At 43.6% G+C, this 123180-nt stretch overlaps 2 protein-coding genes and 1 non-coding gene across 19 annotated transcripts; 1 reads left to right on the forward strand and 2 right to left on the reverse strand.

The window, feature by feature from the left end:
• Positions 1 to 6454: 6454 nt before the first annotated feature.
• Positions 6455 to 26756, reverse strand: ZNF449 (zinc finger protein 449). 6 transcript variants are annotated; one of them, XM_041740039.1, is made up of 6 exons: positions 26261 to 26633; positions 25806 to 25879; positions 24114 to 24561; positions 22134 to 22338; positions 9642 to 9755; positions 6455 to 9435 (listed from the first exon to the last, which is right to left on the reverse strand). In XM_041740039.1, exons 3-6 carry the CDS (start codon positions 24465 to 24467, stop codon positions 8552 to 8554), a joined length of 1557 nt encoding a protein of 518 aa, XP_041595973.1. In that variant the 5' UTR covers positions 24468 to 24561; positions 25806 to 25879; positions 26261 to 26633; the 3' UTR covers positions 6455 to 8551. The 6 variants fall into 6 exon arrangements, with proteins under 6 accessions (XP_041595973.1, XP_041595972.1, XP_041595971.1 ...); XM_041740038.1 differs by lacking the exons at positions 25806 to 25879; positions 26261 to 26633 and adding an exon at positions 26691 to 26756; XM_041740037.1 differs by lacking the exon at positions 26261 to 26633 and having other exon boundaries at positions 25806 to 26003.
• Positions 26757 to 36843: 10087 nt separating this feature from the next.
• Positions 36844 to 116673, reverse strand: ZNF75D (zinc finger protein 75D). Of its 12 annotated transcripts, none has more exons than XR_005985710.1 (7): positions 116403 to 116673; positions 114346 to 114872; positions 112704 to 112896; positions 111890 to 111981; positions 111429 to 111555; positions 85725 to 87756; positions 36844 to 37027 (listed from the first exon to the last, which is right to left on the reverse strand). XR_005985710.1 is itself a non-coding variant. In XM_041741623.1 (6 exons), exons 2-6 carry the CDS (start codon positions 114790 to 114792, stop codon positions 87752 to 87754), a joined length of 864 nt encoding a protein of 287 aa, XP_041597557.1. In that variant the 5' UTR covers positions 114793 to 114872; positions 116403 to 116673; the 3' UTR covers positions 81062 to 87751. The 12 variants fall into 12 exon arrangements, 5 of the variants coding, with proteins under 5 accessions (XP_041597557.1, XP_041597554.1, XP_041597556.1 ...); XR_005985707.1 differs by lacking the exon at positions 36844 to 37027 and adding an exon at positions 80203 to 80474; XR_005985708.1 differs by lacking the exon at positions 36844 to 37027 and having other exon boundaries at positions 81062 to 87411; positions 87578 to 87756.
• LOC121483697 lies at positions 92761 to 92867 on the forward strand. The gene has a single exon (XR_005985811.1). It is a non-coding gene; the product is annotated as a U6 spliceosomal RNA (small nuclear RNA).
• Positions 116674 to 123180: the final 6507 nt, after the last annotated feature.

Genomic DNA, 123180 nt, shown 5'->3' on the forward strand with positions numbered 1-123180 from the left:
GCTCATCGTTAAGACATTTGTAATCAATGCTTTACTTGTCCCCGTTTCATTCAATTATCCAGTGCGATGTGATTTCTGTATAGGGGACTTGGTCACTGAGTACAGACAGGAGGTGATGATGAGATCAGCCCACCTACCCGTAGGAGCAGGACTCCGCCCCCCAACCCCGCCTCCCCAGGCAGCTCTAATGCGCAGGCGCACTCCACCCGCCCCATGTCACCAAGGCCGGGACCTGTAGCAGTCGTTCTTATGCTATTGTCACACATTGGACATCCCCATTAATTGAGTCTTGGTCTTAATGTTCCTTGTCTCCTGACCAGTAGCAGCTCCAGGAAGTATCATCATTCTTATTGTCGTCTCACAATAAAACTTAAACTTACTCCACCAAACATCGTTGTATGTATGTCACTTTTTTAAAAAGATTTTATTTATTCGTGAGAGACACAGAGAGAAGGCAGAGACATAGGCAGAGGGAGAAGGAGGCTTCATGCAGAGAGCCCTGTGTGGGACCCGATCCTGAAACCCCAGGATAGTGCCCTGAGCCGAAGGCAGACACTCAACCGCTGAGCCACCCAGGTGTCCAGGTGTCTTTGTATGTCACTTTTAACTTAAACTTATCCCAAGGTCAGCTAGCTTCATGCTGCGACTTCTAGTGAACCTTACCCTTTTCCAGGCTGGAATCTTAATGGGCTCCTGCAGTAAAAACTGGGTGCCCAGTGCTGTCCCAGGCCAGGTGTCCAGGCTGGCTAAGGGACCCTGCTATTCCTCAGTGTCCACCAGCACACATACCTATAGGTAGCCTCAAAGTCAGGAAGAGGCTACTGATGGCACACACTTGATATCAGCAGAATTACTAAATCTCCTGAATCACACAGGGCTCCAATCCAGTATAACTATCCCAGGAACCTTTAGGCCATGATCAAGAAGCAGGCCACCTCTGTACAAGTTTATGTGATGTGGTTTCAAATCAAAACTGAGATACTCCAGAAGCCAATATTGCACTGTATGATAACTAAAATTTAAATTAAAAAAATTTAAAAAGTAAGACATGTTGACTGGGCGGCTCAGTCGGCTAAGCACCCAACTCTTGATTTCAGCTCAGGTCATGATCTCAGGGTCCTGAGATTGAGTCCTGTGTTGGGTCTCATGCTGGGCAGGGAACCTGATTAAGATTATGTCTCCCTCTCCCTCTACCTCTCTCTCTCTCCCCTTCTAAAAAAAAAAGACACTCAAATCCTCTAACTCCACTTGAAACCATGTATTGTTTACTCCTTGGGGGAACAAGATCATCACATTATCAGGTGCAGGCAAGAAAGGGAAACCTTGAATGAGTTTTGTAAAGTGAAATGCAGAGGGCTAAAGCCTCCCAGATAAAGTTCTGGTAAGCAATAACCCTCTGAGGCAATGCAAGTGCCCCTCTGAGAAGACCAACATGACAAATAGGTTCAGACTACCAACAGCTCAATGCTAATGGCTTTTAGCAGAGGAGAAAAAGCAAGTGAGCCATTTTCTTGAAGGCAAATGAAGTTCTCCGTACTAAAGACTACCTCCTGGAGCAACATGCACTTTTACTACGAGCAAATGACTTGTACTAGGAGGCTTTCTGGCATCACACAGAAGAATTGAATTTTCAGTGCCACCTGTACAAATATGGGTGACCTCTCCCCTTGTGTACAAGGTATGGTCTTGGTACAATGGCTCAATTAACCGAATGGCTCATTGATGCTTGCAACCTCAGGGGCCTTTAGAGAGGCATAGGGGCATGAGGAAGTTAACACAAGCCCTCTGAGGGGAAAATCAGACCCCAAAGTTTGGAGAATCCATTATCATAATGCAGTGCTTGAAGATCACCAAAGTGGATAGGGGGAGTGCCCTGGCCTGACTTCATCACTCTCCAGGAAGGTGTTGTGGACACAACAGGTTCATTCAACTTCTTATAGCTCTTCAGCAGCTGGAGTGGTGGAAGGATAAGGTGGAAGTTGCATTCAGAGGGGTAGTTTGGTTTCTCTGTTTCACACTTTTGACTTCTCTAGATGCGTAAAATGTGGGTCAGTTGAGGTAGGAATCAGAGCAGGGCCTTCAGTAAATCTGAGAGAAAAGGAATTTTGTTTTGAAAGGGATTATGACGAAGTGAGTAGTTTAAGGGCTGCAAAAAATTCTGGCATGAGGGACAGAGTATTATTCATTCTAGACATTCTTCTCTGGCACACAGCCCTTCAAACGCAGGCCATGTTGGGGTACCTGGAGGGCTCAGTTGGTTGAACGTTTGGCTCTTGATTTCGACTCAGGTCTTTTTTTTTTTTTTTTTTTTTTAATTTTTTTTTTTTTATTTATTTATGATAGTCATACAGAGAGAGAGAGAGAGAGAGAGGCAGAGACATAGGCAGAGGGAGAAGCAGGCTCCATGCACCGGGAGCCCGACGTGGGATTCGATCCCGGGTCTCCAGGATCGCGCCCTGGGCCAAAGGCAGGCGCCAAACCGCTACGCCACCCAGGGATCCCCATCGACTCAGGTCTTGATCTCATCCTCCCATCGGGGCTCAGAGTCTGCTTGTCTCTCTCCCTCTGCTCCTCCACCCCCCCACCAATCAATCTCTCTCTCTCTCTCTCCCTCTCTCAAATAAATAAATAAATAAATAAATAAATAAATCTTTTTTAAAAATTATTTTTTAAAAAAATGTGGGCTATGTTGAAAGATGAAGAGGTAGTAGGAGTGCCCAGGAGAGGGAGGGCTGTGGATGGAATCCACTACTGCTCTGTCAAAGGGAAATTCCGAGTGTAACACTGAATTGCATACAATCAACATGGACTACTCATATTGTTTGGTTCGAATAAAAATCTAGAGGGATTCTTTAGTGACTCAGTAGTTTATGTATCTTTCTAATGTAAACTTGTTCTCTAATAGATGAATCAGGTTTCCAGGTTATCCTTGGAGATAAAATTTTGATTTTACATAACAGTGTTTCCTGTATATTGGGAATTGTGATGAGTTTCACTCATTGAGAGGAAAGAGAAATCATATTTTCATATCTTTGGATCCTCAGGTCAAGCTAGATGGAAAAGGCTAGATAGAGACTAACTTATCCATCATTATGGTGAGAAAAGAATCTACCACCACCCTTCAATCTCAGTAGTTAAAATTCCAGAACTGGGGAACAGAGTACATTGATTATTAATGTTACAGAGAGACGAGGAGATGAGCTGTCTTCCCATCCATTGCATATCTGTTACAGAAGACTAGAAAAGAAGCACAGGCTGCTCAGGGCTTATGTGTGAGCTTTGGTGATTTATGAGATTATCCAGCCCATATCCGTAGGCTAGAAATGACAGGAGATTTTAGGAAGAAAGCTCCTGCAATTTTCTGGAGGCGGCCACCACTGCTTCTCTTCCAAATGTCATGTGATGGCAAGTGCAAGAGGGCCAAGTGCAATGTCTCCCCTCCCTGACCTGCTGGTGAGCTGCCCAGGGCTGATTCACCTACATGTTTCCTGATTGCCTGGATTCTCACCTCAAGGCACCCAGTGCAGGTTCTCTCTACTTTTGGGGGAACAGACCACTACAGAATCCAGGGGAGAGCTCTGTCAGCTTGGTGTGGAGAGGCTGGGTCTCTCCTAGGTCCTTTGGCCTCCTGTTTTTACTGCCACCCTTGATAGCTGGACAGCTGTTAACAATTGCTATATAACACCCAGAGTGGATTCCAAAAAAATCCTCTTACCCAGAGAACAGGGAGTACAAAATGCTGGGAGGCAGAATGGGTAGCAATCCAATCTCTTCTGTCACTGCCCCTTCGCAAGCACCAAGGACACCCCTGAAGACATCGAAGTCATTGAGAGGCCCAAGACACTATTCTAAGTGTGTACCTTACATCTAGAATCCTTATTTTCTAGGGCTTTAGGATACTTAACAAATCTTATCACCTATGACTCTTGGGGAAAAAAAAAAAAAAACCTTAATGAGGGCACCTGGGTGGCTCAGTCAGTTAAGGCATCTGACTCTTGGTTTCAGCTCAGGTCATGATCTCAGGGTCATGGGATGGAGCCCCCACATATAGCTCCACACTCAGCGGGGAATCTGCTTCTCCCTCTCCTTCTGCCCCTCCTCCCCCTTGCATGCATGCACAATCTCTCTCAAATAATTCTTTTTTTTTAAAGAACCTAAATGAACTTTATTTTTTCCCCTAAATGAACTTTATTTATTTTATTTTATTTTTTGCCTTGCCTTTCTTTGGTATATTTTTTGTTGGAGTTTGATTTGCAACATATAGTATAATACCCAGTGCTCATCCCATCAAGTGCCCACCTCAGTACCCGTCACCCACTCACCCCCACCCCCCGCCCACCTCCCATTCCACCACCCCTTGTTCGTTTCCCAGACTTAGGAGTTTCTCATGTTCTGTCACGCTAATATCTCCCACTCATTTTGTCTCCTTTCCCCTTTAATCCCTTTCACTATTTTTTATATTCCCCGAATGAATGAGACCATATAATGTTTGTCTTTCTCTGATTGACTTTACTCAGCATAATACCCTCCAGTTCCATCCACGTCGAAGCAAATGGTGGGTATTCGTGGTTTCTAATGGCTAATATTCCATTGTATAGATAGACCACAGCTTCTTTAGCTATTCATCTTTCAGTGGACACCGAGGCTCCTTCTACAGTTTGGCTATTGTCGGCATTGCTGCTCTAAACATTGGGGTGCAGGTGTCTCAGTCTTTCACTGCATCTGTATCTTTGGGGTAAATCCCCAGCAGTGCAATTGCTGAGTCATAGGGCAGTTCTATTTTTAACTCTTTGAGGAACCTCCACACAGTTTTCCAGAATGGCTATGCCCAGTTCACATTCCCACCAACAGTGGGAGGGTTCTCCCTTCTCCACATCCTCTCCAACATTCCTTGTTTCCTGTCTTGTTAATTTTCACCATTCTCGATGGTGTGAAGTGGTATCTCATTGTGGTGTTGATTTGTATTTCCTTGATGGCAAGTGATGCGGAGCACCCGAAATGAACTTTGAAAGCAGAAATAAAATGAAGCTATTTTCTAATCACATTGTGGCAAAACGAAAAGTAAAAAGAAAATCGCAAAAAAAAAAAAAAAAAAAAGAAAATCGCAATATCGTATTGCTTTGGATCAAAGAGGAATTATAACGAAAACTGCAAAACAAGTAATTTTGAAATCATTAGTAATAACACTGTGGTGGTTAATTAAATGTGCCAATTGACTGCACTAGGAGATGGCCAGATAGCTGGTAAAACATTATTCCTGGGCTTGTCAGAAGGGTGTTAAAAAAGATCACTAGCATTTGACTCAGTGACTAAGCAAAGCAATCTGCTCTCACCAGGTGGGGTGGGCAGCATCCAATCTTGAGGGCCTGAATAGAACAAAAAGGTGGAAGAGCAAACTCCCTTGCTCTCTTCTTGAGCTAGGATGTCCATCCTTTCCTGCTCTTGAACATTAAAGCTCCTGGTTCTCTGATTTTAAGACTCTGGGACTTATACATGCAACCCCCCTACCCCAATTCTCAAGTCTTCCACGTTGAACTCGGAGTTATGCCATCAGGCTTGAGTTCTGTGTTCCAACTAGAACTGAATTATATACCACCAGCCATCCTGGCTCTCCAGCTAGCAGACAGCAGATTATGCGACTTCTTTATCTTCACAACTGTATGAGCCACTTCCTGTAATCATTCTCTCTCTCTCTCTCTCTCTCTACACACACACACACACACACACACACACACACACACAATTAGTTCTGTTTTTCCAGAAAAGCCTAATAGAGACATTATATATACAACTATAGAAGGTGACTAAAGCCATATTTAGAGGAAAATCCATAAGTTAAATGCTTTTTATCATTAAAAAGCAAAGAATGGAGAGGCAATATCCTGAATATTTATTGAAAGTTTACACTGTGTAAGGCCGGAACAACACATTTCATTTAACCTTCACAGCACTTACGAGGTGGATGCCAGGGCTTTGCCCTTCATAAGTGCTTTAGGAGGTAGGTACTGTATTTTGCCATTACCTTGTGGAAACACTCAGAAATATACCTAGGCACATCCACTAGGATCCACTAGGGACGTCCACTAGTATATGTTTCCAAGAATTATTTCACATATTTCTTGATTCAACGCCACAAATATTTCTTAGTGCCTGTTATATACAGGATACCAGAACAAAGAAATGGATAATAGATGTCCTTTAAAATTCAGTTGTACATTTATGCTATAGATGAGAGGGAGGATGTGGCTCATATTATGATGGCAACTGAGCCTGCCAGCTAAAACAGACTGTATTAAATTATCAAAAGGATGCATAAATCCAGTACCATGGGTGCAGAGAGTAAAGTGATTGGAACTTTGGGTGGGAGCAGGAGTCAATTGTGGTGCTTGCTGCCACAGCTCAAAGAAGTGGTTCTGAGTTGTGCAAACCATTATTAATGTGACTGAAGCAGGAAGAGCATACACATTTCCACTTTATTAAAATATTGCATAGATACAGAGCAGTTGGGCACATTCATTCTAAGGCACTGTCCTGGTTTAAATGCAAGTCCACAAGAGAGAAAAGAGAAGCCATTACATTCCGTATTGTTCATCTCTACATTCAGACTCCTCCCATGTTACATGTTTATTGCTACTGGGATCTCAATTTTAACCCCACACTTATAGCAGCATCATACAGGGACCCAGATGACAAGAATTAAGGACACACCCTGGCTCTAGCACTTGATATGATTTGGCACTAATTCCAAACTCTCTTGCATGGTTCTCCATGTGTTTCCCAACTCTTGTTTAACTAACAATATTATAAACTCCTTAAGAACCTGACTCATGGATTAATGTCTTTACTGGTTTCCATTAAGCCTAGAACAGGACTAGTTGGGCACATAGTTGCCCTCGAAATATTTATATTCAATATCACTTACAAGAACTTCAATGGAATAGAAAATATATATATTATATATATATTATTATATATATATATATATATATATATATATATATATATATATATATATATATATATCTTCCTAATTCTAGTTTGGGGAAAGAATGACTGGTATCTTCATAAAGGGAAAATGCTTGAATGTCCTACCTCTTGTATTTTATAACAAGGAACTAGGCTGAATGAATATTTTCAGGTGTTAACAGTTATAACTGACAGAGTTCTTCCCTTGCTATGGGACTTTGAGTCATGACCACGATTACATGAGAATGTTTATATAAGTAGCAATAAGTGTGTGTGATTATAAGTAAAATTCAAAGAGGCTGAGAATCACCGAGTGACATATAAATTATCTCAATTAGTGATGCTCACCTCCACATATTGATGTCTGTGTATTAAATAAAAAAGGTATATATGTAGAAAATTTTTCATAACACCCTTGAAACAACTGGAGATAACTAGGCTTGGGAGCAAGAAGATTATATTGATAGCTATAGATACATTTGTTAAAGATAAGGTGTTCCAAGGAATATTTGCAGAATACCACTTCCGTGGGTTATTAGTGAGTGTACATGAGAAAGGGTTCTGGGGTCAACTAGGTAGGCAAAACATTGAGCCAAAAGAGGTGCTTTTTTTCCACCTATACTGGAGGGTCTCTCAGAGATTCTCACATGCTGATGTGCACTCTGAATCTAGAAAGTGAAGACAGCAAGGATTCCCTAAATCATTTGTAAAATTTCTTGTAGAACTAAGGGCTCTATGACACGTAGTTAGGGGGGACACTGAAGTAAAAAATGGGGAAAGTCTTAAAAGCACTGAGAGACACAGGGATGAAAACCAAAGGAGAGTAAAAAGCAACAGATGCTGGTTCCTCAGTCAATCTAAATTAGATCTGATTCTACTTGTATGACATCCACTCAAATGGATTCTTCCACAAAGAGCTTACTTGTTCTGTGAACAAAATAAATCATCAAATTAGTACTCAGATCTAAGCAAGCATCAGCCTAGACCACCAACTACACAGACTAACAAACTCCATACAATTCATTAGTAAAGGTTAAAATCTTAATTTCCTTAAACATAAAAAACTTTCCGTGGAAATAACCCAGTTCTTACCAGGCAAATGTGTTCCTGACACATTTTTATTATTTGACAAAATACACTGTCTCCTTCCTTGCTATGTAGGACACATAAAGCTTTGAACTGATATAATCACTTTTAATAATGACAGAATAATTACAGTGCTGTTATAGTGGATATGTTGATAGACATGATTATTCATCATATTAACCCTACCCTGAAAAGGATTGTCATCAATGATATGCTTTATATCTATGATAGGTTTGGCCTGGGACACAAAACATTTCACTGTAATGAGAAAAATATCAGAGACAGGAAAAGATCAAATCTGAGGACATTGCAAGAGTAGACAGACACTCTAGAATTCATATACTTTGGAATATAGGGTTTTAAAATCGTTTTTAAAACCTGTTCTTATAAGTTCAAACGAAAAGATTCTGCCAAGACAAACAGGCTGCTGTAGGTTAAGATTTTTTTTTTTTTTTAGTTAGCATCAATTTCTGCAGAAGCCTGTTTCCTTGGACAATCCTTAAAGAAGTCCTCTAAAGTGAGTGACTTGGTGCATAATAAGGCCTGCCCTCTGCCTGAAGCTTTTAGAACAATGACTGCACTTGTATGGCTTCTCCCCTGTATGAATTCTTAAATGAATAACAAGGCTTGGTCTCTGTCTAAAGCTTTTCCCACAATAATTGCATTTAAAAGGTCTCTCTTCTGTGTGAGTTCTCTGATGTAAAGTCAGAGCTGTCAGTCTACTAAAACTTTTACCACAACTGTGACATCGGTGAGGTTTTTCCCCAGAATGAGTTTTCAGATGTCTTTTGAGACTTGATCCATGACAAAAGCTTTTCCCACACTCAAGGCATTTGTAAGTCTCTTCTTCAGAATGGGTTCTCTGGTGCCCTATGAGGTGTGAGCGCCGAGTGAATCGCTTCTTACACACAGTGCATTCATAGGGCCTCTCCCCTGTGTGCAGCCGTTGGTGTCTATAAAGGTCTGAACTACGAAGGAATCTTTTTCCACACTCAGGGCACTTATGAGGTTCCTCCCCTGAATGAATTCTCTGGTGCCCTGTAAGTTGTGACTTCCGAGCAAAACATTTTCCACATTGAGGGCATCGGTGAGGTTTTTCTCCTGGACTCTTTTTCTTCTGGGGCCTGGGGTTGAGAGGTTCTTCCACGTTGGGATTCTCAGGCTTCTCTCCAGCAGGGGGGTTCTGGGGATCTACCAGTTTTGTTAAATCTGTCTGCAAATCCTCTGGGGGGCTCTCCCATTGATTTTCTAACTGTACATAGTCCTTTTGCAAAATGGGACCGTGGAGAGCATTCCCCTCTAGAGTAACAATGAATGGATACATGTTCTCCAGTTTTTTCTGTTTTGAAGTATCTTCTTCGTTTTCTATCCCAATCTCAAAACCTGAGAGAAGAAACAGAAATGGCTGCTGTCACTGTGTCCCACAGAAAAAAAAAAAAAAAAAGAAAAAACCACGAGCTAAAGTGAAGAGTTGTATTTAGGCACCAGTAGGAATACAGAAATTCCCAAGGAGAATCCCAAACTTTTTATCCTGATCAGGTTGAATTTTTCTTTTCTTTTCTCTGTGGTATCAGTGAATAATTACTTACCAATCTTGGAATCAAGTAACTGCTTCATTTCTTTAGAATCTTGTAGTTCCTTCACCCACACCTCTTCCCGAGGCTCCAATGGAAAGCTCACGTCAAGCTTTGGTATTGGATATCCTGGCCACAAGAAATATGAGAAGCAGAATAGATGACATCATCAAGGTTTTTCCCTGATGATATATTGGACATGTGGCTGCCTAATACCTACTTCCTCCCTAATCAGAACTACTCCACCCGGACCTCTTACGAGAGTCTATTTTTTAAAGATAAGAACAAAACATGAAACTCAAGTCTACTCTCCTTGAATCTATGGAAGGAGAGCGAATCTATTCTGTGTTGAAATCAATGCACTAGGGGCACCTGGGTGGCTGAGTGACTGAGCCTCTCCCTTCTGCTCAGGTCGTGATCTTGGGGTCCTGGGATTGAGTCCCACATCAGACTCCCCTCAGGGAGCCTGCTTCTGCCTCTGCCTATGTCTCTGCCTCTCTCTCTGTGTCTCTCATGAATAAGAAAATAAAATCTTAAAAAAAAGAAATCAATGCACTAAATGATCTCTGTATCTATTTCAATGTTTGATTATTCAGGTTAGAGCCAAAATAGGAAGTAAATCTTCATAAAGTTTTGGCATATTAACTGAGAAATGCTGCTACTGAGCACCAAATTAAGAGAGAGCTAAAAGTATGGGTTATGAAACTTTATACTAGAATAATTTCCATTGAGATTTTCATATTAAAATGGAAAATGATGAAATCGGCAATGAGCAAAAGCAGTGTTTGTTTCAGGCCAAATCTAGAAGTGCACTCTCTTGAAATTAACCCAAACTCTCAAAGTGTTTCTCATTGTCAATTTAAGAACAACCAGGACAACGGGATGCACAGGGGGTCAGCTGGTTAAGCACCCGACTCTTGATTTCAGCTCAGGTCATGACCTCAGGTGTGAGATCGAGCCCCACATTGCACTCTGCACTGAGTGTGGAGCTTGGTTAAGATTCTCTCTCTCCCTCTCTAAAAAACAAAGAACAACTAGACAAGATTCTTCACTACTATCCCGTGTCCTACCATCCCTCTCTCCACTGAGAGCTGGTGTGGCATGCATTCTCTTTCCACGACCCCTCCTAGCTTTCCTCAGCTCTAGCAAAGTATAGTGGTCTGCAGTAAAGTGTGGGATGGAAATTGCTGATTTTAAATCTAAATGTAGGATGCTATTTAAAGGGTCGCATTATTTTCTTAAATATTTGCCTTATTAAAATAATATTAGCAAGTTAATGAAAATTTGAATTTCAAGAAATGTCAAAACAGGAAGTGGACTAAAATACTTTATTTTATATTTTCATGGAAAAAAGACCTTTTAAGATAAACCAAAATGCATTTCAACTAAAATTCCGTTTAGTCTCACAATTGTTTTTGTTTAGATTTCAAAGCTATGAGTGGGATCAGAGGGTAAGACAGCACAGGTCAAACAAAACTGGGAGGGTCACAGATGGAAGGAAAGTGAGAGCAAACAGAAACCTGAAATAAGCAGAGTAGCAAAGGCATAGGCATAGAATACGGATTTATGACCTAAGCAAAGCAAGGGAGATGGAATTCCAACATGACTCCATGAGGAGCTCTGCAGACTTATCAACTGGTGAAACTGGTGAAAGTTATTACAAATAAAAAAAATAGGGGCACCTAGGTGGCTCAGTCAGCTAAGTGTCTGCCTTAGGCTCATGTCATGATCCCTGGATCCTGGGATCCAGCCCCACATTAGGGCTGTTTGCTCAGCGGGGAAGCTACTTCTCTCTTTCTCTTTCTGCCTGCAGCTCTCCCTCTCTCTGTCAAATAAATAAATAAAATATTTAAATAAATAAATATATATTAAAAAAATAGGGATCCCTGGGTGGCGCAGCGGTTTGGCGCCTGCCTTTGGCCCAGGGGGCGATCCTGGAGACCGGGGATCGAATCCCACATCGGGCTCCCGGTGCATGGAGCCTGCTTCTCCCTCTGCCTGTGTCTCTGCCTCTCTCTCTATCTCTCTGTGACTATCATAAATAAATAAAAATTTTTAAAAAAATAAAAATAAAAATAAAAATAAAAATAAAAAAACAAACAGGTTCTAACGGCCTATAGCAACTAGGAAGCATCTATTTTTTTAAAATCTGCTAAAATCCACAGATCATAGGGAGAGTCTTATTATTTTATTTTATTTTTTTTTATTTTTTTATTTTTTTTAATTAACTTTTATTGGTGTTTAATTTACCAACATACAGAAAAACACCCAGTGCTCATCCCGTCAAGTGTCCACCTCAGTGCCCGTCACCCATTCCCCTCCAACACCCGCCCTCCTCCCCTTCCACCACCCCTAGTTCGTTTCCCCGAGTTAGGAGTCTTTATGTTCTGTCTCCCTTCCTGATATTTCCCAACATTTCTTTTCCCTTCCTTTATATTCCCTTTCACTATTATTCATATTCCCCAAATGAATTTGCTTCAACGTGGATGGAACTGGAGGGTATTATGCTGAGTGAAATAAGTCAATCGGAGAAGGACAAACAGTGTATGTTCTCAGTCTTATTATTTTAAACCACTACACTGGGTGTTATACTATATGTTGGCAAATCGAACTCCAATCAAAAATATACAAAAAAAATTAAACCACAACAGTTCTCTTTAGTGCCTCTCCCAGCTCCACTCTAGATTGGCATAGCTAAGGAGCTGGGGCAGGCGCTCCCCCAGCTCTTTTTCAGAGAGCTATCTTCCTGGGAGGAGCAGGATGTCAGCATTTCTCATCCTGTCCCTAGCTAACCACTGTTGATTCTAAAGTCCAAGCAACTGTGGCTGAAAGGTGACGGCTCCTTTTACCTACTCAGTCCCCACCCAGTAGATGGAGGATCTACCCTGGGTATAATATTGTTAAGAATCCTAGACTATTCCATGACTGTCCTTCTAAGGCAATTGCAATTGTAAGGCAGTGGTTCTATGCCTGCAGAGGCAACCCAAAAAGATCTGAGACCCAGACCTAGTGCTCAGCTCTTAGAGTAACAATGTCACTCAGAGAGAAGCACACCATTTTGCTTGCCTCCAAAGTGATATATCAGAGATTTGGCCTGGGAAGGAAAAGTAGGCCTTAAAATACGTAGCTTCTAATGTATTCACAAAAGAACCTGATTCATTGCAACAGAGAGTGGAAATATTCAAGCCTAAGGACATTCTCAGAAAGAGTAGAGGTTATAACGAAAGGCAACTGGAAAGAATTTGATAGATTTATTGACTATACACCCTAAACTGTAGGCTGACTAGTTTGTGGAAGAGAACTAGGGGAAAAGACAGCTAGGAGGAGCCCTCCTGGGATCAGAACAAATCTCAAAAATTGACTGCAGGAACTAGCCCAACAAAGGTGTCTGAAATTGACTGGATTCATCTACAGAGAACTTATGATCCAGGGCACTGCTGAAAACAATCGAGCAATTAGCTGGAAATTAATGGCTAGGTCAGGTCAGGGAAAGAGAGAGCCGAAGAAAGCCCTGTAAAAAGTACTGTCATTCAAGGGTGACCATGTGCATACCCATGGCTGTGCTCCCTGAGGAGCAGCAACATCGAATGCTTAACATTTCAGAGTGGACTAGACTTTATGAAAATAATGCAGCCATTCACCAAACAAATAAGCAAACAAATAACAATAATGAGCCCAGGGGAGGAGAAAGAAGGACACAGAGCTGCTACAATATATTATCTAAAATGTCCAGTTTCCAACAAAACATGATGAGACATGCATGTGGACAGAAAGTATGACTCATACACTAGAAAAAAAGAGAAAACAACAGAATCTGCCTATGTGAACAACTACATGCTGAATTCAATGAAGACTTGAAAGTAGCCATTGTGTATATGTTCCAAGAATGAAAGGAAACCATGATGAAAGAAGTAAGGTAAATTATGAGGACAAACAACATCACATCACATCAAACAGAGAATATCGATAAACAGAAAGTATAAAAAAGCATCCAATGGAAATTCTGGAGTTGAAAAGTACCATAACTGAAATGGAAAATTCACTAGAATAGCTCAAGAATAGATCTGAACTGTCAGAAGAATTACTGAACTTGAAGATATATCAACAGAGATTATACTATCAGAGGAACAGAGGGAAAAAAAATAATGAAGGGAATGAAGGGAAATTAATGGAACCTTAGAGGAAAGTGGGGTGCCACTCAATTCACTAATAGATATATAATGAGAACCAGAAGAGGAGTGAGAGAAAGGAGGAAAAAAATTGAGTAACGGCCCCAAAAAGTAAAATGGCAGATGTAAATTACACTATATCAAAAATAAGATTAAAAATGTATGGATTAAACAACTCAATCAGGGGAGCCTGCTTCTCCATCTACCTATGTCTCTGTCTCTCTCTCTCTCATGAATAAATAAATAAAATCTTTAAAAAATATAAAAATAAATAATCAAAAGGCAGAAATTATCATATTATATTTTAAAAATCCAACTATATGCTGTCTATGGGAGACTTATTTTGATTCAAAGATACAAACCAGACTGAAAGTAAAAGGATGGACAAAGATGTATCATGCAAATAACCATAAGACAGCCAGAGTGACTAACACTAATATCAGACAAAAGGGACACCAAAATAAGAAAGTTACTAGAGATAAAGAGGATCATTTTATTTTATTTTTTAAAAGATTTTACTTATTTATTCACGAGAGACTCAGAGAGAGAGAGCTGAAACACAGGCAGAGGGAGAAACAGACTCCATGCAAGAAGCCCAATGTAGAACTCGATTCCAGGACTCCAGGATCACGTCCTGAGCCGAAGGCAGACACTCAACCACTGAGTCATCCAAGCGTCCCAAGAGGATCATTTTATAATGATAAAATTACCAATCAATCAGGAAGATACAACAATTATAATCATATGTGCAAAAACAGAGTACCAAATACATGATTACAAAAACTGACAGAAAAAAAACCTGACAGAAATAGTAAAAGAAATAGACAATTGAGCAATGATAGTTGGAGACTTCAATCCCTCTTTGCACTACAGACAGAAAATCTAGGCAGAAGATCAACAACAGAAGACAAAAAACTTATAAACCAACTAAATGTCACAGACTTTACAGAACACTCCAACCAAGAAGTGCAGAATATCCATTCTTCTCAAGCACATGGAAAATGTTCCAGGGCAGTCAAGATGCTATCCCATAAAAAAAATGTCCAAAAATGCAAAAAGATCACAATTATAATGTATATTCTCCCAGCAAAGTGGAATGAAATTAGAAATAAAAAACAGGGGCATCTGGGCGTCTCAGTGGTTGAGTGTCTGCCTTTGGCTCAAGTCATGATCCCAAGGTCCTGGGATCGAGTCCTGCATCAGGATCCCTGCGTGGAGCCTGCTTCCCCCTCTGCCTATGTCTCTGCCTCTCTCTCTGTCTCTCATGAATAAATAAATAAAATCTTTTTTTAAAAAAGGAAAGAAATAACAGAAAGAAATTTGAGGACTTCACAAATACATGGAAAATAAGCAACAAAGAAAAATCAGAAGGGAAATTAGAAATATTTTGAGATAAATGAAAATGAACACACAATATACCAAAACTTAGGAACATACCCAAATCAGTGTTTTATCAGGGAAATTTATAGCTATGAATGCCTTTATTAAAAAAGAAAGGAAAATCTCAAACAAATAACCTAACTTTGCACCTTAAAATACTAGAAAAAGAAGAGCAAATGAAACCTAGAACGAGAAAGAAAATAATAAAGATTTAGAGCAGGATTTAACGAAATAGAGAATAGTAAAAAATAGAGAAAATAAATGAAATCAAGGTTGGTTCCTTGAAAAAAATTTAACAAAACTGACAAACCTTTAGTAAACTGACCAAGAAAAGAAGAGAGAAAAGTCAAATTACTACAATCACAAATGACAGGGGAGACATTACTAGTAACCTTACAGAAATAAAAATGATCATAAAGTACTACTATGAAAAACTGTATGGAAATAAATTAGATAAATGAAATGTGCAAATTCCTAAAAACATACAAACTACCCAGAATTGATTCACAAAGAAATATAAAATTAGAATAGACCTATAGCAAGTAAAGATACTGAATTAGTAATCAAAACATTTCTCACAAAGAAAAGCCCAGGCCCAATGGCTTCAATGGTGAATTCTACCAAATATTTAAGGAATTAAACACTGATTCTTCATAATCTCTCACTGAATAGAAGAGAATGGAATACTTTCCAGTTCACTTTACTGGCATAAGGAAAGAAAAATTTATCAATGGAGTAGAATTAATTTTCTAGAAATAGTCTTGACATTTATTGTCAACTGATTTTTGATAAAGGTACCAAAACAATTCAATGGAGAAAGAATAGTTTCCTTGACAAATGGTGCTGGGACAACTGGATATGCACATGCAAAAGAATGATGTTAGTCCCATTCCTCACACCATATACAAAAAATTAGTTCAAAATGGATCCATGATCTAAACTGAAGAGCTAAATCCATAAGACTCCTAGCATAAACCACAGGTATACAGCTTCATGACCTTGAATTAGGCAACAGTTTCTTAAATATGACATCCAGGGATGCCTGGGTGGCTCAGCAGTTGAGCATCTACCTTCCGTTCAGGGTGTGATCCTGGAGTTCCAGGATCAAGTCCCACATGGGGCTCCCCGCAGGGAGCCTGCTTCTCCCTCTGCCTGTGTCTCTGTCTCTCTCTCTCTCTGTATTTCTCATGAATAAATAAATAAAATCTTTATTATTTTTCTAAAATCTTTTAAAAAATTAAATATGACATCCAAAGTATAAACAACAAAAGAAAAAATGGAAAATTTTTGCAAAAACTTCCAAAAGCCTGAAAAGGAGGGAAGACTTCCCCACTCATTCTAAGAAGCCAATATTACCCTGATAACAAAATCAGATAAATACAGGACCAAAAAAACTGCAGACCAGTATCTCTGATGAAAATGGATGCAAAAATCTTTAACAAAATACTAGCAAACCAATTCCAGCAACATATAATATAAATTATACACCAGGATCAAGTGATATTTATCTCAGGAATGCAATGTTGATTTAACATTTAAAAATTAAGGAAATATACCATTACAAAAGAATTAAGAGTAAAAACCACATGGTCATCTCAAAAGATACATAAAAAGCATGTGACAAAATTCACTGGTTTCTTGATAAAAATACCCAATAATCCATGAATAGTAGCGAATTTACTTATTCTAATAAAAGGAATCTATGAAAGACACACAGTATCATAAATAATGACAAAAGACTAAATACATTTCCCCTGAGGGACACCTGGGTGGCTCAGCAGTTGAGTGTCTGCCTTTGGCTCAGGGCATGATCCTAGGGTTTGGGGATCGAGCCCCAGACTGAGCTCTCTGCTCAGTTAGCAAGGGAATCTGCTTCTCCTTCTCCCTTACCCCTGCTTGTGCTTTCCTTCCCTCACTCTCTCTCAAATAAATAGAATCTTTTAAAAAAAGAAAGTGAAAAGACACACCACAGAACATGAAAGTATTTTTACAAGTCACATATCTAGTAACAAATTTTTTTTTCTAGTAACAAATTTTTATCTAGACTATACAAAGATCATACACAACTCAATAATAGTAATATACATAATCCAATTATAAAATAGGAAAAAACCAAAATAAAATAAAATAAAATAAAATAAAATAGGAAAAAACCTAAATAGGCATTTCTCCATATCTTTGTATGAAGATATACAAATGACCAATAAGCCAATGAAAAGATTGGCTTATTGACTAAATAAAGACTAACACCATTAGTCTTTAAAGACATGTAAATGAAAACTTCCATTAGATACCCCTTAACACCCACTAAGAATAAAAATATCAGATTCTTCTCAAGTGCACATGAGACAGTCTCTGGGATACAGACCATATGTTAGGCCACAAGTTAGTTCCAATATATTTAAAAACATATATATCACTCAAAGTACTTATTCCAACCCTGGTGGGATGAAGTTAGAAACAAGAGAAGGAAAACTGGAAAACTGACAAATTTGTGAAAATTGAATAAAACCTCTTAAATAACCAATGGATGGCAAGAACAAATCACAAAGAAAATTACAAAATACTTAGATATAAACAAAAATGAAAACACAACACCAACACTTAGAGACACAATGAATGCAGTGCTAAATAGATAATTTATAGCTATAAGCACTTCCATTAGTAAACAAAAATAATCCCAAAACAATAACAAAACTTTACAATTTAAGGAATGAAAAAAGAAGAAAAACTAAACCCAAAGCTAGTAGAAGGGAGGAAACAAAAAAGAATAGGCAGAGATAAACAAAATAAAGACTAGAAAGATAATAGGGAAAAATCAGTGAAACCAAAAATTGTTTTTTTTAATTAATGAACTTGACAAACCTTTAAATAGATGAACTAAGAAAAAGAGAAAGAAGGCTCAAATTGTTAAAATTAAAGAGGACAAATAAGATTAAAATCGAGAGGGAGGCAAACCATAAGAGACACTGAACTCTAAGAAACAGAGTGTTGGTGGAGGGGAGCAGGGAAGGGGGTAGGGACAACTTGGTGACATATGAAGGAGGGCACATGATGAAATGAGCACTGAGTGTTATTTACAACTGATGAATCATTAAATTCTACTTCTGAAACTAATAATACAGTATATGTTATCTGCATTGAATTTAAATAAAGATTTAAAAAAAATTAAAGTGGTGATATTACCAATGCGTCTACATAAATAAAAATAGTTTTAAAAGTACTATGAACAATTGTACACAAACTGGATAGCCTAGATGAAAGAGATAAATTTCCAGAAACACAAAACTTACCAAGACTAAAACATAAAGAAATAGAAAAACCTAAATAGCCCTCTAACCAGTAAGGAGATTGAAGCAGCAATCAAAAATCTCCTGACAAAGAAAAGCCTGATGGCTTCACTGGTAGATTCTATCAAACATATAAAGAACTAATACAAATCATTCTCAAACTTTTCCAAAAAAAAAAATGAAGGGAAGGAGACACTTCCTAACTCATTCTCTGAGGCCAACATTACCCTGATACCAAAGCCAGAAAAGACATTATAAGAAAAACTACATACCAATATCCCTTATGAACACTGATAGAAAAATAAACTTGAACAAGATATTGGCAAATTGAATTCAGCAGCACATTAAATGGATAATACACCATGATCATGTGATATTTGTTCCTGGAATGCAAAGATGTTTCAACATACGAAAATCAGTCAATGTAATGTGCCACATTAACAGAATGAAGGAAAAAAAAAACAGTATAATCTCAAATGATGTGGAAAAAGCAAAATTCAACACATTTTCATGATAAAAGAACACTCAACAAAATAGAACAGAAGGAAATTACCTCCACATAACAAAAGCCATATATGAAAAACTCAGAGGGAACTTCATACTCAACGGTGAAAGACTGAAAGCTTTTCCTCTAAGGTTAGGTAGAAGGCAAGGATGCCTATTTGGCCACTCTATTCAACACAGTACTGGAAGTCCTAGTCAGAGCGATTAGGCAAGAAAAAGAAATAAATGGCATCCAAATTGAAAAGGATGAAGTAAAGTGATCTCTATAAGCAGATTAGATGATCTAATATGTAGAAACCTTGAAGACTCCCCTAAAAAACTGATAGAATTCATAAATGAATTCAGCAAAGTACCACGATGCAAAGTAAACATGCAAAACTTAGTTCCATTTCTATACACTAACAATGAACAATTCTGAAAACTATGAAAACAATTCCACTTACAATAACATTGAAAAAAATAAAATAATTAGGAATTAAATAAGTACATGAAAGACTTAAAATAACAATTACAAAACACTGGCAAAAGAAATTAAAGAAGATATAAATATAGGAATACACATCCCATGTTCATGGATTAGAAGACTTGATATTGTTAAGATGTCAATACTACCAAAAGTTGATCTGTAGATTCAATACAATCTCTGTCAAAAACCCAATGATGGGGATCGCTGGGTGGCTCAGCGGTTTGGCGCCTGCCTTTGGGCCAGGGTGTGGTCCTGGTGTCCCGGGATCGAGTGCCGCATCGGGCTCCCGGCATGGAGCCTGCTTTTCCCTCTGCCTGTGTCTCTGCCTCTCTCTCTGCCTCTCTATATGTCTATCATGAATAAATAAATAAAATCTCAAAAAAAACCCAATGATACTTTTTTTCATGAACAGAAAATCCCTGGGGCAACCAGCTGGCTCAGTCAGTTAAGTGTCCAACTCTAATTTCTGCTCAGGTCATGATCTCAGGGTTGTGAGATCAAGCCCCACATCAGGCTCTGCTCTGGGCATGGAGCCTGCTTACAATTCTCTCTCCTTCTCCCTCTGCCCCCAACACTTGCTTTCTCTCTAAAAAAAAATTAATAGAAAAATTCATACCTAAAATTCATATATAATCTCCAGGGATGCCCAAATAGACAAAAAAAAAAAAAAAAATCTTGGAAAGGAAGAAAAAAGCTAGAGGTCTCACACTTCCTGATTTCAAAACTTACTAAAAAGTAACAGTAATCAAAATAGTTTGGTACTGGCATAAAGACAGGTATATATAGACCAATGGGATAGAATAGATAGCCCATAAGTAAACTTTCATATATATAGTGAAATGATTGTTAACCATTACACCAAGGTCATTCAATGGAAAAACAATACTCTTTTCAACAAATGGTGCTGGAAAAAGTGGATTATGCATATGCAAATGAATGAAGTTAGAACCTTACATCACAGTGCATGCAAAAATTAACACAGAATGGATCAAAGACCTAAAATTATAAAACTCTCAGAGGAGGGATGTCTGGGTGGCTCAGCGGTTTAGCATCTGCCTTCTGCTCAGGGCATGCTCCTGGGTCTGGGATCAAGTCCCACAACACGCTCCTTGCAGGGAGCTTGCTTCTTCCTCTGCCTATGTCTTTGCCTCTCTCTATATATATCTCTCATGAATAAATAAATAAAATCTTTAAAAAAACTCTCAGAAGAAAAGCATCTTGACATTGGATTTGTCAATGATTTCTTGGATGTGACACCTAAAGTATAGGCAACAAAAACAAAAACATGGATACAGAGTACTTCATGAAAAAATTTAAAATTTATCCATTAAAAGGCAGCTTAAAGAGAGTAAAAAGGCAACCCGCAAATGGGAAAATATTTGCCAATCATATATAGAGAACTCTAAAATCCAAAGACAAAAAGCAACCTGAATTTTGAAATGTGTAAAGGATCTAAACAGACATTCTCCAAAGATGATATCCAAAAGGCCAATAAGCACATGTTTAATATCCTTAATCATTTGGGAAATGCAAATCCAAACTACTGTGAGATACCACCTCACGCCTATTAGGAATGCTACTATCACAAAAGAGAAAGTAACAAGTGTTGGTGAGGGTGTGGAGAAACTGGAAAAGTTATACATTGTTGGTGGGCATGTAAAATGGTACAGTTCCTGTAGAAACCAGTGTGGCTGTTCCTCAAACAATTAAAAAAATAGAATTACCATATGATTCAGCAATTCCACTCTGCTTATATGGCCCAAAAAAAGTAAAAGTGGGGTCTCAAAAAGATATCTGCACCTCTGTGTTCATACAAATATTACAATCACTAAAACATAGAAGCAAACCAAGCATATGTTTAGGTAAAACAGATAAGACAAATGTGGTATATACATACATTGACATATTAATTAGCCTTTAGTTGGATAGAAATACTGACACATACTACAAATGGAAAACCCTTAAGGACATTATCCTAAGTGTAATAAGCCAGTCATAAAACAACATATACTGTATGACTCCATTTACATGAGGTACATAGAGAGTCCAATTTATAGAGACAGAAAGTTGAATGGTAGTCTCCAGGGGCGAGGGAGATGGAAAGTTCTTGTTTAAATGAGCATGGGGTTTCAGTTTACAAAATAAAAATAGATATGGAAATGGATGGTAGGAATGGTGTCACATTATGAATGTAGTCAATACCATTGAACTATACATGTCAAAATGTTTAAGATGTTGGGGCACCTGGGGGGCTCAGTCAGTGAAGAATCTGCCTTCAGCTAAGGTCATGATTCTGGAGTCCCAACATCGAGCCTTGCGTTGGGCTCCCTGCACAGTGAAGAGTCTGCTTCTCCCTCTGCTCCTCCCCTGCTTATGCTCTCTCTAATAAATAAATAAAATCTTTTTAAAAATGATTAAATTCTAAACCTTATGTTATGTGCATTTTACAAAAATAAAAAAAAAATGAAAAGAGGAAAATAGGCTTCCTGAGCAGGGTCATAGCTTAAGGGGTTCTGAATCCCATCTGCTGTCCCGAGCTTTGTTCCTAACTGTTCCCAGAAAGGTATCCCCCCTCCTGCTCTTCCAGCAGCACTCCTTTCCATCCAGTGATCACCGTTTCTAACACAACCCCAAACCCAGGGAGCTCTGGAGCTCTCAACATACAAACCACAAAAGGGAAGTCACACCCTTGCCTTACCAGGGTCCAGGAAGGGCTGGCAATCCTCAGCGGCACCATAGTCCAACTCCTGCAGCCCCGCCTGTGGGATCCAGGCCTCTGCCACTGGGGCTTCTGGGGCAGGTCCCATCACTTGCAGTGAGGGTGACTCCAGGTGGATGTTGGGCGCTACATGTGCCGTTCCCACTGGTGCCAGCTCCTCCAAGAGCATTTCCTGCCTATCGATCTGGGGAAAACGGCAGAACCCATCAATCTCTAGTCTAGACCAGCACTGCCCAATAGCAACAATGTGAGCCAGCCATGTCATGTTAAGTTTCCAGTACCCATACAGAAAAAGAATAAATAGGTTAAGTCAATCCTAATGACATGCACTATTTCACCCAATATAGCTAAAGCACCACAATTTTAGAGTGTAATCAATATAAATAAGTATTAATGAGATATTTCGCCTACTTCATCGTTCATACTCAGTCTTCTGAATGTGATGACTGTTTTATACTTACAGCACATCTCAATTTGGACTAGCCACATTTCTAGTGCTCAAGAGCCACACTTGGCTGGTGGCTACCACACTGGGCAGTGCACAATTGGGCTACAGGCAGGTAAAATCTCATATAGCAAGCCAAACCCAGAAGACAGAGAAAGGAAGGGAAAACCATAAATTCATTCTATCCTGGGAGGGGGAGATAGGGAAATTGGGAAGACTCTAGATCCAGCAGGATAACTGCACAGACGCATCAACACGCAATCCTGGGTTCCTAAGGCCCAACTAGAAGCCCTTTCTCCCTTTTGCCAAAGGTTCTGCCCTGTGCCAGGTGCCTCTGAGCAGGAGGCAGTGCGCTGCCACCAAAGGGTGATGTGGCATGATGACAGGCAGCTATCAGAATTCAGCAGGTGAAGAGGCGCCTGGGTGGCTCAGTCTACTAAGCATCTGCCTTCAGCTCAGGTCATGATCCTGGAGCCCTGGGATTGAGCCCAACGTCAGGCTCCCTGCTCAATGGGGAGCCTGCTTCTCTCTCTTTTCCCTGCTCGAGTTCTCTCCCCCTATCTCTTTCTCAAATAAATAAATAAAATCTTCTAAAAAAAGAAAGAACTTAGCAGGCGGAGATGGGAGTATGTATCAATCATTCATAGTGCTAAAATGTTTCAAGTCCCTACCAACTTTGTACTTGCCCCTCAAACTTCCATCTAGGTAAAAAGAACCTGTCAAGAACCTCACTCTGAGGTACAGATAAGCACAAAATATTTTTGCATAATTTAGCATGATTTAAATCTTCCAGGAAAGCCCTACTTTGGAAACCAAACAACCACTCTATCACTTATTGTTCAGATTTACTAACTTGTTGCCACTTGGGAAAATTACAGGACCAGCAGTGCTGGTGGCTGTTGCCTTCACAGTAAGTTTGTGCATAGATGGGGCATCGACAACCTCATGAGGTTTTCCAGTATAGTCACGCCCCAACGTGTGTGTTCATATGCCTATTTGATTATCACAAACTACATTCACTTTCCTTTACATCCTTTCTAGGCTCCACTTGACTTGGATTGGCAACATTTTCTTATAGAAAGTCAGATAATAAATAATTTACACTTTGTGGGGCATGTTGGTCTACTGCAAACAGTTCTTGTATTAACAACTCTTTACAAAGATAATAAATAAGCATTATTAGATCATGGGCTGCATAAAACCGGCCATGAGCTGCATTTGGCCCATGGATCACAGAACCCTTAATGTTTTTTATTTTGTGTATGTAAGTTGGTTATATTACACATAAGTTTCATTTCAGCATAGAAGAGGCAGTACCAAATATTTGTTATAGAATACAAGTTGGGTTTAATAGTTGAGAATCACTGAGCCATATATGCTAATTACAGCAGAAGAGAAAAATGAAAATCACTTCCAGGAAAGCATGGGGCTCAAAATGAAATGTCTGATCTAGGATCAGATGTCTCTGCTATTTCTCTTTGTCTAATTACCATGATCCCAAAGTCTTTTCTCACCTGCTGCTCTGGTATCTCAAGTTCTCTCTGTAAGTCTTCTATCAGTGACACAACTCTTTCTCTATTCTCTGGACAATGTTCCCTCACCCAGGTTTCTATCTCCGTGGGCAGGATGGTTAGGAACTGCTCCAACACTAGCAGCTCCAAGATTTGCTCCTTAGAACGCATCTTTGGCTTCAGCCATTGACAACAAAGCTCCCAGAGTTTGTTGAAAGCTTCATGAGGGCCGGCTGCTTCTTTGTACTGGAACTGCCTGAAGCGCTGGCGGAAGACTTCACAGTCAGCATCATAGTCTTGAAACACGGAGCCCTGATTCAAGGAGGCCTGGATTGCACAACCCAGGGCCACAGCCATCGCCCTGTTCTGGCGGTGTGCAATTTCTCTGGGGCTAGAAGTCTCAGATTCCAATAGGTTTCTTTGTGCAGGCGTCAAGGGGAGCTACCCACAGCTAAGGACAGGGCAAAGCAAGAAAGAAGGAACAGCAGTTGTTACCAGAGGATATACTTACTTCCCCTAACTTGCTTACTTTCCACCAAGCCCTAAAGCAGCAGAACTTAATCTTCTTTGGTGATTTTGAGAATTTAATGAAGGCCATGGAATCACTTCCTAGAAAAATACACATACACACCTAAATCCGCATCCATTTTCCAAAAATTTACAAAATGTTTTAGACCAAATATGGACCCTCTAAAACTCTGCTACACAATATGGTAGCAAGAAGTCCCATGTGGCAGTTTCAGTTTAAATTCATTGCAATTACACATTCAGTTTCTCATTCAAATCTATGGAGCACATTTCAAGTGCTCCATAGATTTCATTGTAGATAGTTCTACTGGACAGTTTGGCTCTAGAATTCCATTGATCCACAGATGTGCTGACCTATAACCCCAGCTCCAGTCTAATGCAAACTGTCTTGTGTTTCTGAATATACACAGGCCACAAAAGAAATGGGGGAAGGAGCACTGGCTAACAATCCTGAAAGTCCAAGTGGCTCTGAGTGACCCTCGGTCACCTTCAGATGCAGATATATTAGCTGCAGCCACGCCTCCAAAGGCTGCAAATCCACAAGCCTTCGTTCCTCTCTACTCAAGGGGTGTGTACTTCAGCCAGCATCATCCTGAACCTCCTCCTGGTAGGGCACGCGGGGCTTCCTCTGGAGAAAAATACACCACAACAGCATGGGCTACCCGCCATCTTTTCTGGGTGATGAATGAAGGACACTTATCATGTTCCTCCTGCTGTGTCCAGGTACTGCTCTAAGCCTCCTGCATAGGTCAGGTCCCGTAGCCCTCACCCAAATCTAGGAGGTGGGGGCTAGTATTATGCCCTGAGTACAGAGGAGGGGACTGAGATTTGTGGCTCAGGAGCACTGAATAACTTGTCCCAGGTCACACAGTATATGCCAGAGGGTTATGGTGACCAGGCTAAAATGAACAGATCTCTGCAACGGTCATGTTTAAAACTATCAAAATGTTCTTAGTGCAATCTCTGAGGTCACAGATGAGGTCAAACGCAGATCTCAATACCACTACTCACCCTATGCTATGGATCCTCTCTCTACATATTTGCCCAGATGCCTCATGTACCTGTCCTCTTCCCTGCAGTAGCACAAGAATAGAAATACTCATTATCTTCCTACGTAGTCATCCCAAATGTACATTGTGACCCTATATACTTTATCTCCATGCTAACCTGTACTTTAGCAGCAGATCCATCCACATGTGATAACCTGCTGGCTTTGTGACCCTGACATCCAGTGCTTCTGTCTGTAACAGGGAAATAATCATAGAATTGATTTCATAAAGATTTCCTGTAGTAGTAGATTCAACTGCATGGAAGTGAACTGCAGCTGCGTGGCCTGGCACAGGAGAACCGCTCAAGCCAATTTATTGCTCCCAAAGATTCATTCCTAGAAAGCTTTCCCCGTCCCCCCCCCACCCCCAGGCACCGAACCCTCCCCGCTGGAAGGCATCCAGGAAGCGGGCTGCCTTGGGCTGTGGACCCGCCCTGACTGTGCTGGGCCTCAGAGCTGGCAGCCCTCCCCACACGGGCCCCAACGCTCAAACACGTCCACTAGGGCCCTGATTGTCCCGCGGTCCCTCCATCCGCCCTCCCGCAGAGCAACCTCACTGCACCCCTGCGCTCACGGCTTCTCTCCAAAGCCGCCTGAGCGAGCCCGCGCTCACACGGCCCACGGATAACCAGGGTGCATGCAAAGCGGGCACTTGCAGAAAGGCTAAGGCGACACGTCGCGGGAACTTCTAAAAGCCGGTTACAAATCGGCTGCCTGGGGCGCGGGTGCGGCCCCAGCGCACTCCCCACCAGGATGTCCCAGCGTCCTGACGGGCGCTCAGGATCCCGGACAACCGCGGGAAGGCCCGGCCGGGTCACAGGGAGCGGCGGCGGCGACCGGGGCCGGACAGGGGCCCGCCGCGTGTCCTTCGTCCACGCGCCTGCCGCCAGGTCAGGGCTGGCGGCGGCCGGTTGGCGTAGCCCTAGCGGGATGGGAGCCCTGCCGCCCGCGCCCGCGCCCGCGCCCCAGGGACGGCCACGCCCTCTGGCCGCTCAGGGACTCACCGCCTCGGCGCCCACGGCTCTCCCAGGCTCCCCGGGGCAGCTGCGCAGAACGCAGGCGCGCGCCCGCCCTGTAGACTACATTTCCCGGCAGGCCCAGAGACTCCCGTCCCGCTGTCTGGGCCGCAGAGCATGCTGACGTGGGAGTGGCCGCCACTTCCTTGGCCTCCTAGGGGCCTCCTGCCGCTTTGGAAGCCTTCCCTTTTCCGGTCAGAAGCTCTTCCAAAGCCCAGGGGCTTGGGTGGGACGTCCCCTGTTCCTGATCCTACCGAGGCTTCTCTCCCGTCCACCCCAGAGGAACCGAAGGGGTGGGGATCGCCTTCAACTGGGTCACTGAATCTCAAACGTCCCAGTGCACGGAGAATTTCCTGGGAGGCCCTGCACGTCTCTGGGGCCCCCTTTCCCGACACCCCGACACCCCGACGCCCCGCATCTCGCATGAGCTGGACAGTTGGCACTTTCATAAGCTCTCCTGGGCTGATGCCTCTGATCTTGGTCTGGCGGGTCCCAGTGACCTTCAGGTACCTTTCTAGTTTTTTCTGTTCAACACCTGAGCTTTGATCTCCCTACCCAGTGTGCTTCTCTCAGCCCTGGCCCCCAGCAGAGGGCTCCTGGGTGTTGGGGGGGTGTTGGGGTTCGCCTGCCACCCTGCCTCTTGTCTTCCAAATGATCCCTCACGGGCCAAGCCCTCCAAGGGGTCACATTTTCCTCCCTGGCTGAGCTGGCGCCAGGCCAGAGGCGATGCTGTCACTCAGGCCACATCATACAAACCTTGCTCCCCAGCTGGAGCCCTTGGCGTCCGGACGCCAGACTTGAGGGCTGCTGCTACTTCCCTGGTGGGAGCAGGGCCTAGTGGTGCGTGGGTCCCGGACAGAGAGGAGACAGCCGCCTGCGATGGGGCCTCCCAACCCCGCACAGAAGTGGGTGGAGAGTGCAAGAACCCCACTGCCTGGAATCCACAGAGGCCACGGCCCTGGACACACTTCTGCTGGGGCTGGACTCAGGCTGATGGACTGGGACTGAGAGCACGGGGCACGGCGGTCATGCACCTGCTGTTTAATGTCGTCCACCCGGGGCACCCGGCACCTTGGATGGTGGTCACAGCTGGTTTTGGGGTCACAAGGCCTAGGAACCTGACCCTGGCGTCCAGCCCGGGCTCCCAGGAGCCAAAGGCCTCCTGAGTGTAACAGCCCCAGAGTTGCTGTGCCTGCCACCAGGAGCTGACCCTACCCCACCACACCCCACCCCACCCTGAAGGCGCAGCCTGGTGGCCTCCTACCTGCCCCTGTGGATTGTGCCGCTGGGCCCCAGGAAACCGTCAGGCGGCTCCTGGAGCTTTGCCAACGGCCGGTCGGTGGCTTCGGCCTGAGATGCGCACCCTGGAACGGTTCCCTTGCTGTCCGAGCAGTTCCTGGCCCTCGTGGCCCAGGAGATCCACAGCCGCGTGCAGGAGCTGCTTCTGCAGAGCTGCGAGGAAGCTGTGCCTCTCGCAGAGTCTAGGCAGAGAGCTTGGGGGCGAGGGACTAGGTCAGAGAGACAGAGCGAGCGCGGGCTCCTATCTGCTCTGGGTTGGTCCCGAAGACTGAGAGCCCGTGGACTCTTACTTGCCCATTCGTATATTCTTGGTTGGCCCGGGGAGACCTGACTTGGGCGTGTGACCTTCAGCGGTTTCATCCGCCCCTTGCATCCTGCAGATTTTCCCCGGGCGCACCTGTCTCCGCGGGGAGGCGGCGTTGCTGCTGAGGTGGTCAGGGTGCGCCCCACGGGGATCCCAGGGGTTCGCATCCTGGCTCTGCTGGCTGCCCACTAATGGAGTGACTCTGGGCAGGTTACTGTTCCCCCTTGGGCCTACCGGCGCCTGGGGTGGTTTGGAGGACTCCAAGAGGAGCAGCACGTCCGTGTGATGACACTGCTGGTGCCGCTGCTGGTGCGTGGTGAGTGCTTCCAACCGGGCGGTCCGGGCGTGGCGGCCGCGCCTCTGGTCCCAGCTGCTCGGCAGAGATGCCGGGGGCGGAGGCGGGGAGGGGGGCACTGGGCTGCCCCGGGTGTTCTGGGCTGGCGTGCGCTCTGCTGGTCGGCTGTGCGGGCTACGTTCGTTCCCAAGTTCGCCTTCACTTGGGCTAACCTCCCCGAAGCGGGAGACCTCCAGGCTGCCCGAGGAGAGGTGGACTTGCGCCCAGGTTGCAAATGGAGCAGGTCAGAATTGGCCTGGGCACCAGAAGTGGGTTCGTGCCTGTCCAGAGCCTCTGTACCCAGCCTGGGCAACACAGGGAGACCTGGTCTCTGAGCAAACACACTCAAGGTTTGCTGTTGTTACCTTGGGGTCAGCGATCTGGTCCTATCCGCAGAGCTCGGTCTCACTTAGCACTGAGCTCAGAAAAACATTTTGGCACTGTTGCAGGAATGCTTGGTTCTTGTCTCTCAGAGTGGAAGAATGAATCTCTTGGACAAAGAAGAGTGAGTAAAGTGATAGAAGTTTTTTAAGCAAAGATACAGAGAAAGTTCTCAGAAGTGAGAGGGGTAGGGACAGGGTTGGAACTGAAGGTTTTTTGTTTGGCCTTTTATAGAGAGGCTGACTAGGGAGTTTATGGCCTTGTGATTTCTTGTGCCATCTCTAATTAATGGCAGATGGCTGGTTTTGGGTCTGCTGGGTCTCTGTGATTACTTTGTAGCCGTCAAAGGAAGATGTTCCTTAAAATTTGGGGCCAGATGACCAGATCTTCTTTCTTATCTTCTGTTTTTGTTGCATCTCAGTGTCCTTGGGATTTATAGGAGCCTGACTCTGGGGCCTCTCCTTAGCTTTCCCTGCCTAGCCCTATCTGTCCCAAACTCAGCACTGAGACTTTGAGGCCACACTCCCTGGGCCCCACTCCTAGGTTTGCTTAAGTTGCAGTGAGGAAGGGGAGCACCCCGAAGAGGTGGAGAGGATAAGTGGGAGTGCAGTACTTGGGAGGATCTGTGCGGAAAGGTGGCAGTGGGAAGGAGGTTTCCCCACCCCCTCCACAATCACAGACTCACACTCAAAAACCCCTGTAGTTTATTTTTTAAAATATTTGTTTTATTTGAGAGAGAAAGAGAGAACAAGCAGCAAGAAGGAACAGAGGGGGAGGAAGAAGCAGACTTTCCACTGAGCAGGGAGCCTGATGCAGGGCCTGATCCCAAGACTCCGGGATCATGACCTGTGGAAGGCAGAAGCTTAATTGATTGAGCCACCCAGGTGCCCCCCAAACTGTGGTCCTCTATTGAAAGTTGGCCCTCAGATTCCCGTAATAATCTCTCTTGCTATTGTGCCCTTTTATGATGATAAGTGATGGCAGGTTGACTTATTGTCAGAAACAATGGGCTGGGAACAGAAATGCTTCTGAAGGAAACCTTCCCTTAGGGAACAGCATGAAGGTCCCTGATCTTCTAGCTGGAGCCAGTGATCACTCAGGGAAGCCCTGAAGTCTAGAGTAGTTGCTACTTCTTGCTTACTAGGTCCAATCATCCTAGCATCATCAATGTAATAGTCCTTTGTGATAATCCTGTGGAAGGGAAAGTCTATCAAGTTTCCAGGAATTAAATTAGGACACAGGATTAGACAGTTGAGAAATCCCTGAGGTAGGACAGTGAAGATGTATTGCTGGCCTTGCCTGGTGACATCAAAGGCTTCTGGTAGTCTTTACTAACAGTTATTAAGCAGGGGGAAAAGACATTTGCCCGATCAAGAGCTGCATACCAGCTACCACAGGATATGCTAATTCACTCAAGCAATGACATCACATCTGAAACAGTGGGTGTAACCTGAATCCCGACCTCCATGATTTTACAATAAAGCACTGTTGTCCTCCAAGATATATCTGCTTTTCTTTTTTTAAATATTTATTTATGTAGTTTGAGAGAGAGAGAGAGAATCTCAAGCAGTCTCCACGCTGAGCACTGAGCACTGAGCACTGAGCCCATCACAAGGCTCGAAGGGGGGCTTGATCTCTTGCCCTTGAAATCATGACCCTGAGGTCACCACCCAAGCCTGAACCAAGAGTGGAACACTTAAATAACTGCACCACCCAAGAGCCTTGAGATGTATTTGTGTTCTACACAGGTTAAATATGCAAGATGACTAACTAGAATTTAAATAAAGATTTGAAAAAGAAAAAATATATGCCAGGTGAGTTGTCGTGTAGTAGGAATCACCACTCCTGCATGTTTCAGGTCCTTGATGGTGGCACTACTCTCTGAAATTCCTGGATGAATGAAGCATTGCTTTTGGATTACTATTGGCCTAAGTAAAGGAAGTTCTAGTGGTTTCCACTTGGCCTTTCTTACAATAATATCTGTCACTCCACAGGTCAGGGAACTAATGTGGATATTCTGCCAGTTCCTGAGTATATGTGTTCTAGTTATAGTCTGGAACTGGGGAAATAACCATAGGGTAAGTTTGGGGACTTAAAGGGCCCACCGTGAGTCAGTACTGAGCTACAACTCCATTGATAACCTGACCTCCATGAGCTTCACTCTGACTGGTGAGCCACAGCAATACTTTGGGCCCTTTGGAATTCATGTCAGCTCAGAAGCAGTGTTCGTTTCTCCCCCCACAAAAGGCTGGTTACTTCTTTTCCCCTAATGCAAGTCACCCTGATAATAGGCCATAAGTCTCTTTGGGGGAAGGCTGACAGAAAGATCAAGAGTATATATCTCTGGCAGTGTAGTGAAATTTTTCTTCAGGGGACATGGCCTCCCCTTCATTCAAGGGGTTCCAGATCTATAAACTGGCTCACATCTGGGAGTCAATTGAGGGGCTATCAATTGATTGAGATTAGACTTGAGTGCCCTCCACCAGGAACTCTTCCATTTAAAGACCTCAAGTGGGGCACCTGGGTGGCTCAGTGGTTGAGCATCTGCGTTTGGTTTGGGTCATGAACCCAGGTCCTGGGATCAAGTCCCACATCGGGCTCCGCACATGAGGAGCCTGCTTCTCCCTCTATTTATTTCTCTGCCTCTGTGTGTGTGTGTCTTTCATGAATAAATAAAAATAAAATATTTAAAAAATAAGCTCAAGTAAGAATTTTGTAGAATGCCCATTTGTTTCTCTTCAAGGGATGCCATCATCGACTATGAGAAATGGATAATCAATGGAGTTTGGTGGAGAGTATACACTGTGCCACTTTCCAAAGTGGGGGAAAGACTTTTTTAAAAAACCATGGTTCATGCTCACCCAGGGATCCAAAGACCCCATGAAACAAGACCCATGTACCTTACTATCAGAACTACATCAAAACAGGGAAGAAAGAACAACCCTTCCATTTGCTTTCATGCATCACGTATAGGAAGTGAGTCACAACTGTGAAAATACTGCCACTGATTCAGCAAGGGGTCACAGTTAGCTTCTGTTTCCTTTCACTGGGATGGTCTCCACTGTCTCCACATCACATCACTTTTCTTTCTTTTTTTGTTAAGATTTTATTTGTTTGAGATAGAGAGTAAGAACAGAGGAAGAAGGAAAAGCAGACTCTCCATTGAGCAGGGAGCCTGATACAGGGCTCAATCCCGGGACTCTGGGATCATGACCTGAGCCAAAGGCAGACACTTCACTGACTGAGCCACCCATGTACCCTTCCACAGTCACTCTTCAGCTACTGGAGTGCCCAAAGTCAAGCCCAGCACCTTCACAGAGCACCAGATATGGAGAGGGGTCCAGATACCCACTAAATGGCACTGGGCTTGTCTGAAGTCTGTCTGCTGGTCTGTGGAGGGAGGGTTTGCTGCTTGTCTTTGGAGCAGAGCACACACCAGTTGGGGTTTTGATTTTTTACCTCATTTTCCTCTGGACCCCAGATCCACTTCTGCTTACCCATCTTTTTTCCTCCTTCTGGAGTTTCCCAGTCACACGTAGTTCTATTTGATATCAACAGATCAGAAGTTAGGCTCTTTTTTATTGTATTAGACCCACGCTTCCGGTTGTCACCTCTCCTCCACCCTGTCACCTCCCCCAGGCAGATCTTCCCCTGTCATCACCACATGGTGTTCTTCCTTGAGGCATTGTGCCTTGAGCCTAGAACAGTGAGGAGCCCAGATACTCAAGAGGTACTAGAAAATATCTGATGGGAGAACTCCTCATCCAGCCTCCAATCTTGCGCCCCTGCTGGCAACCTTCACAGGCAGACCTGTCCTCTGCTGCTTGCATGAGATGGCAGCGTTACACGGAACATCACCTGTCAAACACTCAGCACAGAACCTGGTGCATACGTGGGTGTGTGCTGATGGTGCACAGATAAAGCAAGCGTATTTCCTTTCTTCTAAGTCTCTGGCCCTGGGGTCAGTGTGAGCTAACACTGGCAGGACTTTCAGGGAATATAGCCTATGACAGGAAGGCAGGATTGATGACCTCCCATTCTCTTGTAGCTGTATTTCAAACAGCAGGTCCAAGCCCCTTCTTGAAGGCACAGCTCAGTTTTTTATATTACTATTTTTACATCACATACATACTTTTATGCTCTAATAGTCCCACAAAAGAAACCAGAACAGATTTCAACTGGTTTTATAGAAAAGTGAGGTTGATGCTGGGACAATAAAGATCCCAGGGCCACAAAAGAGTATCTGTGATACATGGGTTGACCCTGAGGGAGAGCCACACCTCCCTGTGGCACCGGTAGCAGGAGAGGATGGCAGAAGGCTCCTAGGTAGAGAGAATCAGTAGCACATTTATATGACAATGAAAACAAAGCCCTAGTACAAGACCTATGGAAGGGAAGTGGAAGTTTATAACATCAAAAATCACTGCAATGTTTGATTTTTTTTTTCAGGAAGTCACTTTATCTAAAATATTTTACTGCAGTAATAAAGGAATGTGTGGATCTCTGAACATCATAATCAGAAATTTGAGGTTTTAGATTCATCAGCCTTTTAAGAAGAGGTTAGAAAAATTACTGTTGAATCACTCTATCAACATACAATTTTAGAATGTGCAAAATCACCATTACTGGTTTAAGGGTTACAACTTATCCAAACATTTCACAGGCAGTTGAAATAGCTAAGTCTTAACAAATATTACAGGAAAACCTACTAGCAAATTTCTTAGCAATAAAAGAATTACTAACACTGAATGTCAGGAGCTCAAGAATAGCAAGAACAGTTGAATGGAGAAAAATGCATATATTTTGAAACATTTTTTGGCCTTCAATCTAACTTGTAAGTGATTTTAATGAAAATTCCCTTCCTTTCTAGAAAGGAAGCCTCATTTCTTTCTGATAATATTATTTCTTACTAAGAGTGGATTATGTACATTTCCTCCACCAGAGAAAAATGTTAAGGTTACCCCTTGCCTGATGATGATACACAGTCCATGTGCAGAGAGTATGGCTTAGGTAAATTCAACAGCATCACACAATGGTTGCTAATGAAAAATATTCATATGACACCAGAAAGAAACTTGAGAAATCTTCCAGTAAACATCAATATCCTCAATTCATTCCTCAACCTGGTAAAGACTATCTATAAAAAGCCTACACTTAATATACTTGATGGTGAAAGACTAAATGCTTTTCCCCCATAATCAGAAATAAGACAAGGATATTTTATAGATTTTCCTATTCTACAAATGGAAGCATATAAAATGTGGCCTTTTGTTTCTAGCTTATTTCACTTAGCACAATGTTTTTGAGGTTCATCCATGTTGTAGCATGGATTGCTACATCATTCAATTGCATGGCCAAATATTCCATTATATGGATATACAATTTGTTTATACAATAATCATTTGTTGGACATATGGTTTGTTTCTTCGATTTGGCTATTTTGAATAAAGGTAAGATTCACATTCGTCTCCAAGTGTATGTGTAGACATATGTATTCATTTCTCTTGGGTATATGCTAGGTCATTGGTAATTCTGTTTACTTTTGTGAGGAACTGCTGGGCTGTTTTGCAAAGTTCTACACCATTTTACATTCCTGCAACATGTGAGGGTTCCAGTTTCTCCATATCCTCTCCAGCATGTGTTAATTTCTCTTTTGTTTTGTTTTATTTTGGTTTTGGTTTTGGTTAGCCTCGTGAGTGTGAAATGGTACCTCATTGTGGTTTTGATTTGCATTTGCCTAGTAATTTATGACGTTGAACATCTTTTCACGTGCTTGTTGGCAATTTGCATATTTCCTTGGAGAAATTTCTATACAAGTCCTTCACCAATTTTTATTTTTAAAAAAGATATTATTTATCCATTCATGAGACACACAGAGAGAGAGGCAGAGACATACGCAGAGGGAGAAGTAGGCTTCCTACAGGGGGCCAGATGCAGATGCAGACTTGACCCTAGGATCCTGGGATCACGACCTGAGCAAAAGGCAGAAGCTCAACCACTGAGCCACCCAGGTGCCCCTCCTTCACTAATTTTTAAATTGGGATTTTGACTTGCTGTTATTCAGTTGTAAGGGTTCATTACATATGCTGGATCTTTGAATAATCAACTGATTTTAGCCAAAAACACCAACACAGTTCAGTGAAGAAAAGAACATCTTTTTTTAACAAATGATCCTGGGACAACTGGGTAGGCACATGGCAAAAGGATAAAATGGGCCTCTTACCTCACATCATATACAAAACTTAACTCAGAAAGGATCAAATACCTAAATGTAGGTCCTAAAACTATAAAACACTTAGGAAAAAAAAAAAAAACAGAGGTGAATTATGACCTTAGATTTGGTCCTGGGTTCTTACATACAAAAGCACAATTCCAAAAGTACAAGCAACAAAAGAAAGTAAATAGATAAATTGTGCCTCATGAACAGTTTTACAATTTTTGTGTCAATGGACATCAGCCACCCCTGGGAGATAAGCAGTACGCGGTGCCAGCTGCTGCGCCGCGTTGGGGACCTGTGTGCACAGTAGCGTGCCCATGCTGCCGAGCACCAGAGGGCACATCGCAATGGCCCCCAGCGCAGCCCCAACTGAAATGCTTGAAATAAAGCTGTAATAGATATATTTTTTCATTTTTTTAAAGAGGGCCTAAACTGTTTATATTGTAACTGTAACTCACAAAGTAGTGAGTATTTGCTATTGTATTTTTATTACCATGTCATGGTCATTATGTATCGTGTAATACTCAGGTTGGATGGCTTTATGAAGTTTGGTAACTGTTCAGCTGTTGCTCCACATGGACTTCCTCCTCCAAACTGCCCAAGAGCACTCCCAGAATGAGTCCCTACTGTTGTTGGATCATTGTGGATCAGACTGTACCTGATGTTCAGATGTTCTTCTTCTGCAAATAAACTTATTTCAATTAAAAAAAAAAAAAGCTGTCCCCAAAGAAGATGCCAAAGCCGGTGGGCAAGAGCCGTGGGCCTGGGGGCAGCTGTGAGTTCTGCGGGAAGCACTTTACCAACAGCAGCAACCTGACGGTGCACCGGCGCTCCCACACGGGCCGGCGAGTGGCCCTACTCCTGCGAGCTGCCTATGCCTGTGCCCAGAGCAGCAAGCTCAATCGCTGCCACTGCCGCATGCATGGCCTGGGCCCCGGCAGCCCCTGCTTCGAAGGGGACAGGCCCGGGAACCAGGGGATAGGATGTGGAGGGCCGGATTTGTCCCACCTAACCGATGGGCAGGAAGGAGCTGGCGCCCTGAGGTGCTGGCAGGAGGAGCAGGGAAGTAGCAGGGTAGCATCTGACAGGCGGGGGTTGGGGGGGCATGGGGACAATCCCCGCTCAACCTTGTCGAGTCTTCCCTGGCTTCCCTACGCGCCCCCTCCATGTCCTCGCTACAGTGCCCACTTCCCCCAGGGACAGTTGTGCCCCGCAGGCTCCTGGAGGGCTCTGCCTGGGGAGCTGGCCCCCCATCCCGACCTGCTGAGAGGGCCTGGGACCCTCAGTCCCATAAGTTCTCTGCTGCCAGCCACCACAAAGTGCACCCGGCCCAAGAAGGCCTGGCCAGCAACGGCTTGAGGGCGGTGAGAAGGGCTTGAGGGCAGTGAGAAGAGCCATTACCTTCAGGAGGCTTTGCGGGTATTGGTCCTGGACAGAGAACTGCCTCCCAACTCAGGTTCAGCTGCTCACCAGTGAAAAATCAATACTCAAGAGACAAGTGATAGTAGGAAAGGAAAGGTTGCTTTATTCAGAAAGCCACCAACCTGGGAGGATGGTGGGCATAGGTTTCATAGACCATCTTCCACGTCTGGAGGTGCCTGAGGGTTTTAAAAGAGAGGGCTCAGGAAAAGGGGGCAAGCGGTGCACAGGAGAAGCAGGTGCCCAGGTGGTTAGCCACATGTTGACATGTCCTTGAACAGACTTGCTGGCATCAGTTGGGGCAGTTTTCAAAGGTGGTTAGGCCTTATCTTCTGGGAAAGTTTGGAACTCCAGTCCTCAAGGCCAGTATTCTGCAAATCTCAAGGAAAGTAGGTTAGTTCCACTACAGACCAAAGGACCTAGGAGCAAGCAAGGAGCGCATAAGCTTAAAGCAAGTTTACCCTAAATACTGGTTGGAGCTGTTAAAGTGTGACGTTCCCATGTTAAAATGCCGTGTGCTCTGATTTTTTTTATATGAAATAGAGCCAACAAAGACATACGCTGTAATTTCTAAATGATATTCTCATGAGCCTCAGAATAAAAAATATGGATATCCTAAACTTCCCACACTGCTTGAGGCCCGTTCTTAACCTTTCACCAGGGTAGCAGCTAGGTTTTCCAGGGAGACACAGTGGGTGTCTCCTCAAATGCCTAGGGAGAGGAGTCTCGGTTCCGGGGGAGGGGGACCAATTCCACATCACTGCTCCCTTGCTTTTGTTTCAGGCTAAAGGTGGAAGAAATGTGACTTGCCGTGTGATCTCACAACCTCCCAGACTGAGAGCTCCTGAACACAATGCTAGCATTGGTTCCATTGCATTCCATTGAATGGAATCCCCTGTTTGGTTTAACTAACCCAAGATAGCTGCTTGGGCATAAAAACGTATCAAACCATAGAAGTGAAAATGCAGCTTTTATTTTAACAGCTGAAGCAAGGCAGGAGTTTGTTATTCTAAGTCTTTTTTTATGCATTTTCCAAAATTGCTGGCAGGCATAAGCAGGTAAGTTATGTGGTTTTTTGGCAAAGGCCACCTCCACCCTGGTGTGGCTCGTGTCAGCATCCATAGCCACTTTGACAGATCCAGATAATTTCTGTGGCTCCCTAGTTGCCTACCAAGTAGAAAGCTCAGCACGTTTTTGGAGGACAGAATGGGGTTTTTAAAATTTTTTTATTTTTATTTTTTAAAGATTTTATTTATTTATTCATGATAGACATAGAGAGAGAAAGAGAGGTAGAAAGACACAGGCAGAGGGAGAAACAGGCTCCATGCCGGAGCCCGACGCGGGGCTCGATCCCGGGACTCCAGGATCACGCCCTGGGCCAAAGGCAGGCGCCAAACCGCCAAGCCACCCAGGGATCCCCAGAATGGGTTTTAAGTATTCATCTGCCTTCTTCTTGATGCTCGGTATGGGTGTGCTGGGACTGACTTCAGAGCATCCTTTCTCCATGACTGGCTGATGCTACAGATGGCTTTGGAAGGAACACAACCAAGGAAGTCTGAAAAAGATGATGAAACCCAGTTGATCCACTTGGGCCACCTCCTCACCACACATATTTTCCAGCATGGTCAGAGAATGTTGCTTTGGGGCACCATCTGTTTGGAAATACCAACCTTGTCATTTCTCCCATTCTGTCAGAATCTATTCTGCTCCACTGCCATATTTTCAATTCCTATTTTAATTGCTAAGCCTATAGTGTTGATTTTCATCTTTTTTTATGGCAAGCTCACCATCAACAGCTACTCCCACATATGTTCTCCATCATTTAATTGACTAATCAGCTCATTTTATTTCATGGCAAATAAAACCTAGTACAGTTCATGACTGTGCTTTCACTGAATTCATGGATTTGTTTTGCAAAATAAAAATTTATAGGATCACAATAATTAATTTTCCACTCCAGCAAGAAATGGTATTTTTAAAAATTATTTTGTTTATTTCTTTGAGAGAGTGAGAGAGAGAGAGATAGAAAGCAGGAGGAAGAGCTGAGGGAGAGGGACAAGCAGACACACTGAGTGCAGAGCCCTAAGCTGGGCTCAATCCCACGACCCTGAGATCACAACCCAAGCTGAAACCAAGAGGCAAACTCTCAACCAACTGAACCACCCAGGCATCCCCAAGAAATGGTATTTTTAGCATCAAAACAGTTGACTCAAAAAAAAGTTTCGTGCATATTTCCCTCTATTAAAAAAAAAAAAAAACGGGCACCTAGGTGGCTCAGTCAGTTAAGCATCTGTTTTCAAATTAGGTTATGATCTCAGGGTCCTAACATTGAGCCCCACATCAGACTCCCACTCAGTGGGGAGTCTACTTGTCCCTCTTCCTCTCCCTTTGCCCCTCCTCCTACACATAGTGCCTCCATACTCTTAGGGTAGTTAACAAACATAAATAGAAAGTACATAAGTATAAGTCACCCTAAACACTGAAGCTTCTTTGCCTAAACTTTCCATGGTCAAAGTGCCCATTACCCTTAACTATCTCATAGTGAGTATAGATCCTCTGACCCACTGAGTGAAAAATTAGAATTAAGTTTTTGGTGCTTACAATTGGCTTAACAAAATGGAATCCCATGGAACTCCCTTCTCCTTGCCTGAAATAGTTGATGAATCCCAATATAAATTAAAATAGGGCCTTAGTATTGGAAGCTATTAAGTGTGACTTATTTTTAAAAGTGCTAATTCTCCCCACTGTCTCTCCATTTAACTGGCCAGTTCTTAGAAAAACAATGAATGGTACTCCATGGTGCAGTTCCTCAACCTTGATGTCAGGGTCCATCCATTAAGTCCCCTGTTTTAGTCTTCTATTGCTGCTATAACAAATCAGCACAAACATAGTAGCTTGTGATAATACAAATGCATTATCTTAAGTTATTAAAGTCAGAAGTATAAAGTGAGTCTGCAGGCCTGCCTTCCTCCTGGTGCTCCAGGGAAGAATCCATTCTCTTGCCTTTTCCAGCTTCTAGAGGCCGCCTGCATTTACCAAGAGTTCCCACGACTCTAGCCTCTGCTTCTGTCCTCACAGCTCCTTCTCTGACTCCAACATGGCTCTGACTCCAGTCACAGCTCCCTCTGCACCCACAACATTTAAAAAAAATCAACCTTGCAACATCTTTTAGTCATTTTTGGTTTGCGGAAACAGCATACTCCTCATTTAAAATTTCACTTAAAAAGAAACAAATGGGCTCCTGGGGAGGCTCAGTCAGTGGAGCATCTGACTCTTGATCTCAGCCCAGATCTTGATCTCAGAGTCATGAGTTCAAGCCCCTCGTTGGGCTCCACACTAGGCATGGAGCCTACTTTTAAAAATACATAAAAATAAAGTAAATACAGACAAATTTAAAAAATAAAAATTTTACTTCAGCTCACTTATGTTGATACTTTTAAATAAGCCCATTTTGAATGGGGTGCCCTCCTACACAAGGCCCTAGAATCTGTCCAAATTGTAATAAACAGGCACTCCTATTAGTACCCTCCAGAGGCCTTTTGATTGTAGAAGCTTTAGAACACTTCTTTTTTTCTTACTGCTGGGAGTCTCTGGACCATCTGTGAGCCCATTATCTTCTGATGGAAGCACTTGGCCCCATGCTATATGCCATAAGAGGGACATTTGATGGCCACATACAGGGCTGTCCTGGAAATAGGCCCTGAGCCTATGACTCTCCATAGCCAGCTACCAATTATGCCATGCGTCGTGGAAGCAGCAGCCTGCAAGTTGGGCATAGATACCAAGATCTCCTTGCTATCTGATAGAGCCAAACATGGTCCTTCTGGTATATCCTATCTGCAGGAGAGGGTAGTATTCTCTGCCTTTACTCTCTTGCCAAATGACATAGTGCTGAGGTATATCAACCTTATCCTGCAACCCTTGGCCTAATGGGGGAGCCCATGCGATCAACCAACTGAAGGGCAAAGGGAGTTTGTACACCTCTGACTACCACTGCATGCAATGGAGCTTGACCAAGAAGTCTCTAAAAAAGATGGAACTCAAGAATAAACACATTTGATCGAACTTGAGACAGCTACCTTACGACTAGATGCCCTTGCTAACAATTGCCGGAATCTGCAAAATATCACATACTCTTTGGCCATTGTCAATTGTCTGGCCATATGATCCAGTCAATGGAAGCAATAAAAAGTTCTTATCTATGGTTTCTGACTTTGGGGTATTCTGGGAATATCTTGCCTCACAGATCCCAAAAACATAAATCAGGTATGCAAGGCTCATTCAACATCTGAAGATTGATTAAAGTAATCCATCACATCAAGAAGAGATGGCAGCAAAAAACCTGGTCCCATACTGGATGAGACACTGAAGAGCATCAGCCCCTCTAGCCAACTTGGGCTTTCATGGACTCTCTAGGACCAATGGCAGGAGGAAGAAGGAAAGCAAAGAGTCCTGCAAGCTTTGCCATTCCCTGCCAGAGAAGGCAGGTGAGGCTCAAAGGGCATTGCCAGGGAACAATCTCCATCCACAGACCTTCAGTTCTACAGTAGCATCTATGTTAATACAGTTCCAATCATCTGGTTCTTCTAGAAACCCAAATGCCTCAAGACATGATGCCTGGGAATACGACTTGGTTGGTTTATCCCTAGAGCTGACTCTACCCTTGGTCCTTGGGAGCATATCATTGAAAGAAGTCACTCTCACTCTCATTTAGCTGACATGTATTCTGAAAACTATGCCAGGATGCTGGAAGCACAATTTTGAAAAACACATGAGTCATCCTCCAGAGCTCACAGCCCCAGTGTGGAGCACCAGAGGTGGTTCTGAAGCTAATGAAGGTGATACACAGGTTGGGGCACCTGGGTGGCATAGGTGGTTAAGCATCTGATTCTTGGTTTCAGCTCAGGTCATAATCTCAGGGTCATGAGATTGAGTCCCGCATCAGGCTCCATACTCAGCATGGAGTTTGCTTGGGATCCTCTCTCCCTCTGCCCCTGCTCCTCTCGCTTGTGCTCTCTCTCTCTCTCTCTCTCAAATAAATAAATTAATCTTAAAAAAAAGATATTTGTAGGGTGAGCCAACTTTTACCTTCTACCTGTTTCTTTCTGCATACCCTGGTTTTTCTTGCAACTGTTAGGTTTTAAAGCTTTCGAACCTACCGAAGAGTTGAGAGAATAGTACAGTGAACACCCATATACCATTTACCTAGGCTTAGCAATTGTTCCAAGTTATCTGTGGTTGATCTTCAAACAGTACTGGTTTGAACTGTGCACACAGGTCTGCATATAAGCAGATTTTTTTCAATAAATACAGTACAGTGTAAACACAATACAGTGTACAATACATATAACATATAAAATATGTGTTAGTAGTCTGTTTATGTTATCAGTAAGGTTTCTGGTCAACAGTAGGCTATTAGTAGATAAGTTCTGGGGAAATCAAAAGAATTTAATTTTTTTTCTGTTTGAGTGTAGTTAGTACACAATGTTACATTATGTTCAGGTGTACAGCATGGTGATTTGAGAAGTTTATATGTTACCCTATGCTCACCTCAAGTATAGCTACCATCTGTGACCATGCAAAGCTATTACAATATTATTAACTATATCCTTTATGCAATGCCTTTTATTCCTGTGATCTATTCATTCCATACTGGAAGCCTTTATCTCCCACTCCTCTTCACTCACTTTGCCCAGCCTCCTACCTCCCTCCACTCTGGCAACCATCAGTTTGTTCTCTGTACTTACAGGTCTGATTCTGCTTTTCGTTTATTCATTAGTTTTGATTTTTTAGATTCCATGTATGAATAAAATCATATGTTATCTATTTCTCAGTCTGACTTATTTCACTTTGGATAATACCCTCTAAGTTTCATTTATGCTGTAGTAAATGTCAAGATCTCATCCTTTTTATGGCTGCATAATATTCCAATGTACACATGAAACAATGATCAACATCACTAATCATCAGGAAGATGCAAGTCAAAACCACAATGCATATCACCTTACACCTGTCAGAATGGCTAAAACGAAAAAAGACAGGAAATAACAAGTGTTGGTGAGGACGTTGAGGAAAAGGAACACTTGTGCACTGTTGGTGGGAATGTAAGTTGGTATAGCCACTGTGGAAAACACTATGGAGTTCCCCCCCCAAAAAAAAAATAGAAATACCATATGATCCAATAATTCCACTACTTGGGAGTCAATAGTTTTTTTTAAAATTTTTTTTATTTTTTTATTTATTTATGATAGTCACAGAGAGAGAGAGAGAGAGAGGCAGAGACACAGGCAGAGGGAGAAGCAGGCTCCATGCACCGGGAGCCTGATGTGGGATTCGATCCCGGGTCTCCAGGATCGTGCCCTGGGTCAAATGCAGGCGCCAAACCACTGCGCCACCCAGGGATCCCGGGAGTCAATAGTTTTACTCAAATTTTTGATTATGCATTGGGGAGGGGTGATTGGTGCCCCAACCACCATGCTGTTCAAGGATCAGCTGTATATCTTCTCTCTCTCATTCTAATTCTCTTTCTCTTTCTCCGTCTCTCTCTCTCACACAGTCATATTTTATAGTTATAATTCTTCTATCAGCCTACAATAAAAATTCCCCAATTGTCCAAATATAATCCTTTGTACCTTGTTTCTTTTTTTGTGTGTGTGTGTTTTTTTTTTGTGTGTACCTTGTTTCTAATCAAAGTTGGTACAAAACATTTAATTGTCATGACTCTATAGTCTAATTCAATCTAGAAAAGATCCACAGTTCTCCAGTATTTTTTCTTACAAGATAGTCATGTTTTTGAAAAGTTTATGCCAAGTAGAATACCTCCAAATTTTTGTCTGATTTTCTTCAGTATCAGATCAAAATTAAACATTTAAGTGTCTCAAGATTTCTCCATTGTAATTAATGCAGAATTTCCTGTTTATAATAAATAAGGAAACTAAGAGTGTGTAATTGCCTGAGGCCCTTTTCTTCTCCATCTGTTAGTTAACATTATTTGGTCATCATGGTTTAAACTTTCGGTACCATGAACCGTTCAGCTTAGAGATGTTGTGGGAGGTTTTGCTTGTTTGTTTAGACTTTGACCATTTAATTAATTTTGAATATGTCACTCTTTGCAAGCTAGGACAGAGAATCAAACAGTAGCAATCTAGTATTCTTGAGGTCCAGGCCACATCTTGCCATCTTCAGCAGAGTGACATCCTAATATAGGGTGCTAAGAATGGGTTTATAATCTCTAAGTAATACCTACTTCTCTACATTTTCCCTCAGGAAACCCCCAAAAGTCCAGACATTAAATGCAGGATACACAGAACATCTTGATCTACAAAGGACAGAATGACCCAAATTATATGCTAGCCAACATACTGAAGAACCAGATTAGAGGTGGACAAGGACTGGTGAACAGAGAAAGTGTTTACATTTTGAAAAATGGCTCTGAAGTTTTAAAAATTGTCCGTTACTGGGGAGCCTGGAAGGCTCAGCCATTTAAGCATCCGCTCTTGGTTTTGGCTCAGGTCGTGATCTCAGGGTCCAGAGATCCAGCCCTGCATTGGGCTCTGTGCTGGGTGTGGAGTCTGCTTGAGATTCTCTCTCCCTCTCTCTCTTCCCTGACCCCTTCCCCCAATCCTGCCACCTCTGAGAAAAAATTGCCAGTGACTGTCAAGAAGAAAGCAAGTAAAAAGAATAATGCAGATGCCCCTGATGGGGGAGAGCTTGGTTCTTGTCTCATGGAGACAAAGAATGAATCTCAGGGACAAAGAAGAGTGAGTAAAATGATAGAAGTTTATTAAGTAAGAATACAGAGAAAGTTCTCAGAAGTGAGAGGGGTCGGGACAGGGTTGGGACTGAAGGTTTTTTGGCTGGTCAATTATAAGAACCTGAATAGGGAGTATATTTTCTTTTATTTTTTTAATAAATTAATTTTTAATTGGTGGTCAATTTACCAACATACAGAATAACACACAGTGCTCATCCTGTCAAGTGTCCCCCTCAGTGCCTGTCACCCATTCACCCCCACCTCCCGCCCTCCTCCCCTTCCACCACCCCTAGTTCATTTCCCAGAGTTAGGAGTCTTTATGTTCTGTCTCCCTTTCTGATATTTCCCACACATTTCTTCTCCCTTCCCTTATATTCCCTTTCACTATTATTTATATTCCCCAAATGAATGAGAACATACACTGTTTGTCCTTCTCCAATTGACTTACTTCACTCAGCATAATACCCTCCAGTTCCAACCATGTTGAAGCAAATGGTGGGTATTTGTTGTTTCTAATGGCTGAGTAATATTCCATTGTATACATAAACCACAGCTTCTTTATCCATTCATCTTTCGATGGACACCAAGGCTCCTTCCACAGTTTGGCTATTGTGGAAATTGCTGCTAGAAACATTGGGGTGCAGGTGTCCCGGTGTTTCATTGCATCTGAATCTTTGGGGTAAATCCCCAACAGTGCAATTGCTGGGTCGTAGGGCAGATCTATTTTTAACTCTTTGAGGAACCTCCACACAGTTTTCCAGAGTGGCTGCACCAGTTCACATTCCCACCAACAGTGTAAGAGGGTTCCCTTTTTTCCGCATCCTCTCCAACACTTGTGGTTTCCTGCCTTGTTAATTTTCCCCATTCTCACTGGTGTGAGGTGGTATCTCATTGTGGTTTTGATTTGTATTTCCCTGATGGCAAGTGATGCAGAGCATTTTCTCATGTGCTTGTTGGCCATGTCCATGTCTTCCTCTGTGAGATTTCTGTTCATGTCTTTTGCCCATTTCATGATTGGGTTGTTTGTTTCTTTGCTGTTGAGTTTAATAAGTTCTTTATAGATCTTCAAAACTAGCCCTTTATCTGATATGTCACTTGCAAATATCTTCTCCCATTCTGTAGGTTGTCTTTTAGTTTTGTTGACTGTAACCTTTGCTGTGCAAAAGCTTCTTATCGTGATGAACTCCCAATAGTTCATTTTTGCTTTTGTTTCTTTTGCCTTCGTGGATGTATCTTGCACGAAGTTACTGTGGCAGAGTTCAAAAGGGTGTTGCCTATGTTCTCCTCTAGATTTATGATGGAATCTTGTCTCACATTTAGATCTCTCATCCATTTTGAGTTTATCTTTGTGTATGGTGAAAGAGAGTGGTCTGGTTTCATTCTTCTGCATGTGGATGTCCAATTTTCCCAACACCATTTATTGAAGAGACTGTCTTTCTTCCAATGGATAGTCTTTCCTCCTTTATCGAATATTAGTTGACCATAAAGTTGAGTGTCCACTTCTGGGTTCTCTATTCTGTTCCATTGATCTATGTGTCTGTTTTTGTGCCAGTACCACACTGTCTTGATGACCACAGCTTTGTAGTACAACCTGAAATCTGGCATTGTGATGCCCCCAGCTATGGTTTTCTTTTTTAAAATTCCCCTGGCTATTCGGGGTCTTTTCTGATTCCACACAAATCTTAAAATAATTTGTTCTAACTCTTTGAAGAAAGTCCATGGTATTATGATAGGGATTGCATTAAACGTGTAAATTGCCCCGGGTTACATTGACATTTTCACAATATTAATTCTGCCAATCCAGGAGCATGGAATATTTTTCCATCTCTTTGTGTCTTCCTCAATTTCTTTCAGAAGTGTTCTATAGTTTTTAGGGTCTAGATCCTTTACCTCTTTGGTTAGGTTTATTCCGAGGTATCTTATGCTTTTGGGTGCAATTGTAAATGGGATTGACTCCTTAAATTCTCTTTCTTCAGTCTCCTTGTTAGTGTATAGAAAACCCATTGACTTCTGGGCATTGATTTTGTATCCTGCCACGCTACCAAATTGCTGTATGAGTTCTAGCAATCTTGCGGTGGAGGCTTTTGGGTTTTCTATGTAGAGTATCATGTCATCGGTGAAGAGGGAGAGTTTGACTTCTTCTTTGCCAATTTGAATGCCTTTAATGTATTTTTGTTGTCTGATTGCTGAGGTTAGGACTTCCAGTACTATGTTGAATAGCAGTGGTGATAGTGAACATCCCTGTCTTGTTCCTGATCTTAGGGGAAAGGCTCCCAGTGCTTCCCCATTGAGAAGATATTTGCTGTGGGCTTTTCGTAGATGGCTTTTAAGATGTCGAGGAAAGTTCCCTCTATCCCTACACTCTGAAGTGTTTTGATCAGGAATGGATGCTGTATTTTGTCAAATGCTTTCTCTGCATCTAATGAGAGGATCATATGGTTCTTGGTTTTTCTCTTGCTGATATGATGAATCACATTGATTGTTTTATGAGTGTTGAACCAGCCTTGTGTCCCGGGGATAAATCCTACTTGGTCATGGTGAATAATTTTCTTAATGTGTTGTTGGATCCTATTGGCTAGTATATTGTTGAGAATTTTTGCATCCATGTTCATCAGGGATATTGGTCTGTAATTCTCCTTTTTGGTGGGGTCTTTGTCTGGTTTCGGAATTAAGGTGATGCTGGCCTCATAGAACGAATTTGGAAGTACTCCATCTCTTTCTATCTTTCCAAAAAGCTTTAGTAGAATAGGTATGATTTCTTCTTTAAACGTTTGATAGAATTCCCCTGGGAAGCCATCTGGCCCTGGACTCTTGTGTCTTGGGAGGTTTTTGATGACTGCTTCAATTTCCTCCCTGGTTATTGGCCTTTTCAGGTTTTCTATTTCTTCCTGCTCCAGTTTTGGTAGTTTGTGGCTTTCCAGGAATGCGTCCATTTCTTCAAGATTTCCTAATTTATTGGCATATAATTGTTCATAATATGTTTTTAAAATCGTTTGTATTTCCTTGGTGTTGGTAGTGATCTCTCCTTTCTCATTCATGATTTTATTAATTTGAGTCTTCTCTCTCTTCTTTTTAATAAGGTTGGCTAATGGTTTATCTATCTTATTAATTCTTTCAAAGAACCAACTCCTGGTTCTGTTGATCTGTTCCACAGTTCTTTTGGTCTCGATTTCATTGAGTTCTGCTCGAATTTTAATTAACTCTCTTCTTCTGCTGGGCGTGGGGTCCATTTACTGTTTTTTCTCTAGCTCCTTTATGTGTAACGTGAGCTTTTGTATTTGAGTTCTTTCCAGTTTTTGAATGGATGCTTGTATTGCGATGTATTTCCCCCTTAGGACAGCTTTTGCTGCATCCCAAAGATTTTGAACGGTTGTATCTTCATTCTCATTAGTTTCCATAAATCTTTTTAATTCCTCCTTAATTTCCTGATTGGCCCATTCATCTTTTAGCAGGATGGTCCTTAACCTCCACGTGTTTGAGGTCCTTCCAAACTTCTAGTTGTGATTTACTTCTAATTTCAAGGCATTATGGTCTGAGAATATACAGGGGACGATCCCAATCTTTTGGTATCGGTTCAGACCCGATTGGTGACCCAGTATGTGGTCTATTCTGGAGAAAGTTCCATGTGCACTTGAGAAGAATGTGTATTCAGTTGAGTTTGGATGTAAAGTTCTGTAGATATCTGTGAAATCCATCCGGTCCAGTGTATCATTTAAAGCTCTCTTTTCTTTGGAGATGTTGTGCTTAGATAACCTATCGAGGGTAGAAAGACCTAGATTGAAGTCACCAAGTATAAGTGTATTATTATCTAAGTATTTCTTCACTTTGATTATTAACTGGTTTAAATATTTGGCAGCTCCCACATTCGGGGCATATATATTGAGGATTGTTAAGTCCTCTTGTTGGATAGATCCTTTCAGTATGATATACTGTCCCTCTTCATCTCTCACTATAGTCTTCGGGGTAAATTTTAGTTTATCTGATATGAGAATGGCTACCCCTGCTTTCTTTTGAGGACCATTTGAATGGTAAATGGTTCTCCAACCTTTTATTTTCAGGTTGTAGGTGTCCTTCTGTCTAAAATGAGTCTCTTGTAGACAGCAAATAGATGGGTCCTGCTTTTTTATCCAGTCTGAAACCCTGCACCTTTTGATGGGGTCATTAAGCCCGTTCACGTTCAGAGTTACTATTGAGAGATATGAGTTTAGTGTCATCATGATATCTATTCAGTCCTTGTTTTTGTGGATTGTTCCATTGGACTTCTTCTTAAAGGGGAATTTTAAGAGCCCCCTTGAAATTTCCTGCAGAGCTGGTTTGGAGGTCACATATTCTTTCAGTTCCTGCCTGTCTTGGAAGCTCTTTATCTCTCCTTCCATTTTGAATGAGAGCCTTGCTGGATAAAGTATTCTTGGTTGCATGTTCTTCTCATTTGGGACCCTGAATATATCCTGCCAGCCCTTTCTGGCCTGCCAGGTCTCTGTGGAGAGGTCTGCTCTTACCCTAATACTCCTCCCCATTAAAGTGAGGGATCTCTTGTCTCTTGCTGCTTTAAGGATCTTCTCTTTATCTTTAGAATTTGCAAGCTTCACTATTAAAGGTCGAGGTGTTGAACGGTTTTTATTGATTTTAGGGGGGATCTCTCTATTTCCTGGATCTGAATGCCTGTTTCCCTTCCCAGATTAGGAAAGTTTTCAGCTAGGATTTGTTCAAATACATATTTTGGCCCTCTGTCCCTTTCAGCGCCCTGGGAACCCCAATTAAATGTAGGTTTTTCTTCCTCAGGCTGTCGTTTATTTCCCTTAATCTGTCTTCATGGTCTTTTAATTGTCTGTCTCTTTTTTCCTCAGTTTCCCTCTTTGCCATCAACTTGTCTTCTATGTCACTCACTCGTTCTTCCACCTCGTTAACCCTCGTCATTAGGACTTCTAGTTTGGATTGCATCTCATTCAATTGATTTTTAATTTCTGCCTGATTGGATCTAAATTCTGCAGTCATGAAGTCTCTTGAGTCCTTTATGCTTTTTTCTAGAGCCACCAGTAGCTCTATAATAGTGCTTCTGAATTGGCTTTCTGCATTGAATTGTAATCCAGATTTTGTAACTCTGTGGGAGAGAGGACTGTTTCTGATTCCTTCTTTTGAGGTGAGGTTTTCCTTCTAGTCATTTCGCTCAGTGCAGAGTGGCCAAAAACAAGTTGTATTGGGAAAAGGAGAAAAAGAGAGAGAGAGAAGGAAAGAAAAGAGAAAAAGAAAAAAGGAAAAAAGAAGAAAAAGAGAAAGAAAAAGAGAAAGGTGAGAAAAAAAAAGGGTGGGGGAAACAATCAGAAATCAAAAAGAGAAAAATAAGAAAGAAACCACGGGGGAGTATCTTCTGATTCTGTATACTTTAAGTCCCTTGACTTCCTCTGGAACTTTTCCTTCTAGCTGGTCTTCTGGGGGAGGGGCCTGCTGTGTTGATTTTCAGGTGTTAGCACTTGGGGGAGCTGCTCTGCCCCCTGCCTGGTGCAGGGCTCAGTGGGGGTTGTTTAACCCGTGAGACCCCTGGAGGAACAACCCCAGTGGCTATGGCAGCTCTGGAAACCTGGATTCAGCTCCTGCAGGAACTCCAGAGCTCTCTGTCTGCAGGGTCTGGAGGCTCTGGGGTGTGGCCGCTGATCTGCTCAGCTCGGGGCAGGAGCGTCCTTGCTGTCCTGGGCCCTCCTGGCCTCTGCCTGCCCGGGGGGAGGCCGGATCCTGGGCTGTGTCCCAGCGCCCTGTGCTCCCGGCCTGCGCTGTTGGATTCATGCTCCCGGCGGCGCAGCAGCCTCTCTGTGGAGCCGCCGCCCGAGCCCCTCCAAGCCGCTCCCCGGAGCCGCGCAGCCCCCTCCGCACGGAGCCTCTTCCTTTGCAGGAGCCGCCGCTGCTGAGCTGCTCCCGGAGGCCCGCAGCCCCCTCCGCGGAGCCGCCGCCCGAGCCCCTCCGAGGTGCTCCGGGTTCCGCCGTGCACGCTGCAGCCCTTAGGGAGCTCGGCGCACTCTCCTGCGCGCGCCGCAGGTGTCTGTTAGTGTCCCAGGGAGCCTTAGGGCATCCCCGCCCTCCTGGGGTCCTGCTCTAACTCCCTGCGGGCTCCGTTCCACCCAGGAAGATTGGTGCAGCTCCTGCTTCTCCAGGACGGGGCTCTCCTGTCCTGGGGACACTCGCTCCGGCCTCAGCCTGGCTCCTCACGGGGCCCCTCCCCCTTGGAGGCCTTTTGTTTCTTTCTTTTTTCCTTGTCTTCCTACCTTGATAGAAGCGCGAACTCTTCTCACTGTAGCGTTCCAGCTGTTCTCTCTTTAAATCTCAGGCCGAATTCGTAGATTTTCAGGATGATTTGAAGGTTATCTAGGTAATTCGATGGGGACAGGTGAATGGGGACCCTACTCTTCCGCCATCTTGCCCCTCCTCCCTGACTAGGGAGTTTATGGGCTTGAGATTTCTTGTGCCATCTTGAGTGAATGACGGATGGCTGGTTTTGGGTCTGGTGAGTATCTGTGATTACTTTGTAGCTGTCAAAGGACGATACTCCCTAACATTTGGGGCCAGGTGGCTGGATCTACTTCCTTATCTGTTTTTGTTTCATTATCTCTGTTTTTGTTGCATCTCAGTGTCGTTGGGATTTATAGGAGCCTGATTCTGGGGCCTCTCGGTGTCCTTGGGATTTATAGGAACCTGACTCTAGGGTCTTCTCTTATCTTTCCCTGCCTAGCCCTATCGGTCCCTAACTCACCCCCACACTGATACTTGATTTTGCCAGTCTTTGCCATCTCTCACTTTGTGAGAGATGAGTGTTAGGGATAAGATACATAGTTTCAAAATATGTTAGTCAGTAATAAGAAATGTCACCTACTTCACCCCTCCATTTGCCAGCAAAACAAACTAATGATAAGGACTATTTAAAAGAAATGCTTGCGATGCCTGGGTGGCTCAGTGGTTGAGCACTTGCCTTTGGCTCAGGGTGTGATCTTGGAGTCCTGGGATCAAGTCCCACATTGGGCTCCCTGCATGGAGCCTGCTTCTCTCTCTGCCTCTGTGTGTGTGTGTGTGTCTCATGAATAAATAAATAAATAAAATATTTATTAAAAAATAAATAAAAGAAATATTCAAGTCTATAAAGGGTGGTAGAAGCAACACTTCCCAGGACAGAATAACCTCTAACTTTCTCATCTGGGTAACAGGGCTACTCTCTCCCAGGATGTATATTCAAGTGGCCAAACTTGTCAGGAGATTTTGCCAGGGTTCAGGATGTGAAAAGTAGAGCTGAAAAGAGTGTCATCAACTAAATGTACAATCAGTGTCAGTTCACACCTTCAGAATGAACTCAGAATCTGCCCATTGTGTGTTAAACATCTGCGACATCCATCTGTGACTCTTCTGCTAGAGCTAAGTTGGGTGCTAATCTTCAAAGTCTGGAATGTCAAGAGTAACCCTAGGGGCCTTTAGATGCATAGTAAGTGACCTCCCAGTGGTAAAATAACCCCCCTCCCCCGCTGCAACAGGAACACCAGGATGCCAAAGATCAGGATGTCCATAATAGGGATGGGAGTCACCTGTTTGCACCCCCTCCCTGCCTGCCTGCAGAGGGGAGCCTATGGTCATGAGAAAGCCACCAATGGAAACCAGGGCAGTAGCCAGCACAGTGCCTCTCTATGCAATATTAGGAGGGCTTTTCTTAAACTGAAGGTTAATAGATTCATGTAGCCACAGTCTGTACTGGAGAGCCTTAAGCATTTCACTTCACTACTGGGAATTCCAGAAACCAGGCTCATTCTTGAGAGGGCATCAGTCCTCTGGCTGCAGTCAGAGCATGCCAGGTCGCCCACCCTGAGCTCCTCATGGCTGGCAGCTGAGGCTCCGAGGCCAACTGGCACACCCCACCTAACTACCCCTGATCTGGCTGCCTGGCCCCTAGTTCCAACTCGTAAGGCACCATTAAACTTCATATGTGGGGATACCTGGGTGGCTCAGGGGTTGAGCATCTGCCTTTGGCCTGGGGCTTAATCCTGGAGTCCTGGAATTGAGTTCCACCCATATCAGGCTCCCTGCATGCAGCCTGCTTCTCCCTCTGTCTATATCTCTGGCTCTCTCTGTGTGTCTCTCATGAATAAATAAATAAAATCTTCTTTAAAAATAAATAAAATAAATCTCATATGTGTTGTTTGCTATTTCAACTACTCTTCCATGAGTGCTTGCGCTAGGCCCTGTTTGCATGGTATACATCATCTTCCCCAAACCTCTGTGGTCCCCCTGCAATGAAGAGGTGATCATCCCCTTATTGACAATCAGAGATCAGAGTTTAAAAAGATTGAGTTACTGGCCCAGAGCCAGAATTCAAACTCAGGTCCATCAAACTCCTGAGCCCTTTTTATTCACCTTTAGACCATATTGTCTCCCTGTGAGAGAATAAATTTTTTTTTATTATTAGTCATGCACCATGGATGTCACCATCTCTGCTGATCTGCGAGGTTCAAAATGGACTGTGTTAGCCATTCGTACAGGTGAGTCACAAAGTTCTGATGCCTGGATGGACAAAAATCCCTTTGTGTGATGGGCCAGGAATCAAGGCTTTCACGAGTCCTGATTGGCTGAACTTTGCCTCTGTTCAATTGGCCTGTGTGTGTTTTAAATTTCATAGAGGATTCGATCCTTTGGAGTTTTCCAATAGTTGTCAATACTAAGTTCATTGAACAGTGTTAATACAATAACACCCAAGCCCAGCACATTTGATGAAAATGGATGTACTCCAAAGGGTATTTATAATACAAACAGCAGATATGTAATCTCAGGATAAGCCACAAAGATTTTACTGGGCTCTCGCTGGGACCAGGAAGCCTGTTAAGGATCCCAAAGGTAGCTGGCTCACAGCCAACTGCTGATGGCTAAGATCAGAGCAACAAGGGGAACATCACGCAATTAAAGTCACACACAAGGAAGTGGGGGCTTCTGGAGCCACTGACCTGGTACGAACAGGCATGGCAACTCTCATCGGAGTCTAAGGCACCTATGAGATAATCTGAGATGACCAGTACTTTTGAAAGCAAGATGTATTGAAATAGCAGAAATATTTTTAAAACAGGGGCAATTAAGTTCCCCATTTTTTTAAAATATTTTTTAAATTTTTATTTATTTATGATAGTCACAGAGAGAGAGAGAGGCATAGACACAGGCGGAGGGAGAAGCAGGCTCCATGCACCTGGAGCCCAATGTGGGATTCGATCCTGGGTCTCCAGGATTGTGTCCCGGGCCAAAGGCAGGCGCCAAACCACTGTGCCACCCAGGGATCCCCAAGTTCCCCATTTTAGAATGTTTGACTACTTCGTTCTTTTCTGTAGCTGAACACTCCTCCATTGTGTAGATTTACTGTTTCTTTATGCAGTAATCAATTGATATACCTACAGGTTGTTTCCTCTGCCTATAATGAACAAAGGTGCAATAAGTGTTTGTATATAATTAATTGTATGGAGGTAGGTTTTCAGTTGTGCTCGATATATACTAAAGAGTAGAATTTGTGGGTTTTTAGCAATCCTATGTTTAAATTTTTGAGACATTTTAATAATTTAATACTTTTATCCACAACGCCCCTCAAGTTTGAGGTCGCTCACATGTCCTAAGGTGGCAATACTCAAAACACAAATTTGAGCACAATGGGCCAAATCCCCAGGAATACTTATTAAAATGCCCATATTGGAGCCCAAGCTAGAGCAAATGCCCCAAGGCACGAGGTGTGAGAAGAAATCTCAATGTTTAACAACTTCTTCCAAGACCTTCCCCGCACTCCCCACTGAGCCTGGATTTAGGAGATCTTGGGGCCCCTGTTAGGGCTGAAGCTCTCCAGGTTTAGACCTCCAGCTAAGCTGGCACATGGGGCAGAACACCCCTGGAGCTGGCCTTGGGATGCTGCCTGGAAGATTCCACCACCCTGCCTTAATGGATCACATCAGGACGCCGCCAGATGACTATAACCCCCAATCTGGAACCCGACAGTACCAGACCCAGCACTGGAGAGCCTGGAGGCCCTAAGGCTTGGAACCAGAGGTGCAGACTCCCTGAGGGCAGGTGGCAGAGCTCTTTTGGGTGGCTTAGATCCCCTGGTGGCTGCCCTGAGCACTGACGGAGGAGGGGGGTGGTGCAAGTAGAAGAGATAGCCCTGGACCACAGGGCATTCCCAGGCCTGGGAAAGTAAAGGGCCACAGGTCCTTGTGTATCCCTGGGTCCAGGAATGGAAAGGCCACCCTGTGGATCATTCCTGTGCGTCCCTGGACACAAGAAAGGAACAGGACGCAGGTCTCTGTGTGTCCCTGGGAGCAGGAATGGAAGGGGCGGTGCAACGGGGGTCCCTATGCCTCCGAAGACACAAGAAAGGAACCAGATGCAGGTCCCTGTTGTTTCCTGGGCTGGGGAAAGCAAGGAGAGGCTCCTGGTGGGGCCCTGAGAGTCTTAGAGAGACTTGCCCAGCGAGCTGGATCCCGTTTGTCCCCCAATGCCGTGGGACCTGGTCGCCTCCAGCCCTGGCCTGAGCTTCAGCGCGAGTTGGAGCAGCCAGTGAGGCGCCTCTGTACTTCCAAGAAGCTCAGGGAAAAGTGACCTTAAGGCTTACCCCAGTCAGGCCCCTGGGGCAGCTGGGAAAGTTATGCACCCCAACACAGTACCTCCTTGAACCACCAGAGGGCCTGGTGGTCTCCAGGACTCCGGCTGACCTGGCCCTCAGACAAAAACACATGGCAGATGATTGGAAATGCAGCGCGTGGAAGGACAGATGGCGGGCACGTGGACGGAGGACACGTAGGGAGCGCGTGGCCAGAAGATGGGCGGCGGACACGTGGACGGAGGACCCGTGGCCTGCCCCTGTCCCGCCGGACTCCCTGCCTCCGCTACCTGCCACCAGGCCGGGCCTTCCCGAGGTTATCCCGGGCCATGAGCGCCCTTCTAGGCGCTGGGACACCCTGGTGGGGAGTGCGCTGGGCTCTCGACCGCGCCCGCGCCCAAGCCCCAGGCAGCCTACTGGCAACTAGTTTTTAGACATTCCGGAGATGCATCCCCCTCACCTTTCCCCGAGTACCCGCTTTGCAGGCAGCCTTGTTATCCTGGGGCCTAGGGAGCATGGGCTTGCTCAGGCGGCTTTGGGGAGAATCTGCGATCGCAGGGGTGCAGTTAGGTTGCTCTGCAGCAGAGCAGATGGAGGGACTGCTGGACCACCTGGGCCCTGGTGGTCGTGCTGGACGCTTGGGGCCCGTGTGCGGAGGGCTGCCAGCTCTGAGGCCCAGCGCGGTCAGGGCACGTCCACAGCCCAAGCGGCCCGCTTCCTGGATGCCTTGGAGCCATGAGGGTTTGGTGGTTAGTGAGGACCCCACTCGCGTTTTAAGAATGGGTCCTCGGCACTTGACGGGATGAGCACTGGGTGTTTTTCTGTATGTTGGTAAATTGAACACCAATAAAAATTAATTAAAAAAATAAATAAAGTTCAAAACTCAAAAATGCAGATTTTTAACTAATTTTATCAAACTATCCCAGGCAACTGTTATGGGGCCAGGTTGGAAATTTTCAAGGCTTACATAAACCTGAATGAACATTTATTCAGCCCCAAAGAATGCCTGCACTTTACTGGATTAATTTTCACATTTATGAGAGCATTTCTTTTTCTTCAGAAGCTAATAATGGACTTTGCTTTGAATTGCGAAGTCTAATCACCAAAACAACTTTTCTGGAAGCACCTTCTTAAGAATGCTAGGAGAGTCCCAGCTATCTAGCCTCACTCCCCATGGTGGAGTCACCCCTTGACTTCAGTGAACAGCTCTTGTTACCAGATTCCTGGAAGTCCATGCTAGCCCCTGTGCCTGGGGGAACCTTCTCCAAACTCACAGCTCCCATCTCTAGCTCAGACACTGACACTACCTCACTATTAGGCGTTTCCACCTGCTCCAAGCAACATAAGCCACTTCCTTTCCTTGATTCGTGCTGCCTTTTTGCATGTTTATTTGCATGATTAAGGATCATTTCTTAAAGTTATGGGTTTTCTCTGTATTTTCTGTTCAATTTTGCTGTAACTTCTAAAAGTACTCAGAAAAATAAAGTTTATTGGTTAAAAAAAAAAAAAAGAATGGGTCCTCGGGGGATCCCTGGGTGGCGCAGCGGTTTGGCGCCTGCCTTTGGCCCAGGGCGCGATCCTGGAGACCCCGGATCGAATCCCACCTCGGGCTCCCGGTGCATGGAGCCTGCTTCTCCCTCTGCCTGTGTCTCTGCCTCTCTCTCTCTCTCTGTGTGTGACTATCATAAATAAATAAATAAATAAATTTAAAAAAAAAGAAAAAAAAAAGAATGGGTCCTCGGGCAAGGAGTAGTGGAAGGGGAGGTGGGGAGAAGGATGGGGTGACTGGGTGATGGGCACTGAGGGGGGGCACACATGGGATGAGCCCTGGGTGTTATACTATATGTTGGCAAATCAAACCAATAAAAATATATACAAAAGAAAAGAAAAAAAAAGGAATGCATCGTTGGGAGCAATCACCTTGTAGGAACGCTTCCTCTAGGCCAGGGCAGGCAGCTGCCCTTGGCTTCCATGCACTTTGATCCGCAGCAGGAAAATTGAGGCAGCTGATGAATGGTACAAGGAGAGACACCAGCTGTCCTTTCAGAAACATTCCTGGAGACGGGGACGTGGCGCGTGGGGGCGGGGTGCCTGGGTGGCCAGTTGGTTGAGCTTGGGATTCTTGGTTTCAGCTCAGGACCTAAACTCAGGGTCCTGAGGTCAGGCTCCCACTCAGCCGGGAGTGCGCGCTTGACAGTCTCTCCCTCCCTCTCCCTCTGCCACTCTGCCCTCCCTCAAGGACAGAAATCATTCTTTGTAAAAAGAAATTTGCCCAGGGATGGGATGGGAACAGTGTCACTTTCCATGATTGGCCAGGAAGAGCCATGAGTCGTTTTCTGCTTCACCCGGTCCATGGAAGAGGCCGGGTACCTCAGGGGTGTGAGCAAAGAGAGGGAGACCATGTGGAGGACGGGTGGCTGGGATACAGGTCTTGACCCCTGTGCAGACATGCACGTGACCACCCCTGTGTCCACCAGCGTCGCCATAGATGTTGCACTAAGAACCTTTGGATGTTGGTACACATGAGCATTGAAAGGGCTATGCATTCTAGCCCCGTCACCATAACCCTCTGGCATATTCTGTGTGACCTGGGACAAGTTATTCAGTGCTCCTGAGCCACAAAACTCAGGCCCCTCCTCTGTACTCCGGGCATGATCCTAGCCCCCACCTCTGAGCTTTGGGTGAGGCCTGGGGCACCTGACCTATGCATAGGAGGCTCAGAGCAGCACCTGGACACAGCAGGAGGAGCGTGATCTGATCGGTGTCCTTCGTCCTTCACGCAGCCCAGGTGGCCGGTGGCCCACCCTGTTGCGGTCTGTTTTTCTCTCCCCCGAGGAAGCCCCGCATGCCCTAGCAGGAGGCGGGTCACGCTGATGCTGGCTGAAGGACGAAGGACGCACCCCTTGAGCGGAGAGGCACGAAGGCTTGTGGATTTGCAGCCTTTGGAGGCATGGCTGCAGCTATGATGCCCGTGGCGGAAGGTGACCGAGGGTCACTCAGGGCCACCTGGACCTTCAGGGTTGCTCAGCAGAGCTGTGAGCGCTGCCCCCCACTTCTTCGGTGGCCCATATATGTATATGGAAACAGAAGACAGCCCACGGTAGGCTGGCAGTGGGGTCTCACACTGGTACTTGTGTGGTGGGTTCTCCTTAAGGCAAGTATCCTTAGCATGCTGAAATTCTAGAGCCCAGCTGCTGGGAAGAACATTTTACACTGATGGCCAGGGAGCACTGGAAATGTAGCTAGCACCAGAATTGGTATTTTCATCACTTGGGACTTAAATGTCTGTGTGTCTCTAGTGGCTCCCCATAGGACGACAGCACAGTTCTCGAGGGTCTGTGGATGGGCTGGGACATTTTATGTATCTTTTGGAACTTAGATGCAGAATGGGACTTGTATGTGTATTTTTCTAAGAAGTGAATCCATGGCCTTGCCATCAGCTTCTTAAAACCATAGAAAGGCCAGAGGCTGCTGCACCAGGGCTGTAGTGGAAAGTCAGTAAGGTAGGGAAGGTGAGAATGGTCTCTGGTAACCACTGGTGTTCCTCCTTTCTGATTTTGGCTTCTCCTCAGCTGTGGGTGCCTCCACCCCATGCCTATAAAAAGAAACAGATCAGAATCTGAGACTGGAGGCCCCAGAGCCACTGTATCCCACCAGAAGGGGGATGGCCATGGCCCTGGGTTGTGCGATCCAGGCCTCCCTGAAAATGGGCTTTGTGTTTCAGTACTATGATGCCCACTGTGAAGCCTTCTGCCAGCGCTTCAGGCAGTGAAGTGCCCCAGCCGCCCCTCCCCCCCAGGCTTTCAAGGGACTCTGGAAGCTTTGCTGCCAATGGTGAGGCCCAGCACGCACTCCAAGGACCAGCTCCTGGAGCTGCTAGTGTTGTTGCAGTTCGTAACCATCCTTCCCACGGAGACAGGGACCCTGCAGAACACAGGAAGAGTTGTAGTGGTGAGAGACGACTTCTGCACTGAAGCTGAGCCAGCGGAGCAGCGGGTGAGCATTGGCTTTGGTGTCTTGGTGACGAGACCCCGCTAAGGAGTAGAGGCAGCCGGCTGTGGGTCAGACGTTTGTCTCCATGTCCTCTTGGACCCCAGGATCCCGGGGAGGTCCTTTCTATCTCTGGATCAGTATATGGCTCACTTCTCTGGGTATCAGGCCCAGTCCCTTCCTACAACAAAGACTCTGTAGTGTCCCCTTAAATACATGGAAATGAAATCATAGGTTGGGGACATACCCACATTCATCCTCCAGTAACATCAATATTGTGTGGTAAGCTGTGCCGGCCAGATCTGGCCACAGTTTGTGTTTGTATACCTGGGAGCTGTAGCAGTTTTAACCTGTTAAAGGGTTGCTTTTTAATTTTTAAGGTTTATTTATTTATTTGGGAGAGAGAATGAGCACTAGGGGGAGGAGCTGAGGGAGAGGGTATCTCAGGCAGACTCCTGGCTGAGCGTAGAGCCTGATGGGGGACTCTAACTCACCACCCTGAGATCAGAACCTGAACCAAAACCAAGAGTCAGATGCTTAACTGACTGCAACGCAACAGCCATGTGACCAAAGGGTTGCTTTATTTTATTATTTTTTGGGGGGTTGCTTTATAGAACAAGTTAAGAGGATAGTAGGGGACAGACTGATGTGACCCACGAAGCCTAAAATGCTTCCTATCTGGCTCCTTATAGGAAGATGTTGCCAACATGAGTCAAGTGGAGCCCAGAAAGGATATAAAGGAAAGCGAACATAGTTTGTCATAATTGAATAAGCATATGAACACACACGCTGGGGCTTGACTGCACCGGAAAATCTCATGAGGTTGTCATGTGCCCCCATCCCATCTATGTGCAGTACTGCTAATGGTGTAATTTTCCCAAGTGACAACCCATGTTAGCAAATTTAAACAGTAAGTGATAGAGTAGTTGTTTGGTTTCCAAAGTAGGGCTTTCCTGGAAGATTTAAATCATGCTAAATTATGCAAAGATATTTTGTGCTTATCTGTACCTCAGAGTGAGGTTCTTGACAGGTTCTTTTTACCTAGATGGAAGTTTGAGGGGCAAGTACAAAGTTGGTAGGGACTTGAAACATTTTAGCACTATGAATGATTGATACATACTCCCATCTCCGCCTGCTAAGTTCTTTCTTTTTTTAGAAGATTTTATTTATTTATTTGAGAGAGAGATAGGGGGAGAGAACTCGAGCAGGGAAAAGAGAGAGAAGCAGGCTCCCCATTGAGCAGGGAGCCTGACGTTGGGCTCAATCCCAGGGCTCCAGGATCATGACCTGAGCTGAAGGCAGATGCTTAGTAGACTGAGCCACCCAGGCGCCTCTTCACCTGCTGAATTCTGATAGCTGCCTGTCATCATGCCACATCACCCTTTGGTGGCGGCGCACTGCCTCCTGCTCAGAGGCACCTGGCACAGGGCAGAACCTTTGGCAAAAGGGAGAAAGGGCTTCTCGTTGGGCCTTAGGAACCCAGGATTGTGTGTTGATGCGTCTGTGCAGTTATCCTGCTGGATCTAGAGTCTTCCCAATTTCCCTACCTCCCCTTCCCAGGATAGAATGAATTTATGGTTTTCCCTTCCTTTCTCTGTCTTCTGGGTTTGGCTTGCTATATGAGATTTTACCTGCCTGTAGCCCAATTGTGCACTGCCCAGTGTGGTAGCCACCAGCCAAGTGTGGCTCTTGAGCACTAGAAATGTGGCTAGTCCAAATTGAGATGTGCTGTAAGTATAAAACAGTCATCACATTCAGAAGACTGAGTATGAACGATGAAGTAGGCGAAATATCTCATTAATACTTATTTATATTGATTACACTCTAAAATTGTGGTGCTTTAGCTATATTGGGTGAAATAGTGCATGTCATTAAGATTGACTTAACCTATTTCTTCTTTTTCTGTATGGGTACTGGAAACTTAACATGACATGGCTGGCTCACATTGTTGCTATTGGGCAGTGCTGGTCTAGACTAGAGATTGATGGGTTCTGCCGTTTTCCCCAGATCGATAAGGCAGGAAATGCTCTTGGAGGAGCTGGCACCAGTGGGAACGGCACATGTAGCGCCCAACATCCACCTGGAGTCACCCTCACTGCAAGTGATGGGACCTGCCCCAGAAGCCCCAGTGGCAGAGGCCTGGATCCCACAGGCGGGGCTGCAGGAGTTGGACTATGGTGCCGCTGAGGATTGCCAGCCCTTCCTGGACCCTGGTAAGGCAAGGGTGTGACTTCCCTTTTGTGGTTTGTATGTTGAGAGCTCCAGAGCTCCCTGGGTTTGGGGTTGTGTTAGAAACGGTGATCACTGGATGGAAAGGAGTGCTGCTGGAAGAGCAGGAGGGGGGATACCTTTCTGGGAACAGTTAGGAACAAAGCTCGGGACAGCAGATGGGATTCAGAACCCCTTAAGCTATGACCCTCTCAGGAACGTTTTGATCAAGAATGTTATACGGGAAACTCTGGGGAGTATGGATAGTCTGGATAAGGTTGATTTCAGCAGCAAAGTATAATTAATGGGATCTGTGGTGTTGTAGCTTTCTCAGTTGCTTTATGGCTTAAGAGTCTCATTGAGACTTGGTTCTTTATGAATATATTCACTTCAGATCTTTGAAGAGGATTTAATCTCTTCCCACGGTATAAATCTTATACCTATCTCATTCGACCAGAACATACAAGAGCATTTCTCAAAGTGTAGTTAGCAGCCTATGTGTATTAGGGTCACCTAGAGTGTGTTTTCTCTAGCTCCCTGGCTGATTCCTATATACACTAGTCTGAGGACTACTCCTCTAGACCCCCCTGGACTTTATACTAGAAGTAGAAGGTCCAGGCAGAGAAAGGCGGCTGGGCTTCACAGCTCTCATATTCCTGGGTTTCCCTTCCCTGTGGGGATTCTGTTACATTGCTACAAATGATTCCTGTCTTTACCCAACACTACTCCGTTCTCCCTGCCCCCATTAACTTTGGCCCAAGTAAGGCCAGAAACCTCCTTTCAAACTCTCTCAGGCACAGCTTCAACATGTTGGCAATTTTAAGGCTCTGAAATACAGAGAAAACAAGGAGACATTAAAAATGAATACATCGAGACTAATCCAAGTTATAAAACTTGGCTATCTGGTCAATCCATAACCAGCCTGGTGCCTGGGCTTTAAAACCACATCCCTTTCCACATCTTAACATTTATTCATTCAACCAATATATATGAGCACCTATTAAGAACTAGGTACTGCTCAGAAATGTAAATAGGACCCTAGGTACTATATGTGATGTAAATAGGACTGTAAAATCCTATGGGAGTCCATACGAGGGCTGCCTGCCCAGCTCAGGCCAGACAGGGAAGTTGTCCTGGAGGAAGCAAAACCTTTAGGATGAATTGGAATAAGCCCGCTGGCTGGTGGAAGTGGGGAGGGGAGAGGGCTCTCAGCAGAGCACACAGCATGTGTGGCATGAATGCCTGGAAGATTCTGAACGGCACTAGAAAGGCTGGAGAGAGAGGCAGTGTCCTGGATCATGAACAACTTTGTCAGCCCTGCTGAGAAGTTCCAGCTTTATTACCAGGGCAGCAGGGAGCCTCTGAGGGTTCTAAGGGGGAGAGATAGACAAATGGCATTTTAATTTTATTTATTTATTTATTTATTTATTTATTTATTTATTTATTTATTCATGAGAGACACAGAGAGAGAGAGGCAGAGAAACAGGTAGAGGAATAAGCAGGCTTATGATCACGCCCTGGGCGGAAGGCAGGTGCTAAACCGCTGAGCCACCCCGGCTGCCCGGCTGCCCGACAAATGGCATTTTAGGTAATCACTCTGACGTCAATAGGAATGGCTAAGACTTGCAGCCAGGGCACAATCTGGGAGGTTCTTGTAATCACCCCAGGCGATAGGATGATTTCCTTTTTTTTTTTTTTAAATGATTTTATTTATTTATTCATGAGAGACACAGAGAGGCAGAGACATAGGCAGAGGAAGAAGCAGGCTTCCTGAGGGGAGCCCAAAGCGGGACTCGATCCCTGATCCCGGGATCATGCCCTGAGCTGAAGGCAGCCGCTCAACTGCTGAGTCACCCAGGCGCCCCTGGACCAGACACTTCTCACTGCCACTTAAAGTCTCTACAGGAGAGGAAGGGTGCCAAATAAAGCAGCCCTAGACTCACCTGATTCCTGAAGGGTGGTTGCTCAGAAAACAGCACTTCTTTCCTCAGTGTAGCCATGACTTTCTGAGACCATAGCTATCCTAAGTCACATATTCTCTCAGATTGAGCCAGGCCAAGGAAAGACGCCATACATTTGGCCAACATCTCCCATCAGCTTGGGGGCAGGTGGGCGGCTTCCAGGCATGGAAGCCACATGTGAATTCTGGCAAAGATTGATTATCCCAGGTTCCATTGCTTACTACCCTGGCTATTTGCATTCCCGACAGTTTCTCTGCAATTCAATAGCTCTGAGTTCCTGGGTAAGTTACTTTGTCAGAGGCAACTAGTACAGGCTCCCCAGATTTCCATAAGCATGGAGGCATAGGAAGAGGGCCAGTTGCTTGGCACTGGGCCCGTGGGAAGCAGGAAACAGCTTTCAAGGCTATTTCGAATGGGGAGTTTTTAAGTTTCAGATTTCACTGACACATTTCCAGTTTCCTTCTTGCTCTTGTTTGCCCGGAGCTCCAAGGGGCAGGTATAGAGTTGCCAAGGCTTCTGGATTTAATGTTGAGCTGTGAGAGGTAATAGCACAAGGTGGCTCAAAGGAATATGTGTTCTTCCAATCTTCCTTTTGGCCCATATTGGATGGCAAATCCTTTGGTAGCTCAACTACTGGCTAATTCCCACTGGACAGTGCATTCATTAGAAATATTAAAAGGATTCAACTCAAAGGCAAGTCTCTGATCAACATCTGCCTCTCTACTGTGTGAAATAGGCCTTTAAAGAGGGATGGGGGTGCCTGGGTAGCTCAGTCGGTTAAGCCCAGGTCTAGATCTCAGGGTACTTGGATCTAGTCCCGCATCAGGCTCTGCACTCAGCAGGGAGTCTGTTTCTCCCTCCCCCTCTGCCCACACCCCCTTCCTCACTCATGCTCTCTCTCTCTCAAATAAATAAATAAAATCTTTTTAAAAAAATTTTTTTTAAAAAGAAGCATGGTAAAAAAAAAAAAAAAAAAAGAAGCATGGTGGGTGCCCAGACAAAACATGTGTGAGGCACATACAAGCGCATTCAGGGAATCACTGACAAATTTCTATGCTGGCCTCCCACACTCACTAACTCCCATTAAATTCAGTCCTTCAGGGGTGCCTGGGTGGCTTACTTGGTTAGGTGTGTGCCTTTCACTCAGGTCATGATCCCAGGTTCCTGGGATCAAACCCCACATCAGGCTCCCTGCTCAGCAGGAAGTCTGCTTCTCCTTTTTCCTCTGCTCTTCCTCCTTGACTCATTCTCTCTCTCTCTCTCTCTCTCTCTCTCTCTCTTGCTCAGTCTCTCCCTCTCAAAAAAATAAATAAAATATTTTTAAAAATTCAGTCCTTCAGATGAAGTCATGCTCTTCTAAAATGGATTTTTGGGCTTCTTTATACTTAATCACACACAAATGTCATCAGCTTATTGAGGACTTTCCTCTAATTAAATAACTGGTGACAAAACCCTGAGTGAAAGTGGATTTTGAAAAAAAAAAAAAGAAAACAGAAGTTTGAAGCTAGGGACATGGGTGGAGGGGGAGAATCACGAGTATAGGAATCGGCACTGGCATCTGCCTGGGCATCTGGAAGCAAGGGAGTCAAGGAGTCCACCCAGTCTCCTACTAGGAAAGAACAGCTAACCTGAAATTCACATCTTTCAGCTGCAAAGTTGCCCAGAAGGTCATGATTTCTCTCCCTGCTGTCACCACTTCACTGTCAAGAGGCAGCTGATGTCACTAGTTAACATGTGCCAGACACTGCGTCAGGCTGCAATCAGCATAGTCGCTGACAAGCCCAGAACAATGCACCTGAGATGGTATCATGTACCAACACACGTCTGATGATTAAGCAAAGACACTTGTGGAAGCAAGGCCCAGCATGTGAAAAGCCTCAGTAACTGTGAGCGACGGTTACTCCACATGTTGAGATGACTTGCATTCAAGAAATTCCCCAGCTCAAGGGGCACCTGGGTGGCTTAGTGGTTGAGTGTCTGCCTTCGGCTCAGATCATGATCCTGGGATCAAGTCCACATCGGGCTCCCCTTGAGGAGCCTGCTTCTCCCTCTGCCTGTGTTTCTGTCTCTCATGAATAAATAAATAAAATCTTTTTTAAAAAATCAAAATAAGAAATTCTTAACTCTTTGAGGAACCTCCACACAGTTTTCCAGAGTGGCTGCACCAGTTCACATTCCCACCAACAGTGCAAGAAGGTTCCCCTTTCTCCACATCCTCTCCAACATTTGTTGTTTCCTGTCCTGTTAATTTTCACCATTCTCACTGGTGTGAGGTGGTACCTCATTGTGGTTTTGATTTGTATTTCCCTGATGGCCAGTGATGCAGAGCATTTCTCATGTGCTTGTTGGCCATGTCTATATCTTCCTTGGTGAAATTTCTGTTCATGTCTTCTGTCCATTTCATAATTGGATTATTTGTTTCTTGGGTGTTGAGTTTAATAAGTTATTTATAGATCTTGGATACTAGCCCTTTATCAGATATGTCATTTGCAAACATCTTCTCCCGTTCTGTAGGTTGTCTTTTAGTTTTGTTGACTGTTTCTCTTGCTGTGCAGAAGCTTTTTACCTTGATGAAGCCCCAATAGTTCATTTTTGCTTTTGTTTCCCTTGCCTTCATAGATGTATCTTGCAAAAAGTTGCCGTGGCCACGTTCAAAAAGTGTTTGCCTGTGTTGTCCCTTACCCTACAACCCAGCAATTGCACTACTAGGGATTTACCCCAAAGATACAGATGCAGTGAAAAGCCGAGACACCTGCACCCCAATGTTTATAGCAGCAATGTCCACAATAGACAAACTGTGGAACGAGCCTCGGTGTCCATCGAAAGATGAATGGATAAAGAAGATGTGGTATATATACAATGGAATGTTACTCAGCCATTAGAAATGACAAATACCCACCATTTGCTTCAACATGGATGGAACTGGAGGGTATTGTGCTGAGTGAAGTAAGTCAATTGGAGAAGGACAAACATTATATGGTTTCACTCATACAGGGAATATAAAAATAGTGAAAGAGATTATAGAGGAAAGGAGAGAAAATGAGTGGGAAAAATTGGAGAGGGTGGCAAAACATGAGAGACTCCTAACTCTGGGAAATGAACAAGGGGTTGTGGAAGGGGAGGTGGGTGGGGGGATGGGGTGCCTGGGTGACAGGCACTGAGGGGGGCACTTGATGGGATGAGCACTGGGTGTTATATGTTGGCAAATCGAACTCCAATAAAAATATATATTTTTAAAAAAAGAAATTCCCCAGTTCGAAAAGCCACCGGTGTCCTTGAACACAAGGAAAATATCCTACTCTTTTTATGTATTTATTTTCAGGAAAAGGAAAGGCACAGACTTATCTATTCTACCTATCCATCTCTGTTGAAAACAATTGTCAGAAATTCACCCCAAAATCTGACCAAGTGTTCTTTCCATTCTTGCCCTGTAGGAGCTGCCTCCATCTTGATGATGCTAAACACACCTGTCCCCTGATGTCACGTCACTCTTCCCGGGCCCTGGCCTCCTTCATCCTGATGGCACACCTGTCAGTGCCACACGTAAGGTCTTTCCTGGTGAGCTCTCAGTAGCAAGGAAAGCCACACTAAGTACTCCCTCAACATGTACTAGATATGAATGCAATTTAGGACAGGGCTATGATATTCTTCAGGAGACCTTGCTGTTCTCTAATGTGTTCTCATCAGTGAAATGTGCACCTTCACAAGTATCCACTGAACACTCACAAAGTGCCAGATTCTGGAGTAGTTCCCACAGGCTCCCCACCTACAAGTAATACAAGTACATCCCTCACCCATTTGGCTTCCAAAGATCTGCCTATTTCACTCCCAAATCGGAATGATTCACCTCTGTTTGAAATATTGAAAGGGGGGTACCATGCGCACACTTGCACGAGGAGAGAGCGACATGGAGGGTTCGGCTTCCACCTCACTGTCATCCTCAACCACAGCCTTGGTTTCTGCTCCAGCGACCCCAGCCTTCCTGGAGCAGCTAGACAAAGGGAAGATTAGAAAAGCGGTGGAAGCTCTGTTGGCACACTCCAGGTCCAGGAAGAACGTGAATGGATTGCTTTTGAATGAAAATGAAAATTTCATTTTAATGGTGGTATTATGGAAGATTCCAAGTAAAGAACTGAAAGTCAGATGGCCCTTGCCTCATAGTATTCAATCAGATCTAACAGATATTTGTTTACTTACCAAGTAAACTGCTGGGTTACTCAGGCTGCCCATCTGTGGCTGTGTTTATCATTAAAGTGTACCATTTGCTGCCGAGCAAACTATGGGCCTTCCCAATACTGTTGCTTTGACTTGAATCCCTAACATTTAGTCCTTACTCTGTCTGCTTTCCACTGTCTGTTCACTGAGGCTCTGTTACTCTGGTTTGTGCGAACCCTCCCAATGCTTGTCCGCAGGCCTAGAGTGGGCTCACTGTGGAACTTACGAGAAACCCTTGGTGGGTTTTGGAAAGGACACTTGGGATCAAAATAATTGATGTTGGTAGTTGTCGGCCAAGTCTGTGGGTCACTGAGTTAGCATGCATTCGGTGAGGTTAGTTAACAGGGAGCTGTAGGTAGAGGCACCTGGTTGAATCCAGACCTCTCAGACCGCATGGATTTACTCACATGTACACTGGGAACACTTTGGATGACTTTCAAATATATTCTGGAACAGGAAATGACGAGGTACTCAGCCTCTCCCTATATTTGAATTGAAGTCCACATCCCTGACGGTAAGTGTTGGAGGCACTGTCCTACAGCAGAGGCCCAATGAAGCCTGCTTTCCAAGATCTTGTGGTCCAGAAACAAGTCAAGCTTCAGGTGGTCCTCTAGCAAGTCAGAGGAATAAGAGCTTTTGGTTTTTAGTACCCACAAATTAGATTGTGATGTCAACTCCTTATGTCATGAAAACTTCTAAAATACAAAATTGTTGGGACACCTGGGTAGCTCAGTGGTTGACTGTCTGCCTTTGGTGTGATCCCAGGAGCCAGGATCAAGTCCCAAATTGGGCTCCCTGTGAGGCACCTGCTTCTCCCTCTGCCTATGTCTCTGCCTCTCTCTGTGTGTCTTTCATGAATAAATAAATAAATATTTTAAAAAAGAAATATTGAAAGGAATCCTTTCAGGTTGACTGTATCACAAAACTTTCTATCACAAACTCCCTTCTTTTGAGTCTCTGATTACAACTTGAAAATTCGGGCTTTTTTTTTTTTTTTTAAGAGAAAGAGCAAGCACATGCATCGGATGGGTGGAGAGGCAGAGGGAGAGGGAGAAAAAAATCTTAAGCAGGCTCCATGCCCAGCTCAGAGCTCAATGCAGGGCTGGATCCCACAACCCTGAGCTGAAATCAAGAGCCAGATGTTTAACCGACTAAGTAGCCCAGAAACCCCCCAAATGAGTCTGTATTGACAACTTCACAAAACTGCTATCTGTTTTCCTCACTTCCATGTCAGCTCCATGAGGGCACAGCATTTGTTTCCTTGCTCTACACTGTGCTCTCACCACCCAGAACAGTGCCTGGAACATAGTGGCTGTTTAGTAAACTATGGAGGAATAAATTGAATGAGAGAAGGATACCATCCTGAGCAATGCTGTCTGACCTGTGGAGGACCTGGTTTCAAGGCAGGTCAGACTGGATGAGAATTTTCCACTTTCCCACCTGCCTCTTTTAAAATTTTTAATTATTTTTAAAGATTTTATTTTATTTTTTTTAAGATTTTATTTATCCATTCATGATAGACCCACAGAGAGAGGCAGAGACATAGGCAGAGGAAGGACCAGGCTCCCTGCGGGGAGCCCAATGCAGGATTTAATCCCAGGATCCTGAGAACATGACCCGAGCCAAAGACAGATGTATAACGATTGAGCCACCGGGTGCCCTCAACCTGCCTCTTTCTAAATACTATTCATTTTTACTTATGAGAATGTTATGGCTATCTATAAACATAAGACCCATACTCTGGAAAACTTGAGATCCAGTCCAAATTCAAATTTTTCCTGGCTTTGTAACTTTTCCTCAGGGCCCTGTCAGTGGGAACAACTTGCAAGTAAATTACACAAACATGGCTTTTATGTGACATGAATTATTCAGTCTTCCTGATGAAGATGAGTCACACAGCAGAGTAAAATGGTACCCTTTCAGTTATAATAACTATTCTGTTTTTTAAAGATTTTATTTAGTTACTTTATTTATTTTATTATTTATGAGAGAGAGAGAGAGAGAGATCTGAGAGAGAGGCAGAGGCATAGGCAGAGGGACAAGCAGGGTCCATCAGTGAGCCTGATATGGGACACGATCCTGGGACTCCAAGATCATGCCCTGAACCAAAGGGAGACACTCAACCGCTAAACCACCCAGACGACCCAAAACACCCAGATGACACAAAAACTATTCATTTTTAAAGATTATTTATTTGCTGATTATTATTGATTTGACAGATAGAAAGAGTACAAGCAGGGATATCAACAAATGGAGAGGGAAAAGTAGGCTCCCCGCTGAGCAGGGAGCCTGATGCAGGGCTCAAAGCAGGACCCCTAACATTTAATAGTGAAACTTACAAAATCCAAAATAAAGAGAAAATGCTTAGGAGCAAGAGACAAGAGATCCCTAACTTATATGAGGAGAACTATTAGATTAACAGCAGACCTCTCCACAGACGCCTGGCAGGCCAGAGAGGGCTGGCAGGATATATTCAGGGCACTAAATGAGAAGAACATGCAGCCAAGAATACTTTATCCAGCAAGGCTCTCATTCAGAATAGAAGGAGAGGTAAAGAGATTCCAAGATAGGCATAAACTGAAAGAATATGTGACCACCAAAGCAGCTCTGCAAGAAATACTAAGGGGGACTCTGTAAAAGAAAGAGGATGCCCAAAGAACTAATCCACAAAAACAGGGACTGAATAGGTATCATGATGACACTAAATTCATATCTTTTAATAGTAACTCTGAACGTGAATAGCTTAATGATCCCATAAAAAGACCCAGGGTTTCAGACTGGATAAAAAAGCAACACCCATCTATTTGCTGTCTACAAGAGACTCATTTTAGAACTAAGGACACATACAGCCTGAAAATGAAAGGTTGGAGAACTGTTTATCGTTCAAATGGTTCTCAAAAGAAAGCAGGCATAGCAATCCTCATATCAGATAAATTAAAGTTTATCCCAACGACTGTAGTAAGAGATGAAGAGGAACACTATATCATACTTAAAGGATCTATCCAACAAGAGGACCTAACAATTATGAATATTTATGCCCCTAATGTGGGAGCTGCCAAATATATCAATTAATAACCAAAGTAAACACATACTTAGATAATAATACACTTTTACGTGGAGACTTCAAAACGGCGCTTTCCACAAATGACAGATCTTCTAAGCACAACATCTCCAAAGAAACAAGAGCTTTAAATGATACACTGGACCAGATGGATTTCACAGATATTTACAGAAATTACATCCAAACGCAACTGAATACACATTCTTCTCCAGTGCACGTGGAACTTTCTCCAGAACAGACCACATACTGGGTCACAAATCAGGTCTTAACCAATACCAAAAGATTGGGATTGTCCCCTGCATATTTTCAGACCACAATGCTTTGAAACTTGAATTCAATCAAAAGAAAAAATTTGGAAGAAATTCAAGCACGTGGAGGTTAAAGAGCGTCCTGCTAAAAGATGAAAGGGTCAATCAGGAAATTAGAGAAGAATTAAAAAGATTCATGGAAACTAATGAGAATGAAGATACAACAATTCAAAATCTTTGGGATACAGCAAAAGCAGTCCTTAGAGAGAAATACATGACAATACAAGCATCCCTCACAAAATTGGAAAAAACTCAAATACACAAGCTAACCTTGCAATGAAAAGAACTGGAGAAGTGCAGCAAATAAAACCTACACACACACACACACACACACACACACACACACACACACACACAAAACCTACACTAAGCAGAAGAAGTTAATAGAGATTCGAGCAGAACGCAATGAAATAGAGACCAGAAGAACTGTAGAACAGATCAACAAAACCAGGAGTTGGTTCCTTGAAAGAAATAATAAGATAGATAAGCCATTAGCCAGCCTTATTAAAAACAAAACAGAAAAGACTCTAATTAATAAAATGACAAATGAAAAAGGAGAGTCACAACCAATACCCAGGAAACACCACCGATTTTTGAAACATATTATGAGCAGCTATACCCAATAAATTAGGCAATCTAGAAGAAATGGACGCATTTCTGGAAAGCCACACACCAGCAAAACTGGAAGAGGAAGAAATAGAAAACCTGAACAGGCCAATAACCAGGGAGGAAATTGAAGCAGTCATCAAAAACCTCCCAAGACACAAGAGTCCAGGGACAGATGGCTTCCCAGGGGAATTCTATCAAATGTTTAAAGAAGAAATCATACCTATTCTACTAAAGCTGTTTGGAAAGATAGAAAGGAATGGAATACTTCCAAACTCGTTCTATGAGGCCACCATCACCTTAATTCCAAAAGCAGACAAAGGCCCCACCAAAAAGGAGAATTATAGACAAAAATCCCTGATGAACACAGATGCAAAAATTCTCAACAAGATACTAGCCAAGAGGATCCAACAATACATTAAGAAGATTACTCACCATGACCAAGTGGGATTTATCCCCGGGAAGTAAAGCTGGTTCAACACTCGTAAAGCAATTAACGTGATAGATCACATCAACAAGAGAAAACACAAGAACCATATGATCCTCTCAATAGATGCAGAGAAAGCATTTGACAAAAGACAGCATCCATTCATGATCAAAACTCTTCAGAGAATAGGAATAGAGGGAATATTCCTCATCATATTAAAAGCCATCTACGAAAAGCCCACAGCAAATAACATTCTCATTGGGAAACACTGAGATCCTTTCCCCTAAGATCAGTAACACGACAGGGATGTCCCCTGTCACCACTGCTATTCAATATAGTACTAGAAGTCCTAGCCTCAGCAATCAGGCAACAAAAAGACATTAAAGGCATTCGAATTCGCAAAGAAGAAGTCAAATTCTCCCTCTTCACCGATGACATGATACTCTACATAGAAAACCCAAAAGACTCCATCCCGAGATTGCTAGAACTCATACAGCAATTCGGCAGTATGGCAGGATACAAAATCATTGCCCAGAAATCAGTGGCATTTCTATACACTAACTATGAGACTGAAGAAAGAGAAATTAAGGAGTCAATCCCATTTACAAATTGCACCCAAAAGCATACGATACCTAGGAATAAACCTAACCAATAGGTAAAGGATCTATACCCTCAAAATGGCAGAACACTTCTGTAAGACATGAGGAAGACACAAAGAGATGGAAAAATATTCCATACTCATGGATTGGAAGCATTAATATTGTGAAAATGTCAATGCTACCAAGGGCAACGTACACATTTCATGGAATCCCTATCAAAATACCATGGACTTTCTTCAGAGAGTTGCAACAAATCACCTTAAGATTTGTGTGGAATCAGAGAAGACCCCAAATAGCCAGGGGAAGATTGAAAAAGGAAATCAGAGCGGGGGCATCACAATGCCGAATTTCAGGTTGTACTACAAAGCTGTGGTCATCAAGACAGTGTGTTACTGGCACAAAAACAGACACCTAGATCAATGGAACAGAATAGAGAATCCAGAAATGGGCCCTCAACTCTTTGGTCAACTAATATTCGACAGAGAAGGAAAGACTATCCACTGGAAAAAGGACAATCTCTTCAATAAATGGTGCTGGGAAAATTGGACAGCCACGTGTAGAAGAATGAAACTAGACCATTCTCTTACACCATACCCAAAGATAAACTCAAAATGGATGAAAGATCTAAATGTGAGACAAGAATCCATCAAACTCCTAGAGGAGAACAGAGGCAACACCCTTTTTAAACTTGGCCACAGCAACTTCTTACAAGATACATCTATGAAGGCAAAAGAAACAAAAGCAAAAATGAACTATTGGGACTTCATCAAGATAAAAGCTTCTGCACAGCAAAAGAAACAGTCAACAAAACTAAAAGACAACCTACAGAATGGGAGAAGATATTTGCAAATGACATATCAGATAAAGGGCTAGTTTCCAAGACCTATAAAGAACTTATTAAACTCAACAGCAGGGGATCCCTGGGTGGCGCAGCGGTTTGGCGCCTGCCTTTGGCCCAGGGCGTGATCCTGGAGACCCGGGATGGAATCCCACATCGGGCTCCCAGTGCATGGAGCCTGCTTCTCCCTCTGCCTGTGTCTCTGCCTCTCTCTCTTTCTCTCTCTCTCTCTCTGTGTGTGTGTGTGTGTGTGTGTGTGTGACTATCATAAATAAATAAAAATTAAAAAAAAAATAAACTCAACAGCAAAGAAACAAACAATCCAATCATGAAATGGGCAAAAGACATTAACAGAAATCTCACAGAGGAAGATATAGACATGGCCAACAAGCACATGAGAAAATGCTCTGCATCACTGGCTATCAGGGAAATACAAATCAAAACCACAATGAGATACCACCTCACACCAGTGAGAATGGGGAAAATGAAGAAGACAGGAAACAATAAATGTTGGAGAGGATGTGGAGAAAGGGGAACCCTCTGGCACTGTTGGTGGGAATGTGAACTGGTACAGCCACTCTGGAAAACTGTGTGGAGGTTTCTCAAAAAGTTAAGAATAGAACTTCCCTATGACCCAGCAATTGCACTCCTGGGAATTTACCCCAAAGATACAGATACAGTGAAACGACAGGACACCTGGACCCCGATGTTTATAGCAGCAATGTCCACAATAGTCAAACTGTGGAAGGAGTGTCAATGTCCATCAAAAGATGAATGGATAAAGAAGATGTGGTCTATATATACAATGGAATATTAATCAGGCATTAGACATGACAAATACCCACCATTTGCTTCAACATGGATGGAACTGGAGGGTATTATGCTGAGTGAAGTAAGTCAATCAGAGAAGGACAAACATTATATGGTCTCATTCATTTGGGGAATATAAAAAATAGTGAAAGGGAATAAAGGGGAAAGGAGAGAAAATGAGTGGGAACTATCAGTGAGGGTTACATAACATGAGAGACCCCTAACTCTGGGAAACGAACAAGGGCTGGTGGAAAGGAAGGTGGGGGCTGCTGGAGTGACTGGGTGATGGGAACTGATGGGGGGGCACTTGACGGGATGAGCACTGGGTGTTATGCTATATGTTGGCAAATTGTACTTCAAGAAAGAAATATATACAGGGATCCCTGGGTGGCTCAGTAGTTTGGCGCTTTCCTTTTGCCCAGGGCATTGTCCTGGAGTCCCAGGATCGAGTCCCATGTGGGGATTCCTGCATGCAGCCTGCTTCTCTCTCTGCCTGTCTCTCTCTCTCTCTCTCTCTCTCTCTCTCTCTGTACACAATCTCATGAATAAATAAATAAATCTTGTACTCTCCCTTTAGGTGTCTCAATACCTTCCCCATGCCCCTGATCTTTTCTGTTTCCCACCTCTCTACTCTGTTCTCCTTAGCCAGACAGAATACAGAATGGGACCCTAAAAGCCATGAGTGCTAAATGGAATATTATGCAGACATGAAAAGGACGAAGTCAATCTATATGCATTGACATGAAGCCAAATCCAAGATACACAGTTCCAGATACAAGCAGTGCTTAAAAACGTACAGTGTGATTCTATTTGGGGTAAAAATGGGTCTGCATATGCACAACTCTCCTGTACTTTATATATGTTCAGACAGACACAGAAAAATTTTAAGAAATGGTAATAGCTCACTCTGGTGAGCAAGAAGAGATGTTGGGGAACTCTATCTTTTTTAAAGATTTTTTAAAGAAATATTTTATTTATTTATTCATGAGAGACACAGATAGAGAGGCAGAGACACAGGCAGAGGTAGAAGCAGGCTCCATACAGGGAGCCTGATGCGGGACTTGATCTAGGTCTCCAGGATCACGCCCTGGGCTGAAGGCAGCGCTAAACCACTTAGCCATGCGGGCTGCCCAATAAATCTTTTTTAAAAAAGACATATATACAAAAAAACAAGGAAAAAATCGCAGGACCCCCAGATCATGATGTGAGCCGAAGGCAGAAGCTTAACCAACTGGGCCATCCAGTTGCCCTAAAACTATTCTTTTTTAAAGGATTTTAGTTCTTTTACTTTTTATAATAATAAATTTATTTTTTATTGGTGTTCAATTTGCCAACATACAGAATAACACCCAGTGCTCATCCCATCAAGTGCCCTCCTCAGTGCCCGTCATTCATTCGCCCCCACCCCCGCCCTCCTCCCCTTCCACCACCCCTAGTTCATTTCCCAGAGTTAAAAGTCTTTATGTTCTGTCTCCCTTTCTGATATTTCCTACCCATTTCTTCTCCCTTCCCTTCTATTCCCGTTCACTATTATTAATATTCCCCAAATGAATGAGACCATATGTTTGTCCTTCTCCGATTGACTTATTTCACTCAGCATAATACCCTCCAGTTCCATCCATGTTGAAGCAAATGGTGGGTATTTGTCATGTCTAATGGCTGAGTAATATTCCACTGTATACATAAACCACATCTTCTTTATCCATTCATCTTTTGATGGATACCGAGGCTCCTTCCACAGTTTGGCTATTGTGGAAATTGCTGCTAGAAACATTGGGGTGCAGGTGTCCTGGCATTTCATTGCATCTGTATCTTTGGGGTAAATCCCCAACAGTGCAATTTCTGGGTCGTAGGGCAGGTCTATTTTTAACTCTTTGAGGAACCTCCACACAGTTTTCCAGAGTGGCTGCACCAGTTCACATTCCCACCAACAGTGTAAGAGGGTTCCCTTTTCTCCGCATCCTCTCCAACACTTGTGGTTTCCTGCCTTGGTAAATTTCCCCATTCTCACTGGTGTGAGGTGGTATCTCATTGTGGTTTTGATTTGTATTTCCCTGATGGCAATTGATGCAGAACATTTTCTCATGTGCGTGTTGGCCATGTCTATGTCTCCCTCTGTGAGATTTCTGTTCATGTCTTTTGCCCATTTCATGATTGGATTGTTTGTTTCTTTGCTGTTGAGTTTAATAAGTTCTTTATAGATCTTCGAAACTAGCCCTTTATCTGATATGTCACTTGCAAATATCTTCTCCCATTCTGTAGGTTGTCTTTTAGTTTTGTTGACTGTAACCTTTGCTGTGCAAAAGCTTCTTATCTTGATGAACTGCCAATAGTTCATTTTTGCTTTTGTTTCTTTCGCCTTCGTGGATGTATCTTGCACGAAGTTACTGTGGCTGAGTTCAAAAAGGGTGTTGCCTGTGTTCTCCTCTAGGATTTTTATGGAATCTTGTCTCACATTAAGATCTTTCATCCATTTTGAGTTTATCTTTGTGTATGGTGAAAGCGAGTGGTCTGGTTTCATTCTTCTGCATGTGGATGTCCAATTTTCTCAGCACCATTCATTGAAGAGACTGTCTTTCTTCCAGTGGATAGTCTTTCATCCTTTATCGAATATTAGTTGACCATAAAGTTGAGTGTCCACTTCTGGGTTCTCTATTCTGTTCCATTGATCTATGTGTCTGTTTTTGTGCCAGTACCACAGTGTCTTGATGACCACAGCTTTGTAGTACCACCTGAAATCTGGCATTGTGGTGCCCCCGCCTATGGTTTTCTTTTTTAAAATTCCCCTGGGAAGCCATCTGGCCCTGGACTTTTGTGTCTTGGGAGGTTTTTGATGACTGCTTCAATTTCCTCCCTGGTTATCGGCCTGTTCAGGTTTTCTATTTCTTCGTGTTCCAGTTTTGGTAGCTTATGGCTTTCCAGAAATGCGTCCATTTCTTCTAAATTACCTAATTTATTGGTGTATAGCTGTTCATAATATGTTTTTAAATTGTTTGTATTTCCTTGGTGTTGGTAGTGATCTCTCCTTTCTCATTTATGATTTTATTAATTTGAGTCTTCTCTCTCTTCTTTTTAATAAGGCTGGCTAATGGTTTATCTATCTTATTAATTCTTTCAAGGAACCAGCTCCTGGTTTTGTTGATCTGTTCCACAGTTCTTCTGGTCTCGATTTCGTTGAGTTCTGCTCGAATATTTATTAACTCTCTTCTTTTGCTGGGTGTAGGATCTATTTGCTGTTTTTTCTCTAGCTCCTTTAGGTGTAAGGTTAGCTTTTGTATTTGAGTTCTTTTCAATTTTTGGATGGATGCTTGTATTGCAATGTATTTCCCCCTCAGGACTGCTTTTGCTGTATCCCAAAGATTTTGAACGGTTGTATCTTCATTCTCATTAGTTTCCATGAGTCTTTTTAATTCTTCCGTCACGTCCTGGTTGACCCTTTCATCTTTTAGCAAGATGGTCCTTAACCTCCACGTGTTTGAAGTCCTTCCAAACTTCTTGTTGTGATTTAGTTCTAATTTCAAGGCATTATGGTCTGAGAATATGCAGGGGACGATCCCAGTCTTTTGGTATCGGTTCAGACCCGATTTGTGACCCAATATGTGGTCTATTCTGGAGAAAGTTCCATGTGCACTTGAGAAGAATGTGTATTCAGTTGAGTTTGGATGTAAAGTTCTGTAGATATCTGTGAAATCCATCTGGGCCAGTGTATCATTTAAAGCTCTCGTTTCTTTGGAGATGTTGTGTTTAGAAGACCTATCGAGGGTAGATTGAAGTCACCAAGTATAAGTGTATTATTATTGAAGTATGCCTTAACTTTGGTTATTAATTGATTGATATATTTGGCAGCTCCCTCTTTCGGGGCATATATATTGAGGATTGTTAAGTCCTCTTGTTGGATAGATCTTTAAATATGATATAGTGTCCCTCTTCATCTCTCACTACAGTCTTCGGGGTAAATTTTAGTTTATCTGACATAAGGATGGCTACCCCTGCTTTCTTTTGAGGACCATTTGAATGGTAAATGGTTCTCCAACCTTTTATTTTCAGGCTGTAGGTATCCTTCTGTCTAAAATGAGTTTTTTATAGACAGCAAATAGATGGCTCCTGCTTTTTTATCCAGTCTGACATCCTGCGCCTTTGATGGGGTCATTAAGCCTGTTCACGTTCAGAGTTACTATTGAAAGATATGAGTTATTGTCATCATGATATCTATTCAGTCCTTGTTTTCATGCATTGTTCCACTGGACTTTGTCTTAAAGGGGAATTTTAAGAGTCCCCCTTAAAATTTCTTGCAGAGCTGATTTGGAGGTCACATATTCTTTCAGTTCCTGCCTGTCCTGGAAGCTCTTTATCTCTCTTTCTATTCTGAATGAGAGCCTTGCTGGATAAAGTATTCTTGGTTGCATATTTTTCTCATTTAGGACCCTGAATATATCCTGCCAGCCCTTTGTGGCCTGACATCCTACTACCAGCTACAGCCACAGGACTTGTCCACTTGGCTTCAAATACACGCATGTGTGGGAAATGAGATCAGATGCACCTTCAGATCAGGGAGATTCAGCATACAGGAACTCAGGAAGGAATGCAACAGAGCTTTTGGGGACATGCAGGGGAGGGAAAGAACCGCCCCCCCCCCAGCTTCCTCTGTCAGCATCTATTCTTGTCTTGGGTATTAAAGACACAGATGGAGGTAAATCTTTAAAATTATCAATATATTTAGGATGTCTGGGTGGCTCAGTCAGTGGAACATCTGACTTTGATTATGCTCAGTTTGTGATATCAGAGTCGTGATATTGAGCCCCACATAGGACTCTGCACTCAGCTCTGAGTTAGCTTGAGATTCTTTCTCTCCCTCTGCCCTTAGCCCTGCTCATGCTCTATCACCCTAAAATTTAAAAAACTAAAATATTTTTAAAAATTATATGTTTGTAACACTTTTTATTCAAGAACCTTAGCACCTTAACCATGTGGACCTAGCCTGCACTAGAAATGTGAGAAGCCTTGTCAGACAATCACAACTGGAACAGACTATATGGAGGAGAGGAATCCACCACCTCATCCCAGCTGGTACCACCAGAAACGTGGGGTCTCAGTAAACAGAATTGTCGCTAAATGTAAAAGATCCTGTCAAGACCTTATCGTGCTGCTCATATAAGCACAAAACATTTTTTGCATATTGTGGCATGACTTGAATCTTCTAGGAAAGCCCTACTTTGGAAACTAAACAACTACTCTCACTTGTTGTTTAGATTTGCTAACATGGGATGCCCCTTCGGAAAATTACACCATCAGCAGTGTTGGTGACTGTTGCCTTCATAGTGAGATTGTACATAGATGGGATGGGGGCACATGACAACCTCATGAGATTTTCCGGTGCAGTCAAGCCCCAGCGTGTGTGTTCATATGCTTATTCGATTATGACAAACTATGTTCGCTTTCCTTTATATCCTTTCTGGGCTCCACTTGACTCATGTTGGCAACATCTTCCTATAAGGAGCCAGATAGGAAACATTTTAGGCTTCGTGGGTCACATCAGTCTGTCCCCTACTATCCTCCTAACTTGTTCTATAAAGCAACCCCCCAAAAAATAATAAAATAAAGCAACCCTTTGGTCACATGGCTGTTGCGTTGCAGTCAGTTAAGCATCTGACTCTTGGTTTTGGTTCAGGTTCTGATCTCAGGGTGGTGAGTTAGAGTCCCCCATCAGGCTCTACGCTCAGCCAGGAGTCTGCCTGAGATACCCTCTCCCTCAGCTCCTCCCCCTAGTGCTCATTCTCTCTCCCAAATAAATAAATAAACCTTAAAAATTAAAAAGCAACCCTTTAACAGGTTAAAACTGCTACAGCTCCCAGGTATACAAACACAAACTGTGGCCAGATCTGGCCGGCACAGCTTACCACACAATATTGATGTTACTGGAGGATGAATGTGGGTATGTCCCCAACCTATGATTTCATTTCCATGTATTTAAGGGGACACTACAGAGTCTTTGTTGTAGGAAGGGACTGGGCCTGATACCCAGAGAAGTGAGCCATATACTGATCCAGAGATAGAAAGGACCTCCCCGGGATCCTGGGGTCCAAGAGGACATGGAGACAAACGTCTGACCCACAGCCGGCTGCCTCTACTCCTTAGCGGGGTCTCGTCACCAAGACACCAAAGCCAATGCTCACCCGCTGCTCCGCTGGCTCAGCTTCAGTGCAGAAGTCGTCTCTCACCACTACAACTCTTCCTGTGTTCTGCAGGGTCCCTGTCTCCGTGGGAAGGATGGTTACGAACTGCAACAACACTAGCAGCTCCAGGAGCTGGTCCTTGGAGTGCGTGCTGGGCCTCACCATTGGCAGCAAAGCTTCCAGAGTCCCTTGAAAGCCTGGGGGGGAGGGGCGGCTGGGGCACTTCACTGCCTGAAGCGCTGGCAGAAGGCTTCACAGTGGGCATCATAGTACTGAAACACAAAGCCCATTTTCAGGGAGGCCTGGATCGCACAACCCAGGGCCATGGCCATCCCCCTTCTGGTGGGATACAGTGGCTCTGGGGCCTCCAGTCTCAGATTCTGATCTGTTTCTTTTTATAGGCATGGGGTGGAGGCACCCACAGCTGAGGAGAAGCCAAAATCAGAAAGGAGGAACACCAGTGGTTACCAGAGACCATTCTCACCTTCCCTACCTTACTGACTTTCCACTACAGCCCTGGTGCAGCAGCCTCTGGCCTTTCTATGGTTTTAAGAAGCTGATGGCAAGGCCATGGATTCACTTCTTAGAAAAATACACATACAAGTCCCATTCTGCATCTAAGTTCCAAAAGATACATAAAATGTCCCAGCCCATCCACAGACCCTCGAGAACTGTGCTGTCGTCCTATGGGGAGCCACTAGAGACACACAGACATTTAAGTCCCAAGTGATGAAAATACCAATTCTGGTGCTAGCTACATTTCCAGTGCTCCCTGGCCATCAGTGTAAAATGTTCTTCCCAGCAGCTGGGCTCTAGAATTTCAGCATGCTAAGGATACTTGCCTTAAGGAGAACCCACCACACAAGTACCAGTGTGAGACCCCACTGCCAGCCTACCGTGGGCTGTCTTCTGTTTCCATATACATATATGGGCCACCGAAGAAGTGGGGGGCAGCGCTCACAGCTCTGCTGAGCAACCCTGAAGGTCCAGGTGGCCCTGAGTGACCCTCGGTCACCTTCCGCCACGGGCATCATAGCTGCAGCCATGCCTCCAAAGGCTGCAAATCCACAAGCCTTCGTGCCTCTCCGCTCAAGGGGTGCGTCCTTCGTCCTTCAGCCAGCATCAGCGTGACCCGCCTCCTGCTAGGGCATGCGGGGCTTCCTCGGGGGAGAGAAAAACAGACCGCAACAGGGTGGGCCACCGGCCACCTGGGCTGCGTGAAGGACGAAGGACACCGATCAGATCACGCTCCTCCTGCTGTGTCCAGGTGCTGCTCTGAGCCTCCTATGCATAGGTCAGGTGCCCCAGGCCTCACCCAAAGCTCAGAGGTGGGGGCTAGGATCATGCCCTGGGTACAGAGGAGGGGCCTGAGTTTTGTGGCTCAGGAGCACTGAATAACTTGTCCCAGGTCACACAGAATATGCCAGAGGGTTATGGTGACGGGGCTAGAATGCATAGCCCTTTCAATGCTCATGTGTACCAACATCCAAAGGTTCTTAGTGCAACATCTATGGCGACGCTGGTGGACACAGGGGTGGTCACGTGCATGTCTGCACAGGGGTCAAGACCTGTATCCCAGCCACCCGTCCTCCACATGGTCTCCCTCTCTTTGCTCACACCCCTGAGGTACCCGGCCTCTTCCATGGACCGGGTGAAGCAGAAAACGACTCATGGCTCTTCCTGGCCAATCATGGAAAGTGACACTGTTCCCATCCCATACCTGGGCAAGTTTCTTTTTACAAAGAATGATTTCTGTCCTTGAGGGAGGGCAGAGTGGCAGAGGGAGAGGGAGGGAGAGACTGTCAAGCGCGCACTCCCGGCTGAGTGGGAGCCTGACCTCAGGACCCTGAGTTTAGGTCCTGAGCTGAAACCAAGAATCCCAAGCTCAACCAACTGGCCACCCAGGCACCCCGCCCCCACGCGCCACGTCCCCGTCTCCAGGAATGTTTCTGAAAGGACAGCTGGTGTCTCTCCTTGTACCATTCATCAGCTGCCTCAATTTTCCTGCTGCGATGGAAAGTGCATGGAACCAGTTGCCTGCCCTGGCCTAGAGGAATTGCTCCTGCAAGGTGATTGCTCCTCGTGCTTGCAAAGCATCCAGGAAGTGGCTGCCTTGGGCTGTGGACCCTCCCTGACTGCTGGGCCTCAAAGCTGGCAGCCCTCCCCACAGGGGCCCCAACCCTCCAGCACATTCACCAGGGCCCTGATCTTCCAGCTGTCCCTCCATCTGCTCTCCCTCAGGGCAACCCCACTGCACCCCACTGTTTCTCCCCACAGCCGCCTGAGACAGCCCGCACTCACTTAGCCCTAGGATAACAAGGCTCTGTACAAAGCAGGCACTCGGGGAAAGGCGAAAAGGCTAGGGGGACGCGTCCAAAAGCCAGTGACAAGTCCGCTGCCCAGGGCGGAGCGAGGGTGCTGGCGAGGGTGCCAGAGCGGGTGCGGGAAGGGCCCCAGCAGCATGTCCCAGCGCCCTGATGAAGGGCACTACTCGCCCCAGACAACCTCGGAAAGGCCTGGCCCGGGTCGCGGGGAGCAGCGGCAGGGAGTCCGGCGGGACAGAGGCAGGCCACGTGTCCTCTTTCCACGCGCCTGCGGCCCCTCCTTCATCCCCGTGCCTTTTTTCTGTCCACAGGCCACCGCAGGGTTGTCTGGAGGTGACCTTTTGAAATAGCCTAGCAGGACTAGAGCTGGGTCGCTCGCGTCCATGCCCTCTGGTGGCTCAGGTAGGTACTGCGTCGAGGCGAACAACTTTCCCTGGCGCCCCAGAGGCCTGACTGTGGCATGCCGCCAATCACTTTTCCCTGAGGTCCTTGGAAGGACAAAGGCACCTCAGGGGTCCCTGCAACTCGCGCTAAAGCCCAGGCCAGGGCTGGAGGTTACCAGGTCCCGTGGCCTTGGGGGATAAAAGGGGCCCATTCCCCTAGGCTAGCATCTCTAGGACACACAGGGCCCACCATGAGCCACCCTTTTCCTTTCCGTGCCCGGTGACACACAAGGACCTGCATTTCATTCCTTTCCTGTGTCTAGTGAGGCACAGGGACCTTCTTTGCACTGCCCCTTGCATTCCTGCTCCTAGGGACACAGAGGGACCCACCTCTGGTTCCTTTCCCAGGCCCGGGGATGCACAGTGGCCCTGTGCTGTCTCTTCTACCTGTGTCCACCCCGGGCAGTTGCTGTGTGATCTGAGCCACCCAAGGGAACCCTGCCATTCCCATCAGGGAGTCCGTGCCTCTGGCTCCAGGACTTAGGGCCTCCAGGTTCTCTGGCACTGAGTACGGTGGTGCTGCAGGGGGGGGTAGGGGGGTAGTAGCCAGGCGGCCTCCTGATGGAAGCCACTAAGGCTGAGTGGGGGAGTCCTCCTCATGGCACCAGGGCGGGACCAGCGGGGTTCTCCCCCATGTGCCAGCTCATCTGGTGGCCTGGAAGCAGAGAGGCACAGGCCAGGGTAAAGGCCCCACTGTCTCCTTAACCGAGGCCCAGCACTCTCTACCTTCCCCTGTGCCAACAGGAGGGGAGGAGGAAGTTCTTGCAAGAGCTTTTTAAACTTAGGACTTCTTAAATTTAGATTTCTTCACCACACCCAGACGCCCTCAGGCATTGGCTCTAGCTTGGGCTCCAATAAGTGCATTTTATTTTTATTTTTAAAGATTTTATTTATTTATTCATGGAAGACAGAGAGAGAGAGGCAGAGACATAGGCAGAGGGAGAGGCAGTCTCCCTGCAGGGAGCCTGATGCAGAACTATATCCCAGGACCCTGGGATCAAGACCTGAGACAAAGGCAGACCTCAACCCACAGGTGCCCCTAATATGGGAGTTCTAATAAGTGCTCCTGGGGAGTTGGTCCATTGTTGCGCTCAAATTTGTGATTTTGAGCTTTTTTGTTTTGTAAGATAGGAGAGACCTGAAAATATGAGAAATAATGGACTGCTCAGAATACTGTATGATCTCTTATATTTGGAATCTAAAAAGCCAAACTCATACAAACAATCGTGTTTCCTGGGGGCTGGGGTTTCAGGAAGTGGGGGGGGGGATACTGGTCAACAAGTACAACATTCCAGTTATATAATTAGTTAAGGATCATATACAGCAGGATGTCTCTAGTTAATAATACCATTTTATGCATACTTGAAAACTGTTGAGAGAGTAAATTTTAAATATTCTCACCACAAAGAATAAGGTAACTATGTGAGGTAATGGAGGTGCTAACAATATTGTGATAATCATGTCAAAATATGTACTCATAGCAAATCACCTTTGTACACCTTAAATGTATACAGTGTTATATGTCCATTAGCTCTCAATAAAGCTGGAGAAAAGAAAGAGGGAAGGAAGGGGAGAGAAAGGGAGAGAGAGAGAGAGGGAAAGAAACAGTGAGTCTTCTGGAGGAGGTCAAAGTCTTCCATTTCTGAATCACAAAAACTTAGCCCTAAGTGAGAGGCTTATGTTAAGGATTGAATCTGGGGCAAGCGTGCATACCCCTGGAAAAGAACTGTTTGTCTTCAGCAGGGGAAACAACAGAAAACTTGTTACAGCTTCTGCCTTTCCTCCCTCCTCCCCCTCCTGTGGGTGTCCACCCCTAGCTCTGGATGTGCATTTCTGGTCATTCAATTTACTTTTGGCCATGAAGCCTAACAGGTTGTGTATGGTTTCTACTCCCTTCTTTTTCTTCTTATTTTTTTAATTTTAATTTTTCCCTTTTTCTTCTGTCTGGGATCCTCTATCGGTTCATGGAGAGAGTTATCTCACTTTTAGCTGGGAATATATCTTTTTTTTTTTTACTTCTTTATAAAATAAAACTCCTGTATCATTGCCCTGGACTTTGGGGGAGAGGGGAGGGCTTTTTCCCATTGAAAGATGAAAGATTCATCCTGATATGAATTGACCTTTTCTCCCCCTCACGAAACATACCTAAAATCAGGATTTTTATTATGATGGATGACATTTCAGAGAAAATGTGATAGAATTGCACAGTTTGTTAATATTTGGTTTATGATATTATATGTATAAATAATTGGCCAGAGTTGTTAACATTCTCTCTATAAACTCTTTTGTTTTTATCTGTTTCAAAGGTGGGGAAAAGCATAATTATTTTGCAAAGGATTGATCTGATGATATAAAGGTTGAATTGATATGTATGTTTGTATGTATATACATATGTATGTATTATAGAAATCATCTAACAAGATGATGGAGGCTGAGAAATCCCAAAATCTGCAGTCAGCAAGCTGGAGACCCAAGAGAACCAAAGATTAAGTTCCAGTCCACAGGAAAGAGCAGACCAATTGTCCAAGCTTAGGACAGAAATTCCCTCTTACATGGCCTTTTGGTCTATGTTGGCTTCAACTGCTTGGGCCAGGCCCACTCATGTTGGGGGAAGGCCAGATGCTTTACTCCCTCTATGGATTCAAATGTTAATCTCAACCAAAACTGCCCTCAGACACATCCAAAGGAATGTTTGGCTAAATGCCTGTTCACCCCATTGCCCAGGCATGCTGCAACCTAAAATTCACCATCATACCTTCCTGAACTGTGCAGTCCTAGCAGAATGGTTTTCTTTTCTGTCTTCCTAAAGGATGGGCTGGTTTTAGGAACTGCGAAGAAACAGGCAGCAAACAAAGTTTCACAGCCTTGATCCTCCTAATAAGATGTGCAAAAAAGAGAAGGATAACTGCACGTGCATGCATGTGTGTGCATATGTGTGTGTGCATGTGCACACATGCAGCCCACATCCTTTGGTGTTGCCTTCCCAACTGCCTGCAGAGCACTCTCCACCTCCTCCTGAGAGGCAGGGCCATCCTTCGGCACCTGAACCATGTTGCACTTCCAGGGTCACCAATCCTGCTCTTGGCTACTTAGCACTTCCTGTGTCCTAGGCTTCATCAGGCAAGGCTCAGCAATTCTGGCCTCATCTTTTCTTTCAGGACCTTTAATATGTAAACGTTGCTGCAACCTGAAAAATCATACCAGGAAAATAAAATGCTAGCCAGCCCTTCTGAATCATTGCCCATTTAGAGAAGGAACTAACTCACCTCCGTTTTGCTTCTCCCAAGTCCATCTGTAGCCATGACTGGATGATGGGCGTCTCTGTCCCTCCCTAGCCAGCACTGTAACAGAACCCAGATGAGTCCCAAGGAGATACACTGTAATCCTCCAGAAATGTTTGTGCACTTGGAAATTCACAATTAGTTAAATTATATGTCTGTAATTATTCAGTAGTTCTTTCTTCTCCATTGCACAGTACACTTTGTAAAGTCAAAGGCCTGTGTGCTTTGCTTGCCCTGTAATGTAGTGCCTGGTACACACAGTAGGTACTCAATAGATACTCTTCACAGACTGATCCTTTCCTTACACAGATGGATGTCCCAGATTGTTGGTTTCTGTGGGGAGAGTTTTCTCTGAAAAATTAATCCAAATGAGGTCAAATTATGAGAAAAGCAAACTGAACATCACTGGTTCCAGTTTGCACCTTCCTCTCCCCTCTTTCTCGTTGCCCTCTGCTTCTTAGTAAGAAGGAAAATCACAGAGCCTGTGCTCCCTTCTTACACTTGGCACAATTGGAAAGTAGGTGAGAAGGCAAATTCCTCAACCCCATAATGAGAATGGTGGGAATAATAGCCTTAGATATGAGTAAGCTGATTCGTAATTATAGTGTGATTTCATAGCTATAAATGTGATCCTAGAAGCCAGTCAGTAAAGTAAATGAAGCAAGTAAAATTACCTCAGAGAGGCAGAAACCAAGGCTCATGAGAGAAATGTGACTTGCTCCAGGACTTGCAGGTCAACAGAAAGCATGGACACCCAATCGTCTGACCTCAGACTCTTATTCTAGCATCCTTTCCAACTGGTCACACCACACCTTAGCACTTCAGTGGAAGAAGTGAACACAAATGCTTCCTAACATACTCATGTGTATTGATTTGTGAGGACTGCCATAACAGTCCCAGACCAGGGGACTTCAACAACAGAAAGTTTCCATGAGATTCATGACGTCATAGCTACATACCGAATTGATACTGGTCTGGCTTCCCAGAGCTCCTACACTAGGCCTGCAGGTCTGTGTTGTCCTTACTTGCATTGGATAGACATGGAGAGGCCATGACTTTCTTGCATCAGGACTCTTGGTGTCCGACTCCCATTTAGCTGTCTCTGCCTCTCATTTAGATTCAGAGGAAGTAGGGGCAAGAATACGACTCACCTCCTATTGGCTACATGGAGAACACAAAAATAGTTGCAGAGTAAGAGGAAAAATGTGAAATTAGGGCTTTAAGGAGACTAAAAGGAGACATGGTATATGACAGAAAAGAAAACATTCACAGCCTAATTATAAATCATTGAGAGCTTACTTGGGAAAACATGGAGGTGTGTGTTTACCTGGCAAACATTCAATGAGCACCTTTTGTAAGTCAGGCTTGGCTGTGGACCAATGTATCAAATGTGATCCTTGCCATCTTGGGGCCTCAGAACAGACTGAAGGGAGCCACCAAACGAATAATCAGTGGAATTCAGCTTCTTAAGTACATCAGTAGTACAGCCACGTATGAATCATCAACCTTGAATTAGGTAGAAACAAACAGAAAGTTTCATAAAACTAAAATAGTGCTGGTCTCCACAAAGAATTTTGAAAGCAAAGAAGGTACAATTTGTTTTTTTGGGTTTAATGGTGGGGGGCCTGGCAAGTGCTGGGCGTTTTAGCTCTTTAAAGCATTTTCTGGCTTTCTACTATGTACCAGGTCCTGGGCTAACTATTGAAGATGAAAACACTGAATAGAACACCTTTGCTCATTATAAAAGAGCACACAGGGACGCCTGAGTGTCTCAGTCAGTTAAGTGACCAACTTTTAATTTTGGCTCAAGTCATAATCTCAGGATCATGAGATCAGGCCTCCACACTGCATGTAGAACCTCCTTAAGATTTTCTCTCTCCAGGGACGCCTGGGTAGCTCAGTGGGTGAGCGTCTGTCTTTGACTGAGGGCATGATCCTGGAATCCCGGGATTGAGTTCCACATCGGGTTTCCAGTATGGGGCCTGCTTTTTTCTCTGCCTGTTTCTCTGCCTCTCTCTCTGTATCTCTCATGAATAAATAAATTAAATCTTTTAAAAAATATTTTCTCTCTCCAGGGCGACTGGGTGGCTCAGTCAGTTGAGCCTCTTGGTTTGGGGTCAGGTCATGACTCAGGGTCATGGGATCTGAGCCCCACCTCAGGCTCCATGCTCAGCAGAAAATCTGTTTCCCCTCGCCCTCTTCCCCTCCCCTGTTTGCTCACTCTCTCTCTAAAATAAATAAATGCTTTTAAAAAAAGTCTCCTCTCCTAACTCTGGGAAACGAACTAGGGGTGGTAGAAAGGGAGGTGGGCGGGGGTGGGGGTGACTGGGTGACGGGCATTGAGGGGGGCACTTGATGGGATGAGCACTGGGTGTTATTCTATATGTTGGCAAATTGAACACCAATAAAAAAATAAATTTATTTTAAAAAGATGAAAAAAATTATAAAGTCTCCTTCTCCCTCCTCCTCTTTCCCTACCCTGCTCTCTCTCTCTCTCAAAAAACAAAGAAAAAACAAACAACAACAACAAAAACAAAACAGAGAGAGAGAACACACAATAAAATGGAGGCAGACATTAAACTATCAAACATCTTATAAAACGTGTTGTTCAAGAGTTGACCACAGGGATGCCTGGGTGGCTCGGTGGTTGAGCATCGCCTTTGGCTCAGGACGTGATCCCGGGGCCCTGAGATTGAGTCCCGCATCCAGCTTCCCACAGGGAGCCTGATTCTCCCTCTGCCCATGTCTCTGACTCTCTCTCTCTCTCTGTGTGTCTCTCATGAATAAATAAATAAAATAATTTTAAAAAAGGATGGAAGAGAGTTGGTATTTTGATGACCATGATGTTGGACAAAGAGCATGTCTCTACTCGAGTCTCTTAACTTGCTTACCTCTGTCTGGCCCCTTCTAACCCATTCTGTACACTGCTTTTCAGAGTAGAACAGGGTGAAGTTATGAAAACATTCTTTTTTGAAAATTCTTCAGGAGCTCCAATGCTTTCAGTATGAAGTTCCAATGACTTAGTTTAGGACACAACAAGATAGTTCCTGATCTGGCCTCTGCCCACTTCTCTAGCCTCATCTTTGTCCACTTAGCCACAGGTGCATCTAACTTCTAGATATATCAAACTTCTTAACATACTATTTTGAAAATCTAGCCTTATCCAAGAACTATTCTTTTTTTCTAAATGTCTCCCTTTTATAAAACCTAGTAAACTCCTTTTCACCACCCTCTGAAACTCAGTTGAAGAATCATCATGTCTTATAAACACTTTCTTTCTTCCAAGTTTGCTTTAAATATGTCCTTTGTGCTCCAAAAGCATTCTTCCGTGGTCAACTCTTTTTTTAAAAAAAGATTTTATTTATTTATTCATGACAGACACACAGAGAGGCAGACACAGGCAGAGGGAGAAGCAGGCTCCCTGAGGGGAGCTTGATGCAGGACTCGATCTAGGGACCTTGGGATCAGGACCCGAGCCAAAGGCAGATGTTCAACCACTGAGCCACTCAGGTGACCCAAATCTTTCCCATACGAATATCCTTATCACCCCCACATGACACAGGTGGGGCTCATATGCTTTCTTCCAACCTCAAAAGTAAACGAATGACCAGAGGCCTGAACAATCAAAATACCTCTTTATCATCTTAAACCCTTCTCACTCTTTAGCCAGCATGTAGCCCAACCCAAATGATAAAATGGCTTTTGCTGAAGCCATCAAGAAAGATGCTTTGTGGGGCACTTGGGTAGCTAAGTGGTTGAGTGTCTGCCTTTGGCTCAGGTTGTGATCCCGGGGTCCTGGGACTGAGTCCCACATTGGGCTCCCTGAGGGAGCCTGTTCTTCCCCCTGCGTATGTCTGTACCTCTCTCTGTGTGTTTCTCATGAATAAATAAATAAAATCTTTTTAAAAAATTATCTAACTACATTGTTCAAGTTTAAAATGTTAATTGTAGTCCCAGGGTAAACCCTTAGAAAATAACTTTATTTTAATTTTTTAAAGATTTAATTTATTTATTCATGAGAGAGACACACACAGAGAGAGGCAGAGATACAGGCAGAGGGAGAAGCAGGCTCCACGCAGGGAGCCCGATGCAGGACCCAGTCCTGGGTCTCCGGGATCATGCCCTGAGCCTAAGATAGACACTCAACCGCTGAGCCACTCAGGCTTCCCAGAAAATAACTTTAAAAAACAGAAAAGGAAATAAAAAAGCAATTAAAATGGTACCTGCAAAAAATAAAATGTAAACCAAAGAACGCAGTATTGGAGGAACTGAGGAACAAAATGATATAAGATATATAGAGAACCATGATAAAATGGCAGAAGTCCTTCCTTATCAGTACTGACTTTATTTTTTTCAGTACTGACTTTAAATTTAAATGTATTAAACTGTCCAACTAAAAAGAAGGCATTAGTAGCATGGGCTTAAAAAACAAACCATGATCCTTCCATAGTCTACAAGACACTTATTTTATATTTATTTTTTTAAGATTTTATTTATTATTTATTTGAGAGAGAGAGAGAGAGAGAGAGAACAAGCAGGAGAGGAGGGGCAGAGGGAGAGGCAGGCTAGGAGCCTGACATGGGGCTCAATCCCAGGACCCTGGGATCATGACGTAAGCCAAAGGCAGATGCTTAACTGACTGAGCCACCCAGGTACCCCAACAAGGCACTCATTTTAGACCCAAAGACATAAATAGGTTTAAAGTGAAAAGATGGAAAAGATACTCCATATGAACTATAATCAAGAGACCTGAAGTGCTTATGCTAATATTAGGCAAAATAGACTTTAATCAAAACATGTTATAAGAGGCAAAGAATGGCATTACATATTGATAAAAGAGTCAATTTATCAAGAATTAGTATAACAATTATAGACATATGCACACTTTACAAGAGTCCCCAAATATATGAAACAGTATTTGACAAATTCAAAGGGAGAAATAGTTTTACAATTGTCAAAAATTTCACTTCTCTCTTTTAGTAATGGATAGAACACCCAGACAGATCAATAATGAAATAGAGGACTTGAACAACACTATAAATCAACTTGACCTAACATACATGTATATTCCACCCCCAAAATGTAGAACATACATTTTCATGTTCACATGGACTCTTCTCAGGATAGAGTATATGTTAAGCCACAAGTCTATAGCCCACTTTTTGAGTTATTAGGTTTTTTTGATGTTGAGTTGTAAAGAGTTCCTTATATATTTTGGATGTTAACCCCTCATCAGATTATGGTTCACAAACACTTTTCTCTCATTCTATAGGTTTCCTTTTAACTCTGTTGTTTCCTTTGCTATGCAGAAACTTTTTAGTTTGATATAGTCCCACTTGTCTATTTTGGCTTTTGTGGCCTGTGCTTTTAGTGTATTATCTATGAAATCATTGCCAAGACCAATATTATGGAGCTTTCTCAATATGTTTTCTTCTAGGAGTTTTATCTTAAGCCATATATTTAAGTCTTGAGTACATTTTGACTTGATTATTGTGTAAGGTATAAGATAAGGGTCCAATTTAATTCTTTTACATGTGGATATCCAGTTTTGCCAATACCATTTGTTGAAGAGACTATCACTTACCCCTAGTGAATTCATAGCACCCTTGTCAAAAATCAGTTGACCATATATACATGGATTTATTTCCAGGCTCTCTATTCTGTCCCACTGGTCTACATATCTACTTTTATGCCAGTACCATATAGTTTTGGTTACTGTAGCTGTGTGACACATTTTGAAATAAGAAAAAATTATGCCTCCAGCTTTGTACTTTTTTTCCTCAAGATTGACTTGGCTATTCATTGTCTTTTATGGTTCCATATGAATTTCAGAATTGTTTTTTTCTATTTCTATTTTTAAAAAGCCAGTGGGATTTTGATAGGATTGTACTGAATCTATAGATTGCTTTGGGAAATATAGATATTTGAACAATATTAAGTCTTCTGATCCATGAACATAGGGTACCTTTCCATGCGTTTGGTTTTTTAATTTCATTCATCAGTGTTTTGTAGAAAATGAGCTAAGAACTTGAACAAATATTTCTCCAAAAAAGACATACAAGTGCAACAACATATATATGAAAAAATGATCTAAATTACTAATCATCAGAGAATTGTAAATAAAAACCACAATGAGATACCATATCACACTTGTCAGGAAGGCTATTTAAAAAAGAAGACAACAAGTGTTGCCAAAGATGTAAAGAATTTGGAACCCTTGTATACTGTTGGTGGGAATGAAAAATAGTGCAGTCATTATGGGAAACAGTATAGAGGTTTCTCAAAAAATTAAAAATAAAACTACCATATGATCTAGTAATCTTATTTCTGAGTATTTATCCACAATAACTGAAGTCAGTGTCTCAAAGAGGTATTAGCACTCCCATGTACACAGAAGTACTATTCACAGTAGCCAGGATATGGAAACAACCTAAATGTGCATTGACAGATGAATTTAACAAGTGTGGTATATACATGTAATGGAGTATTCAGCATTAAAAAAAAAGAAGGATGCTCACTTCAACAGTACATATACTAAAACTGGCTCTTTATGGAAGGGAAGAGCATGACCCCTACACAAGGACAGCATGCAAATTTGTGAATTGTTCCATATTTTTTAAAGAAACGCCACATTAAAAAGGAAATTCTGCAAAATGTGACAATATGGATGAATCTTGAGGACATTCTGCTACATGAAATAAGGCAGAGAAAAAAAACAACCATGTTATTTCATTTATATGAAGTATCTAAAATAGTCAAATTTACAGAATCAGAGTGGAATGGTGGTTGGCCAGGGCTGGGGGGCAGGGGGAAATTGGTAATTACTAATTGATGGGCATAGTTTCGGTTAAGCAAGATGAGTAAGTTCTAGAGATCCATTGTACAACACTGTACATATATTCAACAATAATGTATTGTACACTTCACAATTTTTAAGAAGGTAAATCTCATATTCATCATTTTAGAAAAATTAAATTAAATTTAACTTAATTTACAAGTCCTCCCAAAAAGTCTCAATAAATTTTAAATGATTGAAATCACACAAAATATCTTCTCTGACCACAACAGAATAGAGCTGTAAGTCAAAAACAGAAGGAAAACTGGAAAATAAATATGTGGAAATTAAATACCACACTCTTAAAAATACGGAGTCAAAAAAGAAACCAGAAAGGAAATGAAATATATGAAATAAAAATCTCAACATAAAAAATTTATGAGATCTAGCAAAGATAGTGCTCAAAGAAACTGAGAGCTGTAAATATATACATTTAAAAAAGAAGAAATAAATCAATAACCTGACATTACACTTTAAGAAACCAATAAAAATAAAAACTAAATATAAAGCTAGTAGAATGAAAAAAATAATAAACATTAGAGTGGAGATAAAGAAAAGAGAGAATAGAAAAATAATACAGCAAATCACCAAACAAAAAGGTAGTTCTTTGAAAAGACCAACAAAGTTGACAGACATGTAGCTAGAGTAACTAAGAAAAAAGGGGGGAAAGTCAAATCACTAAAATCAGAAATGGAAGTGGTGTAACTGAACACCAACAAATTAGGTAACCCAGATGAAATGGACAACATTATATTGGAAATTCTAGCCAGAGCAATCAGACAAATGAACAAACCAAAAAGCCTCAAATTGGAATGGAAAAAGTAAAACTATATTAATAGATTTCATGATCTTATAGATAGAAAATCCTAAAGAATTCACACACAAAACACTAAAGCTAATAAATTCATCAAAATTGCAGGATAAAAGAGCAACATGCAAAAATCAATTGTATTCTTCTCTTAAGATTTATTTATTTTATCCTATGAGAGAGAGAGAGAGAGAGAGAGAGAGAGCACAAGTGAGAGGAGGGGCAGAGGGAGAGAATCCCAAGCAGACTCCCTGCAGAGCTTGGAGCCTGAGATACGGCTCCATCTCACAACCGTGAGATCATGACCTGAGCTGAAACCAAGAGTCAGATGCTTAAGTGACTGAGCCACCCAGGCACTCCAAATCAGTTGTATTCTTATATATAAGCAATGAATAATCTGAAAAGGAAATTAACAAAATAATTCTATTTATAGTAATAGCAAAAAGAATGAAATGCTCTGGAATAAATTTAGCCAAGGAGGCTCAAGAGTTTGAACATAAATACTACAAAACATTACTGAAAGAAATTTTAATACACCTAGAAAAACTGAAAGACTTATTGCTAAAATGGCAATACTAGGAGCTCCTGAGTGGCCTAGTTGGTTAAGCAGCTGACTCTTGGTGTCAGCCCAGGTCATGATCTCGGGGTCCTGGGATGGAGCCCTGCATCAGGCACCGCACTTAGCAGGAAGTCTGCTTGGGGATTCTCTATCTCCCTCTCCCTCTGCCCCTACCTCCACTCACATACTCTCTCTCTCTCTCTCTCTCTCTCTCTCTCTTTAAAATAAATAAGTAAACCTTTAAAAATAAATAAAATGACAATACTAAACAAAACAATCTACAAAATTCAATACAATTCCTATCAAACTTCCAATAGCCTTTTATGCAGAAACACAAAAGCCAACCCTAAAATTGATCTGAAATTGTAAGACATGGGCAGCCTGGGTGGCTCAACGGTTTAGCGCTGTCTTCAGCCCAGGGTGTGATCCTGGAGACCCGGGATTGAGTCCTGCGTCGGACTCCCTGCATGGAGCCTGCTTCTCCCTCTGCCTGTGTCTCTGCCTCTCTCTCTCTCTCTCTCTCTCTCTCTCTCTCTCTCTCTCTCTCTGTGTCTCTCATGAATAAATAAATAAAATCTTTTAAAAAAATAAAAAGAAATTGTAAGACATACTGAATAGCCAAAACAACCTTGAAAAAGGAACAATGTTGGAGGCCTCCTACTTTCTGATTTCAAAATTTATTATAATCAAAACAGTGTGGTACTGACATAAGGATATATACAGAAAAATGGAATCGAATTTTAAGTCCAGAGAAAAGCCCGTACATCTACATTCAACTGATTTTTGACAAAGATGCAAGATCATTCAATGAGGCCAAACAGGCTCTTCAAAAAATGATGCTGAGACAACTGGGTGACTATATGAAAAAGCATGAAGTTGAATCCCCTACCTTACAATATATACAAAAACTAATTCAAAAATGGATTAAAGACCTAAATGTTCAAAGAGCTAAAACTTCAAAATTCTGAGGAAACCAAAGGACAAATCTTCATGGCTTTGGATTGGGCAGTGGCTTTTTTTTAGATATGACACCAAAAGTACAAGCAAGTATAGAAAAAAAATAACTTGGACTTCAGTCAAAGTAAAAACTTTTGTGCATCAAGAAAGAGATGCATTTCTCCAGAATGGGAGAAAATATTTGCAAATCATGTATAAGAGCCAAGTATTCAGAATATATAAAGAACTATTACTATTCAACTACAAAAAGACAAACCAGCCAGTTAAAAAATGGGCAAAGTGCTCAAATAGACATTTGTTCAAGGTATATACACATATGGCCAATAAGCACATGAAAAGATAGTCAACATTAGTAGTCAGTCACTGGAGAAATGCAAGTAAAAACCACAAAACCTCATACCCACTTGTATGGCTATACTTAAAAACAAATGGAAATTAACAAGACTTGGCTGGGATGCAGAGAAATTGGAACCCTTGTACTTTCTGGTGGGAATGTAAAATGGTACAGCTGTTGCGGAAAAACATTTGGAGGTTCCTCAAAAAGTTACACATGCAATTACCAACTGACCAAGGAATTCTAACTCCTGAGTATAGACCTGAAAGAATTTGTCTTTTCAACTATTTTAAAAACAGACATCCAAACAAATACTTGTACATGAATTTTCATACAGAGCTATTCACAAAGTCAAAAGATGAAAATAACCCAAACGTCCTTCAGTGGAAGAATGAATAAAGAAAATATGGTATATCTATTCAGTGGTATATAATTCAGTCATAAAAAGGAATGAGGAACTGATGCTACAACGTGGATGGACCTCAAAAACACTATACAATTAAGTAGCATTTAGTATCTTCACTATGTTGTGCATCCATTACATCTACTTTGAAAACATTACCCCAAAGGAGACTCCATCCTCCCCAGCCTCCGGCAACTGCTAATCATTTTCTATCTCTATGGATTTACCTCTACTGAATATTTCATATCAATGGTACCATACAACATGTGACTTTTGGTGCCTGATTTCTTTCACATAGCATATGTTTTTTGAGGTTCATCCATGTTGTAGCATGTGTCCACGTGTCATATATCCCTGTGACAATATTTCATTATTTTTTGGCTATATAATTATCCACACCACATTTTGTTTAAGAAGAGAATTTCAGATAAATTTGAGTAATGAATGTATAAGGTAAAATAATATGACTTGTAAATGACAACATAGGAAAATATCTTCATGACCTTGGCACAGGCAATAATTTCTTCACCAAGACTCCAACAGCACTAATGACAAAGGAAAATACTGATAAATTGGAAGACATTACAATTGAGAAGTTTTCTTCATTAGGGGGACATCAAGTGAGCGAAACAGCAAGCCATGGGTGGCAGAAGGTACATGTGGCACATGTATCCAACAGAGGACTCAAATTCAGAATCCAACATATCAGTAAAAGAACCCACTATAAATAGGGGCAAGAGACGTAACAGGCACTTTGAAAAAAAGTATATTCAAATGCTCACTAATGGGCAGCCCTGGTGGCTCAACGGTTTAGCGCCACCTTCAGCCCGGGGTGTGATCCTGGAGACCGGGGATCGAGTCCCACCTCAGGCTCCCTGCATGGAGCCTGCTTCTCCCTCTGCCTGTGTCTCTGCCTCTCTCTCTCTCTGCCTCTCATGAATAAATAAATAAAATCTTTTTTAAAAAAACAAATGCTCACTAATCACATATTAGACACATGAAAAGGTGCTCATGTTAATTGACCAAAGAAATGCAGATTAAAGCCATAATCCTACTACTCACCAGGGTGGCAGGTATGAAAAAGACAGCCAACTTCAAACGTTGACAAGGATAAGGAGCAACTGAAACCCTCACACACTGCTAGTGGGGATGCAGATTGGTACATTTTGAAAAACATTTTGGCAGTGTCTAAAGAAGGTGAACATATATAAACCCTGTGACCCAACCATCCCACACCTAGAGTGCTAGAAATATTCTTTTTCTTGATCTGTGTGGTAGTTACAAGGATGTTCACTTAGTGCAATCACTGAGCTGGACACTCACTACTTGAGCCTCTTTGTTTGTGCCATGCTTCAGTAAGCTTCCTTTAAAATACATATAAATAGGGGCACCTGCGCGGCTCAGCCAGTTAAGCATCTGTCTTTGGCTCAGGTCATGATCTCAGGGTCCTGGGATTGAGCATCGCAGTGAGCTCCCTACTCAACGGGGAGTCTGCTTCTCCCTCTCCCACTGCTCCTCCAGCTCATTCTCTCTCTCAAACAAAGTAATAAAATCTTTAAAAAAACATAAAAATAGGGGGGAAATGTCTTATGACCATGAGGCTCTAAGTGTTAATGTGTTTTCTTTTGATTATTACAATTATTAAATGCTATTGATTAAACAACATAAATGTATTATAAATTTGGGTATTTATAAACAAAAAATAAATATTTATTGAAAATCCCACTCAATGCTATAGATGACTTCCTTGAAATTAGTTCATATCATGAATATTAATTATTTCCAGAATAAAGCCTCGCTCATCACCAATTATATTCCTATTTCTCATTTTCAGAGATGATATGTCAATAAGCATGTGCAAAATTTTGTTATATAGCAGGGTCACTCAAATTTTATAAATTTCCCTTAGAGGTATATGGCATAAATCAAGTACTGAAAGATCACCATTTTTCCCAATGATCTATCAGTTGATCAGTTGATTAATAAGTCCTACTTCATTTCTGTCTAAATGAAAACATGGAAAACTATGTGATATGCAAGATTCCCTGACCAGTCATTAGTCACTCAGTTTTCCAGCTAGGATATTTTAAATGCCCCTTTGGCTCCTCAGACATCTTAAACTCTGGGGCAATGCACCACGGGAAGATCAGAGCATGGAAGAGTGGTGGAAGGGGGGTGAGGAAGGGGAGGATGGTGAAGGAGAACCTCCCTTTGGGTTTTCTTCATATCAGTTTTAGGAAGAAGGACGTATGGAACCTAAGGATTCAAATAGATTCCTGTAAAACTATCTGTGCCCAATCTCCCTTGGACAGTCCTGACACATGTCTGCCAGGCACAAGTGAACCTTGATCACTAATGGACTCCTCAGAAGTGGCTCCTCAGATTCATTTCCAAGAAGGATCTCTGGGTCCTGAGCACCCATGCTGCCTACAGGCCTCAGCGAAGGCCTGCAACAATTGCAACAATTGCAACAATTGCCAAGTTCACCTCTGGAGCACTGGATGGTTTTTGATCCCACCTATCTCCAAAATGAGGAAGGAGGTAGGAACACTCAGAAAAAGGCCAATCTCCCTGGGGAATGCCAGTCTCCTGTATTCCCTATTGCATAATTTTGGACTGCTTGATGACCTCTGCCAAGGTCAGTTTCCAGTGAGGACAGCATGCTGGGTGGACCGAGCTCCAAAAGGCTGGCAGGCAGGCAGGACATTGGAGGAGACGTAACACCAGGAAGGAGAAAAACCAGTGTGCAGGGATGCTCCCAAGGTGTTTTGGTCAGAGCCACTCCCAGACACCACCAGATCCCAGAGGTCCTTGCAATGCAGCCAGCTTCCTGGTGACTGATCCACCAGGGCCCACAGCCAGGAGGCCAGGCACACTGGCTGTCCCAGAGACTGAAACAGACAGCAAGATCAGGGAGACGGGCAATGCCTGGGTGGCTCAGTGTTTGAGCATCTGGCTTTGGCTCAGGGCATGATCTTGAGGTCCTGGGATTGAGTCCCGCATCATGCTCCCCGCAGGGAACCTGCTTCTCCCTCTACCTATGTCTCTGCCTCTCTCTGTGTGTCTCTCATGAATAAAGAAATAAAATCTTTTTAAAATATATAAAATAAAACAAATAAAAAGATCAGGGAGATGGGATGGAAATCTCAAAACTCAGGGAACACCAAGAACCTTTACAGTCACACTTAATTTTTGGCAGTGATTTTCCAATTACATGAGAGTAAAGTGCAGATTAAGTTCACGTTTAAAGCTAAAGTGACCAACCCCATATGTTCAGGGAATTTATATTGACATCTAGCCCCAGGCCAGCCATCACCAGTTACTGAGGTTTTAAGACTATCTCTGTCCACAGGAGAAAGTACGTGAGAAGTATTCTAAGACAACAGTACTCAACGGAGCATTGCTGGAGCATCAGCATCATGTGGCAACTTGCAAGCAATGCCAATTTCCTGGCCCTACACGAGGCCAACTGAGGTAGAAATTATGGGAATGAGGCCCAGCAATCAGTGTTTCAACAAAATCTGGGTTTAAAATGCTGTTCTAGGGACACGGGGTGGCTCAGTAGTTGAGCGTCTGCCTTCAGCTTAGTGCATAAATCTGGGGTCCTGGGATCGAATCCTGCATCGGGCTCCCCACAGAGGGCCTGCTTCTCCCTCTGCCTGTGTCTCTGCCTCTTTCTGTGTCTCTCATGAATAAAAATCTTTTAAAATGAATGAATGAATGAATGAATGAATGAATGAATGGGTGCTGTTCTAAGGGGAGAGTATGGAGTGAGTTTAGGAAGCTTAAGGAGGAAAAGGCGATGTGACATTGAAGGAAGGATTGGAACAGGTCGGAAGGCCATACTGGGGGCTAAAAACAAAACCTGAAGGTGTATTAACAGCATGGCTCAGCATTGGATCTGTGAGCTAGGACACAGGAAAGAGGGTTGGCTCTCTTGGAGCCAGGCAGGCAAAGTAGAGCCTGGAAACCCAAGTAGGGAGCAGAACATAAAGGATGTGAGAACCGGGGGCTGCTGGAAGCTTAAGCGAAGAGTGACTGGGTCACTATGGTGGTGCAGGGACATTCCTCAATATGTAAGACAGAAATAAGTGGTTGAGGTATTCTGAGAAGAGGCTGCCTCTCCAGGGACGTGTGCCCCATGCCCAGCTTTTCCTGTGAATCTCCAAGTCCCAGACCCCTTTGCACCTGAGAATGGGTAGAAGGGGCATGATTCCCTGGTCCTAGTCTCTGTAAAGGGACAAGATGTACTTTTGGAGGACTGGCATCCCCTGTTAACAGAGCAGCTCTTTCTCAAAGAGCTCAGAAGTGGAACCTCCTACCTGAGGGGTTATCTTGACAGAACAGGGCTTGGAGTCCTCCAAGAACAAAAGAGTCCATTGCTCAGAAGGGATTTCTCACCCTATGGGAGACAACCAAGAGGTTTAAGAATGACACTTCCCGAGAAGCCACTGCCAGGAGCTGAATGTGTCATGTCTGGAGAGAGAGGCCTGGGGCTTGGGAGACTATTTCAGTCTCTCCCCCTGCCACAAGGCCCTGGGAAGGAAAACACCCTAAGCTCCAGTGGCCTCTTCTGTAAAATAAGGAGCGTGGTCTCCTGGGCTTCCAAGGCTCCTTCAGCCCTGGTGTCCTACATGATTGGAGGGAGCAGGGGATGCAGCTTTATGTGATTGCAGCTGTAACTACAGAGGGACCCAACCAGACTCCTGGGGGCAGCCATGCCATGGTCTGCTCTGAGAGAGAAGGTAGAAACCTGGGTCCTGCATGAATGAGCCTTGATTCAGACATGGCCTTGTGCCTTAGTGGCAGCAAGTGGCAGTACTATGCTCTGTGAGTCCTCAACCCCCAACCTCAGGCCTTATAGATGCAGATCCAAGTGGAAGAGGACTGCTGGCCTCTGCTCACCCAGCTCCTTGCTCTTCCTCTCCACTCAGCCTGTCTTCCCTATGATGCCTGCCCCTCGCTCCCTGAGGACAGGTGCACACACACTGGGATCTGAGCCCACAGCCCTCACACCAGGTTCAGGCCAGCCTTTGTCTCATTGGTCCCATCTCTGCCTGTGGGATGGAGCCTTCTGCCTCTTTGCTCTGTCCCTCAGATGACTAATCAGCCTGTTCCTTCAGTCTCCGGGCTTCCTGCTGTGTCCTCAGAAAGGCAGTGGAGTTCCCATCTCTTAGCCATATGCTGGGGAGGTGGCAGGCAAGTATAAAGCAGAATGACATCTCTCTCTTTGATTTCATTCTGCCATTTTATCCCCTAGTGCCTGTGTCTCTCCTTTTTCTGACAGTCAGGGCTGACAGGAGTGGTCAGGATGCCTTGGGAATGGGGCCCCAGGAAGCTACATCACAGGGCTGAAAGGGAAAAATAGGTACTGATGAGTCAGCCAGGAGCCCCAACTTCTAAATCCAGTCCCACAACTGCAGGGAATGTCCTTTCTTCCTGGAGCCCTTGTATTCAAAGGGCAGTGTGGTCTGAATTTAGAACAGGGTATCCTGAATTCTCTGTTTCGGCCCATTTCGGCCCAGCATCTAAAGGCCTTTCTGCTGCTTGTCTTAAATAACTGATCTCTAAAACAGGACCCAGCTTCCCTAGTTCTGACCTCTCCTGAGGATGCCAGTGTAGATGAGGACCTCCAAGATGAGCTTTCACACCAACAGGTATAATAATAAGGGTTGGCAACTTTATGGAAACGGGAGGGCCCTTTTACTGACTCATTTTCAGGAAGTCTGCTGAATCTTGGAAGTGGGCAGTAACTGCTCGCTCCATTGATGTAGTACTTCCTTCAACTTTCGAGTCCATCTGCCCTTTCTAAATGCTACATGAACAAAGGTCCTTTGAATGGTGGTATGACAGGAGCCATCCAGGGTGGTACCAAACAGTGTCACACAAAGAGAATGCCCTCTGAAAGAAGCTGAATTTTCCGCTAATTTCAAGAGCACAATCTCAGTTCTAGAAGCAATGGTGGGGCAGTCAGTCTCCAAGCCTTCAGGAATATAATGGAATCCTTTCCTTCTGGGTCACTTCCTCCTCTGGGCTTAGCGCTTGCATTCTTCTTAGTAGCCATTTTAGTCACTCCTTTCCTCCATTATTTTGAGGATGAATACACCTCATAGTGCAAATACTGTCCAAATAGGTTCACCCCTAGCCATCACCCCGTCGACATTGCACATATGTCAAGTTGGGGTCTTCTAGTCTATTTTGGTTCTGTTACTTGCTGTCAGTGCATCTAGCTCAATGGGGACATTGACTTATTGCTTCATAATGACTAGAGAGAAGCATCTCTAGAAAGGAATGTCAAACTAGGCTACTCTTCTGACCACAAGGAGGCTTAAAAAGCAGCTGGGAATGACAGAAACAACCACTAACTGAGGATGCTTTTTTTTCTTATTTTCTTTTTAAAATAACTGAATGAGAGATGAAGACTGATCCAAATGTTTATGGAACACCCACTGTGGCCCATCAGTGTGAGGCATGTTCACATCTCATTTGATCCTCACAGCAGCCCTAAGAGGATGGAATTATCATCTCTGTTTTACAAATCTGAAAACAGGCATAGAGGGGGCTCTTGATAGAAAAAATATCTCGAAGTATCTATGCCAAAAAAGTGACTGCCATATCTGGGTTATTTGGTAACCATGGAGTTTTGTTTAATGTTTAGTATGAAACAACATTCCATTTCATTAAAAAAGGAAAATTTGGGGGCACCTTGGTGGCTCAGTGCTTGAGCATCCACCTTCACCTCAGGTCACGATCCCAGAGTTCTGGGATCAAGTCCCACATCAGGCTCCCCACAGGGAGCCTGCTTCTCCCTCTGCCTATGTTTCTGCCTCTCTCTCTGTGTCTCTCATGAAGATAAAATCTTCAGAAAAAGGGGGAAATTTTTATGAAATAATAAATATAGAGAAGCCTCAGCCAACATCTTTTTTTTTTCATTTTTGTTTTCTCAGCCAACATCCTAAACTAGGATCTGACATAGCTATAAATCCATATCCTTCAATTTCATCACCCTTCCCTTGACATCACATTACGTTCTCAGGAGATAATCCGAGGCCAAGGGAAGGAAGAGAAACCATCAACATCACAAAACAGTTTCCATCTGACTTACTTCTCATTGGGTGGGGGACATCCCTTTAGCCCACGGGCCTTACTTTGCTCCAACACTTCAGAGGCTCCCTCCTGCTATCCACTGTGTACTGAGGCTACAAGTCCACAGGTCTCACCTTGCCATTCTCAGCAAATCAGTGTACAAAACTTCCAGACTTTCCTGCAGATCATCCAAAGTATATGGGGTTATGGCTGAGCAACCCATAAAAACGGGCTTCCCTTTAGGCCCTGGAGCAGTGTGGCCTCAATGTGAAAGCCTCTAGCCCAAATTGTGAAAAGTAAAAAAAAAAAAAAAAAAAAAAAAAGGCCATTTAACATGGCCCTGGGCTTTCTACAAAAAGACAAATGTGTGGATGAGGGCCCAGACTGCTTCCTTCATCATTTCATTGCATATACCTCAGTGTTGAGAGGATTAGCAGGAGAGATATCAAGTGCTTGCAAGGTCCCTAGGTCTGTGGTGGTATTCAGGCCTTCACTTGCTTCTTGGAACTTCTTGAGAGAAAACACTGTGGTAGTGGGCACTCCAGGGAACGGCCACTGTAATGGGGGCACTTCTCCCAGGGCAAACACTGAATGCTCTCTTCCTGGTACAGAATAAAGTTCCCTCGGCCCTGAGCTTGGTTGTTCGTGTCGGCAGAATAATGGCCAGAGAAACTCTGTCCAGCTTAGAAATTCTAAGCTCCCCTCAGAGGACCTGAATACTTTTCTATTCCATCTCTCTTCAGAAAGAATGAGAGTAAGACTCATGGCCACCATGTATTTGCTGAGCACCTGACACTTGCAGAACTTAGATCGCAGAGGGTATGGGGAAGCTGAATAACCAGACAGATATATAGATAGATAGATGAATAGATAACTATAGATATATAATAGCTATATTTACACTCTTTTATTTATCAAGTACTCATTGTGTATCAGTCTTGTGCTAGGCACGGAAAATACAATACTGAGCAAGAGAGCTTAGATTCCTTTCTGTAAAGCAGGACATGTACCCCTCCCAAATTTCCTGTGGGTGACAAGTTCCTATCATCGATGTATCACAGTTTTATACTCTTTCATCACCTCTAAGATCAAGATCCATATGGTGACTTTCTTCAGACTGGAGGTACTGAACAGGATTCCCTTCTTCTGTGGAGTTTCTGGTGTCTAAGAAGGCTTGACCGCCTGCTAAAATTTCTCCTGCATATGCTACAAGTATATGGCTGCTCACCTGTGTGGGTTCTCTGGTGCTTAATAAGGTGGGAGTTCTGAATAAATCTTTTCCCACATTCATAACATTTAAAGGGCTTCTCGCCTGTATGAATTCTTAGGTGTGTGTGTAGATTTGTATTGTGACTGAAGCTTTTCCCACACCATGAGCATCTGTATGGTTTTATTCCTTGGTGTGCCATTAAGTGCTTATTAAGATCTGAACTCCATCTAAACCTCTTATCGCACTGTTGACATTTATAGGGCTTCTCTTCAGTGTGAATTCTCTGGTGCTTAATAAGGTCAGAGCTAACTCTGAAGCTTTTCTCACATTCCTGACACTTAAAAGGTTTCTCTCCTGCATGGCCTTTCCCATGAAGATCCATATGTTTTGGAAGCGCTTGTGTACAGGTTGAAAATTTCTTTCTTTTCCTCCCTAGAAAAGCTTGGTGCCGTTTCTGGACCCTGCGTGTACCATCATGATTTTCTTTGCCTGTTGTTTTCTGGGCAACTTTCACTTTGGCCTTTCTTAATACTTTGCATCCTGATGCTTGTAATTCTAATGTAGAAAGAGATATAGGTTGGTCATTTCCAGTGTCATTTTTGAGCTTTAACCCTGTTGGAATAAACAGAAGAGTCAGCCGTCTGTGTCCCAGAACAAGAAAACTATAGGAATGGAGAGAAAAATCAATGATGATTGCTTTTAAAAAACACAGAACAAATGATTTCTGGTCCAATATGGACAAAATGGCACAGGCACATTTCCTCCTGATCCTCTCCACTAGGGACAACAACTGATGAAAGAATGCAAGGCACAACCAGCAAAGAATTCTAAAACATGGCAAAATGAAAGCAAAATGGTATTGGATTCCAGAACTAGCAGAATAACACAGCAGATGGTCTTACATACCCACACCCACCAGAGGAATGTAGCCCTAAGCTAGCATTTTTCCAATACTCAACTTAGCAACAGAAAGCTGCCTGGATAGGCTTATCTCTTCACCAGTCTGAATGGGAAGCCTGCCCACAGCAGAACCCCAGTTTGGAGACACCAAAGTGGAGGGGCAGAAGTGGTAAGAGACACAGTGTAAGGCACAGTAGTAAGTAGCCACAGTGGCCTAGCCCAGGAAGCCTCTTCATCCATTAGGGTCTGAGATTCCTTTTTCCCACTGAGAGGTACTCTGGCATGGGTAAGTACCTTCCTCACCCTCAAGCAACACCAGCAGGGACATATAGAAGCCCTAACAGGGATCCCTGGGTGGCTCAGTGGTTTAGAGCCTGCCTTCAGCCCAGGGCGTGATCCTGGAGTCCAGGGATCAAATCCCACATCGGACTCCCTGCGTGGAGCCTGCTTCTCCCTCTGCTTGTGTCTCTGCCTCTGTGTGTGTGTGTGTGTGTGTGTGTGTGTGTGAGTCTCATGAATAAGTAAAATATTTTTTAAAAAAGAAGCCCTAAAAAAAAATAAAAAATAAAATAAATAAAAATAAAAAAAAAAAAAAAGAAGCCCTAGCAGTACCATATGAACCAAGGAAATCATGATAACACCATGAAGGCTCTGAAAATTAAACTATCGCTGGAAGCATAACCCACAAAAGCAGGAAAAAACCTATGTGCTAAACTAAAACAGGGGGACTATTACATTAAAATATTTAAATAGGACCCAGAATCTCCTAACATAATAGACAAAATGTTCAGGATACAATAAAAAATCACCCATCAGACCAAGAACCAAAAAAAAAAAAAAATCACAACTTGAGTGAATAAAGGCAATCTAACAAAAATAGCATCAGACTAGAAATCAAAAACAGAAAGACAGTGGATCCCTGGGTGACTCAGTGGTTTGGTGCCTGCCTTCAGCCCAGGGCATGATCCTGGGGTCCTGGGATCAAGTTGCGCATCGGGCTTCCTGCATGGAGCCTGCTTTTCCTCTGTGTCTCTACCTCTCTCTCTCTCTCTCTCTCTCTCTCTCTCTCTCTCTCTCCTTCTGTGTCTCTCATGTATCAATGGATAAAATCTTAATAAAAAAACAGAAAGACAACAGGAAAATCTAAAAATATGTGGAAAGAGAAAAATACACTTCTAAAATTTCCATGATTCAAAGAGAAAGTCTCAAAAAAATTTTAAAATACACAGTTGAATGAAAATCGAACTCTAGGGGCTCCTGGCTGGCTAAGTCAGTGGAATGGGAGACTCCTGATCTTAGGGTCATGAGTTCAAGCTCCATGCAGGGTGTAGAGATACTTAATAATAAAACCTTTAATAAATAAATAAGTAAATAAGAAAAAAAAGAAAGTGAAATTAAAATATATCAAAATACGTGGAATGCAGCCAAAGTGCTCAGAGGAAAAGGTACAGCCCCGAATGCTTATAATAGAACAGGGGAAAGGTCTCAAATCAATAATCTAGTTTCTCCCTCTATAAATTAGAGAAAAAAGCAAAATAAACCCAAAGCAAGCAAGTTAAAGAAAGGAAATAATAAAAATCATAGCAAAAGTCACAACCAAACAAAAAGCCTGTTCTGCAAAAAAATTTAAAAAATTGATAAACTTCTATCACAATTGACAAATAAATCCAAATCACCAATAGGAGGAAGTAAATTGGATATATCACTACACATTCTGCGGCAACTAAAAGGATAGTAAGAGGGGCACCTGGGTGGCTCAGGTTTTTGGGCATCTGACTCTTGATTTTGGCTCAGGTCATGATCTCAGGATCTTGAGATCAAGCCTCGCTTCAGACTCCACACTCAACAGGGAGTCTGCTTCTCTCCCTCTCCTTCTCTCTCTGCCCCTCCCCTGGCTCACACGCTCTCTAAAAATAAATAAATAAATCTTTTTAAAAATAATAAATAAAAGGATGGTAAGAGAATGCTACCAACAACCTTATGTTCATAACTTTTAAAAGTTAGGAAAAAAAATAAAAGTTAGGAAAAAATGGACCAATTTCTCAAAACCACAAACTAACAGAATTCAAACAACATGAAATAGATATCTGAATAGCACCATCACCATTAAACAAGTTGAATTCATAGTTTAAAAGCTTCCTTCCAAAATCCAAGTCCATATGGTGTGACTGGAGAATTCTATAAAATATTTAAAGAATTAACACTAATTTTATACAATCTCTTCCTGAAAAGAGGATTAAATATTACCCAACTCATTTTATAAGGCCAATATCACCTTGATAGCAAAATCATATAAAGACAGTACTAAAAGAGAAAACTATCGGGGTGCCTGAGTGGCTCAGGTCGTTAATAGGCCAACTCTGGATTTTGGCTCAGGTCCCAGAGTCCAAGGATTTGGCTCAGGTCCCAGAGTCCAGGGATTGAGCCCAACATTAGCCTCCCCACTCAGCGAGGAGTCTCTTTGAGGATTCTCTCTCCCTCTCCTTCTGTCCCTCTTCCTTCTGCTCAAGCATGTGCATGCACTCTCTAAAATAAATAAATAAATCTTTAAAAATAAAAGGAAACTACAGACTAACATCTCCCATGAACTTAAATGTATAAATACTCAACAAAATACTAGCAAACTGAATGTAACAGTATGTAAGGATTATATACCAGGATCAAGAAGGATTTACTGCAAGTATGCAAAGTTGGTTCAACATTTGAAATCAATCAACATAACATACCATATCAACTAGCTTTTAAGGATCATATTCCTACCAACAGACATAGGAAAGTGTTTCACAAACTCTATATCCATTCATGATAAAAACACTTAAGTTAAGAATTAAATTGACTTGATAAAATAGTACCAACAACAAAAAAACATATTAATATAAATAGGTAAAGGTGAAAAACAATGTTTTCATGATAAAACTGGGACAAGGCAAGGATGTCTGCTCTTTCCACTTTTATTCAACATAGCAGGAAGTTGGAGCTACTGCAGTTACAGCATGAAAAAGAACATATTAAAAGGCGTTGCAGATAATGTGATTATCTAGGTGTAAAAATCTCAAGGAAGCTACAAAAAACTCTTTAGAAATAATAAGTGAGTTAGTAGGGTCACAGAATACAAAATCAAAATACAAAATCAGTGGCATTACTATATAATAATGAACATGCAGAAACCAAAATTAAAAATAATACCACCTATAAATGTTCCAGTGAAAATGAAATGTATATATTTAACAAACCACACAGAGGATCTGTACACTGAAAATTATAAAAAGTTGACAAAAGAAATCAAAGACTTAAATAGACACACACTGTGTTCACTGATCAAAAAAATCCACATAGTAAAGATATCAATCTTCCTCAAACTAATACTTAGGTTTATTATAGTATCTAGCAAAATCCCAACAAAGTTTTTTGTGTACATAGTTAAGCTTACTCTAAAATTTACATGGAAAGACACAGGCCCTAGAAGGGCTAAAATAAAATTTTATTTTACAAAAAAAGAATAAAGTGGAAAAATCAGCCTATTTGACAGATATTGTGGCTTTGGTATTACATAGCTACAGTAATCAAGACAATGCAATATCAGCAGAGGGACAGACACAGAGCTCAATGGAACAGAATAGATGCACACAAATATACCCAACTGATCTTTGACAAAAGTGCAAAAGCAACTGAAATGAAGGATAACCTTTCCAAGAAATGGGGCTGAAGCAACTGGCTCTCCATAGGCCAAAAAATGAAGCTCATCCTAAACTTCACACCTTATAAAATAATCAACCCTAAATGGATCATGGACTTAAATATAAGATTATAAAACTTTTGGGAAAAAAGTAGCAGAAAATTTTAGGGATCTAGGGTTAGAGTTCTAGCTTTGACATCAAATATACAATGTATAAAAGCAAAAAATGAAAAATTGTTCCTCATGAAACCTTTTCATGAAATGAAAACCTTTTCTTCTGTGGAAGTCCATGGAAAAAGAATTAAAAAGACAATATACAGACTTGGAGAAACTATTTGCAATCCAAATATTTGACAAAGTGCTAGAATCTATAATCTAGAAAAAACTCTCAAAATTCAACAGTTAAAAGACAATCCAATTAAATTATAGGTAAAAGATATTTCACAGATGAGAATATAGAGATGGCAAATAAGTGCATGAAAAGCTGTAAAACATCATTGGCCAATTGGGAAGTGCAAATCCAAGCCACAATGGGATAAGCACTATACATTTTCTGCTATTTTTTCCCAAATACTTCAGAATAGCAAACATAAAAGGGAGATAATACTAAACACTGGCAAGGACATGAGAAACTGGACCATTCGTTCTTTACTGCTGGGAATATGAAATGGCACAGCCACTGTAGAAAACAGTTTGGCAAGTGCTTAGGAAATTAAACATTTAATTGCCATATGAACCAGCAAATGCACTCTCAAAGCATTTATTCCAGAAAAATGAAAACTTATCCCTGTAAAAAATCCTGCACACAAATGCTCAGGTCAGGGCAGCTTTATCCACACTAGCTCCAAGCCGAAGATAGCAAAGATCTCTTTTCAGTGGTGAATGGTTACACACACTGTGGTCTCCCAATATCATGGTATGCTACTCAGTAGTAAGAAAAAAACAAAAACAAAACAAAAAGCCCAACAACTATTGATGCATGCAACAATTCAGATCAATTTCCAGAGAATTATTCTGAATGAAAAAGTTAATGCCAAAAGGTTACAGTTTATGATTCTATTCATGCAATACTTTTGAAATGGCAAAATGTAGAACAGATGGGTGGTTGGCATGGGTTGGTGATGGGATGAGGTACAGAAGACACATGTATGATTATAAAAGAGCAACCAAAAAGGTCCTTGCAGTAATGTACCTGTCCAGCATCTTGACTGCAGAGGTGTATATACAAACCTATAATTGCAATAAAACTTTACAGAACTAGGGACGCCTGGTGTAGCTCAGTCAGTTAAGCATCCAACTCCTGATTTCCGCTCAGGTCATGATCTCAGGGTCATTAGATCGAGCCCTGCATCATGCTCCCTGCTCAACAGGGAGTCCGCTTGAGATTCTTTCCCTGTGCCCCTCCCCCTGCACACATACAAGCGTGCATGCTCATGTTCTCTCTCTCCCTAATTAATAAATCTTAAAAAAATACCTTTACAAAACTAATTATGCACACATACAAATAAAATGGAAAACAGGAAGGTCAGAAGACTATAGATATCAATATCCTGGTTGTAACACTATTGATACTTTTGCAAAAGTTATCATTGAGGAAAACTGGATAAAGCATCTACGGGTTCTCTTTGTATTACACTTTATTTTTGTGTGTGTGTGTGTGTGTTTTTTTTTGTATTATACTTTAAATCTGCATACAAAATTACAATTATCACTCAATATGAAGTTCACTTAGAAAAACACAGGAATGGAATCTTGGAATGTTAATCCCCTATAAAGATTCTTACCAAAGAACATTTCTCTTCTTCCCATGTATATACTTACCTGTAGGAGACTCTCCAAGACTCCTTGAACTCTTGGGGACCTTGGATCTGTGGTTATCCCTTGCTCTGAACAGATTAGTTCAGGTTTAGGGGGTAACAATAATGCTCTGAGTATAAAACCTGAGGTCATGGGCTGACATCTTACTTCCAGACTCTCTTCAGGAAGAGTGAATGATTCTTTCATACTTTCATTTATTCCAAACGTTTAAATGGGTAGATTCTTAAATTCAATTATCCTCTTTCTAGTCTACTGTGGTTGCGGGGGGATGCACAAGGAGAAGGTGGAGAAGGAAGCCTGGGGAGGGCACGTGAAGCAGAGAATAGGAATCCAGTGCTGGTGAAGCAGACATGGTCAGGGATGATGGCAGCTTAGACTAATATGGTAAGATGGTAAGAGCATAAGACGGGGAGACATGGTTGTAGTCAGGATCTATTTTGAATGATCTAGATTTGCCTTGCCTTTCCCTCACACCATCAAGTTGAGACACAAGCAGCAACTGGGACACTGGGACTCTCCCATGGGAGATAGTCTTCCATAAACTGCAGCCCAATTATGCAACTCCTATGCAAAGGAAAGGAAGAATTTTTACCTAGAGAGATGACAGTCTCATAGTTTTCCTGCATTACATCACTGTAAAGGATCTTCTGAGTAGGGTTCAGTAATTTCCATTCTTCCTCAGAAAAAAACACAGCCACATCTTCAAATGTCAATAAGCTCTGAAGAAGAGAATGGGTTTTAGTTCAGTACTTGCCACTGCATGAAGCCATCCTAACACTCATCTCTGAAATACAGAGCAGGCCAGTCACCAAAGAAGAGTATTAAGATTCAGGGAAAAAAAGTGAAATGGCAGAAAAGGAAAAAGCCAAAGATCAGTAAACAGCTCGGGAGGGGCCTGGTCCCCACTGTGCCAAGTCTAGTTGCCTAGAGGTGAACATCCAGGGCTAACGTGCCTCAGAGCACCTTCCAAGCACTGTGGGTCATGGGCAGCAGACAAAAGCACAGACAAGGCTGCGTTCAGGCTGCCTGAAAAAGCTGGAAAGTACAGCTCACCTGGTACTCAGGCAAGATGAGCTCAGATGCCATCTTCCAGTGTGGGGTGCTTTTCTGCTCAGAAAAGGCTAGAATCTGTTGAGCAGGCACAGCTGTGGATGGAAAAGAGCCAGAGAAAATGTCTCTCTTTTGTGTTTACAAATATTCTGAGCTGATTTCTAAAACACAGGACATCAGGAGTCCTTCAGGAAAGATGGCTCACCTCCACAAGTGTGTGTGTGTGGTGCCAGAAGTGACCTTCTCATTGTAAAGGAGAACCAAATACCCACCACGCCAACAAACTGGTTCCCTAGTTGGCTGTTTACCCAGATTTTGTGAGAGAAATTACTACAAGAAAATCCATTATTGTAATTATTTTTTTGCTTCTCATGAAACAAATTGTTTACTGAGCTAAGCAGGAATTAGAGGTGATTGAAAATGAAAGACTCGGGTCCTTCCAGGGTAGGTGGTTTCTGTCTTTTATTATTTTTTTTCCTGGTGCACAATCCTCGCCTTCTTCTGCCATGACAACCCATTTCTGATCCCAGTTTCCTCTCTAACATAGAAGGGGGAGATGACCCCACCTGTCCCTATTCCATCTTCTCTCAAATTCCTAAGAAGCAAGATCCCTGGTGTGAATCCGAGGAATGTTTGGTTTGGGTATTTCTGCACTCCAGCTGACCCTCACCTTTACCCATCATTGGCCTATTGTACTCACACTTGAGAGACACTCTAACAGCTGGCATGGCTGGGCACCTGGAGAATTCCCATGACATTCCAGCTGAACCGATTACTATCACACTGCCCAGAAGAGAATTATTATGAAGCTCCTCACCTCTTTGATATACAGGCTGGCTTTCTCTGTGAGTATTCCAGCCCAGCTGTTCCTGTGGTACCCGGAGTGTATTCCAACATTCTTTCTGGAACACACCCAGTGGCTGGGGCTCTGCTGGCTTCCACTTAAAGCCTGGGGCCACTGCTGCTCCTCCCAAGAGCACTGCCTCCTTTCCCAGCTCATGGGCTGTGACCTAGAAATAATCCCCATCCTCATTAGCACAGAACTTACTTTCGGTTCGAGGGTGGTTGTGGAGGGATGAACAAGAGTGGAGCCCGGATTCGGGAAGGAAGTTGTGACATTCAAAGAAGTAATAAAAAATTAAGAGGTACCGTGTCACCACTTCTTCGCAAAGAACTACATACACCGGCTAGGGAGATCAGTATAAGATGACGAAAGCTGTGGCTGCTGCCAGCCTCCACCCCTCTGCAAGCAGCATGGGGGCAAGGTGGGGGCCCACTGGCTCTTACACGCTGCCTTTACTGGCTTGCTTTCCCAACTTGGATCCTTGCCTAAGGATATTTCTAACTTATCTGTTTGCTCTAAAACAAACAAACTTGAATTTAAAAAAAGATACCTATAGGTCATCTTTCCCAATCCTTCCACAGCCAGGGAAGGACTTCAGGGAGAAAGGAGATACAGTGGAGGAAAAACTGGGGGGAAAGTTCGGACTCTTCCCTAAGATTCTGTTATAGTAAGACACCAAAAATATGCCCTGTCCTGTGCCCTTCAGAGCAGGCCCCCAAGGAAAAGAAAGGTGCTGCCATCTGCTGAGGGCATACCCTTGGCTCCCCACTTCTCAGGAAAGCCTAGGGCAGACCACTATGTGAGGGCAATGGAGGTTCTTTCCTCCTGGCTGAGAGACAGGCACTCCCACTAGAGAAGGCGCTACCCTTCCACACCCTGATTCTATCCACTCCCCTCTCTTAGCAGGTTTCTTCTTTCTGTATCCTTGCGTCCCTTTTTTCTTTCCATCTCTTCTCTTTCTTGGCAGTCTTCCCAAAGTTGTTTGATTTATACTTCTATTTGCTGCCCTCTCTCCTTTGATCTCTAAGTGCTGTGCATTTTTTTCCAGATTTTTTCCTCCCTTTCCTAACTCCATCTTGCCTTTTATTTCTGCTTCTAAGAATTTAAGTCTTCTCTTCTCGGCCATGCCAAACAAGGCCCACCACCCCCAGTTTGCCCTGTCCTGAAAGAGGGTAAAATACATTTGTTTTTTTTTCCTAAGGCCAGGAAAAGATGGCCAGGAAGCCTGAAAGCTATCATTTACTGCTGTTACATACCTCTGATTTCAGATCCTGCATAGCAGTCCTAAAGGAATTAAAGAGGAGGGACCAAATCCACCTCATTCCTCAATTGATCCCTCCTCCCCAGGGGTGCCTGAGTGGCTCAGTGGTTGAGCATCTGCCTTGGACTCAGGTGGTGATCCTGGGGTCCTGGGATCGAGTCCCATATCAGGCTCCTCACAGGGAGCCTGTTCCTCCCTCTGCCTATGTCTCTGCCTCTCTCTGCATCTCTCATGAATGAATGAATGAATAAATAAATAAATAAATAATTTTTTTAAAAAATTTGACTCCTCCCTCCTAGCCCGGATATATCCACCTTTGTTCTATTTCATTGTACGTGTAAAGGATCATCTCACCTCATCACTTATTCCACCACGTTCTCTCTGAAAGCGCTCTACCAGGGCCACAGCCTCTTTGATGCTCTGTGGATGATACTTCCGCACCCAGTTCTGGGTATCCCTGGGCAGAATAGACAGGAACTGCTCTAGCACCAGCAGTTCTAAGATCTGCTCTTTCGAGTGGGTCTCTGGCCTCAGCCACTGGTGGCATAATTCCTGAAGTTGGCTGACAGCCTCAAGGGGTCCAGGTGCTTCATGATAATAGAAGCTCCGGAAGTGCTGGCGAGCGCTCTCGGGACCAAGGCTGTCCATCTCTGGGCTGGATTTCTGACTCTCACTGGAGCTCTCTTTCACGGACCCCTTAGACTCCCACAAAGCCTCCATGTGTGGGTATAAGCATGCATTCACCTCCAGATGTCTCATCATCATTTGCTCTAGGAACAGTTTTATTCCTATGTGTGACATTCTCCTGGTGCCACCTTTGACAACTGAGGCCTTGTCAGGCTTGGTATAAAACCAATGAGTAGATCTTCTCCCCAAGAGCACTGAGAGAGGGGAGAAAAAAAGTACATGTCAAAAAGAAAGCCACATGACATACATATTTACTTGCTATTTATAGTTACCAGAGAAAAACGAACAGAAAAGAACCTGTCCAGTCTCCCCTTTAAAATCACCTGCCAAGTATGAGGACACTTACGATGACAGATTCCTTCAAGATATCTATTACTTTTTGTCAGCTTGATAAACAAAGCACAGCTCAGAGAAGACAAACCTCAATCGGTAACTTTCCTTTTTTCTTCTTCTTTTTTTTTTTTTTTTTTTTTTTTTTGGTTTAAGGTCGAGGAAAAGCTGGTGAGTGAAACTGGCACCCACTCGCTAAAAGGAGCTTTGAGAATATCCAATATTTAATCTGTGCGCTTCCTGTTTCACCTGCACAAATAGGGCATATCTGAGTTTCTCTAAATTTTAACAGATCAGCCCAGTCTTTTGTCTTTAGTTAGGGGGAAACAACTACTATGCCCCTTCCAACCCTAATTAAGACTGAAACTTTTTTTATTTGGAACATTTGATACTCTCTTTTCCACTGCATTAATACAGCAGGAGAGCTGAGACAACCAGATAAGAAAAGTAAAGCCATTAGGGGAAAAAGTAACCTAATCCCTCTCAGCAAATATCCTCCAACTGAGCAACCAGGTGTCAAAAAATAATTGGGGGGGGGTACTTTGGGAAGACTCATCAAGGGCATGGTGCTGATTTGTACTTGTGTATTAACTTTTTGCTTACTTTACTGGAAAGACAACTTGGCCTTGTTTACCAAACACAATGTCAGCTTGTAAAAAATGAGACAAAGGGTGATGATTAAGGTTCCTGAGACAGGAAGGGTCCTAATAAAGGTAACTCTTCTCCTGACTTTACAGTTCCTTAGGGACACACAGATCTTTTAAGTAAGGCTAAGGGTAACCCTGAAAGGCCGATTTTTCCTGAGCTATTCCAGCAGAAACAGCAACAAAGTTCTCTTGAGGATGCCACGGGTATTCAAAGAAATGCTCGGTTCCCTGCCACTTCTCCAGGCTGCGAAGATATAGGGGAACCTCCTCTATTTCTATGTCAGCAGAGCCTAACATCTCTGAGGCTGAAAGGCCCCTTGCTCCAGCGACCTGACCAGCAGCCAGAGCGGAAACAGGTAAGTTCCGCCAGGTGCAGCGGGAGACACTGCTGCTGCACCCCCCACCCTCCAAGAATCCCAGACGCCCTGGGGCCTGACCACCAGCGCTCTCCCAGGGACTCCGCGGGCGGCCAGCCCCCCACCCGAGGATGCTCGGGGTGCATCACTGGGCTGCACGTGCACATGGGGGCAAAGAGTGCTGGCGGCGGCTGGACGGGGCGGTCAGAGCAAGGGCACTCGCCTGGCCCTGCAGCCGCGGGCCACTGACCGCCTGGCGCGTGGCGGAAGGCTGCCGGCCCCGCCCCAGCTCACCGCCCCGGGAGAAGAGGGGCCGGCACTGGCACGTGCGGCCAGCAGCGAAGGGGGCGCGGGCCACCAAATCCCAGGGGCAACGCAGCTTCTTCATTACCTCTGCCCAGCCCGAGCTTCCGCGGACGCCACTTCCCTCTTCTCAACTTGGCTACAGTGTCTCTGCGCCTTCCCCGCCGCCTCGGGGAGGGAGCGCCCGGTTCCCGCGCCTCTCCAGGCCTGGTGACGGAAGCTCCGAGCTCGGGAGCGCGGGGGCCTTGGAGAACTGTTCCCCCAACCGCCCCCTCTAGCTCCCCAAGGCCGTGCCCCGACTCGCCATTTTGGGGTCGCGGTCTGTGGACCTAGCCCAACCGGAAAAGAAAGAATGCGCTTCCGGTGGCTACGTGACAGTCACGCCCAGTCGTCTCCCTCTTCTCTACCTGTGGCGTCTCGGGCGCAGCCAGGCAGGCAACGTGACCCCGCTCCCTTCCGTCCTGGGAGCGCGGCTTTCTGCTCAGGCTCAGGCTAGGACGCGAACGCGCCTTTGCCAGGCCCACTAGAGGCCGGTGGGAGGGAGCCAGGGCAGCGGCTTGTCGCCTGCGAGCTGTATAGCCTACCGACTCCAGGTGCCACGATCATGTGGCCCTGACTTTCCAAGTGCAGATCCCTGGTCGCGTTCTGGCAGCCAGCAGCCCTTTCTACTTGGAACCTCGCCCCCACCCCAAGTGAGGGCCTCCGCCCTGAAAATCGTCACTAGACATGTCCCAAGCCTCCTGAATTGTAAGGCATAATGGCCTCAGAATCATGTGGATTGCAGTGGCAAATTTTAGAGAAAAATTGAGGTCTTTTGCTATTTCCCTTGCTTTTTCTATTGCATTATGTTTCTTCCCTGTGAGACAGGAGGAACCTTGTTTCTCTATTTTATTTTATTTTTTAAGAGAATTTATTTATTTATTTATTTATTTATTTATTTATTTATTTATTCATGTGAGACACACACACAGAGGCAGAGACATAGGCAGAGGGAGAAGTAGGCTCCATGAAGGAAGCTCGATGTGGGACTCAATCCCGGGGGACTCCGTGATCACGACCTGAGTCAAAGGCAGATGCTCTCTCTTAAAAAAAAAAAACCTTTAAGAGAGAGGCAGAGGCATAGTAGGAGAAGCAGGCTCCCCCAGGGGAGCCCGATGAGGGACTTGATTCCCAGACCAGGATCATTCCCTGAGACAAAAGCAGACACTCAACTACTGAGCCACCCAGGCATGCCAGGAGCCTTGTTTCACCGCATTGACCCTTGTAGTGCTCAGCATAGTCTTCTGGATAAGTCATCTTTCTAAGAACCTGAGTATCTTGGGTTGTCAGCATCTCCAAATTATCCATGTTTACCTAGTATTGAGCCATTTGGATGAAAACTGTCCCTATGAATCGAAAGAGAAGAAACTAACTCAGTAGGGCAGTGGGGTTTAAACACCTCTTTTGGAAGTCTGTGGGAGGAGTTTCCCTGGGAAGCAGAAAAAGAGACCTACAGGCTTAGGAGAAAAATAAAGAGTACTTATCTAACTGTTTACCTGCAAAAGCAGAGGAGACTCAAATTAAGTTTTTGAAAAACAAAACTGCCTCAAAGCCTGCAATAAGACAGTGCATTATCTGTGACATATGACCCTAGTAAAGATGTTTGCCTCGGGATCCCTGGGTGGTACAGCGGTTTGGCGCCTGCCTTTGGCCCAGGGCGTGATCCTGGAGACCCGGGATCGAGTCCCATGTCGGGCTGCCGGTGTATGGAGCCTGCTTCTCCCTCTGCCTGTGTCTCTGCCTCTCTCTCTCTCTGTGTGACTATCATAAGTAAATTTAAAAATTTAAAAAAAAAGATGTTTGCCTCAACAGAGAAATGATTTCAGAATCGATCTTTCAAGCTATGTTCCTATTCAATTGAATCACTCACTAACCAACAAGGGTAGTTAGATAAAAGACATTTTCTTTTTATTTTGTTTTTTTTTAATCATAAGGTTTTTACACCATGTGAAGTTTATATCTTAATCTGCATAAAGTTATACCTTGTAACTCTCTTCAATATAACTTATCTGTGGATTAAACAGTTAACCATTTAGAATGAATATAGAAATAAGCATAATAGTCTCTTTAACCTAATATGGTTTATAAGCTTCGAAGAGAAAAATCTTCAAAAGGACTATAGACTCCAGGAAGACAATTTGTAATTTATTTTTAAAAAATTTCATTATGTATTGTTAATATGGTTAATAATAAAACCAAACATTGAGCTATGTTCTCTTTTTATAAAACTGCAAAAATTAGGAGTTTCTAATTACACACATAACACCTAGATGACATTTATGGTTAAATTTGGGCTAATATGTTTGAAACACTAAAAAATGTAAAAGCTACAGGGCATTTTTCTTCCTTTAAACACTTCAACCTTCAACCTTGATTCACCAAGGGAACCAAGGCGTGATCCTGAGCTGCAAACAACTCAGTATGTGGAAACAACTTGAAGAAAACCATTTTTTGAATAAGGTTATAATGAGCAAGAGAAGGAGGAGGACCTTCCAGAATTAAGATCCACAACACAGGGCAGCATGGGTGACTTAGCGGTTTGGTGCCGCCTTCAGCCCAGTGCGAGATCTGGGATCAAGTGCCACGTCAAGGTCCCTGCATGGAGCCTGCTTCTCCCTCTGCCTGTGTCTCTGCCTCTCTCTCTCTGTCTCTCATGAATAAATAAATAAAATATTAAAAAAATAAGATCCACAACACAAAACTGTGATTTTTAACTGCGCCAAGAGCTGAGATGGAGTAAAACAAAGAACTATCTTTACAGAAAGGAACCTGACAGTGTTCTGAGAGGATTAGGAGAGGGCAATCATAGATAAACTCTTGAGAAATATGGAGAATTAGAAGCCAACTTGCAAAAAGACAGGATGTGGCTAAATGGGAATGAAGAAGAAAAGGCTACCTCCAATAAGCAAAGTTGTGATGATGAAGGCAGTTATTCAGAATGGAGAGACTAATGAGGAACAGACTGCTGAATTTAACGTATCATCCATGGGGTGCCTGGGTGGCACAGTCAGTTGAGCACCTGACTCTTGGTTCTGACTCTTGGTTTCGGCTCAGATCATGATCTTGGGGTAATTATCTTGAGACTCATGTCAGGCTCCATGCTCAGTGCAGTCTGCTTAGGATTTTTCTCTGCCCCTCTCCCACACTTGCTTGTGCACACTCTGTTTCACTCTCTCAAATAAATAAATCTTTTTTTTTTTTAAAGTATCTGCTGTATGATGATTTGGACTACCACCTTGATTTTATTGATGTGACAAATGAATCTCAAAGGTTTCATTTTGTGCTGAAGAAGATGCAACAAGTAGTAATCAGAAAAACAATTGCCAAGCAGATTCCATTCTAAAATTGGTAGCTCTTGAAACTGATGCCTGACAATATTAATGAGGTATTATTTTCTTAAACATAGGGCTCAAACCCACAGCTCCAAGAGCAAGACTAGAGCCAAGAGCAAGAGACTGACACTTAACCTACTGAGCCACGCAGGTGCCCCTGTATTAATGACTTATTAAACGTGACTTTGGGGGCACCTGGGTAGCTCAGTAGTTGAGCATCTATCTGCCTTTGGCTCAGGTTGTGATGCTGGGGTCCTGGGATCAAGTCCTATATTGGGCTCCCTGCAGGGAGCATGCTTCTTCTGCCTATGTATCTGACTCTCTGTGTCTCTCATGAATAAATGAATAAAATCTTAAACAAACAAACAAATAAACATGACTTCTGGTTCTAGTAATTAGATTCTGTAACAGCTTGATTGTGATCTAACTCACAAATTGTACAATTAACTCAATTAAAATGTGTTAGGGATGCCTGGATGGCTCAGCAGTTGAGCGTCTGCCTTCAGCTCAGGGCGTGATCCTGGAGTCCTGGGATCCAGTCCCACCCACATCAGGGTCCCTGCATGGAGCCTGCTTCTCCCTCTGCCTATGTCTCTGCCTATGTCTCTGCGTCTCTCTCTCTCTCTCTCTCTCTCTCTCTCTCTCTCTCTGTGTGTGTGTGTGTGTGTTTCTCATGAATAAATTAAAAAAATCTTTTAAAAAATTAAAATGTGTTAGAAGTCAGTAGTCTTTACTATATTCTTAGAGTTGTACATTAACATGGCAATTGAATTCTTGTAATTCCCCTTCACCAACCCTAACATAAGCAGGCAATTATCTATTTTCTATCTCTATATAATTACCTATTGTGGACGTTTCATATAAATGGAATCAAACAATATGTGACCTTTTGTGTCTGGGTTCTTTCAGTAAGCCTGATGTTTTCTTTTTTTTTTTTTTTAAGCCTGATGTTTTCAAGCTTCATCCATGTTGTAGCATTTATCAGTACTTCATTGTGATGGAGTATATAAAGATTTTATTTGTTTATTCATAAGAGACACACACAGAGAGAGGCAGAGACATGGGCAGAGGGAGATGCAGGTTCCCTGTGGGAGCCCGATGCTAGACTCAATCCCAGGACCCCGGAACTGACCTCAACCACTGAGGTTGAGGTTCCATCCCCGGAATCTGCCTCAAAGGCAGACACTCAATCACTGAGCCACTCAGGCGCCCCGAGATATACTTTTTGAATGTAGGTAAGGCCCAGGGCCACAACCAAAAAAAAATTATTGAGGCATCTTTGGTGCAAAAAATGAGGTTTTATTAAAGTGAGGTGTCAGGACCCTTGGGATGAAAGAGCTGCTGCTCAGAATTTTCAGGAATGCCTAATTATATACTTTAGACTCGAGGGAGGTAATGAAAAAGGGAGAGTATCAAAAGAACTTTCATATAGTAAAGAGGACCTACAAGCTACCCAGAAGCCTTGTCACTGTCAGGTTAAGGTTCTTTTCCCTCTAGTAAAGCATTACAATCTTTAGGAGTTTCCAACTGGAAATTTGGTTATTGAGAAGAAAGCTTTTTTCTCTTGTAAAGTACTAGGACATTTGTAAACTGAGGGAGATGGAGTACTGCAGGAATACAATCGCTAGAAGACAACACTTTGTTTTTCTTTCTCTTAGCTTTAGGGTATCCAGGAGTACATGAGGACTGTCACACAGATGCCAGCCAAATGAACATCTGCTTCTAAGAGGTTAACCAAGGCAAAGATGAACATGCGAAAGAAAGGAAGGTAGCCCACACAACCCATGAGATCACATTCCTACTGCTGTGTCCAAGAGCTGTTCTTTTTTTTTTTATGACAGAGAGAGAGAGAGAGAGAGAGAGAGAGGCAGAGACACAGGCAGAGGGAGAAGCAGGCTCCATGCACCGGGAGCCTGACATGGGATTCGATCCTGGGTCTCCAGGATCGCGCCCTGGGCCAAAGGCAGGCGCCAAACCGCTGCGCCACCCAGGGATCCCTCCAAGAGCTGTTCTAAGCCTCCTGCATAGGTCAGGTGTCCTAGCATTCACCCAAAGCTAAGATGTGGGGGCTAGTAGGATGCTCTGAGTACAGAGGAGGGGACTGTGTTTTGTGGCTCAGGAGCACTGACTAACTCGTCCCAGGTCACACAGAATATGCCAGAGGGTTATGGCGACCGGCTAGAGTGGATAGCCCTTGCAGTGCTCACGTGTACCAACATCCGGCAACGTCTGGGGCCACGCTGGTGGACACAGGGGTGGTCACGTGCACGTCAGCACAGGTCTCGAGACCTCTACCGCCCCCCACCCGCGACCCCCACATGCTCTCCCTCTCTTTGCACACGCACCTGGAGTTCCCGGCCTCTTCCATGGACGGGGTGAAGCAGAAAATGACTCATGGCACTTCCTGGCCAATCATGGAAAATGACACTGTTCCCATCCCATGCCTGGGCAAGTTTCTTTTTACAAAGAATGATTTCTGTCCTTGAGTGAGGGCAGCGTGGCAGAGGGAGAGGGAGGAAGAGAATGTCGAGGCAACTCCTGGCTGAGCGGGTACCTGACCTCAGGACCCTGAGTTCAAGACCTGACCTGAAACCAAGAATCCCAAGCTCAACCAACTGACCCACCTAGATATCCTGCTCCATGGCCCACTGCCCACCACGGCCCACTGCCCACCCGCCCCGGGAATGTTTCTGAAGGACAGCCAGTGTCTCTCCTTGTACCATCCATCAGCTTCCTCAAATTTCCTCCTGTGGATCGAAGTGCATTGAAGCCAAGGGCTGCTGCCTGGACTGGCCCAGCAGAAGCACTCCTGTAAGGTGATTGCACCTAAGATCCCATTCCTAGAAAGCGTGTGCAGCCCCCACCCTAGCCAAAATCAACCCTGGCTCCAAGACATCCAGGAAGTGGGCTGCCTTGGGCTGCAGAGTCCCACTGACAGTGCTAGGCCTCAAAGCAGGCAGGCCTCCCCACAGGGGCCAGAACCCTCCAGCATGTCCACCAGGGCTCTGATCATCCAGCTGTCCCTCCATTCGCTGTCCTGCAGAGCAACCTCACTGCACCCCTGCACTCACAGCATCTTACCCAGAGCTGACTGAGCAAGCCCCTGCACACATGGCTCTAAGATAACCAGGGTGCTTGTAAACACGACACTCAAGGAAAGGTGAGGGGGACATGTCTTGGGAACATCTAAAGGCCAGTGGCAAATCTACCACCCAGGGCGCGGGTGCAGGCGCGGCACGAGCTCGCTCCCCAGCAAGATATCAAACTACTAAAAGGCGCTCAAAGTCCAGGACAAAAAGCAGGATGGCCCCGCCCTGGGCGCGGGGAGCAGCAACATGAGTCAGGCCTGCCAGGGGAAGAAGGCTGCTCCTCCGTCCACGGGCACGCCGCACGTCTACTCTGCATGCGACCATCATTCGTTCAACCACGCGTTCGTCCCCTTTCCACGCACCCAGGACTTGTCGCTCACCCAAGCCTCAGGAACCCACCTTTATT

This window comes from Vulpes lagopus, chromosome X (genome assembly GCF_018345385.1).
Source record: "Vulpes lagopus strain Blue_001 chromosome X, ASM1834538v1, whole genome shotgun sequence".
In the NCBI taxonomy this organism is placed as follows: domain Eukaryota; kingdom Metazoa; phylum Chordata; class Mammalia; order Carnivora; family Canidae; genus Vulpes; species Vulpes lagopus.

Coding starts and splice junctions, on each gene's coding strand:
- ZNF449 (XM_041740038.1), bottom strand. CDS start 24,467: ATGGCTGTGGCCCTGGGTTGTGCAATCCAGGCCTCCTTGAATCAGGGC. Junction 9,756..22,133: donor CCAGCCCTTCCTGGACCCTG/GTAAGGCAAGGG, acceptor TCTTGTGGCCAG/GATATCCAATACCAAAGCTT. Junction 9,436..9,641: donor GTTACTTGATTCCAAGATTG/GTAAGTAATTAT, acceptor TTCTTCTCTCAG/GTTTTGAGATTGGGATAGAA.
- ZNF75D (XM_041741620.1), bottom strand. CDS start 114,792: ATGTCACACATAGGAATAAAACTGTTCCTAGAGCAAATGATGATGAGA. Junction 112,897..114,345: donor GTGGTGGAATAAGTGATGAG/GTGAGATGATCC, acceptor GATTATTTCTAG/GTCACAGCCCATGAGCTGGG. Junction 111,982..112,703: donor CCAGCCTGTATATCAAAGAG/GTGAGGAGCTTC, acceptor TTCCATCCACAG/CTGTGCCTGCTCAACAGATT.